The sequence below is a fragment of the Microtus pennsylvanicus genome, chromosome 11 (genome assembly GCF_037038515.1).
Source record: "Microtus pennsylvanicus isolate mMicPen1 chromosome 11, mMicPen1.hap1, whole genome shotgun sequence".
NCBI classification, from domain to species: Eukaryota; Metazoa; Chordata; class Mammalia; order Rodentia; family Cricetidae; genus Microtus; species Microtus pennsylvanicus.
In genome coordinates, this window is record NC_134589.1 from 59,906,308 (window position 1) to 60,047,103 (window position 140,796).

Consider the following 140,796-nt stretch of genomic DNA (forward strand, 5'->3'; position numbering starts at 1 on the left):
AAAAATAAAAACAAATGAAAAATAATAAGGTGGAGAGTGACTACGGAAAACACCCAACATTGACCTCTGGCCTCCACATGCACACACATACACACAAACAAAACTTATTAACCAATTTTAATAAAGTTATGTGACACTCCTTACATCCCTGAAATTTTTTAAAATAATTATTTATTGTGTGTACAATGTTCTGTCTGTGTGTATGCCTGCAGGCCAGAAGAGGGCACCAGACCTCATTACAGATGGTTGTGAGCCACCATGTGGTTGCTGGGAATTGAACTCAGGACCTTTGGAAGAGCAGGCAATGCTCTTAACCACTGAGCCATCTCTCCAGCCCCACATCCCTGAAATTTTAGGGTAAAGATTTGTGTGTTTATTTGTGCATGTGGAAGTGTACTCCGAGAAAGAGACTGCAGGTGCAGAAGCCAGAGTCCCCTGTAGAGAGTGGGGACAGATGGCCTCTTTCCTCTTCCCATTTTATTTCTTCTTGTTTTAGAGACAGGGTCACTCCACGTATATAGAGCAGGACAGCACGTTCAGACTGCCGCAGCCTCTCAAGTGCTGAGATTAAAGGCATACAACACAACGCTCTGCCTGGCTCTTCAATCTTATCTGTCTGTCTCTCTGCCTGTTCATCCATCCATCCATCCATCCATCCATCCATCCATCCATCCATCGTGTGTGTGTGTGTGTGTGTGTGTGTGTGTGTGTGTGTGTGTGCGCGCGGTGCATTTGTGTGTGTATATGGTCAGAAGAAATCCTGGAGTCCTTTTTCTCCTTCTACAATATGGATCCTGCAAATCAAGCTTAGCTCATCGCTCTTGGAGGCAAGCGGCTATCAAGCCATCTCTCCATGCTGGCTTCTTTTGCTAAAAAGCACTTAAATCCCAGTACTTAAGAGGCAGAGGCAGGCGGATCTTTGGTCTACAAATTGAGCTCCAGAACAGAAAGGGCTGTTACACAGAGAAACCCTGTTTCCAAAAGCAAAAAGAGAAAGTTCTCGAATGGAACCCAAAGCTGTACAAACGTTAAGGAAGTTTGAACACCCCGCTTTTCCTTTGTTTTTTCTTTTCTTTCTGCCCAACTCTCTTTCTAATCTGTTCATCCCCATAATTACATTACCCTCTAGCACACGCTGAATGAAAATTCTTTAAGTTCCTTTCACTGGGTAAAGAGTCCAATCTCTTCACAGGCTCAAGAACCAAAGCTTGCTAGGTTGCGCTGTACTTAGTCCACATCGGACTGTTTCACCCGGTGGGAGTGCGGTGGGAAGCCGCAAGCTTATGGGATCCAGGGTCCAGCGCTTTCTCAGCGACATGCAAACAGCACCATCGCCCTTCTGCCCTCTTGCGGCAGGCACCATAGGCATTCCAGACTTTCCTCCTGAGCAGCTCCAGATGTTCTGGCCACCAAGACTCAGCCCAATGCAGCACTTAGCCACCCAAGCCGGGTTTCCTCAGACGCAGAAACCAGAAAATATGGGGTTGGCTGCCGATAGCCGGGGTGCGTATGTGCGCGCGGGTGTGTGTGTTTGCAGCTTCCCAGCCCACAGACACCCAGCCTTCAGGCTCCCCAGTTTCTCCCGCAAGCCCAGCCTACCTCCCGTCAGTCCCCACGCTCCGCGGACCAAGCTCCCCCGCAGAACCAGATCCCAGTTTTCTGCACCCAGCTCCCCAAACTCCAAACCCAGCTCCCCAGTCCCACAGGTGGCCATCACTTCCAGTTTCTCTGCTCCCTAGCTCCCCAGTTCCTGACTCCCCAACTCCCTAGCTCCTATCACCGCAGCATTTCAGCCCCGCAGCTTCCTAGCCCGCTTTTTCTAGCAATCCCCCTCCACCTCAGCCCCCACCCCACCCCAGCCAGCAGGGCGCGGTCGCGAGGAAAGTGGGACAGACACGGCCAGCTGGGGGCGCTTCTGCCTTGCGGTTCCTGCAGCTCAGGAATTTTCCACCCCCGGAACTCCTAAATTGTTCTACCATTAGCTGATTAAAAAAAAAAAGAAAGAAAGAAAGAAAAGAAAAGAAAAGAAAAGAAAAGAAAAGAAAAGAAAAGAAAAGAAAAGGAGGGAGAGAGGGAGGGAGAGAGAGAGAGAGAGAGAGAGAGAGAGAGAGAGAAATTGATCTATTAAAAAGAGCTCTGATGGGTCAAGTTCACTTAGGTAACAATACAAAAATACTGCCAATCAAGAATGCTAATGCTAAAGGAGTCTGGCCGCAGAGCCCAGGAAGCTTTGGTTTGGGGGGGTCAAGCCTCTGTCACTGAACTGCACCCAACCAACGATGGAAGTTTTCCGGGACTTAAATTCTGATTCAGATGCACAAAAAGATACACAACAGCTCCATAATGAGACCCTGTTTCAAACAAAGAAAACAAAAGGGACACATATAAATGTAACACAATGTCGCAGAACATTTCCCTTACTTTTACAATAGTTTGTTGTTCCTCACTGAGAAGTAGGCAGAAGCAGTTGTGCATGGTGGTTTTGTGCCTTTAATCCAGCACTGGGAAAATAGAGGCCTCTCTCTCTGAGTTCAAGACCAACCAGAGCTATATAATGAGATTCTGCCCCCCTCCCCCAAAGGAACAACAAAAAGGAAGCAATGAAACACACGGTGGGGTTGAGGCTGTGTGGTAGGGACTCCTGTTTTCTACTTCTGAGCATGTTTAGATGTTGCTAATTAGATAGAAGTTAGCGTTTATCCTGGCGTGGAAGCACACACTTGTACCCTTGTAACCCATCACCCAGGTGGCCATGCTGAGAAGACTGGTGCAGGCTCAAGGCCAGCCTGGGCTACACACTGAGTCTCTGTATCCACTACATTGATTTTAGAGTTCACATAAGAAGGCACAACCTATAGGAGACAAGGCAGCACTTGGGAGAGAATTATTTTTTTTTAATATTTATTTATTTATTATGTATACAATATTCTGTCTGTGTGTATGCCTGCAGGCCAGCAGAGGGCACCAGACTCCATTACAGATGGTTGTGAGCCATCATGTGGTTGCTGGGAATTGAACTCAGGACCTTTGGAAGAGCAGGCAATGCTCTTAATCTCTGAGCCATCTCTCCAGCCCTTGGGAGATAATTAAAGTTGTCCTCACACCATGATGTAACTGGCAGACGGGACGAGCGTGAAGGAGTTGCCTGGCTGGCGTGAGCATGTGCTTTGTACACGTGGGATCTTTGGTTTCACACCCGGTTGTCCAGTGACCCCCCAAAAAGGGAATTGCTTTCTCGTTACAGTCAAGTCACTCCCAAGATGGCTACTGTCAGCACCCCCTTTCCATCTGCATGTGCACGTGCCTGTGTGCACACACACCCACAAACCCCATTCCCGCATTAATAAATGTGTTAGTGTTTGGTCACTGCACCAAAGTAACCTGAGAAAATTCAACTTGCAAAGAGGAAAGGTTGACTTTGGCTCACAGTTTCCGAGGGCCTGTGGTGGCAGAGTACATCACAGCCAGAGGAGGCTAAAACTGCTCATCCCATGACATCCAGGAAGCAAAGACACAGAGAGGGACTGAGGTTCCAATAGTTTCTTTAAGGTGGTGCCCCCAATGTCCTAACTTTCTTCTAATGGGCCCATTTCCCAAAGGTTCTAAACCTCCCGATAGCACTATGGTCTGGGAACCTTCCACTCATGGGCTTTGGGGAGACATTCCAGATCCAGAGTCCACAGAAAGTGAAACTATCCATATATCCCCTAAAATCTCTGCTGACCATACTTGAGGCTGTTTAGACCAATAGGGACCTGTAAAGGCCTCAGGGGAATCAGGCAATGGCAGCAGACACGCATATTCCCAGCGATTGGTCAGTAGAGGTGGGGTGGGGTAGGGTGTGTGTGCGTGTGTGTGTGTGTGTGTGTGTGTGTGTGTGTGTGTGTGAGCGTGCGCGCATGTATATTTCATCCTGGGCCACATAGATATAGTGAGAACAGCCTGGGATAAGCCTGTAATAACAAACAGCAGAACATTCCACAAGCAAAACCCTCAAGATAATCAGTGGCTCCTGGAAAAATCATGTGCCACACGGGGAGGAGCGCGGCCAAGATGCAAGGCAGAAACACCCCTGTGGGGACCAAGGCTCCCAGTTCACAGCCCCAGCCGAGCTTCCAGCCGGCCACCTCGGAAGCACAGGAACCCAATTAAACTTATTTTCACACAAACAATGGATAGTTTTTAATGTAAGTATGCGCCAAATTTCTGGAATGTTCCTGCTCATTAAAACAAAACAAAGCAAAAAAAAAATCAGAAAATGAATTTCACTGTTTTCTAACTTAACTGAGTGCCCTATCTTGCTTTGCAGCCTTCAGCAAAGAGTTTCCTCTGGCTGCAGAGTACTCAGCCCAGGTGAAAGGCAAAGGCCAGGGCTGCTGGGTCACTCCTGTGCTAGGAGTGTCCTAGGAACTGTCCTGAGTGCTGGTCTCAGTGCTCCAGTGCCAGGCTGACAGCAGGGACTAGTCCCAGTTCAGTGTCCATCTCTCTCCTTCCTTCCTTCCTTCCTTCCTTCCTTCCTTCCTTCCTTCCTTCCGGTCTTCACTGATTTCCTAGGGCTACTTCCCCAAGAAACTCCTTGCACCCAAATTCCCATTCTAAAAGAACCCACTTTGAGAGGAGGAAGTGACCTTAGAAGCAGCAGTCAGGGTTCAGGTTCACTGAGCACTTTCTAGATACATGTTTGGGGTGTAGTAACTCACTCCTTTCCAGCACCTTCTGCAGAATCATTCAACCCACTTTCCCTGAGAAGAAACTGAAGCAGAGGCCAAATGACTCAACATTTGCAGGATCCACAGCCAAGAGGAGGCAGGAGAGAGGAGGACAGGTCAGAGGTCCTGCTTCTCTTTGGGGCATCATTGTCTGAATCATGCACCAGTTCAGAGCTATTATCCACAGTGGGGAACATTCTAGCACAGCCCTTGATGCCTACGCCCACATGGGGTGGCTGTGAGGCCCTACAGAGTAGATTTCCCTCACCACCGCCAAACAATTTGCCAAGTGGTTGCATAAGACAAGCAAATCTTTTTTCAGCTTTTACTTTATTTTTGTTGCACATCCTGAATACCTGTAAGCTTTTTTGGGGGTAGGGGCAGATTCTGACTACAAAGCCCAGGCTGTCGTAGGAGTGCTGGGTTACAGGAATGCCCCCATTGAGCCTGGCCGCGGGTGCCTAGAAACTATTTCCATTGCAGTGGTGTAGACTGTCTTTCCCGCAGGCTTCTGTTCTGACCTCACCTTCTTGGCAACTTGTCTTGTTATGTACTCTTCAGGTTGTAGTCTTTTGCTTAAAGAAGGGCCTTGTTGCCAAGGGTGGTGCCACAGGCCTGTAATCCCAGCACTGAGGGAAGCTAAGGCAAGAGGCTATTTGGGCTACATAGCAAGGCCCTTTTTTAAGAAAAGCAACAAAATGAAAAAAAAAAAGACCTTGTATATTCAAGAAGCTTCAGGCAGGGTGAACCCCAATAAACCTCTAAAGTGGCTGGTGGTGGCTGTGACTGTGACCTTGTCCTGAGCAAAAATAGGGTTCACAGCAAAGCTGCCGCCACGCCCCTACTGGCAGAGGTGGGCGGGGCAGAGTGTAGGCGGGAACCTGGAAGTGGCAGGTTCCTGGCCCCTCTCAGTTGGCTGCCAGACACACAGGTGGGGAAGTTTCGGGCCCTGAGGGAAAGGGTTTTTACTCCCATTGAGAGCCACCGTGGAGTTTTGTGGTAATAAGGCTGCTGAGCAACGGGTGAGTGGAAAACAGGAGCTTGTTTCTTTCAGATGCCTAGGGCAGGAGTGGAGTGGGGGACAAGCAGTCCGAGGAGGATGGTTTAGAAGGAATCGCAGCAATTCTGTTGAAGGCCTCGAGACTGTCTGGAGCCACCCCAGAGTTAGCATGGACAGGCAACAAGCCTGAGAGTGCCGGGGTCACCCAGACCTCCAAAGCCAGAAGAAGGAGGTTGATGTCCTTACCTCTCCAGAGAACGCCCGTACCCCCATCCCAACCCCAGCACTTGCCCGGGACCACCAACTGATGCTATGCATTTGCTTAGCTGGCAGCCTCTGAGTCAGAAAAATAGTTCCAGCTGCTACCTAGCTCATAGCTGTCACTCAGGAGTTGTGGGACAAATATCTCCCACTTACAGGAGTGGTAATGGGCTCAGAAAGAGAAAACAACTTTCCTGGGGTCCCAAGAAAGAGAAGACGGGGATTGGGCAGGGCAATTAAGGGCTGCCAGGCTGAACCCCAAAGAGAAAATTGCAGGTGAGAGGTGGGTACAGACTGAGGAGATTGCACACATAGAGGCTGCACGCACGGGGCTCTGTCCGAGGAAGGGCGGGCTTCCCCTTCAGGTGAGTTTTAAACTATACTCTGAGGACCCTGAGGTAGGGGACAGGGTGGGGACAGCGAATACAGAGACTACAAGATGTCCACAGGACTTAGGCAGTGGATTACAGGCCTGTCACTTTAAGACCAGACAGGCCTCCCTCCCACCCCTTTCTGGTCTGTCCCTTGAGACAAAGCCAGCTGCTGCTCTGGTCCCTGTCACCAAAGAATGTAAGAGGAATTTGTTAGTAAATGTGTTTCATCATCTCTACTGCCCACCGCCCACCCAATAGTCACCTGGAATCTAGTTGAACTTGGAGAAAGTCAACTTTTTTTAAAATATTTATTTATTTATTATGTATACAATATTCTGTCTGTGTGTATGCTTGCAGGCCAGAAGAGGGCACCAGACCTTGTTACATATGGTTGTGAGCTACCATGTGGTTGCTGGGAATTGAACTCAGGACCTTTGGAAGAGCAGGCAATGCTCTTAACCTCTGAGCCATCTCTCTAGCCCCCGAAAGTCAATTTTTTAAATTCCTGTTGCTTTTTAAATTCCTCTGACCACATCAACATACGCCTTCGTTTGTGGTTATCAATCACCCAGAATGTCAGCTACACCACTCTGGAGCATGTCATTGCTGTGCAATATTTTGATAAAGCTGAGACAAAAGCCAACCAAACAACCAAAAACCCCAAAATGAAACAAAAACAACAAAAACAAACCAACAGGGCTGGAGAGATGGCTCAGTGGTTAAGGTCTGCTCTTCCAGGGGTCCTGAGTTCAATTCCCAGCAACCACATGGTGGCTTCAAACCATCTGTAATGAGATGGCGCCCTCCTCTGGTATACATGGAGACAGAAAGTTGTATACATAATAAATAAATAAATATTAAAAAACAAAAAACAAAAACAAACCAACAAACAAAAAAAACAGGCTAAAATAAACTTTGATTAACCATTTTGGTAAAATAAATTTTGATTTTTGTCCTTGTAATTGTTATAAAGAGCAAACCAATAGCTTCATTGGTTTTAGTAGAAGTTTGTCATCAATGTATTGAACTTAGACCTTAGAAAGTTTACCATCATATATACAAAGTCTCATCGTTTACATACTTTATATAACTTGTTCAGGTCTTTGTAACTTGCTTAAGTTTTCCATCTTTCTTTTCTGTTGTGGAAAAACATCTACTCATCTTAGTATTCACATAGAAATCCTTTTTTACTAAAAAAAAAATTTCTATTTTCTTACCTACAGGGCATGGGTGAGGACTTACTGAAGAAGTGTGGGTGACCTTAAAGTAGCAAGTCATCTCCAGTTTGAATGATGCCTTCCCTCTAGCTGCTTAGGTGGCCTTCTCTTTTCCTAGTCTTTCCCAGCCTGGGGGCCATATGCACTTATGGCAGAACTGCATACAACTGATTGGGAAGAGAGGCTGGACACATACACCAGTAAGTATCCTTACTCCGTCCTTTTATACAACCAACAAACCCAGCAGACACAGCTGGTCTAATGAAGATAGTGGTTGTTTGGCTTAAAGGATAGTTTTCTTCGATACCACATTAATAAAAGAAGACCAGGGTTGGAGAGACGGCCCAGTGGTTAAGAGCACTGGCTGCTCTCCCAAAGAACCTGGGTTCTATTCCCAGTACCTATGTGGCACCTCACAACTGTCTGTAGCTCTAGTTCCAGGGGATCCGACACTCTTACATAGACATGCATACATGTGGACAAAACACCAATGCACATAAAATAAAAAATAAATAAAAGGACGCTAAATCCAAGTACAAACATAAGATAATGTCTCAAATTAGTATTACCTATGCACATACTTAAACTTTGGAACTTTGTGTCAAGGTAAAACATAAGGCCGACAAAATCTTTTGGGGGGATGGGTTACTGGAGAAGCTGCTCTGTGGTTAAGGGCAGTGCTTATTGCTCTTGCAGAGGACCTGATGGTTCACATGGCCTGTAACGCCAGCTCCAGAGGATCTGACACCCTCTTCTGGATCCTGAAGGCACATGCATATCCCCCACACAAACCACACATATACACATAATTTAAAATAGATCTTTCTAAAGTTTCCCCTCCCCCTTTGTACAGTTGAGAGAATGATCTATTGAGCTGTGCTTTTGATTTTGAGTGACTAGAAGTAGCTCATAGGAAAGAAAGGAAGCACCAGCATACAGCAGGACCATTGGGTTGGTGTTAAAAGATCCAGCAGAGCTCAACTGAGAAAGCCCTGCTAAAACCATGATGTTGGAGTTAACTCTTTGAGATACTTTTAGGCAGAGGACCCTCTCTATCCTCTCAATGGACCTGGCAACTTGCTACCTGCAATCTAAAGAATATGAAACGCAGAACACAATAGCATCCAAAAGAACTTGGGGGAGGATAGCATCTATCTATGTCATTATAAGTGGGAAGTGGTACCCAGGGCTCAGTGTGGCAGGAACAAAAGCAGATAAGACTGGAGCAAAGGAGTGTCAAGAAGGGAGAAGATATTCTATCTCAATGAGAAAAAAAAATGGTCTCGGAGATACTGAGCAGTGAGAGCTGTCCTTAGGACCCAGTGGAGCCTGCATCTCCAGCCTCTCAAACAGGCAGCCGGATTCCTCTTTGCCTCTGGCTGTTGTAGCTGCCTACTGGCAGCAACTTGTCTAGCACTTGGCTGCTGCAGCTGTGTGACTGGGCCATAGAAACCCGACTGGGAGTGACGGGAGAGTAGCAAAGACAGACCACAAGTAGGGTAAAGCCGGGTTGAATGCTCAGTGAATTTGTTATATAATATCATAAACCAGGAGGTAGATTACTAATCTCAGTAGGGTGTCGCTGTTGGAGAGCAACCTGGGTTGTGGTGTAATAATGCAGTCTTCTGAAACAGGGAAGCTAACTAAGGTCAATACTTTGTGCAAAGCTGGGTGGTGGTGGCGCACGCCTTGAATCCCAGCACTTGGGAGGCAGAAGCAGGATGATTTCTGTGAGTATAAAAAGACAAGATCTCCTGAGTAAATTGGGAGCATGGGGACCTTGGGGGGAGGGTTGAAGGGAGAAGGGGGAGGGGCAGAGAAGGGAGCAGAGAAAAATGTAGAGCTCAATAAATATCAATAAAAAAAATCCACAAAAAAGAAAAAACACTTCGTGCAAGAGCTGTTTTAGCTACAGGTCAACTTTAGTCAACATCCATACTGCACAGAGGAAGGCCTTGCCCTTCTTCTGACCCCGACCCAAGGAAAGCCTTGCCATTTCCGTCACTGCCAGACACTGGCATTCTTACTTGTTTGTTTTTTGTCTTTTCCAGACAGGGTTTCTCTGTGTATCCTTGGCTGTCATGGAACTTGCCCTGTGGCCCAGGCTGGCCTCAAACTCACAGAGATACGCCTACCTCTGCTCCTGAGTGCTGGGATCAAAGGTGTGTGCCACCTGCCTGGCTTGACATTGGCACTCTTGATGTGGCTGTGTTCATGTGAACAGTACACATCCATGGGGCTAGAGAGATGGCTTAGCAGTTAAGGGCACTGACTGCTCTTCCAGACAGCAGGGTTCAATTCCCAATACCCACATGGTAGCTCACAACCATCTTTAACTCCAGGATCCAATACCCTCATACAGACATGCATGCAGGCTAAACACCAATGCACATAAAATAAAAATAAATAAATAATTTAATTTTTGGTTGCTCTAGCCCTAAAAAAATATATTTTAAAAAAATCACTCAGGCCTGTTTTCCATACCTGGTATTCTATCCTTTGGGCCTCGGTTCAGGTCTGTGCTTTCTCAGACCTGTGCCTACCCCGGCTCACTGTAAGGTCACACAGACTCCCCAGGTCTCACTATCTCACAGTGTCAGCTTCCCACTCCCACGAGTAGCTGGCTAGTGTTGGATGCACATGGCTGGGAAAACTCTTTACTCCACATTAGAAGTCAATAAATATATCATACAAAACAAAGTGTCAAAAGTAAAAAAAAAAAAGCCAGTGGAGATCTGATATTACTTACCTCCTAGTCTGGTATAGGAAATACATCAAGTTGCTGGGTGGTAGTGCACACCTTTAATCCCAGGGAGGCAGATCTCTGTGAGTTTAAGGCCAGGCTGGTCTAGAGAGCAAGTACACAAAGGAACCCTGCCTAGAAAGAAAAAAACAAAACAAAAAAAATAAATAAATAAAACCAAAAAAAAAAGAAAAGGAAAGAAAGGAAAAGAAAAGAGGCACCAAGTTGGTTACTAGGCAACATAGCCCATGCTGGAGTTTCCTTTGGGTCTCCCATTTCCATGATGCTATTAGACATCCAGGGTTAAGGTATGTAACTGAATGCCAGTGTGCAGGAAATTCTGGGGCTGTGGGAGCTCAATAGTACTGGGAAGTGTTATGAGTCTTGCAGTTTTGATATCGTGAACCATGGTGGTAAAGTCACAAGGCAGTCAATGTCTTCATGATGTCATTGACTCTATGTTTTTCAAACAAGCATTCATACTAGATTCGTGTTACTCTAACAAAAGAAATTACTCCCCAGCACTCGGGAGGCAGAGGCAGGTGGATCTATGTGAGTTCGAGACCAGCCTGGTCTACAAGAGCTAGTTCCAGGACAGGCTCCAAAACCACAGAGAAACCCTGTCTCGAAAAAACAAAAAATAAAAAAACAAAACAAAACAAAAGAAATTACTCTTGCATATGCAGGAATAGGAAAGTCAAGAAGGAATTCCATAGTCTCAAACTGAGGAGGTAGAGAGTCCATATGTCTGTCTTATCACGGTTGAAATGTCACGTCATCTGAAGCTTGTTGAGGTCTTCCCTGGGCTCCTCAGAACAAACTCTTGATGGGAACGAAGGGATAGGGAGGTGTGCCAACCTCCCGTAGGTGGTGCTGTTATTCTGAGAGCATAGCTTGGATGGGGGTCAGATTGATTTGTGATCCTCTATGTTGGCTGGATTTTTTTTGTTGTTGTTGTTTTTGTTTTTCGAGACAGGTTTTCTCTGTGGCTTTGGAGCCTGTCCTGGAACTAGCTCTGTAGAACAGGCTGGTCTTGAACTCACAGAGATCCGCCTGCCTCTGCCTCCCAAGTGCTGGGATTAAAGGCGTGCGCAACCATCGCCCGGCTTGTTGGTTGGATTTTTAAGTTCCTTAGAAACCAATTTGTTGGGCGGTGGTGGCACACGCCTTTAATCCCAGCACTTGGGAGGCAGAGGCAGACAGATCTCTGTGAGTTTGAGGCCAACCTGGTCTACAAGAGCTTGTTCCAGGACAACTAGGGCTGTTAAGTAGAGAAACTCTGTCTCATAAAACAAAAAATTAAATTGTTAAAATATTTAACTCCAGATTAAAACCTTAGTAGCATTGTGCAGCACTTTTATCTCGTTAGTAAGGGAAGACCTGGGCCACATGGTCTAAGGAAGTACTGGACTGACACATATTCTGTATCTGTCTGTTCCCCTTCTTCCTCAAATCTGATCCAAAGTCTCCCACTTCCTCAGAGGGAGAAGACATAGAGTTCAACTTATGTTTGGGGTGTCTCTTTAGAATTGTTCACTATGGAGCTGGAGAAATGGCTCATAGGTTAAGAGCAATGGCTGATCTTCCAGAGGTCCTGAGTTCAATTCCCGGCAACCACACAACCATCTATAATGAGATTTGGTGCCCTCTTCTGGCCTGCAGCATACATGCAGACAGAACACTGTATACATAATTAATAAATTATGGGGGGGCAGAGGCAGGGGTATCTCTGTGAATTCAAAGCTACACTTCATAGCAGGTTCCAGACCAGCCAGGACCATATAATGAGACCTGTCATTTTTTTCTCACTAGTTTTACTTTATGTGTATGAGTATTTGTCTGCATGTATATTTGTGCATCATATATATTCCAGGTATGGCATCCTGTGGGACTGGAGTTAGAGAAGGTTGTGAGGCCCCATTCGTGTTCTGCAATATTTTGATTATTTTATGACAAAGTTTGTTTTGAGTAAGAGGGCAGAACTAGACACTAGCTGACCGTAGAGATTTGGATGACTGTAGAAGGGAGAAAACAGGCATAACCCACAGCATTTATTTTCTAATTTTGCCAAATACAAATGGGCTAAATAATGTAACTGTAATTCTAACTTAATAACTGTTTTGTCATATATAATCTTACTATATTTAAGTTAAAAGCCTTCCTTTTTAGTTAGACAAAAGGGGGAAATACTGTGGATATGCTCATTGTTAATAAAACACTGATTAGCCGGGTGATGGTGGCGCACGCCTTTAATCCCAGCACTCGGGAGGCAGAGGCAGACGGATCTCTGTGAGTTCGAGACCAGCCTGGTCTACAAGAGCTAGTTCCAGGACAGGCTCCAAAGCCACAGAGAAACCCTGTCTCGAAAAAAACAAAAACAAAACAAACAAACAAACAAAAAACAAAAATAAAACACTGATTGGCTGATAGCCAGGCAAAAAATCTAGGTGGGGTGATCAGACTGAGGATGCTGGGGTGGGGTGATCAGACTGAGGATGCTGGAGAAAGAAGGATGGAGTCAGGGGGATGCCAGCCAGCCTGTCAGGGGAACAAGATATCCTAGAGGACAGGTAATGCCATGAGTCATGTAGCAAAACTTAGATTAATAAAAATGGGTTAATTTAAATGCATGAGCTAGTTAGTAATAAGCCTGAGCTAATGGCCAAACATTTATAAATAATACTAAGTCTCTGTGTGGTAATTCAAAAGCAGCTGCAGGGACAGGAAAACTCCGCCTACACATGTGAGTATTGGGACTCAAAACCATGTCATCTGGAAGAACAGCAGTGAGTGCTCTTAGCCTCTAAGCCATCTCTCCAGCCCCACCCTGCCTTTTTTTTTTTTTAAAGGAGGAGAGGTTTGTTTTAGCTACAGTTTTAGGGCAGAAAGTGTGTTAATTTCTTAAGTATCTCTGTCTAGTAAAATTGGTACTCACTATCACACCCAAACTGGAGGTCATCATAGGCCAACATTACCAGACCTTTTCTTGGTCTAAAGTTGATGTTCTTATGAGTATCAGTCTATAATAAAGGAAACTGGGGCTCAGAGAAAGGCCAGTGCTTGCCACAGGGAGCAGGGCAAGATCTATCAGAGGTCTATCAGCGTCCAAAGTATTGTGTAAAAGTTTTCTCTAAGATTAAACATTCCATCCTTCCGGGAAGCTCTTTAAGCAGGAAGATGAACAACTCAAATGCTTTGGGAAGTTCCTGAAACTGATCAGATTCTTTAAACCTCCCCTCCTTGCCAGAGTACACAGTAAACACTTGAGAGTTCCCCTTGGGAGCAAAGCTGGGCTAAGATCCAGACCAGATTGGCTGTTTGGAAGAGGTCTAGACCATGGTTCCTTGGAAAGGACTCTTTGCAGCTGGTTGAGCTACCTACAGGCTGTGAGTTGTCACTGGTAAGAGTTGGCCTTGGCAGTGCAGCTGTCTTTGATTCATTTCTGCTTCTGGAAGTAACTCTTCACCCTTATTTCTGTAAGTAACCCCAATAAAACTGATTGGTTCACCTGGGCAGTGGTGGTACACGCCTTTAATCCCAGCACTCAGGAGGCAGAGGCAGGCAGATCTCTGAGTTTGAGGCCACCCTGGTCTACAAAGTGAGTTCCAGGGTGGCCAGGGCTATACAAAGAAACCCTGTCTTGAAAATCAAACAAACAAAAACCCTCACTGTGTTAGGGTCCTAGAGAAGCCCCCAAGAAAAGACCAATGGTCGTGTATACAATAAACAAGAGTGTTTTATTAATATTAGAATAACTGCCAACATGTTGGGGTGGCAGATGGCAACCCCAAGAAAAGCCCACAAGCTCCTTTTAAACCGAGTTAGGGGAATTCCAGGGAGGAGAGATCAATCTGGGGACTGATTGGTGACTTTAAACAAACCATTTATGGGCTACTCTAGGATTGGTTGGTTAGAGGCTTTTCAGCTAAGGGTGGGAGAAGCTATCTTTAGCTCTTAAATTTGCAAGAGGTCGTAGGGCGCCCTCTGATTGGTTGATTGGTTGCCCAGGATGCGGCTTCCCCAAGAACTGCTTGCTCAGTTCCAGTTGGTTCCAGTAAACTGAAACTAAGGCCTGGTCGCTGACAGAGGCTACTAGAAGCCTGTCATGGCTCTGGTCTGGCTCCCCAGCTCTCTCAATTGTTTTGCCAAATTGGACTTTGATGGTATCTGTACTTTGGCTGCTACATAGTCTCTGTCTGGGGTGAGCAGATGTGTGTGTTTCTTCTTGTCAGGAAAAGTTTTGTCACACAACAAAAGCCCTGAGGACATCAGTAGGTCACTGGTAAGATGGCCTGAGTTATGGAAAAGGCTGAGAGATCAGCCAGGTGCTGATCACTGTGGGCCACTTCTCCCTGGACCCTAGGGTGCCCTTATAAGAAAGGCAAGTAGGTGTTCACTGAATGGTCTGCATAATACAGAGTGCTGAGAATACTGCTTCCCATTTTCCATAGTGCACTACTCTGTGCTGGCCTTAGCCATCCGACTGACTTTGGTCAATGAATGGTAACAGAAGCTGTAATAAAGCTACAGGCTCCAGTACGCTGACTTGGCAGGTGCCCAGAAGGATGTCCCTCTGCCCAGCCATCAGTCCTTTATCCAGGCCTTAGAGTAAGATACATGAGACATCCACACCCCTCCATGCAGTCTGTATTGAAGCCCTCCTGAAATAGAGGTACCCAGTCACACCAGCCAAGCCAGTGACTCTCAGTCGCCCTACAGAGAGAATTAATAACTTGTGAGTTTTTTTGAGGGGGGGGGGCAACATGGTAGCCATGTTGGATGCGAACTCCATATCATTTGAGCTCTTTTGGTTTTTCCTTATTTTTTTAGCCAGTGTCTTGCCTGGTCTAGTACTGTGTAGTCTAGACTGGCCTCAGACACATTAACAATCTTTCTGCTTGGTCCTTGTTCTCTCTCTCTTTTTGTTTGTTTGTTTGTTTTGTTTTTCGAGACAGGGTTTCTCTGTGGCTTTGGAGCCTGTCCTGGAACTAGCTCTGTAGACCAGGCTGGTCTCGAACTCACAGAGATCTGCCTGCCTCTGCCTCCCGAGTGCTGGAATTAAAGGCGTGCACCACCACCGCCCAGCCGGTCCTTGTTCTCTTAAGTGCTAGTATTACAGGCGTGTCTGACCATGGCCACACTCTTGAGCTCTTAGGTCTTGAAACCATGCTTATTGTAACCTTGAGTTTTACTCTTTTTTTCTTTTTCCTTTGATTTGTTTTTTTCCCTTCTGTTTTTTTTTTTTTGTTTGTTTTTTTTTTTTTTTTTGGTTTTTTTCGAGACAGGGTTTCTCTGTGGCTTTGGAGCCTGTCCTGGAACTAGCTCTGTAGACCAGGCTGGTCTCGAACTCACAGAGATCCGCCTACCTCTGCCTCCCGAGTGCTGGGATTAAAGGCGTGCGCCACCATCGCCCGGCTTCCCTTCTGTTTTTTAAGACAAGCTATGGTGTTTAGAATAAGGATGGCTTCCACTGAATCATAGACTTGTATACTTCATCCCCAGTTGGTGGCACTATTCAGATAGGATTAGGAGTGTAGGGAAAGGGCCCAGGGAAAGAACATCCTGCCCTGGACTTGACCCCAAGCCCAAAACCAGGGTCAAAGGGAAAACACCCTGCCCCTGGCTTGACCTGGATCTCCTACAACTTGGAAATCCCCGTTCTGTGACTCAGTGTTATTAGCCAATCAATAATTCCAACCCCCAACCATGCAGGAATTTTCCACTAGCTCACTGCACATGCTCCAAAAAACCTATAAAAGCCCTTCCCTCCACCCGACCCTCTGCTGTCTCTTCCCGTTCAAAGGCAGCTGCTGTTCTGTTCTCTCCAATAAATCTCTCTTGTGAGGTTTGTTCTGTGGTGTGACTTTGTGGTATTCCTTGGCTCCTGACTGCCAAGATGACCTTGTGCAGGGAAAACCCTCACAAGGAGGTGGAGTCTTGATGGAGAAAGTACGTCACTGGGGGTGGACTTTGAGGTTTCAGTTCCAGTTAGTGCTCCTTCCGTCATGCTTATGGATCAAGATGTACGATCTCAGCTGTTCCTGACACCATGCCTTTGCCCACCAAAGTCCACCATGGACTCTAACCCCTTTGAAACTGTAATCCCAATTAAATGTTTTCTTTTCTCTTTCTTTTCTTTGGTTTGTTTTTGTGGTTTTTTTTTTTTTTGAGGCAGGGTTTCTCTATGTAGCCCTGGCCTGGCTATCCTGGAACTCTTTCTGTAGACGAGGCTGGCCTCAAACTAAGAGATCTACATGCCTTTGCCTCCTGAGTGCTAGGATTAAAGGCACACATTCATATTGCCTGGCAAATATTTTCTTTTTATGTTGTCTTGAGCAAGGTGTTTTGCCACAATAGAAAGGAAAGATGGGCTGAGCAGTGGTGGCACATGCCTTTGTTCCCGGAACTTGGGAGACAGAGATAGGTGGATCTCTGTGAGTTCGAAGCCAGCCTGGTCTACAGAGGGAGTTCCAGGACAGGCACCAAAGCTACAGAGAAACCTGGTCTCGAAAAACAAAACAACAACAACAAAAAAAAACCAAAAGACAAGAACAACAAAAAAAGAGAGAAGAAAAGAAAGACAAAGAAAAAGTAAGGTGGAAATTGGGACTAGGAAGTAGCTTATTGCTATGTTAGACTTGCCCATGTGGGTTTTTTGAGGATGTGGAAGGCTTTGGAACTTTAGACTAGAATGTGGTTGAATGTTATAAGCAGGGTTGAATGGACCATCCTACTAGGAACTTGGAAAACTGCTATGAGCAACATGAACTGTGGAGTTCAAAGAGCTTCAGAGGGGAACACTATCAGCAAACTGGCTAGAGACCGTCCTTGTGATATTTGGGCAAAGAATGTGGCTGTCTTCTGCTCCTGTCCTAAGAATTAGCCTGAGACTAAATTGAAAAGTAATACATCAATTTCCTGAGAGGGGGAGATTTTAAGACAGCCTAAAGTTAACTCTGTTGTATGGTTATTAGTAACCACTCATATGCAGGTCTACAATGAAAAAGAAGCAGGGCCGGGCGATGGTGGCGCACGCCTTTAATCCCAGCACTCGGGAGGCAGAGGCAGGCGGATCTCTGTGAGTTCAAGACCAGCCTGGTCTACAGAGCTAGTTCCAGGACAGGCTCCAAAGCCACAGAGAAACCCTGTCTCAAAAAACCAAAAAAAAAAAAAAAAAAAAAAAAAACCCCCCAAAAAAAAAGAAAAAGAAGCAGGGAAGGGATGAGAGCCCAGCTCTGTTCCTGGAAAGGTTGATGGCGGCTTTCAAATAATACTTGCCCTACGACCTGGAGTCTGGGGAAGTACAGCAGGCCATTATCTTAGCCTATGTCAATCAAGCAGCACCAGAAAGTAAGAGAAAATTACAGTCTTTAGAAAGACTCGGAGAGAGGGACCTAAGAGACTTAGTAGCAGTGGCAGAAAAGGTTTACAATAAGAGAGAAACACCCTTTCCTCTCGGCCGTTCCCCTGCACGGGAGGCAGCCATGGCGCCCAGCCGGAATGGCATGATCTTGAAGCCCCACTTCCACAAGGACTGGCAGCGGCGAGTGGACACTTGGTTCAACCAGCCTGCACGCAAGATCCGCAGGTGCAAGCCCGGCAGGCGAAAGCGTGCCGCATTGCCCCACGCCCCGTGTCCGGACCCATCAGGCCTATCGTGAGGTGCCCCACAGTGCGCTACCACACCAAGGTCCGAGCTGGCCGGGGCTTCAGCCTGGAGGAACTCAGGGTGGCTGGTATCCATAAGAAGGTGGCTCGGACCATCGGCATCTCCGTGGACCCAAGGAGGCGAAACAAGTCCACCGAGTCCCTGCAGGCCAACGTGCAGCGCCTGAAGGAGTACCGCTCCAAGCTCATCCTCTTCCCCGGGAAGCCTTCCACTCAAAAGAAGGGAGATAGTTTGGCTGAAGAACTTAAATTGGCCACTCAGCTAACAGGACCTGTGATGCCCCTCCGGAATGTTTATAAAAAGGAGAAAGCCAGAGTCATCACAGAAGAAGAGAAGAACTTCAAGGCTTTTGCCAGTCTTCGCATGGCCCGGGCCAATGCCCGCCTCTTTGGCATCCGAGCAAAGAGGGCAAAGGAAGCTGCAGAGCAAGATGTTGAGAAGAAAAAGTGATGTGCTTTTGGAATATTGCAATAAATTTTCCATAAAGCAAAAAAAAAAAATAAGAGAGAAACAGAGGACCAAAAAGAAGAGAGAAGAGAAAGAGAGCATGGAGAAAGGGAAGAGAAGAGAGACAAAAGACAAGAGAGGAGCCTAACCAAAATATTGGATAGGCAGCAAGCTCAAATGGAAAAAGTACTCCTCGCTGCCGAGGCAGGAGGACAGGAGGGAGGCCAATGATTCCAGCCTAAATTAGGAAAGAATCAGTGCAGGTATTGTAAGGAAGAAGGACATTGGGCCAGAGAGCGCCCCAAAATAAGAAACAAAGAAGAAGCATCGACAGGATTGGGAAAAAGTCAACTCCCATCCTTCCTGCCTTGGAAGAAGACAGTGATTAGGGGAGACGGGGCTCAGCCCCCTCCCTGAGCCTAGGGTAACCCTAAGAATGGAGGGGAAACCTATCCAATTCATGGTGGATACAGGGGCAGAAAGTTCAGTACTGTTGACACCTGAGGGACCCCTGTTGGGGAAACAGACCTGGGTGCAAGGTGCGACAGACACCAAACCCTATAAATGGACGACCCGAAGAACAGTGGACTTGGGAGTGGGACGCGTAACCCACTTATTCTTAGTCTTTCCTGAATGTCCATATCCCTTCCTGGGGTGTGACCTGCTCACCAAAATGAGAGCACAGATCTATTTTACCAATGCAGGCGCCATCAAACACCCAGATGGAAAGGTCATTGGAGTGTTTTTCAGTGCCTTTGGAGGAGGAGTACTGCCTCCACAAACAGAAATTTACCCCCAGCCCAGATATGGACACATGGCTCCGAGAATTTCCAACAGTCTGGACAGAGCCAGGGCGAATGGGGTTGGCCAAACATCAGCCACCAATACATGCGGAACTGAAGGATAATGCAGACCCTGTGAAAGTTCCCCAGTACCCCATGACTCTGGAGGCCAAAAAGGGAGTTACTCCCCACATAAGACGGCTTCTACAAGAGGGGATCTTGTGGCCCCTTTCAGTCCGCATGGAACATGCCCCTCCTGCCGGTTAAGAAACCACACACCAACGATTATTGGCCTGTTTAGGACCTCAGAGAAGTCAACGAAAGGGTAATGGATATCCATCCCACTGTACCTAACCCTTATACCTTGCTGAGCATGCTCCCACACAAAAAGGGGTGGTATACAGTTCTTGATTTAAAAGATGCTTTCTTTAGTCTCCTGCTTGCCCCAAGTAGCCAGGGGTATTTTGCCTTTGAATGGCATGATCCGGACATTGGAGTAAGTGGACAGTTGACCTGGACAAGGCTGCCACAAGGATTCAAGAACTCTCCCACAATATTTGATGAAGCTCTTCGTGAGGGTTTGAGTGAGTACCGAGCTCTACACCCTCATGTCTCCCTTTTGCAATATGTAGATGACATTAATAGCCACCAGGTCAGCGGAAGAATGCCTGAGTGGAATCAAAGACGTTTTAACAGCTCTGGGAACATTAGGCTATGGGTATCAGCAAAGAAGGCCCAGATCTGCAGGAAACAGGTGACTTACCTCAGATATATACTAAAGGAAGGTAAGAGATGGCTCTCTGAAGCCAGAAAAGAAACAGTGTTAAAAATACCTATGCCGCCGGGCAGTGGTGGCGCACGCCTTTAATCCTAGCACTCGGGAGGCAGAGGCAGGCGTATCTCTGTGAGTTCGAGGCCAGCCTGGTCTACAAGAGCTAGTTCCAGGACAGGAACCAAAAACTACAGAGAAACCCTGTCTCGAAAAAAAAAATACCTATGCCAAAGACAATGAGACAAGTCAGAGAATTCCTAGGCTCTGCAAGATTTTGCAGACTTTGGATTCCAGGGTGCGCTGAAATTGCTCGCCCTCTCTATGAGGCTACAAAGGAGAAAAATTTAACTTGGAACTCAGAGAAACAGATGACTTTTGATACCATCAAGCAGAGAATGTTGGAGGCTCCCGCCCTAGGCCTCCCTGACATCAACAAGGGAATAGCAAAGGGAGTTTTGACTCAGACCATTGGACCGTGGAAGAGGCCAGTTGCCTACTTATCTAAGAAACTGGACTCTGTGGCCTCTGGGTGGCCTCCATGCTTACACATCATTGTGGCTGTGGCACTGCTGGTCAGAGATGCTGCTAACCCAACTTTGGGACAAACTCTTGAGGTGTGTACCCACATGCTTTGGAATCTATTTTAAAGCAGTCTCCTGACAGGTGGCTAAGTAATGCCAGAGTAACTCATTACCAACCTCTTCTCTTAAACCTTAGCAGAATAACCAACCTTTCAAACACCGACAACCCTGAACCCAGCTACCATGCTGCCTGACCCTGACCTAGAGGCTCCCCTCCATGACTGCACTGAAATTTTAGCTCATGCGTATTGCATTTGATCCCACCTCTGTGATCGACAGATGCAGAAGAGACACGGATGGGAGCAGTTTTGTGCAAGATAAGCACGGGTATGCTGGGGCCGCAGTGACAACAGCCCATGCGGTAGTCTGGGTGGAGGCCCTGCCCACTGGTACCTCAGCCCAGAAGGCCGAGCTGATAGCATTAACAAAAGCCTTGCATCTAGGAAAAGACAAAAGAATCAACGTTTACACGGTCAGCGGGTATGCATTTGCCACCTTGCACATCCATGGGGGTGTTTTACATGGAAAGGGGGCTGCTTACTGCAGAGGGAAAGACTATTATAAATAAACAGGAAATATTAGAATTGCTAGAATCACTCTGGCTTCCAAAGAAGCTAGCGGTAATGCATTGCCCAGGACACCAAAAGAGAACAGATGCTATCTCTAGGGGAAACAATCTAGCAGACCAAAAAGCAAAGGAGGCAGCCCTGATGACAGCTACAGTGACTCTACCCACACTAACTGATCCAGCTCCTTGTAACTTACCTCTCCAGCCGAATTATAATTCGGATAAGAAACCTGGGCTGCCCAAATAGGGTGAGCCTATAAAAAAGACGGATGGTGGAGATTCCCAATAGGAAAGGTGCTCCTTCCCTAATAAGGGAAACACCTACTCCAAAGAATTCACCAAACCTCCCACTTGGGAACCTGAAAACTTAGAGAACTAATCTCTGGATCTCCACTAAAGATTCAGGAAGCAAACTGTCTTACTGATAAGACTGTAAGTGACTACAAAGCATGCCAGCTGGTAAACTCCTATAAAACATAAGGAAAAAGAGGTGTCCAAATGAGAGGTAATCACCCAGGTACGTACTGGGAAGTGGACTTTACAGAAGTCAAACCAGGTAAAATGGATGTAAATATTTATTGGTCTGTATAGACACCTTTTCAGGATGGACTGAAGCTTATCCTACCAAACACAAGACTGCCTATGTGGTGGCTAAGAAATTACTTGAAGAACCAGGCAATGGTGGCGCACACCTTTAATCCCAGCACTCGGGAGGCAGAGGCAGGCGGATCTCTGTGAGTTTGAGACCAGCCTGGTCTACAGAGCTAGTTCCAAGACAGGCTCCAAAGCTACAGAGAAACCCTGTCTCGAAAAACCAAAAAAAAAAAAAAAAAAGATCCTTCCCAGGTTTGACTTCCCACACATGATAGGGTCAGACAATGGCCCTGCCTTCATCTCACAGGTAAGCCAAGGAGTAGCCACTGCACTGGGGGCTGAATGGAAATTCCATTGTGCTTACCGCCCTCAGAGTTCAGGACAAGTTGAGAGAATAAATCAAACCCTAAAAGAGACCCTACCAAATGAGTCTTGGAGACTGGCTGTGATTGGGTGACTCTCCTTCCCCATGCCCTGTTCAGGGTGAGGAACTCCCCATACCAGATGGGACTAACCCCTTTTGAGATAATATATGGTCTGCCCCTAACCCTTGTGCCTAGCTTGCAGGATGAGTTAATCCTGCCTCTGGAAGAAGTGGACCTCCTAGAGAGCCTAAAAGCGCTGTCCCAAATACAGGCAGATATCTGGCCTCAGTTGCGGGTCCTATATTCATCCTCCTCTTCCTCTGATCCCCACGAAGGATGGGGCTGCAGAGATGGCTCAGCAGTTAAGAGCACTGACCGCTCTTCCAGAGGACCTGGGTTTGATCCCTGACACCTACATGACCAGGGCAGCTAACAACCATCTGTAGCTTTAGATGATCTGATGCTCTCTTCTGGCCACTGTGGGCACTGCATACATGTGGCGCACAGGCAAGCATGCTGCCCAACACCCGTATATACACATAAAATAATTTTAAAAAAATCCAAAAGGCCAAAAAGAGAGACCTAAGGGGTCTTCTAGTACAAGAGGCCAGGGCAAGATTCTTGGAGGTTAAAATAAATGGGCAGCAAAGGGATTAGCAGGGGTTAAGAACACAGACCGCTCTTCCAGAGGATCCAGAGTTCCATTTCCAGTACCCACAAGGTGGTTCATTACCTTCTGTAACTCAAGTCAGAAGAGATTCAATGCCTTCTTCTGGTCTCTTCCAGGACTAGGCACCCACATGTAGGTAAAACTCATCGATAGATAGATAGATGATAGATAGATAGATGATAGATAGATAGATGATAGATAGATAGATAGATAGATAGATAGATAGATAGATAGATAGATAGATATAGAGGTATGATAAACAGGACCAGCAGCAACAGCAACAACAAAGACTTGGGAGGCACACTCCATAGCACTCAGCTGGCTCTGAGGAGTGGGGCAGAAGGAATGGTACACAAATGAAATCCTGAATTTGTCTCGCAGAGCTTGGTTCATATTCACTAATTCCACTCTGCAAGGTTCTCCGTTAGAGGCCTATGCGCTGGGAACAGCCTGACTACAGTGACCTCCATGGACAGGCAAAGAAACAGTATCTGTGTACATATAAAGAATAATATCAAGACATGTGGCCAGGTATTCTAATTGGGATGGGGTGGGGGTGAGCGCGGGGGTAATGTATAAAGCATATTCTTAATTCAGTAGAAACAGAGCGCTGGTGGTACAGCTAAGTGGCAGAGTGCTTGCTTAGTGTGTGTAGAGCCCTGCACATGTTCCTCAGCCCTGCAAAAATAAATACTAAACAATAAGGAGAAGTGATAGAAAATTGTCTATATTAATGAACCCATGCACGTACAAAGACTGTCCTCCAAGGGACCGAAAAGATGACTCAGCAGTTAGGAGTACTTGCTGCTCCTGCAGAGAACCTGAATTTGGCTTCCAGCACCAGCATTGGGTGGCTTACAACAGCCTGCAGCTCCAGTGTCATGGGATCCAGTGTCCTTCTAGCCTCCCAAGGAACCTGCATACATGTGGTGCATATACAGACGCTCACACATTCACAGAAAACATACCAGTAGAAAAGCTAGACTTAGTGGCGCGCACCTTTAATCCCAGCATTTAGGAGGCAGAGGCAGGCGGGTCTCTGTGGATTTTGCAGTGGAATTAACAGGAGGCAGTCATAGGATTAGGTTACCAGGAAAGAGGGAAGGGTCTGGTTGTCCCACTGTGACTAGTCAGGGCTTCCCTTCCCTAAGAGCAACTAAAACAATTGCAGAAGTGTTGCTCAAGCAGAGAGGAAAGGGCAGGAAGGAGATGGTGGAGCAGCAGGTACCAGGGCTTGAAGGGGGGGGGGGGGCGGCTGCCATATGTACAGTTGTTGATCCACGACAGCCCCGGCAGGCCCGCGAGACAGTCTGTGGAGCGCTTTGCCTGGGAGAGGCAGCAGCGGAAGTCCCTGTGGGCGGGTGGGGCTGTGGTAGCCCTGATGTGGTTTCTGTAGGGCTCCTGTGGTTCTAATCTGGGCACTGAGCCTGCCTTCTGTGGCTTCTGCACCCACATAGTGCTCACTAGCCCGTGTGCTGTTTCCTGTGGGTAGTCTGGGGCTGAGAGCCCGAGTGACACCCTTCTCTTTGCGGAGACCCCGCCCTTCGTCTCCTGTGAGGGTAGGACTGGCATTCTGCTTTACTGAGGATGAAATATGGTTCAGAGAGGGACGGTGACTGCTCCAGGGTCACACAGTTAGTGGGGCTGGGTCTGCCCAATGCTTGGAGATGCCTGGATTGGGCAGTAACACTCTGTGTTTTCTTCATTCCTTCATTCCTTCATTCACCATGAGAAGATCACGTATCCAGGTACATTGACCCAAAGACTTCCAGCCAGGAGCTTGGGGGCTTTATTAAGAAGCTGGCTGGAGTTCTCTGCTCCAGAATTTGACCATGCTTTCCTCAGGGCTCCCACATCCAAGAGTGACCTTTAGCTCAGGCCGCCATCATCCTGATGCCCCCACAAAACTGAGTACCAGTTGCCTGCAGTTTGTTCAAGACTGTCCTGCATGCTCCGTTGTGGACACCTCCCCTTTTCTGTCCCATCTGAGTTCTTTCTGAGATCCTATCCAGGGGTTGGCCCTGGGGCCATTGTTTTAAGGCAGGCTCCCAAGGGCACCCAGTGAAGACTGCCGTCCATTCAGCCAGGCATCTGCTGGCTGGGCTGCTCCCCTGAGCCCGGCCCTGGGAGGTCCTGGGAGCAGAAGTCCTAGGCTGCTTTAGCCCACAGACAGCTTTGCTGGTGGAGGAGGCAGGAGGGACAGGAACTTGCCACCCAGTGTGGTCGATGTGGGGCCAGAGCACCTGGAGGCGGAAACAAAGAAGAATCTTGGTGTCCACAAAGGAATGCACAAAGTAGCTTAGCAAGGAAACTTCTTTCTGTGTAAAAGGGAGCGCCAGAATTCCAACAGTGCCAGCAAGCACTAGGAGCGAGAGGAGCACTTGTTTTTGTTGTTTTTGTTTTGTTGTTGTTTGTTTGTTGCTAATGAAGGTGGTGACTATGTCTTTTTTTTTAAATATTTATTTATTAGGTATACAATATTTTTGTCTACATGTATTTCTGCAGGCCAGAAGAGGGCACCAGACCTTATAGCAGATGGTTGTGAGCCACCATGTGGTTGCTGGGAATTGAACTCAGGACCTTTGGAAGAGCAGGCAATGCTCTTAACCACTGAGCCACCTATCCAGCCCCCTTGACTATGTCTTTTTATCAGCAGAGGGAGGGGGTCCTACCTCACAGTCTTTGAGGACTGGCTGGTTTAAAAAGAGCTAGCGTAAAGGAAATGAAGGAAAGGGGGAAAGGGTCTTTGCTACAGACCACCAAGTTTCAGGGATGCAGAAGGGCCTTTATTTCAACAAAAATTTTACCAGGTGGGGGAAACTAAAAGATTTCTATACAAGTTTTACCAGGCAGGGACATTGATGGCATGTTGGCCCTTAGTGGGCTAGGTACCTTTGACAGAACGACAAATAGGCATTTCTCACACTGAAATCTGGTTCCTTTGGGGAGATCTGGAACTTTTTTGACTTTGAGGACCTAGCAGGCCTTTCCCAGCAGGATGGTAGCGAGGGTAAGGTCTCACCTTTGGCATACAGAATGGCCTGAGGAAACCTGGGGTGGAAGCAAGGAAGGACTGGCAGGTGGTGGCCCTAGAGATGTGGGTGGGATCACACGCACTGACCTTGAACTTGAGGTGAGGGTGGGGTGACTCTCAGTGTTGTGTAGCTACTGATCCTTTTTGAGCAAGGGCAGGATTTGATCTGAGGGAACATGCTTTCTCTGGGAAGGCATAGAGGCTTAATAGTTTCCCTTCCCTCGATAGAGCCTCCAGAAAATGAGGTTGGCCCACCCTGGGCAGCTAGAGCAGTAGCCTTGTTGGCATGGAGCTTGCATGTCCTCCCTAGGTGTCCACAACCTAAAGACCTCTCTAAATAGAGACACTGAGGTACTGCAGAAGTCAGTCAAGTCCTTGACACAGCTGGCAGGTAAAGCTCTGGGGTTAGAGGCGGGGTGTCTTCAGTTTCGAGTCTCCAAATTGCTCTTCAGAACAGGCCTCAGAATCTGCTTTCGCTAAGAAATGCTGGCTTCTTACTTGGGCCCCCAGGGTACCAAAAACATGGGAGGCAAGTCTGGGTCTCCATCCTTGCTTCAGTCTCCTTTAACTCAGACTTCCCCTTGACCCTGCATAGGTGTGCTCACCACTAATGGATGCCTCTCTGACCTGTCTTCACGTCCGGTGAAAGCAGGAGATAAGTCATTGCTATAAGTTGACTCTCCCTTGGGATCCCAAAAACAGCAGGATGTCTCAGGATAGACTGTCCTCCGGATGAGGACAGTGACCTAGGATGGAGAGACTTCACCCTGGAGAAGATCACCCTGAACCGGGTTAGTCCCATCCCTGGAAGACTAACAACTTACTGGATCACCTTGAAGGACCACAGCTGAGATGTTCAACCAGGCCACACCGTGAGCAGGCTGTTTAATTATACACACCTTTGTCCTTCCAGTTCCTCCTCTGCTTTAACACAAGTCACTACCCTGAAGATGAACTTAGGAAGGGCCCCTTTTTCTGTTCCTATTACCAACACGTCTCTTTAACTGGTGTGTTGGCACAGAGAGCCAAGCCCAGCCCGTTGGAGCTGCCCGAGCCCAGGATTTTGTCTGAACACTGTGGTTGTACCCTGGCCTGGACCTGCTCCTTAGAATCTGGAGTGTTCCAAGTAACATCTCTCTTCCCTAACACAGCCAGGGTTTGAGGCAGAGAACACCCCAAATCATAGCTAGGGATAAGGCCAAGTATGTGTTTTCTCTGAGGGATTAAGAGCTGTCCTTCTGGGTCAGGATGGAAGATGAAAAGGAACTCTGATTGTGCCCCATACCTGTGACACGCCTCTATATTCTGCTTCCTATTGGTATAGCAGGACACCGAGGACTGAAAAGCTACAAAGAACATAGGTGTGTTGGCTCATGGTTCTGGGGCTGGGAAGTTCATGGTCACCAGTGCCTTGTACTGCTTCAGCAAGTGCCAAGAGAAAGAAGACCAGGGTCTAAGGTAGAAGAGGCAAAGTGGGTGCTGCCTCACTCACTGTGTGACAATCCCCCCTTCTCCCCTTCTCTTCTTCCTCTCCTTCCAACTGTTGAGGGAGGTTCTATGACTCCCAGAGGATTAACCCCATCCCCTGATAGGCACTGTCCCCCTTCGTGACCATCTTAGAAACCTTACCCCTGACGGGACCCATGGCAGTCAGATTTTAGAGTGGTTCACACAGGTGGGTAGCCTTGTGTGAACTGGGTCCATCCTAATCTTTACCTGTCTGGGCTGATTCGAAGATCAGGCAAAGCTGACGACAGAGTTGTCAGCATCTTTGGCACCAAGGTCTGAGGAATGTGGAGGCTGTGAATGGAAACACCGTCTCTAGGTTTCTCTCTCCAGTTTATTGGCTGTCTTGTGACCTGAGGTGAGTGAAGTCACTTTCCCATGACTCTGTTTTCTCCTTTGTTGCTCCAAAGCATGATGGTATTGTCAGGTCCAAAAGAGGCTAACTATAGTTGGTGCCTGTTAGATACTAAGTGTCTGCTGGCCTCCAGGCTCTCTCCGTACCTGTGGCTCCCCTCAGCTCCTTACCCTAATCTTCTTCGACTCAGGGCTTCCCTTCTCCCAGTTTCCTATCCCTATAGAACCCTGTCGTTTTAGCCATGTACCCTCTTTGGCCCCTCCTTCTTTGCTCTCTCTTTTATTTTCCTCTTTCACTCTCCCCCCTCCTCTCTCATGGTCCAGTTCAGTCTGCTGGTCGTGTTTGGTCTACTATTTTCTCTCCCTGCTCTGGACTCTTCCAGATGCCTCTGGCTGTACTCTCCCTCCTAGCTACAATAAAACCCTTCCCCTCAACCATACCTTGGAGCGGTCACGTCCTCACTCTGTACAGACATGGGAGTGCTAAGGAGCAGAGCCCTGTAGTGGCCTCTGGGTGGACAATGTTGGCAGTCCTGGTTGCCACGCTGTGACTCTATGTGAGAGAGTAGGATCCCTCCCTTTTCACCATCCTTGGGTCACTCCATAAGGCTGGTAGTTTACACCTCCATGTCACTGGTGCACAGGGGTTTGCAGACTTCCTCTGGGTACAGGGTGTGGTAGGGGTGGTGTGGAGACTGGAGCCCTAGCCAGACTGACTCAGACAGCGTGGCTGTGACTCAGGTTTTCAAGAACATGGTGTGTGGGGTGAGCTGAGGGGAAGTCCTGGCTCTCTGTTTCTCAGAAATAGAAGTCAGATCTGCATCCCTCATGGCTGGTGGCCAGGACTGGCAGAGTGAGAAGTTGGATGTGAACAATTCCACAAAGCCCAGGGGAACTACTCTCCACATAGGCGGCTGGATTTCTGCCTGGGCTTCTAACCATGGCTTCACCATATCCTGACTAAGTATCCCTGATCTGGTTGTAGAGACACTGTCTGTCTTAATTAGGGGACACTGCCTGTCTTAGGGCTTGTATTGCTGTGAGGAGACACTGTGACCATGGCAATTCTTACAAAGGAAAACATTTAACTGAGGCTAACGTACAGTTCAGCAACGAAGTCCATTATCTTCATGGCAGGTGGCATGCAGGCAGACATGGTGCTGGAGAAGCTGAGAGTTCTCCATCGTGATCTGCAGGCAACAGGAAGTAAACTGAGTGCCACACTGTGTGTAGCTTGAGCATAGAAGACCTCAGAGCCTACCCCCATGGTGACATATTTCCTCCAACAAGGCCACCCACTCCAACAAAGCGACACCTAATAGTGCCACTCCCTATGGGAGCCATTTTCTTTCACATTACCACCTTGCCCTAAGCTACCTGGAATGTACCTGATTTTAGAGACTAAGCTAGTCAGGTCTGGTTAGTCCTTAGATGTAAGAATCAGCCTATGACATGCTGCCAGGGATAATGGAGGCTGGTTAGGCCAGAGGACTATTTTAGTGTTTTCTAAGGACTGTTTTCTAAGGCTGGGCTGAAGGGAATGGGGACTGGGCATCAGGAATCTGAGGGAAGGACAGAAGGAACAGCAAAGGACGGCAGGGGGAGATTCATATATAAAGCAGAGGAGTGCTCTAAAACAGGTGGTGGGAATTTTTAAAAAAGGTGTATTTGGAGCTGGAGAGATGGCTCAGCAGTTAAGAACACTTGCTGCTCTTGTTCTCACAAACATCCTTAATTCCAGTTCAAGGGATTTGATGACCTCTTCTGACCTTTTAGACACAGCATGTTGGAGCTGGAGAGCTAGCTCAATGGTTAAGAGTACTGGCTGTTCTTCCAGAGGTCCTGAGTTCAATTCCCAGCAATCACATGGAGAAACCTTGTCTCAAAACAACAACTACAGAAAGATACTGAGCATACATATGTTAAATATACACGCATACAGTCAAAACACCCACACATATAACTTAAAATCAATACGTCTAATATTTTTTTGGAATTAAGAAATATGTGTTTATTTTTATTGGCATGTAGGTGTTGGACCCTAGAAAAGGGAGTCAGACCTCTGGAGCTAGAGTTATGGGTGGCTGTGACTGCCAGACGCGGGGACTGAAGACGAAATCCTCAGGTCTTCGGCAGGAATAGCAGCTCCTAAGTGCGGAGATGAAGCTCGAGCTGCTGTTGCTGGTTTTGAGACAGGCTCTTGCTACTCCGTTGGTGTTGTGCAACAGTTTACTACAAGATTGAAATAGTGTGTTCTGCAGGGAAACTCTTTCAATAGGAAGGTAAACACCACAGATCTCTTCCCAAAGTCCCTGTAACTGAGCAGATTCACTAGGCCCCTCCCTGCCAGAGTAAATAATAAAAGCCAAGTCCCTCAGAAACAAGACAAGCTGCAAAGAAGACTCAACAGACTCAACTCTTAGCTTTGAAGATTCTCAGTCTAACAAAACTGTTAAAAAAAAAGGGGTGGGGGTGGGGGGGAGAGACCAAATGAGGCTTCTGGAAAGGACACTCTCCCGCCTGCTGAACTGTCTCCAGGCAGAGTGGACCTGTCCAGGTTCCCAGATTTGTGAGCTGTCACCATGCCAGAGTGGACCTCAGTAAGGTCTTTGAGTAAGCAACCCCAATAAATCTCACTGGTTCACCAAATTGGACCTTGGTGGTATTTCTGCTTTGGTCCGTGTGGGTTCCTTTTCTGGGGAGAGTAGATATATGTATGTGCCACATTTCCCCAGGGAAAGTTTTGTCACACAACAGTCACCCCAATGAAACTCATTGGTCCGCTAAATTGGATTTTGTAGTTATCCGTACTTTGGTCAGTTGTGATTCCTATCTGAGGTGAGTAGATAAGTGTATTGCAGCTTCCTAGGAAGGTTTGACAAACAACGGTAGGCTAGGCTCCTCCTCCTCCCTCAGCCTCTCAAGCACTAGAAACTTGGGCACGTACAACCCTACCTAGCCCCAGGCTGCGGATTCCATACTGCCCTGGCCCTTGTGGAGTAGGCTGTGTAGAGCCATTTCCAGTACGTGGTTTGAGCGTCTCAGCGCCACCACCCCTAGCCACGCATGCGCAGACCTGCTTCCGTTTCTGGGAAAGAGCCAAAGGCTTTCTCTCAGTTCACACATGAGCGTAAATGCATCATGAGCTTCGCTTTCCTTACTATGGTTGTAGGCTCTGTCCCAGACTGACGGGATCACAGGAACGCCAGCTGCCATTCTCTCCCCATCCTACCACCAGCCTGGCATCTCACAAAGAACTCAGCTTCTATGTCTCACTAGACAGGAGATGTAGCCCCGGTCTCCCCACATCCAGACACAACGTATGGACCAGCTCCATGGGGGCATCTAGTCTCTCCTTTCTTGGCCCAACAAACGCAAACACTCAGGAACTGCTGCGTTTGACCCAACAAACATACCCAGGCGTTGCTGCCTACGACCAGGACTTTACAGAAGTCAGAACCACAAGTAAACAAGAACTGTCCCACAGATGACAACCTAAACAGGATGTCACCATCTGGAGAACTCATGTAAGCAGGATGAACATCCAGAAAAGGTCCCCAGTGACTACTGACTCCCCCAACCCTGTTAGCCTTGGCCAGCCCAAACATGAGAAGGGTATGCATAGGGTGCACCGTACACATGTGTGGTTGGAAATGGCGGGGCAGATATTTCAGGGACACCTGCAGAACAGGACCAGCGGATGAGACAGATGGCAGTTCTGCCCCACGCTAGAGCTCTGTTTCCCCATCTGTGCAATGGGTAGCCACAGAGATGTGAAAGCGGGGCTGGGTGGGGGCTGAGAGGTGCCAGCTGGTTAACCTGTCCTGCCTTTGCCTGGTATGTGTGTGGGAGGCTTGTGCTTAGCAGCCCAGATGGAGAGAATGGGGGTGCAACTTGTCGCGTTTTTGATCAGAGCCTCTCAGCTAAGCACATCTATAAAAATTATTAGTGATCACTGCTGTATATTTTCAATTTACATTTTTTTTTTTTTAGAAATGGGGTTCTTAGCCAAAGATGACCTTGAACTCGGATTCCTGTTTTCCCTGCTTCACCTCCTTCACCCACCCCCACCATTTTTTTTGCGGGGACAGGGTCTCTCTAGTTCCGGCTGTCCTGACTCTCCCTATGTAGAGAGCTTCTGGAGTGCTGGGATTAGAGGTGCCTCCTCCTGCCCGGCCCACCTGACTCACCCCCACCCCCACCCCAGTGGGAGACAGAGTTACAAGTGCATGCCACCGCTCCAGGTCTTCAATTCGAATTTCGTTTGGAGAGAAGAGATGAAGAGGGAAGGAAGGGGGGAGAACAGAAAAAAACTTAGAATTGAGAGAGAGAGGCAAAAAAAAAAAAAAGGTTGGGAGAGAGGTGGGGCTGTAGCTCTGTGACAGCGTGCTTCCCAGCATGCACGGTGCCTTGGGTTTCATCTCCTGTGCTTCATAAGCTGCTCCTGAATCTGTAATAGCCGCACTGGAGGCAGAGGCAAGCAGATCTCTGTGAGTCTGAGGCCAGCTTGGCTTACATAGTGAGAACTTGTCTCAAAAGGGCAAAAATGGATTAAACAAACGAAGAGCCATCAAGCCCAAGGACTCTAGTTTAATCTCTGGCACCCATGTGGTAGACAGAACTGAGTTCCACACTTTGTCCTCTCACTTTCAGTGTAGCACCCCAGCAGGGGTAAACACACACACACACACACACACACACACACACACACACGTGCACGAGGGACGTGCACTGGGGATATTTCTGTGTGTGGCTAAGTTTGCACTTTCCTTCTCTACTGGGCCCTGGTCTTCTGTCCTCTTTCTGGATTGTTACATCTTGACTTTTCAGTAGCTCTGACCCTGTCACTCTCCTTCCTGAAGGCCCAGGGACGCCTTCGGCCTCTGTGCTGCACAGTAGCAGTGAGGGCAAAGGCAGCAGGAGAGCTGCCCTGCAGGTTTCCAGGTTTCCAGATCACCCTGCTGTTGCGAACTCATGGCCTGGCTCTGAGCTGCTTCCTATGCATAGAGTCTAGCCTGGGCAGTTCTCTGCTACTCTGAGTTAGCGGTTTATCCAGCACTCAGCAGAGGCAAAAGGCAGTTCAAAGCTCAGAATGTCAGCACTGCTGTGACTGGGCCTCCTAGCTGCCAGGAACTGTGTTTTCATGGAACCAGGATTGTTTCTAGATAGGGACAGTTTCCAATCGAGAAGGCTGGAGAGATGGAAAAGCTTCTCCAGTCTACTCCATGGCTTTCACTTTTCCTGCTGGTGACAAGGTGCAGCCACCCACCTAGTTCCTTCCTGCTTGGTCTGTGTGAGAACATTTTGGGCAAGGCTTGGTCTCGGGGTGGTGGTGGTGGCTTCTCACGCTTTTCTGGGGAATCAGGATTATGGGGCTAGTCTCAAAGCAGCACTGCATAGTTGGAACAGTCCCAAAGGACATACAACATTTCCTTGTATACCCAGCACTTTCAGATCTTGGGTAATAGGACTCTCCTGTCCAACAGGTGATGCAAATAAAACAGGGGTCTTCTATCAGTTTTACAGCTGATTAAAATGAGGCTCAGAAAATTGAGGAAGTAGATTGTGAAAGCATTCTGACCTGACCGCTCACAGAACCCTGGCAGAAATCTCAGTACGGCAACTTTGTGGCTGTTAGCTCTATTGAACAGGATGGAAAGGATAGGCCCTGGGGAAGGCAACCTCAGCTCTTCAGAGGCGGAGCTAGGATTTGCACCACAGCATCGGAGAATGCACCACGGCATCGGAGAAGACCACACATCCAGAGAGCTCATCTCAGTCTTGATTTGGACATTTTGTTCCAAATGATCAGCTGATGCTGGCATAGACTGTGATGCAGGCCAGCAGCCATCAGACTACTGGGGACAGTTCCCAGCTTGGTGGCAAGTCTTTTCTCTCTACAATGTCTTCTGAATACAAACAGGAAGTGATTTGTTACTGCCTATAAAACATGGTTGGAAGGGCCGGGGGTAAAAACTAACTAGATTTAAGCATGAGCTTAGTGAGTATCCCTAGCTGATTCAGTCTCCAGAAGGGAGGGAGCAGAGGGTTAGCGCAGCTCAGGGTCTCTCATGAATGGTGTGAATGAGCCATGGCGCCGGAAGAGTTGCTTATTATTTCTGTGCATGATTAAACCACAGGTGGAGAAGGAAGATGTCAAGCAAAGTTCTTTGGTCTGGAGGAACAGAAATTGATTTTAGTTAACCAATGGGAGAGAGGAGTATGTACTATGCAAGACACGCCCTGTCCAAACAGTGCATCCGATCCTCAGAGTCCACCTGTGTGGGGCTACACATGCGCCTCTAACGACAGTATAGGAGAGGGAGAGAAAGAGGAGTCTGTAGAAAGAAATGGAACAGCTCAGAGAATCTCAGCAAGGCTGGGGAAGATCACCACCCCTGACTGCACCAGTACCTAGGAAGTGAGACTTGACGGGCAGATTCTTTTTTTGCTTGTCTGTTTTGCGACAGGGCCTCTCTGTTGTTTAGTGCTATCCTGACGCTCGCTATGTAGACTAGACTATCTTTAAGCTTCCAGAGATGCATGGGCTTCTGCCTCTCACGCTTGGCTGGCAAGTATATTCTTGATACAGTGGATAGATGTCACATTAACCCAGTGGAGGACACCCATGTGGGTAGGAGGTTGTCTGACAGCACACAGGCTGTCTGTCGTATGTCGCTGGTGGTTGGCACAAATCCTACGTTTGAGCCTGAGAACTCAATGTAAGTTCCTGCTTAGCAGGATCCTAGAGATGGCTATGGAATTGATCCTCTCTCCTCCCCAGCAGGAGTTTCCAGGCTCTTGACTGCTCATCCAAAAAATCGATCTACAAACAATGCATGGACCCCCCCCTGCATTGGGCTACACTGATCTACAAAAGAAGCAAGATCAGAAATGATCGCACAGATTGAAAGAGGACTGTACTGACCAGACTGGTGGTGGGCCTCATGAGTGTGGTCAGTGAGTGTACTTAAGGGGCTTCCTCTTACGGAGTTCAAGAGAAGGAGGAGTAAGGTGGCCAAAGACTGTAATCTGTGTCTCTCTTTTCTTTGCTGTTCCTACTGAGTATCTTCCTTTCCATGATGCACCTGATTTTAATCATATGTGTGCCCAATTATGAGTATGCTTAAAATGGTAATGGGTTAAAAAAAAAACAAACCAAAAGCCCTTGCAGTATGTACATCACAACCAGTTCAGGCCCAATAGGTCCTTCTGTGTTTTGTACTGGATACATTGGGGGCATATTTGAGTAGAAACTGTCTAAGTTTGACTGCTGTTATGGGTGGGAAGACTTATACTATTATTTAGAGCAGAGTTTCTCAACATGTGAACTGAGACCCCTTTTGGGGCCCTTTTCATAGGGCCGCCTAAGACCATTGGAGAACACAGATATTTTTTATTATAATTCGTTAGCAACATTACAGTTATGAAATGGCAACGAAAATAATTTTATGGTTGGGGGTCACTACAACATGAGGAACTGCATTAAAGGGTCACTACATTAGGAAGCTTGAGGACCACTGGTTTAGAGAGAGGTGTACCTGTAGCCCAATGCAGGGGTCCATGCATTGTTTGGACAAGTGTGTGTGTGCATAATACATGCAGGCAAAAGAACTGGACTGTCAAACGCTTTTTCACAAGGAACCGGGACCTGGGACTGTACAAATCCAAACTGAGAAGAGCTCCAGATTGCTACTCTGTTCCCTGGCTCTCCTGCCTCAGTCAGTGCCTGGGGCCCACCCCACAACTCAGCTATGTTTTCCTGCTCTCTCCATTATTTTGAGACAAGGATTTACCAAAGTACTTAGGCAGATCTTGAGCTGGCCTTTCAAATGCTGGGATCCCAGGCCTGTACCACCAGGCTTGACTAGAACTATTCCCTGAAAAATTTGCCTTGCAGACACATAGGTAAGGAGAGTGAAGAAAAACTGGATCAAGACATGCTGCATGCAGCACTGCTTCTGGGAGGAGAATGCAAGGGGTACTGTTTTTTTTTTTTTTCGAGACAGGGTTTCTCTGTAGCTTTGGTGCTTATCCCGGAACTAGCTCTTGTAGACCAGGCTGGCCTCGAACTCCCAGAGATCCGCCTGCCTCTGCCTCCCGAGTGCTGGGATTAAATGTGTGCGTCACCACCGCCCGGCAAGGGGTACTGTTCTTTGTCCCATGAGACTTGTAACTACTTGAAGGCATTAAGAACAAGGCAGGAAGTCTGGTGGTGGTGGTGCATGCCTGTAGTAGTCCCAGCACTTGGGAGGCAGAAGCAGGTGGATCTCTGTGAGTTCAAGTCTGGCTTGGTCTACTGAGTGAGTTCCAGGACAGCTAGGTACAAAGAAACCTTGTCTGGAAAAATCAAAAAAACACAGACAAACAAACAAAAAACAAAACAAAACAACAAAAAAAAAAGCATTTGCAAGACTCTAGGTTCTATATCCAGGACTTAAAAATAAAAAGAAAGTCGCCGGGCGATGGTGGCGCACGCCTTTAATCCCAGCACTCGGGAGGCAGAGACAGGCGGATCTCTGTGAGTTCGAGACCAGCCTGGTCTATAAGAGCTAGTTCCAGGACAGGCTCCAAAGCCACAGAGAAACCCTGTCTCAAAAAACCAAAAAAAAAAAAAAAAAAAAAGAAAGTCAAGAACAGAAATTGAGATAGTTCTTCTTCCACTGATGGGTTAGTGTGGAAAAGCTCTGAGAAGCACTTCCAGAAACAGGAGACTGCACCCCGAGAACACTGCTCCAAATGTGTAGAGGGGGCAGACCATGCCGCCATCCTGGTTCAACTGTCCCATCGGCCACATATATGGCCTCATAGGATTGCAGCACTAGGTGACATACCAGCTTCGTACCCCTCCTGGCCTGTATGAGAATGTGCCATGTTGTTTGTATGGGCTCGGCCAGAGTGTGGCTTAGCTGTGTGAGGCCTGTGTTCAAATCCCAGCAAACAAACAAATAACAAAAGAGGGGATGGGGACTCTCTCTCTCTCTCTCTCTCTCTCTCTCTCTCTCTCTCTCTCTCTCTCTCTCTCACACACACACACACACACACACACACACACACACATACACACATACACAGAGGGAAAAAGAGAGAGAGGCTCTCCTAGAGTTGCTGGGGTTTCTCAATTACATTCTGATGCATTGTTGGCAACTTTTTCTGTGCAGGTGTTTTGTTTATTTTGTTTGTTGTTGTTCTCATTACCTAGCCCAAGATGGCCTGAAGCTCCTAGGCTTAGGTGGTACTGTAATCTCCACAGTAGTTAAGGCCACAGGGACAGCTCTGTGTGTAAGTATTTAAAAGAAAAACTTTAAGCCGGGCGGTGGTGGCGCATGCCTTTAATCCCAGTACTCGGGAGGCAGAGGCAGGCGGATCTCTGGGAGTTCGAGGCCAGCCTGGTCTACAAGAGCTAGTTCCAGGACAGGCACCAAAGCTACAGAGAAACCCTGTCTCAAAAAACAAAACAAAAAAAAAAAAAAGAAGAAGAAGAAGAAAAGAAAAACTTTAGCTTGGAACGATTTTATATTTACAGGAAACTCATAGACAGCCTGGTCTACAAATTGAGTTTCAGGATAGCCAGGGCTATTACCCAGAGAAATCCTGTCTTGAGAAACTAAAACAACCAAAAAACTTATTTAAATGTTTTGCTTGTATATATGTAAGCAAAATGTACCACATGCACACATGGTTTAGAAGAAAGTACCTGATTCCCTGGAACTGGAGTTACAGATGGTTGTTAGTCAAGAAGTGGGTGCTGGAAACTGAACCTGGGTCCTTTGCTGAAGCAGTAAGTGGTCCTGACTGCTGAGCCGTCTCTTCTGCCCCAGAAAGGTAAACTTTAAAAACTCTATTTATCTTTCATTCATGTAAAGTTAGTGGTTCGAGATATGGCTAAGGGCATTTGTTTTTTCTGCAGTGGACCTGGGTTTGAATCCCAGGACCTACAACAGTGTATAACTCCAGTTCCATGTGATCTGATGCCTTCTTCTGACCTCTGTAGTTACCAGCCATGCATATGGCACACACATACATGCAGCCAAAATCATATATATATATATATATTTAAATTCACCTTCTTAGTTATTGATGTATATCAGGTGTGTCCTAAAGACTCCTGGGCTTTTCAGAAGTGGTGGTATAATGGTCTGTCCTGGCCTTTTAAGCCCTGCATCTATGTTTATTGTTAAATATTATAATTGTCTGTTCATTGCATCTCATTCCAGACTACGAAGCAAGTCTCATGTTTTAAATTGGTATGTACTTTTAAGTCTCTTAATCCAACCCTCATTTAAAATATATTAAGCTGTTCTCTACTATTGTCAGTTCTGCCATTAACCTTCTATTGCAAGCAGTTTTTTTCTTCTTTCTGTCTTTTTACGAGTGTAAATCGTACTTGTTAAGTTGAAAGCCAGTACAGCCAAGCTAGGACTCCAGCTCTCCAGATTCTTTTTTGTTGTTGTTGTTGTTTTTCAAGACAGGGTTTCTCTGTAGCTTTGGAGCTTGTCCTGGAACTAGCTCTTTAGCCCAGGCTGGTGTCTAACTCACAGAGATCCACCTGCTATTCGAGTGCTGGGATTAAAGGCATGTGCCACCACCGCCTGGCTCTTTTTTTACTTTTTTTTAGTCTCCAGGAAGATTCTATACTGTAGTTATACCTGATAAACAGCCCTCAACTGCTCAGAAATCTGGGGAATATGGTATTTAAATATCTAATTATTAAAGACTTTTTATAACAAAAAGAGGCAGGTTGGCTCCTAGCAGCAGCATTCTATATCCTCCAAAGAAGACAGAAGACAAATGGACACAAAAACAACCTCCATCCACAATTTGTTTCAACTGCTAAGCACTGACCACTGAGAGAAACTGCCTTTCATTTGAACTAAAGACCTCCAGACAGTGGGCGGACTCTCTGGAACTGATAGCCTAGCTGCTCAGGTCAAGATAGGCTTGTCTTCCTACAGATTCCTTAGCCCACAGGATTTTCTGGAACCTGGAAGGCCCTGCTTTAAACAGCAAAAGAAAAATACGACCCTCAGTGATCGTGGAAGACCCTGAGTAGTAGTAGTAGCTTTAGGTGCCAACCAAGTAAGTTCTCTGTCATTTTTTAATCAATTAACTCAAGTAAAATCCTTCTCCAAGATCTCTGATGCAGTTTGACAGCTGAGACTTTTTGTCAGTTTAAAAGAACAAACCTCATCAAACAAATTTCAGTAAAATACAAATATAAGTCATTAAGGTGTGTACCTGCAAATTATAAAGGTGTGAGGACAAATACACGTTATCAAATTTCTCTCTCATGCTGCTTTTCAGAGTCTTAAAAATATTTTCATTCTGATATAAATATGCTATTGTTTAAAACTTAAGTACATTTTCAGCTGGGCAGTGGTGGCACAGGCTTTTAAATCCCAGCACTTGGGAGACAGAGGCAGGAGGATCTCTGTGAGTTCAAAGACAGCCTGGTCTACAAGAGCTAGTTCCAGGACAGCCACCAAAGCTACAGAGAAACTTTGTCTCAAAAAAAAAAAAAAAAAAGCAAAAAACAAACAGAACAAAAACTTACATTTTCACAAACCCAAAAAATTCTTGTGAGTTTCAGGGAGCAGGATTGAAGGATTTACCTTTAACAGGTCAGATAAACCCTTCTCAATTTCCTGGTCCTAATTTTTTTTTCCCCCTGAACTTAAGTTTGTCCGCTGCTCTGCCAATACCTTAAACAGATGTAAGAGACACCCGACATTTCCATACCACAAACACTGGACAGGAACAAAGAGACCAGCTACCCAGAATGTGACCAGCACCCAGCTTTCCCAGGTTTTCCCCAAGATGATGCCCACAAATAAGCAGGAAGCAGTCTTGAGAATCTGCTGTCCCAATTCCTTTTACCTGTTGTGCCTAACCTCTAGCCTTTTTATTATAAAAAAAAAAGAGATGGGAATATACAGGTCTTTCCTGTCCCTTTAAGAGATAAGCCTCACTCACTCTCTCCCACTTCCACCCAGGAAAACTAATCTTCCTTCCACTTCCAGCATGAGCTCCTTCCTTTCGGGGTCCCTCCCCCTCCTCCTCCCGAAGAGGCAGCTTCTGCCTCTCTCCCTTCTTCCCCCTTTCTCTCTCTCTCTCTGCTCTTCTCTTCTCCCTTCTCCCTTTTCCCTTCCATAACCCACTAAACAAATACCCACTTTCTCTGCATGGCATGCCTAATAGGTTTCTGTCTGTCACCCGCTGTGTGGCTCCCTGCCTGGGACCGACTGTCTTCGAGGCCCGTGGTGGTCTTGTGCCCGCTGCCCACTGCTACCACTTGGGGACCTGCGGTGTTTTAGTTTTACTATAACAGGTGGTATTACTATTTTTTTTTTTTGGTTTTTCGAGACAGGCTTTGGAGCCTGTCCTGGAACTAGCTCTGTAGACCAGGCTGGTCTCGAACTCACAGAGATCCACCTGCTTCTGCCTCCCGAGTGCTGTATTACTATTTTTTTTTAATTCAAAGGTAAGTAGCCTACCAAGAACCAGAATTCCATAAATCTCCCCTAACTTATTAAACTTTTATGCAAAGGTATGTAAATCCGTTAGCATTCCTTATCTTGTAAAATTTGTATGCAAAGCTCCCACCCCTATTCTAGGACCTTTATGACCCCTTTCCTCTTTCCTGTGTTCCCTTTGTTCTTTTAAAATTTGTCAGTCTGAAACACTGTGATATTAGGCACCAGCCAATGCGGGGGAAAGTCACAGTAATGTTGAATGAAAAACTAAAGCCTGGTTTGGTTTGTCACATTCCTCTTTTAAAAGAGAAATTGGAGCATTAGACTGAGAAATAAAAACAAAGCAAAACAAAACAAAGACAGCACAGATAGGGGACATTCCCCTCATTGAAAAAAAAATTATGCAGTGGTGATGCATGATCTTAAAATTCTAGCACACAGGAGGTGGATCTCTGTGAGTTCAAGGCCAGCTTGGTCTACAGAGCGAGTTCTAGGACAGGTGCCAAAACTATGGAGAAACCCTGTCTCAAAACCAAACCAAACAAAAAACCAAAGAACTAGGGTGACGGCTGGGAGCATTTGTCTAGATCTACAAGAGTCTGGGCATTCCCCAACGTCCAAAAATCAGACAATGATTTAGACAGCAATGTCCTCTATGCCTGGGTATGTATCCGTAGAGATGTTATAGTTCATTGTGAGACAGGATAGAAAGACAGGAGAAATGAGCCCCTCATTCAAAAATCTGGTAGATACCCATCCCCAGCACAGGCTAGTTGCTAAGCATGGTGGCAAGGCTTTTAATCTCAGTACTTGGGATGCAGAGGCAAAAGCAGGCAAATCTCCAAGTTTGAGGTCAGCCTGGTTGAATGAAAAATTAAATAAAAGGAGGAGGACATAACTACTCCTGAAGTGTGGAGATTTTTATTGTAGATATAAGGGAGAAAGCAAGCGGAGGGGAGAGTCCAGGCTGACCATGGTTGGCAGACTAAACCAGACTATGAGAGGAGAGATGGGGAGGGGGAGCAAGGGAGGAGCTGTGGACCAATGGAGGTGGCCAAGGCCAAAAGGCCAAGAGACCATAGTAAAAATGGCCTCATCATATAGGAATCAAGCTAGTGGGGAGCAGATAGGAGCGGAAGCCCAGCTCCTGGGGGGGGGAGAGGCTTAGGGTAGGGGGCAGGGTGAGAAGCACTGGGAGGAGCCAAAGATGCTGAGGGATGCTGGGGGGAACTGGCCAGCATCAGATTTGATATGTTAATAGGCAACTCAGCCATTTGTCCTGGGTTTCTGAGACCTAATACTAGTGAGTTCCAGGCCAGCCAAGGATGATGTAATGAGAGCTTTCTCAAAACAAGACACTTCTTCAACAAATTCTGCTTCACATTGACCCCCCCCCCTTCAAGTTATTTTTCTGGGTTCAGAGTTAACAGTGATGGAGGGGCTCTGTTCTGTCACCTAGAGCAATTGGAGACATTCCTTTATTCCCTGTCCCCCACCCCAACTCTGTCTGTGCAGCCCTGACTGTCCTTGAACTCTGTAGACCAGGCTGGTGTCAAATATACAGAGATCCTTTTGTCTCTGCCTCCTGAGTGCTGGGATGAAAGGTATGTATCACTACTGCCCGGCTTGTTTTGATTTTTTTTCAAGACAGGGTTTCTCTGTGTAGCCGTGGCTGTCCTGGAACTTATTCTGTAGATCAGGCTGGATCAAAGGGGTATTCCACCACTGTCCAGCCAGTTGGAATTTATTAAAGAAGATATATATATATATATATATCTTTAATATATATATTCCACACACACATATATACATTTATGTGTGTATAAACACACACACGTATACATGACCTCGGCTGTCTTAAAATTCTACCACCTAGCTTCTTAAAAGCAATTTAAAAAAGATTTATTGAGCTGGAGAGATGGCTCAGTGGTTAAGAGCATTGCCTGCTCTTCCAAAGGTCCTGAGTTCTATTCCCGGCAACCACATGATGGCTCACAACCTCTGGAATGAGGTCTGGTGCCCTCTTCTGGCCTGCAGACATACACACAGACAGAATATTGTATACATAATAAGTAAATAAATATAATATAATAAAAAAGATTTATTTTTAATTACACGTGCGTATGTGTATAAAGTGATATTTCATTTGTATTTTAATAAATTAAGCTTGCCTGAAGGTCAGAGAGTAAAACAGCTGCACTAATCAGTCTTATAGACCAGACAGTGACACACTAGTTTGTCATAGAAACCAGGTGGTAGTGGTGCACACCTTTAATCCAAGCCCTAGAGAGGAATATAAAATGGGAGGAGACAGCTCTCACACACAGTCTCATTCCGAGATTCCTGGAGGCAGTATTGCCATTTGAACCCCAATTTCTATTTCTGGACTTTTTATTAATTGTGCTATATGAGTGCATATGCACGAAGGCGTCTGCAAAGGCCAGAGGTATCTGAGCGCCCAGAGCTGGAGTTATAGGCGGTCGTTTGTGTCTGATGTGCATTCTTAACCACTAATCCAGCTTTTCACCCTCTGAAAGAGATTTTAATTCAGTTTTTAAATATGAGGTTAAAAGAAAAAGACACTTGGGGAGGACACAAGACATGCCTGACAGCTTAGATTTGGGCTTCTGTAAGATGTGAGTAGACTGCTTTTATAATAGTCTCGTGTTCCCTTTTCGTCTGTTTTGAAGCATTTGTCTTCAAAAGTCACTAAGGACATGGTGGTGGCACATACCTTTAATTTCAGGAGGCAGAAGCAGGCGGATCTCTGTGAGTTCGAGGCCAGCCCGGTCTACAAAGTGAGTCCCAGGACAGCCAAGGCTGTCGTACAGAGAATTCCTGCCTCAAGAGACTAAAGCAAAGCAAAACAAAACAAAAGTAGCTAAGGGATCTGAATGAAATCCTGGGGTGGTTCCTGAGGAGTGTCAGGATTATAATTGATAAGATAAATTCTAGACCACTGTTAGGCAGGAAGTTAGGTTCTCTTCAATGGTAAACAAAGTCTGGGAGAAGTAGGACCTTACTCAAGGTCACATATGTCTCCAGGCGTTCTTGAATTCTTAACTTCCTGCTCTCCTCCTTCCGGCCTGCCTACCTGCTTCCCAATCTTACGAGGTCTCCCTATGTGGCCCTGATAGCCTGGAACTCACTACCTAGACCAGGCTGGACTCAAACTCACGAAGATCCATCTGCTTTTGCTTCCCAAGTGCTGGGATTAAAGGTGCGAGCCACCACCACCCAGTCGTATTTGACATTTGTATTGAATTTTTTTTTTCGAGACAGGGTTTCTCTGTGGCTTTGGAGCCAGTCCTGGAACTAGCTCTGTAGACCAGGCTGGTCTCGAACTCACAGAGATCCGCCTGCCTCCGCCTCCCGGGTGCTGGGATTAAAGGCGTGCGCCACCATCGCCTGGTTTGAAAATATTTTTTTTTATATAAAATAAATACTTTACCCTATGTAGTGAACCTTTACAGCAAATAAATTATTCTTCATTGTGGTGGAAATCTTGGTTTTCAGCTGGCAAAAGGTTTCCTCTACACTCTGGAGTGAGGCTCTTTCCCCCGTATCCTCCACACTCTGGAGTGAGGCTCTTTCCCCCGTATTCTCAGGACTTTCCTTTTCTCTCAAGTCTCAGCTCACCTCGGTGGGAACCCCTGAAGAGAATCTTTTAGAATCTTTTTTGTTTTGTTTTGTTTTTTGGAGACAGAACGCTGGGATTACAAGGCGAGTTCCACCGTCGCTCAGCCCTTGAAGAGAATCTTAAGGTTGTTTCAGACTGAGTGTGGCGCTGTCTCCACCCTTGCCCCGCTGTCCCTGTCAGTCTGGAGTTGTGAAAGGGAATAACGTCATTTTAATGCCGACTTTTTTGTCTTCTTAGCACCATTTTCCATAATGTTGGGATTCGGGAAGTGTGGCATTTGACATGCCCAGTGCTTTGAACTGAAGGACATTAGAAAGATGTCATGGCAAGGTATCTTTCTGATCCTTTCCTAGCCTTCTTTCTCCTACTTCCTGTCATCCTCCCAGGCAAGTCATAAAAACTAGAATTCCTCTCTACTAAAGCCAGCCATAAATCCTAGACAAACTTCCTCAGACGAGTTGACCAGAGAGGGTGTCTCTGACCTAGCCTGCAGGTCGTGAGACCTCGCAGTCGGAAGAGGCTCTGCAAGTTATCTAGAAAGGTGTGTGAAGAGAGGTTAAGAATCGGAACAGAGCTGGGTGGTGGTGGCGCAGGCCTTTAATCCCTGCACTCTGGGCAGAGGCAGGAAGATCTCTGTGAGTTCAAGGCCAACCTGAGAGCTAGTTCCAGGAGTGGCTCCAAAGCTACACGGAGAAATCCTGTCAAGGATAAATCAGAACAGGCAAGCCTCTCTGGGCTTCCTTCTTAGGGCGACCGCCTTATATCTAATTACAGCTCTCCATGGCTACTCATGCTTCGTAAATGAAAACTTATAAAGCATACAGGCAGACAGTTCTCTCTGGGTTCTTTGAGTCTTCACTGCTGAAGGGAGCCTGCCACATAAATGATCAAACAAGCTTTATCCACCCCCTGCCCTTGTTAACTGGTCTTTTGTTACAGGACAGTTTGCGGTTACCTTGTGATAGGGAGGGGAGGGATCACAAACACATCTTTCCCTACCGGATGGACCAGTTCGAAGTGGAACTAGTTCTCACGGCAAAGCATGTACACAATACATGATTCATTTATCAATCAATCTAGGGAGACACATAGCAGTAGATAATGGGAAGGGGCTTCCAGCATCCAGAGCTTTCTCAAGTTAGACTTTCAAGAGAAAAGTGACCATGTGAGCTTGCAAATGTTTTGGGGTAGCCCCAGCTTTATTATATTTTGGGCAGAGAAAAGGACTCTAGATTCGCTGCCCCCCCCTTTTTTTGAGACAGGGTTTCTCTGTGTATCCCCAGCTGGAATTTATTCCATAGACCAGGCTGACCTCAAATTTAGGGATCATTCTGCCTCTGCCTCCCTCCCAAGTTCTGGGATTAAAAGTATGTGCCACCACTGCCTGGTGATTCCCTGCTTTTGACACGTGAATTCTTTTTCTTTTTAATTTCCATGCAGAGTCTTTAATAGTGAAAATGAATTTATTGATCAGAGGAGTACAAGGACCTGTGAACTGTCCTTCAGCGATCAAAGGCAGAATGAGATTCCTGGGCACAGACTGGCAACAGAAGTAGTGCCCTGGTTGGGCAGTGGTGGCGCACACCCTTAATCCCCAGTGTTGGAGGCCAGCCTGGTCTACAGAGCGGGTTCCAGGACAACTGGGGCTACACAGAGAAACCCTCTCTCAAAAAGTAAAACAAAAAAGTAGTGCTCTCTGCCCTCCTCTTGAGGCCTGATCCATATCCTAGACCCTGTTGTGAGGGCTCTCTGCTATCTTTGAGGTCTAGCCTCCAGTTCTGGCTCTTCTGGAGAACCTCCCTCAGGGAAGGCAGGGCCCAGTTTGTCTCCTTGTGTGAAGGGCCCTGCTCTGCGGCCTGTCTTTGTGTGCAGCTCATAGCTTGGCAGGCAGCTTTCCTTACGGAGTGGAAGAAGCGCTTCACATGGCCTTGTTGGGTGCGTAAGAGCCGGACTGCAGGCCTGCAATTGGGGTTGCCAAATCGCAGGGTTCTTGTGAGGCGCGGGCAGCTTGGGCTGTAGATTCCACTTGTTTAGGTTGTTCAGTTACTTGGGCCGCCTACTACAAGTTCTGGACTCAATATTTTTATTGAAATATAATGCACACATGGAGAAACACACAAATCTGAAGTATGCATAAGTGGATCCTCATGAAGTGAACACATTTGCAGCTAAATAAATCAACCCTGTCAGGCGCCTGGCCTCCTTCCGGTCGTTGCTTCACACAATATTTTTCACGAGCAAGTGGAAAGACTAAGAGGTCGTGGTTCTGAGAAGGCTGGGGCCTGACTAAAGGGGGGGAATGAGGATTGAGGGTTATAGTGTGTATGCCTTGGAGAATTGTTGAGGTTGGGGGATGCGTAGGGTTCTGATTTAGGGCTGCATAAATTTGCTTGGGTTTGTGTGATAGCAGGAGCTATTTAGAGGAGGCCTTAGGGGCATATTGTGGGCGGGGCGGATAGAATCGAGGCGGGGCCTAGGGTCTAGGAAGGGCGGAGCCAGTGGATACGGGGCGGGGCTTAGGCGCTCGGGGGGGAGGGGCTTGCGCGCGCGCGCTCGCCGGCGCGCCCCCTCTCGGCCGCCATGTTGGCTGGCGTGTGGGTGTCAAACGCTGCACGGGCTCGGGTCGCTCCCGCCTCTCCAGCGTTGCCGGCGGCTGCAGCCTTGCACTCGCGCGGGCCGGGAACGGAGGTGAGCCGAGACGCGCGGGACTTGGGGCGGGGGTAGCTCGGGAGCCGGGGTGGGGCGGGGCGCGGACCTTCCTTCTCTCCAGTGCGTGGACGCCCCTAGAGCACCGGCTTCCCCGTCGCTGGCCGGGGCGTGCACCGTGCGGCCAGCCGGACCCCACCCGGCTGGACGGCTCGCCCAGGCTCCGCCCCACCTGAGCCCGCTCTGGGCTGGGAGGACGCCCGCCTCCCTCCCGGCTGGGGCGCCTGTCCTTGCCTCACACCTCAGCTCCTTAGCCTTCAGTTTGGAGCAACCCCGCCCCTCCCCGGAGTGTGCGCTTCCTCGGATCTCCCCTCGCCCCGGGTCGGAGCCGGCTGGCCTCCTTCTAGGGTCCGGGGAGGGGTCCCCCTTACCCACGTCCTTCTCGCCTCGGGGAACTGGGTTCCCCTACCCGGCCCCCACTCCACAGCACAGCGGGGACGGGGGCGGCGGAGCCAGGCTCCAGCTGCCTTTTGTTCCGCGTGGGATGGTAGAGACCCGGCGGCCCTGTTGGGCGAGTCGGGGTGGGCGAACCGCGCGTGGGGCCGGCCTCTTCCGGGAGACCCCCGTTCTCCGGTGTGCCGGCTCCCTCGGAGCGCGAGCCGAGCGCGTTGGGAGAGGCAGGCCATTCTTGGAGGAGTCCCGGCCAACAGGTTTTTTTGTTTGCAACCTGAAGTTGGCCCAATGGCTTTGCAGGGGAGCCGGCCGCCAGGGCTCCCTAGAAATCCCGGCCGGTTTCAGTCCGTTCCTCGGTTTCGGGCCTCAGTCCCTCCAGCGGCCTCTTCACTTTAGTACTGCCTTGGGATGCGTTTGAAGTCTTGTGTTTCAGAAAGGATGGGGTTTAGCCATTCTTGGGATTTTGACAAGGGGAACTGAGGCCCAAAGATGCGTTTGCCCAAGGTCATCCAGTCAGAGGGTGTCAGTGTCACAGCTGGAAGCCCCATCTCCAGGGCACACCACAGCACTTACGGATTTCTTTAAAGGTGTGCCAAGGACTCCTCCAAATTGCTTGCCTGTTATTTTTAACATTGACACAAGAAAATGGGTAGGGAAAGGTGAAAAAGACACGTGAATCCTTCATTTACACACCCCAGAAAATAACCTGTGAAAGAAGGGACCGAAATGATTGAATAAGGTGAATTTCTATGATCGACGTCCCCCTTACATTACGTAATTTAATGAAGACTTAGCGGGAACTTTGCGGTCTTGTAACTCTAGATAGACGGCGATAGCGGTAGATACTGGCTCCACACCGCAGTGATCGGCTGTGCGTTGGTAATCAAGCTTTCCATCTATATTTCGTTGGTAATGAAGCTCTCATCTGTATTTAGATGAGCATGGGAGGAACTGCAGTTTGCTTCTGAAGGGTGTTACTAATGACTGTGTTGGAAGCACCTGTAGGTCTCATCTTTGATTTTAAGTATGTTTGCTTTTGTTCTGTTTTGCGACAGGGTCTATTCCCGTCTGGTGGTCCAGACTGGCATTGAATGCACAGTGACCCGCCTGCCTCTGTCTCCTGGGTGGAGGGATTAAAGGTGTGGGCCACGGCATTCAGGATGCTTTTGTGTTTTTAAAGTTTGTTTTCCTAGTTTTAAAGTTAGGCTAATTATCTGTGACTCTCTGCCTGGGCTCTTGTTTTGTAAACATTAGTTGCAAAGTCTGGTACTACGGGGTATCAGGAGCAACTTTGTGGGGTGTTTGGATTTCCAAACCCTGAGATGGAAGGATTGGGGGTTCTGTTGAGATTGCTCTTCCCTGAAGGGTGTGTGGTGCCAGACATCTGAGTTACAAGAAACGTGAAACTTAAAAAAAAAAAAAAATTGTGTGTGTGTGTGTGGGGGGGGGGGGTTATACACCTGTGCCTGTAGGTACCCTTTGAGTGCAGAAGAGGGTGTCTGATCGCCTGGAGCTGGAGTTACATTTGGTTGTGAGCTGCATCTGTGGTTCTTTGAGAGAACTGTATGTGCTCTTAACCGGTGAGCATTCTCTCCAGCCCATGTATTTGAAACTTGGAAGTGACTGTACCTGGCATGGTGTTGATAGTCTTGAAAAGCGGCCCATCCTTGATAGAAACCCTCTGTTGAAATATGGCTGCCTGTTATGTAATCTTTCATAATGAGGAGTGGATTTCCCAAGAGTGGAGATTTTGATAAGAGTCCTGTGAAAGTAGTTGAGAAGTTTTGGAGAAACTTTTAATGGCTTGTTTTTCTGGAAATGAGAGGAACTTCATTTTTAATTTCATTAGTAGTGGTAATTTCAGTTCGTTGTGGACTAGAGCATGGGAAGAATGAATTTCATTCAATTGTACACTGATTGCAGAGCTTTCTTTCTTGTTGATAGGATGTGATTGACTGGTTTGAGCCCCTAGTGACCCTGAGTGCTGAATTCAGAGGATTTTTTTTTCCCCCAGAGAGCCTCATTGTGTTATCTAGGTTGGCATGGAATTTGATTCTCCTGCCTCACCCTCTCCAGAACTGAGGTACCATGCATGGCCCTTGGTCTGCTGGTATTTGTATTTAAGCAAACTTAATGTCAAGCCTTGGCCAGCTACCTGGGCCCTTCTTCCTCTACTTTCCCCAGCCTCCCCACCACACACAGTCTGTTACTCTGGCCATTTTGAGACTGTGACATCTTTGAGGCCAGTGGTTGCCTTGTCTTTCTTTACTTTTCTAAGGCCTAGTTCAGCCTGTGACATACAATAGTGCTCAGTAAAGGTCTGTAATAAGTAGTCCTTTGGCCAGGCCAGGACAAAGTCTTTGATTCTGTACCATAGGCTCCACTGTTTAACTTTGCTCTGGCATAAACCACTACTGTTGGCCCAGCTGTATCGTGAAATTACTGTTCAGCTGGTTTCTTTTTTCTTTTCCTTTTTCTCCTGCAGTTTTGGAAATTGAACTAAAGGCCTCACACATGCTAGGCAAAGCAGTCTACCATGGAGTTAAATCCCCAATCCTTCACCTGAAGTCAGGCTGATATGTATGTAGCTTTGGCTGGTCTGGAATATAGACCAGTTGGCATTTGTCACCATGACCAGCTAGCTTTCTTAGTTAAAAAAGAGATTTATATCATTGTTTATTATTTTATTACTTGTATGTGTTTCTATGTGCATATGTGTGCAGTGCTCTCAGACTAGAGGGGGTGTGGGATACTCAGCTATGAGCTTCTGACATGGGTACTGATCTTGGATTCTCAGAAAGAACAGCACATGCTCTTAATTTAATCATCTCTTCAACCCCAAGATTTATTTTCTTCCTTTTTTAGGGGGGAGAGGGCTTGGTCTCTCTGTGTAGCCTCTACTGTCCTGTAGATCAGGCTGGCTTCGAACTCACAGATCCACCTGCCTCTGCCTCCCAAGTACTGAAATTAAAGATGTGTACACCATGCCTGGCCTAGAATTTTCTTTCTTAATTTGTTTATAGTGCCTAAAAATCGAAACTTAGGAAAACAAGTATAAAAAACCAAACATATGCAGTTAAGTGTGTATTCAGCCACTTTATCTAGAGGTGTGTTTATCATACCTGATCTCAGTCTGATGATTAAGAAAGTTCAGGTCTTAAATCTTGGAAGCTCAGCCTGGCGGTGGTGGCGCACACCTTTAATCCCAGCACTTGGGAGGCAGAAGCAGGTGGATCTCTATGAGTTGGAGGGCAGCCTCTACAGAGTGAGTTCCAGGACAGTCATGACTGTTACACAGAGAAACCCTGTCTCAAAAAACCCAACCCCCCCCCAAAAAAAACCCAAACCTAACAACTCAAAGCTCTTTCAGCAGCCTTTAAAACAGAACCACTTTCATCAGAGTGTAGGACTGGGATTAACAGCCCTGTGTCAGTGGAAACACTGAGATCTACTAGGTTAAGCTCAGGACTCAGGTAGCTGGTATTGATGCTGGTTTGATCTACTAGGTTAAGCTCAGGACTCGGGTAGCTGGTATTGACGCTGGTTTGATCTACTAGGTTAAGCTCAGGACTCGGGTAGCTGGTATTGACGCTGGTTTGATCTACTAGGTTAAGCTCAGGACTCGGGTAGCTGGTATTGACGCTGGTTTGATCTACTAGGTTAAGCTCAGGACTCGGGTAGCTGGTATTGACGCTGGTTTGATCTACTAGGTTAAGCTCAGGACTCGGGTAGCTGGTATTGACGCTGGTTTGATCTACTAGGTTAAGCTCAGGACTCGGGTAGCTGGTATTGACGCTGGTTTGATCTACTAGGTTAAGCTCAGGACTCGGGTAGCTGGTATTGACGCTGGTTTGATCTACTAGGTTAAGCTCAGGACTCGGGTAGCTGGTATTGACGCTGGTTTGATCTACTAGGTTAAGCTCAGGACTCGGGTAGCTGGTATTGACGCTGGTTTGATCTACTAGGTTAAGCTCAGGACTCGGGTAGCTGGTATTGACGCTGGTTTGATCTACTAGGTTAAGCTCAGGACTCGGGTAGCTGGTATTGACGCTGGTTTGATCTACTAGGTTAAGCTCAGGACTCAGGTTGCTGGTGTTCATGCTGCTTTGTGAGTCCCAGTCCTGGGTTCCATTTACTCTAGCTACTCTAGTAAAAAGTCCCATAGAGGAGGAATTCCTTGAAAGGCTGGGAATTGTGGATGAGTTAAAGTTCCTGGCTTTCCTTCTCCCAACCTTAGGATCTGTGGAAGTACTGTGATTTGAATGTCAGTATTTGAATGGGCTATATATGGTAGGTGTTTTATTTTATCTTATTTTTTTAAAGCATGCTTCTTTGAGCCAGAGTGCCCTGGATTCTTCTGGTGACTCTCCCAGCACTGTTGGGTCCTGGGTTCAGAAAAGAAAGACCTTTTCCTGGTTCCTCTCCCTATGAGCCTAGCCCAGGCAGTGTGCATTTAAGTGTGCATTTAAGGGTGTTCTAGATAGAGAAAGAATGGGTAACTGAAGTTCTCTCTCAGTTCAAAGCAGTGCAAGGAGTTAGTTGGTCCTTAGGGACTCTGGCTTTTGGTCATGTAACTCAGCTGACAAATGGAATTGGGAGAAACAAGCTTTTCCTGAGGGATGACTGGCCATCTAGGGCTAATGCATGATGTGAATTTAAAAGCATTTATAATTAATCACTTCTGAATGCAGGCTGCATCCTTCCTCTGCTCTCACCCTTCTTTGGTAATGTCATTGTCACATTGCTCTCATAGTGCCTCAGAGAACCTAATGGCATACTTTGGCTGCCATAGCCTTGTGGCAGATTGCTTTGGAGTTGGGCATGGGGTCAAGTGGGCCTCCTGGCTGGGTGGGGTGGGACCTGTCCAGGCCGGTCCATCATTGAGCTTTGATTTGCTCTACCTCTAAAATGAGACCAACAAGGACTACTTCATGGAAAAGACACTCATCAACTCTCTTAATTTGCTGTGTATCTGGATTCCCTAGAGGCTTGGTTTCAGCTGGTTGCCAGGCTCCACCCCAGAGTTTCCAATTTAGTAGATAACACTTTTTTTGTTTTTTTGTTTTTTCCCCCTCTTTTTGATAGGGTCTTGTGTAGCCTAGGGTGGCTTAAATTTGCTGTGTAATTAAAAATTATTTTGAATTTATTACTGCTTCTGCTCTTTAAATGCTGGAATTATAGGCATTGTGCTACCATGCCCCATTTCATGTGGTGCTAGGAATGGAACCCAGCAGGCTTTGAGTATGCTAGATGAAACACTGTATCACTAAACTGCATTATACACAGCTTTGAGAAATGCACATTCAAGTTTTTTTTTTTTAAAGTAAGTTTTATTAATTTTGTTGTACCTTTTGAGACAGGGTCTCACCATGTAGTCCTGACTGGCTTGGAACTAGGCTGGCCTCTGACTCAGATCCACCTGCCTCTGTCTCCTGAGTGGGTTACCATGCTCAGCTATTATTATTTTCTTAAAAGCAAGTGTGTTTGTGTAATTATATATATGTATATATATATATATATACATATATATATATACATTTTAATTTATAATTGTTTTGTGTCTTGTGTTTGTGTGTGTGCTATGTAGGTGGCCACAGTAGCCAGAAGAGGGCATTGAATCCCATGGAGCAGGAGTTATAGGTGGTTATGTATAGTGGTATAATATTTGTATTTAATAAATCTTGTCTGAAGACCAGAGGCAAAGCTAAAGCCAGTAGAGGTCAGTTAATGGTGACACACACCTTTAATCCCAGGATTTGGGAGGTACGCAGGTGAAACTTTGTGAGTTCAAGGACACCCTAGGCTATACTGATCAGTGCAGAAACAAATCCAGGTGGTGGTGGCCTACATCTTTAATCCCAGCACTGGGGAGTCACACAACTTTAATCCCAACACTGGGGAGTCACACAACTTTAATTCCAGTACTAGGGAGTCACACAACTTTAATCCCAGCATTAGATGGAATATAAATGGGAGGGGGGAGAGAGGCTGTTTAGATAGTCTTGATAGAGGTAAGACTTTTCTAGAGACTTTGCTGCTTTGCTTTGCTGGTTTTCGGGTTGAACCCCCAATTCCTGTCTCTCGGTTTTATTATTTGTGCTACAGTTATGAGCTATCAAACGTGGGATCCAAACTCTCAGATCCTTTGGGAGAGCATCAGGTGGTACTCTTACCTGCTAAGCCGTCTCTGCAGTCCCTATCTATTGTGTGTCTGTCTGTCTGTGTGCACACACAGTGGTGTGTATGTGTGTAGATCAGAGGACAACTTGTGGGAGTCAGTTTTCTCCTACCATGTGGGATCCAGGGATACAACTCAGGTTGTTAGGCTTGGTGGCAAGTGTTTTTACCTCCTGAGTCAGCTGAGAGAATGTGCATTTTTAACCAGTGTCTGTATGCTACTGATGCTGTCAGTATGGGAACTAGTCTTTGGAATCCTGGCCTGAGGACGGAGAGAGAAGGCCTGTGAGGTGTCTAGCACCAATTGGTCATGCAGAAGAAACGCAAAATGTTTCTAAATATTGCTATGAAGATGGCGGCGTGGCATTTGGAAAGGAATTTGGGTTCTCTGAGCACTGTTCTTGTTTTTTTCCTGGTCATGATTTAGACTATGGTCACAGGCATTTTCCATATGTGAGTGAGTTGGATCATTTTCTTTAAAAAGACTGTTATGTGAGACGGCAGTGACCTTCAGGATGGCAGTAAATTCTAGATCCTGTTGGAAAAGCAGGTTCATCATCCCTACACGTCTGCAAGGTGCTGTTTAGGCCTTACAGGGGTTGTTGGTCTTCTCGGCAGAACCCCTTAGGGTCATTAGTCATCAGTTGTGGTGTTAATGAAAGTCACTTATCCATGCAGATTGGTGTTTAGAGTTTGAGAAAAAGTTTTTTCCTCTTACCACCTCGTCTCTTGCTTTTGAAAAAAACCCAAGACTCAGAAGGGTTTGGCAGCCTGTACCACTTCTCAGTGAGTGGTATTTTTTGTTGTGTATGTGGAATGTGTGTTGTCTAGGATGTGTTTTGAGGGGTGCTGTGGTGAATGCTTGTGGTGTCTGTTGGGAGTGCATATAGAGGCCTTTTCAGGTGTCTGTTGCGCTACACCTTGTCTTGGGAAGGGATCTTTTAACTGAACAGGCAACTTGTCATTTTGGCAGGACTGGCTGGCCAGTGAATTCTTGGAATCTCCTTTCTTCTCCCACCAATTCTGGGTTACAGGCATGTGCTATGCTCAGCTTTTTTTTCCCCCTTGGTTTTTCAAGGCAGGGCTTTTTTTTTTTTTCTTGGTTTTTCAAGGCAGGACTTTTTTGTAGTTTTGGATACTGTCCTGGAACTAGCTCTTGTAGACCAGGCTGGCCTTGAACTCACAGAGATCCACCTGCCTCTGCCTCCCAAGTGCTGGGATGAAAGTTGTGTGCCACCACCACCTGATATGCTCAGCTTTTTATATGGGATTTAAGTTCTCATGCTCATAGAGCATGTGTTCTTATCCACTGAGCCATCTCTCCAGCTGATATTTTACAGCCGCTTGTGTAAAACTCAGAACCATATTGTTTTCTTTGCCTCACCCTGAGTTGTGCTGTGTTTTTCTGTGACCTTGCTGTTCCCTCACAGCAGTCTCAAGAGTGGCATTTCACTGATTTTGTGCCCTCAGTTTGGGAGAGTGAGCTTGCCAGTGTGCTTGAATTCAGTCTGACACTGGTCTGATTTTGAAATTTTATGAAGTTATTTCTATAACAGTAGCTCAACTCTCCACACTACTCAGGAAAACTATACTACCCTCTGAATAGCAGCCAAGAGGGACGGAGGTATGAACATTTGAAAGACAGTTTGTGTCAGTAGGCAGGATATTTGAAGTCTGGGGTCAGATTGATGGGTGAAAATGAAGTGTTTTTGCTGACACACTTAGTCTGACCAAGTGGACAAAGTAAACATTGGTGAGAAAGTTAGAAGTCAACAGTGTGTGAACTGTGATTTCTATTTTTGTCAGGAAGCTAAGAATATAGAATAAGGGCCTAGAACGATATCTCAGTGGTTACCAGAGGGCCCAGGTTCAATTCCCAGTACCCACATGGCAGCTCACAACTGTCTGTAACTCCTTTTCTAGGGGAATCTGACATCCTCACACATACATTCTTTTACATGCAGGCAAAACACCAATGCACTTAAAATAAAAATAAATTATTAAAATAATCTAAACCAGGTGGTGGTGGTCTTTAATCCCATGCTTTTAATCCCAGCACTCGGGAGGCAGAGGCAGGCCAATCTCTGTCAGTACAAGTCCAGCCTGGTCTACAGAGCAAGTCCAGGACAGCTAGTGCTGTTACACAGAGAAATCCTCTCTCGCAAAACAAAAAAACAAGTAGAATAAAAAATATAGAAGAATTAGAGAGAAGGTAGGGTTGAGCTGCTGGGCCTTGGAGAACAAGGAACATTATAAAGCAAACAGGAAGGCCACATTGGGGCAACAGGGTTGGATTCCTGAGGTGGGCTTAGGTGTGGTGCCCTGTGTATGCATCTTTGTTGTGTGCTCTGTTGCATCTGTGTTGCTGGGGAGGGCACTTTGTGACTGAAGAGTTTGGATTTGATGTCCCAGGAGCTCTTATTCCTGGGACACCTACAAGTCGTGAAATCTGGAAAGGTACCTTTTGTTTTTAATGTATCTGATGGGACTTTTTCCCAGGCCAATCAGGGAGGGACCAATGATTTTTACAAGTGCTCAGACAATTCTAATTGTGTGGATAGAGCTTATCAGGCCCTGGAAGATTCCAGGAAATGGGAGTTAGCGAGAAGAGCAAGCCTAGGTTAAAGTAGGTGTGAGTAGCAAGCCCTGAACTCTCTTAGTCACTGGGAGTGGGCTGCAGAGAAATGGTGGGGCAAATGGAGAAAGAAGTGGGTAGTTTAGCAAAGGGTAAAGAAAGTAAGTGCTGGTGAAGGGAGAGGTTGTGATCTGTTGGGTAATCTTTTCCACCTGAGCCCCAGGCAAGGAGCAGGTAGAGCTGGTTCTTATCTCTCCATCAAGGGTTCCTTCTCATACTCCAGATTGTTTTTTTTTTTTTTTTAAATATTTATTTATTTACTATGTATACAATATTCTTTCTGTGTGTATGCCTGCAGGCCAGAAGAGGGCACTAGACCTCATTACAGATGGTTGTGAGCCACCATGTGGTTGCTGGGAATTGAACTCAGGACCTTTGGAAGAGCAGGCAATGCTCTTAACCTCTGAGTCATCTCTCCAGCCCCCTCCAGATTGTTTTAATGATTTCAGCAGGCAGTATTTGCAAAATTTATTTATTTTGTCTTAGGGATGTTTTTGCCTGCTTCTATATTATATACCTTGTGCTTGCCTGGTGCTGTTGGAGGCCAGAAGAGGGCGCCAGATCCCTGGAGCTGTCATCTGGGTGGTGGGAATTGAACCTGGGTACCCTGGGAGGGCAACCAGTTCTCTTAACCACTGATTCACCTCTCCAGGCCCAATATTTGCATTTTTTAAGTAAAGTCTTATTATATATAGCTTAGATTGACCTAAAACTTGAGAACTTGTGATCCTCTTGCCTCAGTCTTGAAAGTGCAGGGTTTAAAGGTGTGAGCTATCGTGCTCAGCAAATCATATGTATTTTTTAAAATTTGTGTGCATTGGTGTGTTTACCTGCATGTATGACTGTATGAGAGTGCCAAGTACCCTAGAACTGGAGTTACAGATAGTTGTGAGCTGCTGTGTGGGTGCTGGGAACTGAACCCAAGTTCTCTGGAAGAGTGGCCAGTGCTATCTCTCCAGCCATAAAATCATATATTTTTAAAAGTAAGTTTGTTCAAGGCAGTTGTACTGAAGAGTTTATAGCTTTGATATTTAATGTTACTAGTCACAAATAACAGGTAAGGTTTTTACCTAATATATTTAATGCATGTCATATCTTACGGTGTTTGGACAAAAAGATAGTTCAATTTTTGCCCTATTTGATGCTTATTACACACATGCACTATGTTTCCTGCTGGGATTCATGCGTGACTGAATAAAATTTAAGTCCCTGCCTGCATGTCTTTGGGTCTGTAGATGTTGACTCTTGATAGAGTGGGAAATAATGTCTCCCTGGGTATGTCAGCAGGTAGGTAGAAAAGTAAAAAATGTTGTTAGACATTGGTGGAATCCAGGGTCAGAGAAAGCGTCATAGGAAACAAGCCATCTGGAAGTTGAATCTTGAAAGTATGGAGTTAATGGGGATAGAGGAAAGGAGCAGAGCAATGGTGCTGTGTTGTGCAAGGGCTGGAGAGGAAAAGGAAGACCTAGGCAGGCCTGGCAGAAACTGGATAAGATTGGACTGGTGTGGTTTTCAGTCTTCTGGTGTTGTGAGTGGTCAGTGCTGTAGGTCCTCCAGCCCTTCCTTACCTAGACAGCTCTCTCTGCCGAAAGCAACAAAACTTACCTGAAATGGGTTGTTGTGTTAAGTAAGATCAGCCAAAATGCCATCTTTCTACAGGTGCTGGGCACCTGGCAACAGCGCTCGAGGGTCTGAGGCTTCTCCTAGAACACTTAACAGGGGCACTCTGTTTAGTGGCAGTGAGAAGGGTGGGGCTGAAAGAGTTCTTGTCCTACCCTGTTTTCCAGGCCAGTTTCCCAGGGCCAAAATGATAGTTTCTCATGTGCGGGTGCTGACATGACACGAATAGTCCATTGGAACCAGAATGCCCACACTTAGAAGAGTTGTGCTTTCTAGAAATCCCTGGAGAATTTTATGGCTATGTGGTGAAGATAAGAAACTTTCTGGTATGCTTGAGACAAGTGTCCCTCAGAGACACTGTCCCTGACTGGGTACAGGGTATCAGGGAGATGAGATGATCCTGGCCTGAAGTTCTTGGTATGGATAAGGGGAAAGCTGTTGGGGAGGATTGAACCGCAGGGTGATCTGGCATGGTTCTATGTGTGGTGTTTCTTTTGGGTGCTGCCTCAGTTTGCTGCTTGTCCTGGGGGTTCAGGCCACAGTGTTGGTCCTGATGTGGATTGAGGAAGCTTTTACCTTTACTGGCTTTTAGATCTTCCATATTTCTTTGCTCATGGCTCTATCTCAGCCAGCTGTGATTGTTCTGAGCATCTCACAGCATCAGCGTGACATTGCCTCACCTGCCTCCCACTTCCTCTCAAGGACCTGTGACCCACTGGGTGCTTCAGTGTCTTCCCTATCTATAGAGTTAGGGGAGAATGCTGCCTCTTTGCACTGTAATCTAGCATGTTCACAGGTTCTTGGACTAGGCTGTGGATATCTTTGGGATTGGCCTTTGGGAGGCCATTAGTTGTCCACTATAGTTGCCAACATCAAAATCAGATCCTGTGCAGCTTTCCACACTTGCAGCTTCATGGACAAATCAGAACACTTAGCAGTTGGAGGCTGCACTGTTGCTTGGCAACAATGGGTCAGAGCCAGTGTGGGCGCCATCTCTAGATGGGGCTTGTGAGTGCCAGTTCTCTATAGGCCCCAGCTCTCCCATGGTGCCCACTCATTTTCTTTCTCTGCTTGTTCTCCCACTCTAGGAACACAAGGATTTACCAGGTCCAGTTTTGACAGTGTTCTCTGGGGTGGCTGAGCTTGTCACCACCTCCTTGTTTTAGCTCATTTAGCACTTTACCTCAGTTCCTGTCCCTAGACTCTTGTCCCAAAGTCTCTCCTTCTGTTCCTACCTGGCACCCATTGTTCCACGTCCTCCTGACCCAAAGCCCTGTGTCATGTACTGTCTCTGATGCTATTTTAGGTGATATTGTTTGTGCTGTGACTCTTTGTTTCCCATTCCCCCCTTTTTTGGCACCTAACTATAGTCTGTAGTATATTCTGGTACCTTTCTCTGGGTTTTCGTTCTTGGAGTTCATGAAAAGCGAGTTCTTATAAGGTACTTCTGGAGCCATTTCCATCAAAAGTCAAAAAATACACAAGCCTGTGGTCAGACATCTTGGTGCCAAGTACTCTCCTAGATACAGGGAATGTGACAGGAAACTGGTAGACTGCCTTCCTTGTAAAGACTAGCTCTAAAGAGGAAGGAAGAGAACCAAGAGAATGGGCAGTAACAGTATCAGGGTGCTCCTGCATGTGGGGGTGGACTCTGTTTCCTTTAGTCTCCAGGCTGGAGGTCTCATCTGCTTACATTGTTTTTGAAGGGCTGTTTCTGGAGCTTTTGTTAAAAGCATTTCCGGCAAAGATCCCCTTGTGTCCAGACATTGCCTGAACCTAGTTGATAACTGAAATTTCAACAGGCCTCTAGAGGGTTTGAGCTAGCTACTTCCTTGTACTCCTGCTTGGCAGTGTGAACTGGGACCCTGATTTTCTTCTGAAGGGCCTCCTATGGAGGGACATGCGTTAAGTAACTCTAAACTCCTGGTTCAGGGTGGAGACATTTGGCAAGAGCCTTTGGCATTTGACAGCTAAGGGCACTTGATGCTTTTATCTATTTAGAATAGAATCCAGAAACTTCATTACAAATTTGGCTTCATTATGGAGGATTCAGTTAAATGAAAACAGCATAATTTAGTGAAACTCATCAGCTTCAACATTTTAAATCTAGATTTCTCCAGTGGATTATTCTAAAGCAAACCCCAAACTTTATTGCTAATGGCTTAGATTTATATTTTTAATGGATTTGAACTTTCTACAAAAAAGTGAAGACTGACCACTGTCCTTTTTATTTGAGACAGAACTTATTTTGTAACCCAGGCTTGCTTGTGACTCAGTGATTCTCCAAACTCTCAGCTTGGACTGGGTTTATAAGTGTGAACATAACCATACCCAGCTTCTATTATGGGCCCATTTAATTCTTTTTTGGTTTTTCGAGACAGGGTTTCTCTGTAGCTTTGGAGCCTGTCCTGGAACTCCCTTTGTAGACCAGGCTGGCCTCGAACTCACAGAGATCCGCCTGCCTCTGCTTCCTGAGTGCTGGGATTAAAGGCGTGCGCCACCACTGCCCGGCCCCCATTTAATTCTTGTCCCTCTCCCAGGGTGTCCTGTGTAGCTCTGGCTGTCCTGGAACTTGTTCTGTAGACCAGGCTTATCTTGAACTCAGAGATTCTCCTACCTCGTCCTCCCAAGTGCTGTGCTACCAATGCTGGGCTGCGAATTCCTATTTATCCATTTATTTTGTTTTGTTTTGTTTCTCTATGTAGTCCTGGCTATCTTATAACTCAATATGTATATATCAGATTGACCTCGAATTCATAGAGATTCACCTTTTTTGGTGTCCGTAGTCCGGAGATTAAAGGCATATGCTCATGGCCAGCTCTATTTATTATTACTATTATAGATTTTATTTTATTGTGTGTCTGGGTATTTTGCTTGAATATATGTCTGTGTATTACAGTGCCCCTGGAAGCCAGAAGAGGGTGTCTTCAGTCCCAGACAGTTGTGAGCTGGCTGAACCTGGGTCCTCTGGAAGAAAATCTAGTGCTCTAAGCCAATACTCTAGCCACTTTTTTTTTTAAATTTAATTTTGAGACAGGGTCTTACTATGGTAGCTCTGGCTGGCCCAGAACTCAAAGAAATTCATTGACTTGCCTCTGCGTCTTGGTGGCAAATGGCTTTAATTCCAGCACCCAGGAATCAGAGGTAGGCAGATCTGAGAGTTCAGGGCTAGCCTAGTGTACATAGTGAGTCCAGTTCTAGAAAGCCTAGGCTCTGTAGAGAGACCCTATCTCAAAATAACCATAAATAAATAAAACATGATTTTAGTAAGTTATATGCCACCATGCCTATCTAATGCCACTTTATTTATTTATTTATTGAGACAGGGTTTCTTTGTGTAGCTCTGGCATTGCTGGTGCTTACTTCTTAGACCAGGCTGGCCTCAAACTCAGAGATCCTTGCTATGATGAAAGGCGTATGCCACCATACCTGGCTCTAATGAAGATTTTTATATGCTCCATGTTCAAAGCTGACTTTTCCAATTGTGAAATAATGACTATACAAAAATACTGATTTGGGTTGAATTTTGTTATCACTTCTATTAAGGCAAAACATTAATAAGAGTTGCTATTTTAATTTTGTTACTAAAAATTATTCATAAAATTTATAAAATTTACCATTATAACCATGTTAGGCTCGGGGTAGAGGCTTGCCTGCGTAATCACTGATCTGTTTTTTAACTCTGGTTTGCCTGATTCAGACATTCCCTGTGCCCAGCATCTTTTATCATGTGGCTTTCTGGTTGGCTTCTTTCCAGGTTTTTTTTTCATGTTGTAGCATGGATCAGCACTTTATTCCTTATTATTATTGAGTAATCTATGGGTAGATGAGAGCTTGTTTACCTTCATTTGAAGTTTTAATTCTGGCTATTGTAAATAGTTGCTATTTTAATTTAACTACATGTTGCTTAATTTGAAATGTGGTGATAGGATACATGGATGAAGAAGAAAGTGTTACTTGAGAGGGTAGGGAGTGGTTTGTTTCTGTTTGTTTTTAACACACACACATTTTGAAGGAACTTACCTCTGAAGTGCAGTATGCATAATAAAAATGCATGGCAGTGCATGAGGTCTCAGGCTTCTTTGGGCTGTTCTTTGTTAGCTAGGAACTGCTGAGGATACTGCTCCTCTGTGGAAAGCCTCCCCTTTTTGCTCAAGCCACAGCTGTTGGGTTAGGATGAGTACAGGACCTTCTCAGTCCTGGGGTGGAGGACATGCTCAGTAGTCTGAGACTTTGCTTTGCTCTTGCATTTTTGGGGGACAGGCTTGTGTTTTCATTAGACCCCATGATGGAAAGGTTTGCATTCTTAGGTACCAAGGCAATGCAATCACAAAGATTTGAGTTCAGCCTGGGGTGGGAGGGGTAGCGCATGCCTTTAATCCCAGCACTCAGGAGGTAGAGGCAGGCAGATTTCTGTGAGTTTGGGGCCAGCTTGGTCTACAAGAGCTAGTTCAGGACAGGTTCCACAGCTATAGATAAACTCTGTCTCGAAAAAACAAAAAACAAAGACATGAATTCAGATCACCAGCATCTAGCGAAAGGTTGGGTGTGGCAACAGGTGCCTATAACCTGGCACTGGGTACATAGACACAGGTGGATCCTGGGGACTCCCCGGCCAGCCGATCTAGCCAAAACAGTGAGTTCTGGGTTCACTGAGAGACCATTTCAAAAAAACAAAAAAGGTGATAGACACCTGACATCAACCTTTGGACTCCACCCATACCTAACATTCCCAACTGTGACTACTGTTAACTGAGTTCTGGCTTATTCTGTCAGTCTGTTTATTACCACCACCCTCCCACTCTCCTACCCTTGGGGTCCTGGTGGCTCACTGTCTGTGAGGAGACCTGCATTGCTTTTCTTTTTTCTAGGAGAGCTGGTGAATGCTCCTTCACTCCCTTGTTGTGGGGTTAGCAAGCCCTTAGAGGCTTGGGACAGACAGGAGAAAGTCTTTGTGAGACACAGAGCACTTGGCAGCCACCTTGAAGTACTGTGGTAGCAGGAATGAGCAGCAGTTTGGGGTACTGTGGTACTGTGCTGGCTGTAGGTGTAGAGGAAGAATAGCAGGGTGGGAAGAGTAAGGCAGGATTGCAGAACCAAACCATTGGCATTACTGCAAGCTTGTTGGAGGCTTCCAGAATGTGGTACACTGGCTCTTTGGGCAAGGTTACTGAATAGTCACTGGGCCTCATTTTTTCTGTCTCCATGGTATAAAGGAAAGGGTTACTTGCCACATATCACCTAGTGCATCCAGAGACTTTCCAGCCCCAAGTAAGAACAGCATTGGATCAGAAATATCTTCTCTGGGTATGTGCTCTCCCTTTGGTAGGTGGGATTGGCTGGATGACAGAGGTTGATCCTTTTTACTCCGTCTATTACATTTTTTTTTTTTAAAAAACAGGAGTCCCCAGAAGAAAACAGGCCTGTTGCTTAGGAAATGTGTTTGCCTGAGGCCAACTGTGGTGCAAGCAGGGAGCCGGAGCAGGCTCTGGGCCAATCAGGCCTCTTTATGACATTCTGTGCTGTGCCTAGTCATTTCCTTCTGGGGACCTTGGCACTCATTCTGCATGTGGATAGATCTGAGTTGTGTGAATTCCTGTGAATAGCCTTTGTGGTGGGAAAATCCTGGATTTATCTAATGCAGTGGTGCTAGATCACCGGGCTAGTCACAGACCCACCCCTGTGTAGAGATGCTGATCTTCCCTAAGACCTACCACAAGGAAGGTGACAGGCACCTGTGTACCATGTGTCCAGCAAAAAGTACATTGACTATTTAAAAAACTCTTTTGTTAGACATACAAAAGCTATCATAAAAGATTTATAGACGTTTATTTAGAAAAAAAAAACCCCAACCAGTTTAGAGCTCAAAAGGGGAAATAAATATCCCCCTTAGCTGGAAAGCTCAGTCTGTGGTTACTCTCCGACCGCTGAGGCCCTCGGAAACAGTTTGGAATAGCTTGGCTGAGGTTTTCTCTTTCTATTGGTGATGTGGAAGTATGGTTTTGATGTGGCTGATGGTGACTGAGAACAGTGGCTTGATGATGTGCTATCCTGTGAGCCTTATGCCACTTAGCTGTGTGCAGTGATCTAGGGGAAAGCGAAGGGCTGCCTGGGGTGCATCCTAGATAAGCACCATCTGCTCAAAGGAAGGATAAACTGGTTGTCCTTGCTCCTATCTGTTCCTTGTATGTTGTGTCTACTGAGGTGTGGAGAGTGAGGCATCCTCAGTTTAGCCTAGACCTGATAGTGATAGATAGGCGTAGAACTCTGGTGTAACCTTGTGCTGGTGCACAGACCTGCTTAGGATGTGCACTGCGTAGAGTTTGTACACGGGGCTACAGGTGGGTCTACCAGAGGACTGTGGAGAAGCCACTGAGTGTGAAGCTGGGAGGACTTGAAGAGGACCCTCAGAAAGAGAGGGACAGGCTTAGGAAGGCCTTGGTTCCTTGCCCTAGCTGGTCATTGTTGGTGCCTAGCTCCCTCCTCACAGCAGGGTGCAGAGATCACAGTGGGGTCTGGGCTGGCATCTAGGTTTGTTGGTTAAAGATTTTAATATGACTCTGGCTTTCCTTTTTCAAATTAAAAAAAAAAATGAAGTCAGGTGGTGGTGGTAGTGCAGGCCTTTAATCTCAGCACTCAGGAAGCAGAGGCAGGTGGATCTCTGAGTTCACGGCCAGCCTGGTCTATAGAGCAAGTTCCAGGACAGCCAGGACTACACAGAGAAACCCTGTCTTGAAAAACAAACAAACAAAGGATAGGACTTTGAATTTTTTTTAATGAAATGTTCAGTTCTAAAATGAAAGGTTATTAAAATACATCAGGAGGCTGGTGAGATAGCATTTAAGTGGTCCTCTGACTTCTCCATATGCACTGTGGCATGTGTGCCCACCAAATAAGTAAATAAATGTCATTAAAAAAAAGTATAGAAAGTATTTCCCTGGGGCTGGAGAGACAGCTCAGAGGTTAAGAATCATGGCTGCTCTTCCAGAGTTCCTGAGTTCCAATTCCCAGCAACCACATGGTGATTCACAACCATCTATAATGAGATCTGGTGTCTTCTTCTGGTGTGCAGGCACATGGAGGAGGGACCTTGTATACAAAATAAATAAATTTTTTTTTTTTAAAAAAAAGCCAGGTGGTGGCGGTGCACGCCTTTAATCCCAGCACCCCGGAGACAGAGGCAGGTGGATCTTTGAGTTTGAGGCCTGTCTGGTCTACAAAGCAAGTTTCAGAACAGCCAGAGCTAAACAGTGAAACCCTGTCTTGATAAACCAAAGGGGAAGGGGGAGAATTTCCTTTCAGTCCTGATCACCTGTGTTCTGCCTGCCATTTTCCTTGGTAACTACTTGGTAGTATAGTACCCTTCCAGTAGTGTTCATATAAATATAACATGGTCGTGTGGGTTTTTTCTTCCTTCTTTATTTTTGGGACAGAGCTCACTGAGTAGCACTGGTTGCCTCCGCTTGCCTCTCTGCCTCCTGAATGTTGGGATTAAAAATATGTTCACTAAACCCAGCTCTTTTCCTCCTTTTTATTGGATAAAGATAGCATATTGTCTATAAACCTCAACATTCTCATTTTCTCTCTCTCCATTTTGAAATTTTTTTTTTTTGCTTGCTATTTTTTTGGAGACAGAGTCTCGCTATGTAGCCCTGGATAGCCTGGAACTCACAGAGATGAGATAGGATCAAGAGTGTGCAAAGTTGTGTGTGTGTTTGTGTGCACGTGTGCGTGCGTGCTCGTGTGTGTGCATGCTTGCATATTCGCACACTCCTGGGGATTTGCTGATGTGCTTGCTCATATACTTAGGGAGGCTAGAGGTCAGCATCTGGTGTCTTTCTCTCACTTTCTGCCTTACTTATTTAATTGTTATTATTATTATTACATTTATTGATTGTATCTTCTATGGAGGTCAGAAGACAACTTGGGAGTTGCTTCTCTTTTTGTACTGTGTGGGTTTTAGGGATTTAACTAAAAAAATCAAGCCTGGTGGCAGGCATCTTTACCTAGAGACTTTCGACAGATTACCCAGTTTTTCTCCCGAGTGTCCACATTGCCTTCCCACCAGCAATGTAGCTGTTATTTCCCCCACAGCCTTGCCAGCCTCAGGTGTAGTCGCATGTTTAGATTCCTGCCAACCTAGCAAGTGTAAACAGTATCCCAATATAGTTTAATTTGCATTTTTATGAAAGTGAGCTTATCATACTATCACATGTTGAAGGACTGTGTATATATATATATTTTTTTTTTTTTTTATTTTTCGAGACAGGGTTTCTCTGTAGCTTTTGGTTCCTGTCCTGGAACTAGCTCTTGTAGACCAGGCTGGCCTCGAACTCACAGAGATCCGCCTGCCTCTGCCTCCCGAGTGCTGGGATTAAAGGCGTGCGCCACCACCGCCCGGCTGTGTATATATTTTTAATTTTTTTTTTTTTTTTTTGGTTTTTCGAGACAGGGTTTCTCTGTGGCTTTGGAGCCTGTCCTGGAACTAGCTCTGTAGACCAGGCTGGTCTCGAACTCACAGAGATCCGCCTGCCTCTGCCTCCCGAGTGCTGGGATTAAAGGCGTGCGCCAGCACCGCCCGGCTATATTTTTAATTTTTAAAGATTTATTTTTTCTTTTTCTTTTTGGAGGCAGGGTCTCACTATGTAATACTGGCTGCCCTGGAACTCACTGTATAAACCAGACTGGCTCAAACTCAACAAGGGTTTGTTTGCCTCTGTTTCCCAAGTGCTGGGATTAAAAGAGTGAGCCTCTATGTCTGGTTAAGATTTATTTTTTTATTGTGTACATATGTGTGTCTGGAGTCCAGAAGAGGCCGTTGGGCATTGGAGTTCCTTGGTGCTAGAGTTAAATGTGGTTGTGGGTCACCCGATGTGAGTGTAGGGAATTGAATATTGGTCCTTTGGAAGAAAAACCAGTGTTCTTACTGCTGAACCATTTCTCGAGACTCTTGGGTTTCTGATCCTAACACTTCCACCATACCCAGTTTTATGTTTTGTGCATAAAACTCTATTTGTGGATCATAGGCTGGTTGTGTTATGAGTTGCAGAACTTAATCAGAACCGAACTGGAGTTGAGGTCTGGTGGTCCCATATGTGAGTTATTAGTGAGCACAATGCCTCCCTCATCAGCACTGGCTCCATTTAGTTCATGAAGTGCTTCCCCAGCAGAGTCTCAGACCCAGTGCTTGGGGCTACTTGAGTCAGCTCTGGGCACATAGTGCTTAGCACTCAGGTAGGTAGTAGATACTGACCTAAGTACATGTGAACAGCAGGAGAGGAGCTGTGGCTTTGCTGTAGGCTCTTGAGGTCTTGGGTTCTCTTGGGAGGCATATGAAAACGTTTCAAGACAACCCAGTTCTCATGGTCTTGTTCTCCCCAGCACAGCTCAAAGGAGAGAGGAGCTGGAGTGAGAGAGGCCAATGTGCAGCCACCCACATTTTGTGGACAAATCAGCTGTTCTTTGTTGGCCTCACTGCTGGAGTTTCTAAAGCAGAGTGGTTTATGTCTGGGCACAGGAAGAAGCCACTGGGCATGTAGATCTGTGTAACTTGCAGTTGTCAGTGCTGGAAATGCACCCTTAGATTATTATTTTTCCAAGCAAAGTGGGACAATGACAGTGTAAACACTGAATAAAAACATTTGGCCAATGAATATAAAACCAAAAGGAAAATAACAACTTTGATTTCCTTTTGATACTTTGTTTTGACATTTGGCAGCATACTTCTAATCTTTTAAGAATTACAAAAAAATATGGTATGCAAACTTCTGTTTGTTTATGCTTGTTAAATTTAGTGTGAAATAGACTAAAAAAAAAATTCTCCTGTTCCATGTTAGCCTGCTGTTTTGCTTTTCTTCTGGAGGGGTATGGTGAAGGGATAGAAGAGGCCAATCAGAACCCTTCAGGGTACTGGGGATTCCTGTAACAGAAGCAAGTACTGTTAGCCTTTCCCTCCCTAACTCCCAAGCCCTAACTTTACTGATGCTTGAGGACTGGTCCCATTTTATAAATTAATTTCCTGGTGGTGACTAATGGTGGGTAGATAGTAATCTTGAGTTGTTTTAAAGCTGTAACAATATCTGTATATCATGATAGGCTTTTTTGTTTTGTTTTTGAGACAAGATATGAGTCTAAATTGGCCTGGAGTTTACTATGTAGATCATACTGGCCTTACACTCATGACATTACTACATAAACCTCCTGAGTGATGTACAGACAACCAGTTTTTTGTTTTTGTTCTTGATAGGCACGTTTTATACTCAGGGTGAGCTCTTAATGGGCCTTGCTTTGGAAATTTGGTGAGGGTATGAAGGGTTAGTGAGCTCATAGTAGGGAGGATGGGAAGAATGTGAGTAGGTAGACTGGATCCATGACCGTGAGGTGTCACCCATTCTTGTAGTAGATGTATACCAGGCACTTGGCCAGGCTTGGTTTGAATCAGTGTGGAGATTGTCCCCTAACAGTCTCAGTTCTGGAGTTGCAGGAGGAAAGAGGGAGGGTGCAGACAGTGCTGGAAGTCTAGGCAAGTTCCTGGATATTTGGCTGAGGCCTTAGCTTAGCCAGGTGGTAGATGCCAGGCAGGGAATCCCTGGTAGCATTGGGGCTGTCAGTGCTGCTGTGGGATGATGTGCAGTTGCATGTGTACAGAGCACCTGCACTGTTCTTGGGGGTCCTTAGTAGAAGGCAGATCTTCTCCACGTCTTGCTGTGTGTAAACAAAGTGTGTCCCTCTGCCCCCTGTATCCTGGTGCCTTTCTCTCTCTTTGTCCTGCCTTGTTCCTCTCAGGTGAACATGTTAGCCCCCAGGCTCCTCCCTTGCCTCTCCTAGTACCAATTGCCGCTTGCTATCTCTGTTTTCAGGCCTGTCATTCCTAGTGAGTGATGTAGAAACTATGCTTCTGCTTCCTCCGAGGCCTCTTCATCTTTATTTGCTGTTAGGAGCCTTGGACCTTACCACGTATGGTTTATTGGAAGTCTTTCCCCACCATTTTGATGGCTTCCCTGCCTTTTCTCACTTCTTGCCCCACCCAGCTCTTCTCATTGTGGCAGTCAAGTGGTGTCCTCCTGTCTTCATTCTTCCCACTTGGCCTCTCTCTATACTCCCTGATGAAAATTTCAGAAATACCATTCTGACTAAACCAAACAAACCCAGCTTAGTACCGTTGTCTTTGGCAGTATTTCCTAAAATACTTTCAGTGTTACGCAGTTCAGTGGTAGTTTTAATAGTTCTTTATCTTAAAAATACACCCGTACTTGGGTTCCTCAGAGGTAAATAGTAAATATAGGGTCTAAGCAGTGCTACCCTTTATAGTATATCCAGAAGGGAGAAAATATGGGTAGATGTTCATAGCAGCATTGTTGACAGTAGCCCCAAAGGTTGATCAGCTGGTGAATAGATAAACAAAATGTGGTACATCCGTGTAACAGCGAGTCATTAAGTCATAAAATAGAATGGTTAACTGATGCAGCATGGATGAGTCTTCACTTTTTGGGGGATGAGGTATCTGTAGTCTTGACTGTCCTGGAACTTGTGGTATAGACCAGGCTGGCCTTGAATTCACAGAGATCCTTCTGCCTCTGTCTCCCAAGTGATGAGATTAAAGGTATGTGTTACCACACCTGACTGCATGAGTCTTGAAAATAGAATGCTGAATAAAAAGAAAAACAGACATAAAAGGCCATATATTGTCTAATTTCATTTATATCTATGAAATAACCATAAATAAGCACATACATAGAGACAGGAAATAAATTGTAGTTGCTAGGTACTCTGGAGGGAGCAGAGAGCAACAACAAGTAGTGAATCCAGGAGATTTGAGGAAGAGGAAAATGATCTGAAGTTAGGTAGTGTTGCTTGCACTAATTATAAATAATCTAGAAACAAAACTGAGTTTTGTGCTTTAGGGTGGTGAGTTTTCTGCTGTGTGAGTCATAGCTCAATAAAAACACTACCTTTCCATACCATAGTGATGATAACTGATTTCATTTACTCAAAATGGACATATTAAAGCAAGTTATTTAGTAAAGAAAATCACAGCTAAAGCCGGGCGATGGTGGCGCACGCCTTTAATCCCAGCACTCGGGAGGCAGAGGCAGGCGGATCTCTGTGAGTTTGAGACCAGCCTGGTCTACAGAGCTAGTTCCAGGACAGGCTCCAAAAAGCCACAAAGAAACCCTGTCTCGAAAAAACCAAAAAAAAAAAAAAAAAAAAAAAAAAAAAAAAAAAAAAGAAAATCACAGCTAGAGAGATGGCTCGGTGGTTAAAAGTACGTGCTGCAGACGACCTGGCTTCAGTTCCTAGCATCCACATGGCAGCACAGAACTGTCAGTAACTTTAGTTTCAGATTACCTCAGAGCAGTAGGTATGTGTGGTATAGGTATGTACATGTAGGCAAACATGTCTACATATAAAAAAAATCTTTTACAAAAGTCAAATATTAAGCAGTAATAGGTTTTCATTCCTAAGAGGGTCCAATGTGGGTAAGACTCACTGTTAGCAATTGGCACTATTAGGGGAGGAAATGACAAGTGTCTTGAAGGTGGTAAACCCGTACTGGCTAGCCTGCTTGGTGGGGGCGCTGGGGGCCTGTTTTGTGGCATGCTAGTTTGCTGGCTTCCTCCACCACCATCTCCATGCCTTGCCAATGCTCCCTTCTTTTTCCATGAGACTTGGCTCAGTCTCCTTTCTCCTGGGCAGGGCCACAAGGGGGTACTTGAAACCCTGCCTGCTTGTCTGCTCACCAGTTGTCTGGAGTACCCACTTAAGTGTTTTGTCTTGTGTGGGGATGCTGCCCTCAACCCAGAAAAAAGGCGTATCTTACATGTTCTGAAATCATTTGTATTTAGTGGCCTTGCCTTCCACTGTGGAAGGTGTCTGTCATTTACTATCAACTGAAAGTAGTTTAAAATACAGTGCAGAAAGCACTTTGACCTTAGGGGTGAACAGTTCTGGGAACGTGCCTCTATAAGGTTCAGCATAGATGTGCCTTGAGATACATGTATGTTACAGTGCTGTGCTGACAGCAGAGACAGAAGTAGAGTGTGTACACCCGCTGCTGCATGATGTTAGACTCACAAATTGCTTGAAGGTGGTTGAGCTGTACCTTGTATGGACTGATGGGATGAAGTTTGGACACAAATTAGCGGTTATTTAGGTTTGCAATGCCATGTATAGTTGTTGTTATAATAAAGCCAAAGAGGGACTAGACACATCCACGGTGGGGGCTGCCCACATATATAGTCCAAACTACTGAAGAATCTAGCTTGAGCACAGACATTTGAGATTAGTCTCAGTGACAAAGTATACCCTACCCTTTCCCTCCCAAGATAGGGATTCTCTGTGTAGCCTGGTTGTCCTGGAACTCACTCTGTAGATCAGGCTGACCTTGGATATACAGAGATTAAAGGCCACTACCACTGAGCTCTTTTTTTTTTAAAAGTATATTTATCAAGATAATTCAGCCAGTAAAGGCTGCACAACAAGCCTGATAATCTGGAGGTCATGTAATGGTAGAAGAAAAGAAACAACTCCGAAAAGTTGTCCTTTGACCTCCATGTGTGCCTTGCATGTGTGCCCGTACACTCATGCATACAAATAATAAAGTAAGTAGGTAAAGCAAGGGACTGAAGACCCAGACCCCAAGCTGTTTGCTTCAAGGTGGAGAAGTGGGTAGGGAAGCAGGTCTTCCTTTGATCTATCCTTCAGCCCTTGTGTGCCATGGTGCCCCAGGGCTCACTTGCTTTGTGTAGTACACCTGGTTTGCCCATAATCTCTTGTTCAAATAGAACATTATGTAATCGAAAAAGCAGCAAGAAGACATGGGTGTTTGTTCTCTCCTTTCCTGGGCCTACCAGTGCTGATATTTGAGAGTAAGGAAGGCAGATCGTGTATGATGTCACAAACCTCTAATTCCAGCACTCAGAAGGCAGAGGCAGATCTCTTCTGTTCGAGGCCAGCCTGTTCTACATAGTAAGACCCTGCCTCTAGAAGAATAAAAAATATTAAGGGCCGATGAGATGGCTAAGCAAGTAAGATGGATTTGTCCCCAACTCTGACAGTCTGAAATCTTGGAACTAGTTGGTGGAAGGAGAGAGAACTGACACTTAAAGTTGTCCTTTGGCCTAGACAGACACAGACACATACGCACGCACACCAGCACATCAGAACAGCAATAGACTACCAGGAAGGGAAGTTTACCTTCCAGTATCTGGAAGCTTCCTGTTTTTCTGTGATGTTTAGATGACAAAGTGCTAAGGACCAGCCCAGCTGGGGCACTGGAACTGACGGAACAGGGTCTCAGGAGTAAGTGGGTAAGGAGTCAGGGAACGACATACACAGGACTCAAAGGAATTGCATCTGAATGCGTCTTTATTAGGCATGAGGCTCATCCTTTATACAGAAAAGATTGCTTAACAGCATGTATTGTTTTTTCATGTGATACAGATTATTCTTAGAATCATTATATCAGATACATGAGAAAAGATTTTTATCAGACAGATGTCCCTGGTGTGAGTCTGTGGTTAATCATGCTAGACATGGCTTGGCATTAGTTTTGATATAAATCTTTATCTAGGCTATGAGTTTATGGCATTTTGAGCTAAGGGCAAGTAGTTGTGGTTAACAGTCACACAGTCTCCAGTCTTTTTATATTCAACAATCTATGCTGAGAGTTAACCAGGAGAAAGTTCTAAGACTTTTTTCTTTTTTTTTTCTTGGTTTTTCGAGACAGGGTTTCGAGCCTGTCCCGGAACTAGCTCTTGTAGACCAGGCTGGCCTCGAACTCCCAGAGATCCGCCTGCCTCTGCCTCCTGAGTGCTGGGATTAAAGGCGTGCGCCACCACCGCCCAGCTAGTTCTAAGACTCTTGAGTGGTGGATTTGTCTAAAGCCATAAAGATGAGACTAGAAAGCCAGGCATGGAGGTGGGGGAGGCAGAGGCAGGTGGATCTCTTGAGTTCAAAGTCAGCTTGGTCTACAGAATTTGGTCTACAGAGTTCTAGGACAGCCAGGGCTACACAGAGGAATGCTGTCTTAGAAGAGAGAGGTGGGGAGGGAGGGAGGACCAGAAACCTGAGATTGGAGATTTTATGCTGGTCCTGCCACTGGTGGCAGTATAGTTTGGGGCTAATTATTTTCCTTTTCTTTCCTTTTTCCTTTCCTTTCCTACTTATTTATTATGTATACAGTGTTTTGTCTGCATGTATGCCTCCCTACCAGAAGGGGGCACCAGATCTCATAGATGGTTGTGAGCCACCATGTGGTTGCTGGGAATTGAACTCAGGACCTCTGGAAGAGCAGCCAGTGCTCTTAACCTCTGAGCCATCTCTCCAGCCACTATTTATCCTTTTTATGAGTTGACTTCCTCTCCATTTTTCATGGAGATGAGATATTTCCCTCATACAGGATTATGAAGATTAAAGGGTAGATACCTGCAGTGCCTTGGAACAGCTCCTGGGTGGGTAGTAAGTGCTCATAGCTTCTGCTTAGTCCTTCTGCTTTCTAGAACTCTTCTAGTTTTGTTGACTGCCCCTTTAGAGAGCAGTCAGGATGAAGAGAGTGTTCCAGACTGGGTCTGAGAAGAAATATTTCCAGATTGCCTCCCTCTTCCTTCGAGGGAGAAATTTCCAGGTCTCCTGCCAAGTGCCCTCAGGATCTGCTGAATACCTCCTTGTGACACACATGTGTCTATGGCCCACAGGAGGGAAGAGTTCTTTGGATACTTGTCATTTGCTAGCTGCATTCAGCAGCAACTGGTATTGCTTTTGTTAGCTAGAGAAGCTAGGAACTTCATTGCCCTTAGGCCACATAGCAAGAAGTAGATTTTATTGTGGGAGGAAATACTGTCTGGCTGAGCCAGTGCACGTTGCCCAGACTGACCGACCAGCAGGACTGCCAAGTGTAGGCTAGGAAGGTACAGAGTGACTCCAGGTCCAGATCCTGAGACAGGGTGTAGCAGGTGTTTGACTTTGGGCATCACAGCAGTTCAGAGGGCCAAACTGAGTGAGGGAGAAGCAGAAGGTGGGAGCACTGTGTCAGTGCCAACTCGGGGTACCCGAGTCTGCAGAGTACTGTAGACTCTAGACTTTCTTTTGGCGTCTTTGTTGGTCACTAACTGAGATTGAGGTACCAGGTGTTGTACTAGAAGGCACTGAGAGACAGTGTTGTAGAGACAGGTGGGGCTCTGTCATCACTGTGGTTAGAGGAGGGGATGATAGGGTCAGCAGTCTGGGAACAAGACAATGGCAAGTGATGCTGAGTCTGTGGTGCATACCTTGAGTCAGGCAGATCTCGAGTTTGAGGCCAACTTGGCCTACAAATTGAATTCCAGGACAACCAGGGTTACAGAGAAACCCTGTCTCAAAACCAAAGAGAGGGTTAGTGTGTGTGTGTGTGTGTGTGTGTGTGTGTGTAGGGGGATGTCAAGTTGAAGAGGGGCCTACAGAATGCCTTTTGGTTTTTTGAGGGAGCTAACATTTAAATGATAGGGAGTGAGACCAGTGGTAACTGAAAAGGATGAAGATGGTTGAGGAAACAGTTAATGGAGCCTGCCTAGCAGGGAGGCTTCTCTGGATGACAGGTATTGTTTAGTGATTGAGGAAAGGGCTGGAAGAAGAGGGAGTGTTACAGGTAGCACCAGAAGAGCCACCTGCAGACCTGACATCCCCCAGAGCGCTTGTTTTGAATGGTTTCTTTAGGTCATTTAAGCTTGGTAAGGAGAGTCCCCGCCCTATCTCTGCCTCTTGCTCAAAGTACTGCTGAAGTGGGGCACATAGCCAACTGCAGGCTTGGGATGCCAGGCACCAGTGCCAGCAGCCTGTAGAAGTAACTCCCTTGGTACCCACAGGAATCTATCCCTTCCTCACAGCATTCTGGGCAGAGGCTAAGCTGACCCCAAGAAGTACTAGTTTCAGGATTGCAGGGAGCCAAGCACTCCTTTTCCTTAATTGGGCAGACACCCACTACCTTTGGGAAAGGTGTGAAATCACTAAAGAGCCAGAAGCCACTGTGACATGTGGCTGAGAGTTCTACTTCTTACCCATATTGCTTCCTCCTTCTGGCTCCTCAGGAGATGCCCACAGCTAAAGACTAGCACCAACCAGTCACCAACAAGGTCTAAATTAAGCACAAAAGCATGGGAACTTAAGACTTTCCCAGGCTGCTCTGCATTTCCTCAAGCATCTTGACTTGGCAATTGTGGAAGTATGAATATTGGCCATCTACAGCCTTACCTGTAGGTGAAGAGGCTGGTCCAGGTGTGTATGGTTTGGGTAATTGTCCCTGGCCCATAACATGCTACAAATGGAGAGTTTGTGATTCTATTCTTGGAGGAATTCCATCCTGCCTCCCTGTCTGTCCCTCTTCCTCCCCCCTCATAGGGTTTCTCTGTGTAGCCTTGCCTGTCCTGGAATCTACTTGGTAGACTAGGCTGGCCTGGAGGAGTGAGGTTTTGAGTGCTACTCTTTGTGCTTATAGAAGGCAGAAATCCACTCTTTGCCCCACAGGGAGCCTCTAGGCTAACAGAAAGATCCATTGCCTCGCCAAAGGTTTAGCAGAGAGCATCTGGTCTAATCCCATTGTTTTAGGGTCAAGAACTATTGGTCCTTAGCCTTCTTGGAGCTGCTGGGCCAGCGCAGCCTTCAGTCTTGGTCTCTTGTTTCCCACCTTCTTCTCCTGGCTCTCCATCACGCCATCTGGCATGCCTTTTTACATGATTTTAATAACACTGCCCATGATTTGGTTATTTGCAAAACTATTCTTGAATCTAGGGAGGTAGATAGGCCTGAGATAAAAGAATTTGTTTCTTGTTGAGGCTTGCTTATGGGGCCCTTTTGTGCAGGGGTCAGAGTGTTTTATCCTTTACTCCAGTGGGAGGCACAGCTCATCATATCCTCTGGATCAACAGCAACAACTCCAGCCAGGTCTCTGGACGCAGTTCATGATTGTGTAAGTTCTGTCCACTAATCTCTCTTCCTAAAGGCTAAACAGAGCCTGTTATTGAAGAGGAAAAAAAAAGGCTTCATGTATGTTTGTTTTGGATTTCTGTTTTTTTTTAAAGTTATAGACATGGAAGTCACAGGAGGCAGTGTGGTGCCTGTCTGCTCTTTTTGTTAGATCCTCAGGGATGCTGTCTGGTTCTTGTGGGAGGACCTCCTGCCTGCCTTAAGTATGATGCTGAGCCACATGGGGCTTGGGTCTTCCTGCTCAGTCAGCCCTCCGTGCTGGTGTAGGTAGACTGATACCCTTTGGTTCTATGAAGGGAAATTTAGAACGCTGCCCCACCATCGACCAGCCCAGACATATCTTTCCCCCCGCTGGACCTTTTAAAGTTAGGAATGTAAAGGTTTCCTGAAGCCCACCTTCATACCATGGATGTAACATTTGTCCTTTTTAGCAAGGAAATTACTATAATGAAGGTGGGTAGGTTCTTTTAGGGAAGAGGATATTTCTTTGGGGCTGAATTCCACTGTTTTTTCGTGTTGTGAGAGGAATAAAGAACTTTCCCTTTTTTACTTGTTTCCTCTGTGTGAGCAGCAGTTTATGAGGCTTTAAGTTAAAGCAAGCCTGGCTGAGGCAGAGCCACAATAGCTCTTTCTCTTCAGACTAAAATGATCACTGTTGAAAAGAATGTGGCACTGTCCATATTGTTCTGACTGGGCTGTTGTCCTCTGGAGGGCCTGCTTGGCTCCGTCACATGAACTGTGTGGTCTCAGCACCCTCCTTGTAGGGACACCATGGTACTTGTCTCTGAAGAAGACATAGGTTTTTCCTCTTATGGACTGCCTGTACAGGAGATAGCCAGTTAATTAAGGATCACCAGTTACACCTCTTTCCTGTTTCTGTACCTCACATGGCCATTGGCACACTGTCTTCCCTTCAGTGTGCCTCTGCTCCCCAGCTTCTGCTTTAAGGTTTTGAATAGGTTTCCAGGAACTTCTGGAAAATAGGCTATGTGGACCACATTGTCATGATACTGGTGGAAATGTAGGCATATCCACTTCACAGGCTGTCAGATGCTTTTACAGAGATGAAGTATGTGTAAAGTCACAGAAGGCTGCTAAGCCCCAGTTTGAATTTTCATCTGAGGCAAGGATTCACAATCTAGAAATTAGATTGTGCCTGGATTGCCAGGGTCATTGGGGAATGACTGTGCCTGCTAGGTTTGGGGAGGGAGTGTTGACAGGAAGGTGTTAAGTGTGTCTCTCAGTAGGTATGGGTTCTCGGTAATAGTAACCCACAGAGCTGCTTTGGTGTCAACTGATGGTAGAGGGTCTCGGGACTGTTTTTATTTATTTGTTTAATGTTATGGGTGTTTTGCCTGCATGTATGTATGTGTAACATGTATGGTGTCCATGGAGGCCAGAGGGGATATGTAAGTCCCTGGAATTGGAGCTACACACAGGTGGTTTTGGGCTACCTTGTGTGTGCTGGGGCCTCTGGAACAGCTAGCATTCTTAACTGCTGAGCCATCACTCCGGCCCCTATTTTTGACAGGTCCCTTGCTGGGCTGCTTAGAGCTAAGCAATTCTAGGTTGGAAGACATTTCCTTACCCAGCTGCACAAATACGCACGTTTTTATGGGATTATTTTTGCTTCCAGATACATCATTCTAACCTTGGAGTTTTTATTCAGGGTTTTTTTTTTTAAACTCCCACTGTCACTTGAATTCTGACTAGTTTTCAAACACATCAGACTCCGCCTTCCCAGTCTCCACAGATGTGATTTAGTGGTTATTTTGTTTCCTGTCAGGCCATTTGCAAGAGTAGGTAGCCCCCACTTTTGTTGGCTGTGCTGCATTCTTGGGGAGTACCAAGTTCTCTTGATGTCAGCCTGGGATTATGGGCTGAGAGTCCAGTGTGGCTCTAAGCGAGGCTTCTATTTGCGGCCCCACTCAGGCTTTCCCTTTGTGTGTTCTCAGGTTTGCTTACAGCGTGCCCCACTGTAGAGTACAAAATACTTCCGGTGCAGCTGAGCAGTCAGGGCACGGCAGACCCAGGGATGCACATGATGTCTTGACTTGTGCCCTCCTTTCCTTAAAGAATAGTGACATTTGTTTCAGCCTCTAAAATTTGCTTTCCTTTGATTTGACACATACAAGAAACAAACAAAAAAAAGTGCTTTTGCGAATTTCTTAGATATTGACTCAGTATTTAAAAAATAAAGAACAGCAATGCCTTCTTGTTTTCTCTTGTGTCTTCTGTCTTTGATAGCCTCTGGTTCTGGCCTTGTCATGGCTTCCAGACGTTTAGTACCATTCTTGGTTTTCTACTAGTTTGAAGTTCTAGTCAGAGATCTCCAGGTAGTTCATCTGGTTTCCAGTGCTCTGGCCCCACCTCTGTCCCTGTCCTTCTGTCTACTTTCCAAAGAAGACTGATAACTTTCCAAGGTAGCTGGGGATGCTTGCTTCGCATGTAAAGCTTGAATATTTCAGTTCCAGGCTAGAAAGTAAGTATTAATCAGCCAAGTGTGATAGCATATGTAATTTGGGAGGCTGAGGCAGGGGAATTGTGATCTTGAGAACAATTTGGACTTAACAAGATTGCCTGTCTGTGTAGAAAAGGGTATACGTACCCTTCCGTTACTTACAAGATAGTGCTGCAGCCTTTAAAACTCCCATAGTCTGAACGTTTTTTTTTTTTCCCTTTTTGTTTTCCTTCCTCAAATAGTTTAAATCTTATTATGTAGCCGAGGCTGGTCTCAGACACTCAAATCTCTGCTTCTTAGCTTCCTTAGTAACTTCAGTCCCATTTATCCCCATGCCCCCATTTCTTTCTTTTTTGAATGAGAGATAGAACCCAGGGTGGGTTAAGTAACCTGTGCCACTGAACTTTAGCCTTAGGCCTGAAGTTCGTACTGCTCATGGTATGACTCTCCAGAACAGCTGGTGAGTTCACTTTGCTGTGGGTTGGAATTTTATCCATTTGGTTTGGTTATAACTGGTTATTTCACATGCTTGAGAAACTTCTTTAAAGATTTATTTATTTGTTACTTAATGTTTTTTGAAATAGGGTCTCACTATTCAGCTCTGACTGTCCTGGGAGTCACTTTGTAGACCAAGCTGGCTTCTAGCTCAGAAATCTGCCTGCCTCTGCCTCCCCAAGTGCTGGTTTTAAAGGTGTAAGCTGCTGCCACCTAACTTAAAGATTTACTTTTATTTTTTATTGTTTTGCCCGTGTGTGTGTGTATGTGTGTATGTATGGTGTATGTATATGTGTGCGCGTGCGCGCACACACACACACACACGTCTGGTACCTACAGAGACTGGAAGAGGCCTTCAGGTTCCCTGGGTTGTCATGTGGATCCTGGAAATTAAACCTGTGTCTCTAAGATAGGCTAGGCATGTTTGCTGGGTCCCAAATCAAGTGGCACACCTCAGAGTTCCGGACATTAAGTGTATCTGAACAGGACTACTGACTTTGGCACAGCTGGTTAAGCTGAGAAATGCTCATTGAAAATCAGAGGTTTCTTTCTTCCTTTTGTGAGAACTATCCCTTCTTTTGCAGTTTTTCACATTGTGAGTGAAAAACCTAATTAAATCAAATGTACAGTCCCTCTGATTTTATAGTCACAGAGATTTTATCTGTCTTCTGATAAATTTTAGTGATTCATGTGAGTTGACCAGATGGTAGAGAGGCAGAACATGCCGGCTGTCAGAAAAAGCCTGTGCTGTGGTCTCAGGCAAAGACAGACTCCTCAGCATATTTGAGTGAGTAGAGAAGGCACCTGAAGCTTTGAGTTGTTTTCTTCTCCATGTTGCTGTATGCTCTGTGTCTCCTTTTCGTTTGCCTATTTTTGACGTTCCCATTGCCTGTTTGAGTCTTGGAGAAGGAAGCTAGGAATGTCAGGTGTTTCTCTGACAGAAACACCACAGCAAATCCAGGGAGAGGAAGGTCCATGCAGATGCCAGGTTCTGGGCTGCATGAGGATGTGTAGGGAGGAAGGTCCTAGTCTGTTGCAGTAGGCAGCCAACTGTAAGACTCTATAGTGCGTGTTTTACATCTGTAATGGCAAGAACCATCTCTTAGACAACAGGCCACAGGGACTGAGCAACTGTAGCAGGGCTAGTTAGAGCCCTTGCTTCCCCTTCAGTTTTCAGTTGTCCTGGGAATCTTCTGGGTTTAGGTTTCTAACAGCCTTAGTTGTCCTGGAACTAGCTCCTATAGACCAGACTGACCTCAAACTCAGAGATCCACCTGTCTTTGCCTCCTGAATGCTGGGATTAAAGGGGGTTTTGGTTTTTTTTAATTTTTTTTTTATTTTTTAAATTTCACTAATGAGGAAACTATCTCCTGCTTAGTTGTGACCTTGAGGATAGGAATACTTGTTTATTCCATGTTGGGTACAGTGCTAGATGCTGGGTAGTCACTGGGAATGGGATAGATTGTGGTCACTGTATTCTAGGACCAGTGCCTCATGCTGGAGTTGTGGACCTTGCTCTAGCTCTTTCTTGTCTGGAGGAGGAAAGGAGATGAGTGTGGGTTGGAGCCTGTGACTTTAGCTCTGGGTCTCTGCTCCTCCTCTGAGATGAGGGGTTAGGCTTGACCCTGATCGCATGCTTGGCTCCTGAAAGCTGGGGTAGGTGGGTAATGGGAGGTAGTGGTGTTGTAGGTCGTTAGCTTTGCTCTGAAGAGCAGTCGGTACTTCACTAATTCGCACTTAGGGTCACAGAGAAATGGTTCTTAAGGAGAATTTTTCAGGCAGTTAGGGGCTTGTGAACCAAAACCCAATTTTAAAGGCATGGACAGGCACTTTAGTCTTAAGATATTCTTGAAATGAAACTTTCTTGCCCCCACATGTAAAAAACTCTCAGGACTGGATGACAGTGCATCTCAGTGGTGAGGTGTGTGTAGCCCAGAGTTCAGTACCTTCCTCAATACCCTGAGTTTTCTACATTTGGCTTTTGGTTGGTAGTGAACATATAGTCTGCAAAGTAACCACTCCACTGAAAGCCTTAAGAGATGGAACAATGTCACTATGTTTGTTTAAGGTTTAAACTTGAGTTTAAGGGTTATTTAGCATGTGTCATTTAGCTTTGAAAGCAGGATGGATGCATTGCATCCATGGAACTAGGGTGTGTTTTCTCATACAGCTTGTGTGGGGCTCTCATCACCGGTGTTCTTATCAGAGCAATGTGTTTCCTTCTTCTTTCTAGGGCATGGCTTGCAGCTTCTGGGACCTGAGGATGTGGAGGAGGAAATGACTGTTGAACATCTTTCTGTTCCCTCTTCATTACGACATTGAAGCTCTTCCTAGAGTGCAGACTCAGGGGAAAGAAAAGTTTCTCTTGAAGGGCTTTACATTTCTGACAACAGATAAAAATGACAACTTCATCTATCAGACGGCAGATGAAAAACATTGTGAACAATTACTCAGAGGCTGAAATCAAAGTTCGGGAAGCCACCTCCAATGACCCGTGGGGCCCATCTAGCTCTCTGATGACTGAGATTGCTGACCTGACCTACAATGTGGTGGCTTTTTCGGAGATCATGAGCATGGTTTGGAAGCGACTTAATGACCATGGCAAGAACTGGCGGCATGTGTACAAGGCCCTGACACTGCTGGACTACCTTATCAAAACTGGTTCTGAGCGGGTAGCCCAGCAGTGCCGTGAGAACATCTTTGCCATTCAGACTCTGAAGGACTTCCAGTACATTGACCGTGATGGCAAAGATCAGGGTATCAATGTGCGAGAGAAATCAAAGCAGCTGGTTGCTCTCCTCAAAGATGAGGAGCGATTGAAGACTGAGAGGGTCCAGGCTCTCAAAACCAAAGAGCGCATGGCTCAGGTGGCCACTGGCGTGGGCAGCAACCAGATTACCTTCGGCCGTGGCTCCAGCCAGCCCAACCTTTCTACTAGCTACTCGGAGCAGGAGTATGGCAAGGCTGGGGGCTCACCGGCCTCCTACCATGGCTGTGAGTAACTAAAGTACCCCACCTTTGCTCAAGTTCTGAGTGTAGGTGCTGGGGTTGAGAAGGTAGTGGCTGTCACAAGGTTCCATTCTGTCCTCAGTTTTCAGCTTCTGATCACCCAGGTGACAGTTTCTTTGATCTAGATTGAGTTAGTCACAAAGGGGCTTTTGGTCCCCAGGCTGATCTGTGGGTCTTAGGCAAGGTTGTGCCCATGCTTCTTAGGTTCTTGGGAGAAAGTGGGCTCTATGGCCAGCCTCACCAGACTGTTTTTCTTGGTCTAAGAATGTCTGTCAGCAAAGCAGTTGTCCTGCTCCTGCCCTGACCTGTAGGGAGCCAAATACCTGGTAGCCAGGAGGAAACAAGCTTGCGCTTCTGGATCTGAGACTTAGTGTCTTTCCACCGAGTTGCAGGTCTCTGAAATGGCTTGGTGTTTACCATTATGGTTCATTATTCAGAGTGTTGAGGGTGGATGTCTCTGTTTCACCTAGAGGAACACTCCATAGCTCAGCATCAGCAAGACATCCTCACATGTGGAAAAGAGTCTGGAATTTGATTTGGTTGCATGGCTGGGTCTGCCCTGCACAGGACTGATGTATGTTCTGATTGTATGTGGTGGATCACTTTGGATCTTTGTCCTCCATTCAGAAGAGGTTTCAGGGAGAGGAAATGGTGTTTGGTTTCTGATCCAGCTGGACTCCTGGGCTCTGCCAGGAAGTGAACCAAGGCACAATGTTTATCCTCTGTTCTTAGGGCTGGGCGGCCACTGAGGACCCTGAACTCGAGAGAAAGGTGGCTCAGGTAGTCCTTGTATGCATAAGCTTTATCTTCTGGCAGCAGAAACAGCTTCCAAAACAATACCTTTGGGATTAGTATATAATGTCAGCATAACAGAACCTTTTTTGTTTTTGTTTTCTGAGAGTGGGTTTCCCTAGGTAGTCAGGCTGACTGCAAACTTGCTGTCTTCCTTCTGCAACCTCCAGAGTGCTGGGTGACAGGTATGTGTTATGTGCATGACTTCTTTGGCAGAACACTTTTCGTTCTTAATAGTTTTGCTACTTGCCAGCACTTCCTGCTTTTGCATATTAGGTTTCAGTCTGATTTTGGACCACTGTTAGAATTTTGAGAAATGTATTATTTGAGAGATTTGCATATCAAAGTCAAGCTTCCTGCCTCTAGGAATTCTAAGTTATTAGATTGGCAGGTTAGCATTTTCTTGTTATATTTATGGTTATTGTATTTTTTTTTGAGTTTGAGTTGCTTTCCCTAAGTAATGATGACTTATGAGATCACTTATACCCAAAGATAATTTTAAATCTCCTGAAATCTCCCTAGATTAAGTTCCATCCCAAAGTAAATAAATAACTAAATTTAAAAAGATCAGCCTGTTAGAGGAGAATTGTTTTATTTTCCTCAAGAACCTTCCTGTGGAGGATGCAAAGTGGCTAGAACCACCCTAGTTGATGAACAGGGTAGAACAAGGTATAGGAACAAGATGGGAGTGTGGGAGCCTGGTTGCTTCATCAGGTTCTTCTTATGCCCTGCCTGAGCTCCTTAGTCATAGACCCTGCCTGGCTTCTAAGGCTCTGATGCTCTAGCTCTGAATGCTCCTATTTTCTCGACTTTGCTCCTGAGCTGCAATCCAGGGATAGAAGGTGGCAACAGGCTCTTCATTACTTCCAAGCACAGGGGACTGACTGCATGGATAAGGCAGGACTCTGGGTGGCCTTGGCCTATGTCCCCTGTGTGCTGCTGTACAGCCTCTAATGGTGTGTCTCTTTTTGTGTATGTGTGTGTGTGTCCCTGCCCAACAGCACCAGAGGCCTCGCTGTGCCCCCAGCACCGCACAGGGGCCATGCTGGGTCAGAGTGAGGAGCTGCAGCCACTGAGCCAGCGCCACCCCTGCCTGCCGCACCTGGGGCTAGCCTCCCGTCCAAATGGCGACTGGGCCCAGCCCTGCCTCACTTGTGACCGCGCAGCCCGAGGTGGGACAGCGGTTTGCTTTTCTTCCTAGAAATGCCATGCAGCTTGCTGAGGGTGGGACTTGTCATGCCAGTACAGCCAACTCTCTACCTGTCTCCTGCTGGACCTCCTGTCTAGCGTCTAGTGCCTGGACTCCTTTCTGCCTCTCTTTCCTGGAGCTTGCTGCCCTGTCCTCCCCTACTCACAGTCATATTCCACTTGCTTGAAGGGGAGCTGCTTAGTGGGTAGGCATGGGCAATGGCCCTATCTTCCCCATGTCCCTTGTTCTACAGAGGGTGGTCTGCTGCCTGCCAGGACACTGGTGGCAGTAGACCTAGGGGCTTGACTTTTTGAGATAGAAATGTGTGCTTTCAGTTTCTGAAAGCTAGTAGCTGACCCTCAGTGACCACTGGAAGCCCTCATTCCCAGTGTAGAAGTAGACACCTTGTAGAGCATCTAGTGGGGTTATTTTTGCTTTCCAGTGGACTGTTATCATTGCTGAAATCCCCATTGCCACAATAAACAGAGAGTTAGCTGTACTGTCAATTCTAGGTCACTGTGTTTGAAGAGACTGAATTGAATGGGTAACTAAAAATGGGGCTTCTCTTTTGCCTAATTAATAATGCATCCTGGTCAGAGCTACACTGTTGCAGGTTAAACTGAAACAGATTTTCACTGTTGATCACAAGAAAATGCTCTCAGTCTAATCTCTCTTTGGTCATAAATGGGTTCCCCTCTTGAGAAGAAAGCTTTCTCTTCTACTCTTGCCCAAGGGGCACCAACAGCAAGCCTTTGTGCAATGTCCCTGATAAGGTGGCTAGCCTCTATTCAGCCCTGGAGACAGTTCCTGTTCATTCATGCCTCATTAATATTACAGCTTATTTAACTTGGGTATTTGTGTGATCACTATATTTAGTTCTGGAATATTTTCCATTGTTTCCTGTCTTCTAAGAGTTTGTATGGGGTGGTGGCCTTTTCTGACATTTGAAGAAGCAAGGAGGACCAGCTTTGCACAGTAACTGATGCCAAGGTCAGAAACTTGTTTGGAGGAGGTTCCCAATGACATGGAAGTTGCATACTCATTTCTTTGCCATCACTCACTTAGGATCTGTTCTGGCAGGTCCTCCTAGAGCTCCATGGAGCTTCCTCTCCTTTTCCTCTGCCCTAGACTGGGACTCAGGTGAGTGTTTGTGAGGGGTTGCACGTAGGGCCTTAGACCCTGCCCTGCACAGCTGTGCTGATCCACGGTAGGTAGCACGATGGTGCTTGAGGTTAGCTTTCTTTCACAAGCCTGTTGTCTTTGATTCCCCTTCTACTCACTGTCATCAGTTTTGTAGATAAGACCTTAGAAATCTGTCAAGTTCTGTTCTGTATCTCATCTATGACTTGTGTTCAGTGCTAGCTTCTGTTTGATTTCCTTGACCTCAACCTCTTTATTTCCACCCACCCTTCATATTCATAAACTCTGGTTCTGGGTCCCATAAGTACTGATTCCTTGCAGGATCTTTTCTGATCATCCCTGACCTTTGACATTCTTGAGAGGTCCTAGGAGAGTCTGGATGGAGCAAAATGAGTTGACCTGGAGGGATTGTAGGACAGGGCCTTCCTAACTCTTAATTAAGAAATTCTTAATACTGTCACTGTGCTGACCTTGTCGTAGGTCACATACTTATTTAGCCCAGTGGACTGGCATCTGTATGAAAAAAGGCTTTTAGCTTTTGCACAATGAGGAAGGGATTAGTGGTCGGGCCCCTAACCCGAGACACTTGAAAAGGGTTGGGAGAATTCTGCTGGCTGGAGGTAGGTAGGCAGATCCTTTCAGGAACATTTCTGCTTTATTAGGCTGGAGATGCTGGAACTGGTAGAGATGAGCCAAGAAGACCAATTGGAGGCCTGAATCACACTGAGGTAGAAAGGAGACAAGCCCAGCTTTGAGGCCTCAGAACTCAGTATCTAGGAAGCAAGGACTAGGATTATGGGTATAGCAGTCTAGGGATTGCTCGTCAGAGTGCAGTGCAAGAGCGGGTGGATTACTGGATGGAGAGGCAGTTGGTTCTGTCCGAGCTAGTGCTTCTACCTGTGCACTGCTAGCTTTCCTTGATGCTCATATTCATAGAAAGGCTGGGCCTCTGCCCGTCTCTGTTGACCACCTTCATCTGCCCAGGTATGCAGTTGGTGCTCAAGACTGCTGTGATGTCAACAGAAGCCAAGTAGTCCAGAGGAGTCTCTCAGGCTCAGAAGGTTGGAATTTGCTCTAGGTCATAGAGGTGACAGCCATCTTGGTTTGGAGTGCAGATGTGAGAAGCCCGCTTGTGGCCTACCTGAGGCCCTGATCACTGTGTATTGTGGGACTTGCCAAGCTACAGCTGTGAAGAAATTGAGCAGGTTGTTGGGGAGTGATGAGAATCTGCATCAGTGGGGTGGCCGAGGGGCATGGAAGAAAGAATTTTTTCTTTATTGAAGGCCAAGGCCTGGAGAAGGAAGATGGCTGTCATCTGATCTGATAGTGTCAGCTTAAGGTTAGCCAGTGTTCCTCCTGCCTCCTGTCTCTCCTGCTTGTTCTGGTGCCCAGTCCATTGGTGTCACGGGTTACTTTGCTGATCGCCTGAATCAGCCTCTGGAGCCAGAGCTGCTGCTGAATCCCAATAAAAGCCAGGAAACAGTTCGTTGGTGCTTGGTTTCTTGAGGAAAGTTGAACTACCAGAGTTCCTGTTCTTTAAAAGGAAGGAAGGGAGGAACGAGAGGAAAGCAGATGAGGAGGTTGCTGCCTTAGAGTACTTTGTAGTGTTGATGGTGGGCTTTGTCCTGGCTGGGTGCTGTTACTTCTCATCTCAGAATGACAAGAACCCCTCCTGTCTAGAAGAGGCCTTTAGCACCCCAATTGTGATTTCCTAGGGAAGTTCCAAGGAAATGTCAGGGTTTCTTGAGCTTCAGCGATCTGTGCAGACTGCCCTCCTATACCTTGGCAGGCTTACCAGGTGATTATGTCCTTTTCATGTCTTTGCTGGGCTTGTTTCACAGAGGATTTGAGTTGGCTTACAAAACACATGCAATGCCACAGGATTAGCTAGATTCTAGAAGGCAGTGGGACAAAGGGAAAATAAGCGAGACATGTTTTACACAGTTCTAGAGATGGATCCAAATTTCCCTTTGAATAGCCTAGCCTCTGACATCAAATTGGGCAATTTCTCTTTGGTTTCTGAACAAGGATCCAAAGGAGGTAAAAAGAAAGCCAGGTGCTTACTGTGCCTGTGCGGGCAGGGATTGGGAGTAGCTGCCCCAGACTCTGCACCACCCAGTAAGAATGACATTCTATAGCTGCCTATGGCTGTCACCACACAGTTCTACCAACCCTGGCAAATTGCAGATTGCCTTTTCACTCTCTGGTGGCCTAGCAGGAGTGCAAAGGGAGTCCACAGTCTTTTGAGGTCAGTATGGCCATTGAGTTTTCCCCACAGCAGATTTTGGATGTGGGGGTGTGGGGGTGTATGTAAGTCAGGTGGTTAAGGAGCCTGGTCAGATCCATTCAGTCAGATACTTCATGAATGTAAGTAGACCTTAGTTGTTTTTTGGTTTTAATTGGGATATTAGGGGCAGGAAGATCAGGGGTTCAAGGCCATTTTTGGCCACATAGTTAGGTAGAGGTCATCCTGAGCTACATGAGACCCTGTCTCAAATAAAACCCAAACTCACAAAGGTTGAGTTATGAAGCAGTGTAGTAATATGGGGCGGCAGCGGGGCTGCGTCCCCAAACACCCCAGCCGCCTGCCCTGCCCGGCTAGCTTATGCCCCGAAATAATTACACAGACACTGTATTCATTTAAACACTGCTTGGCCCTTAGCTCTAGCCCTTACTGGCTAATTGTCACATATTAATTTAGCCCATTTCTAATCATCTGTGTAGCGCCCCTAGGTGCGCTTACCGGGAGGATTCTAGCCTAAGTCCATCCTGGGTTGGAGCTTCATAGCGTGCGTCTTCCCTGGAGCAGGTAGCATGGCGTCTCTCTTGCGTCTGCTCTGGAGAGGAGAGCTGCGGAGTCTGACCTCACTTCCTCTTCCTCCCGGCATTCTGTTCTGTTTACTCCTCCCACCTATCTCCTAACCAATGAGAGCCAAGCAGCTTCTTTTATTTTAACCAATGACCTTCCTCCATCAAAGCAGTGTGACTTGTGTTGCTTTTCTTTTCTCTCTTCTCCCTGTTTTTTTAAAATGGCTTTTCCCAGCTTTTAAAATGGCTGTGCAAAAACTTTGATTTTAACATAGTTTTCCCTTTCCTTTTTGTTTCAGTAGTAAGTTATAAATACTTATTCTGCTTTTCAAAGTTCATCAAAAAACTTCCAAAATAGTTCATCTTCATTCTTCAGGGATTATTCATGAACAGGGTAGGTCACTATGTTGTATCTTAAATCCCAGTGCTCTCTTGTATTTCTTGTGGGCCTCAAAAGCCCAGTGTTCTTCTTTTTCAGTGCTGCAGGTATTGTGGCCTCTGGACAGACACAGTAGGGTCTCAGCAGCTTCTTCCTCTGAGTCTCAGGAAGGGCAGGACTTGTGGTCCCTATAACCCACATGTGTACAGTGAAAGCAGTAATCGGTGCATGGGCCAAGCTCCCATTAGCTAACCTGAGCTGTCCACACCCACTTCCACAGTCGTTTTCCATCTGTTTTGTAATCACACACACTCTCTTTCTGTCAGAGTTCCCCCATATCCTCTTATGTTCCCTTCTACCAAGTCCCCTCTTCCTCCCAACTCTACAGGTCCTACTTCTTGGAGGTGGGACATGACACATTGGGTGATTTTAGTTAGAGCTGTCTGAATGAGCATGATCTTTTTAAAAAATGTGTGTGCTTTAAATATTTTATACACGTATGTGTATATCTGAGTATATGTATATGCACCACATTCATGACTGGTGTCAGCATAGGTTAGAAGAGGCATCAGATCCCCTAGAAATGGAGTTATATATAGTTGGTTGTGAGTCTTCACATGGGTGTTGGGAATCAAACCTGGGTCCTGGAAGAGCTGCCTGTGTTTTTAACTGCTGCACTATTTCTTTAGTCCCCAACCCCTACCCCTTTATAAACAGGGTCTCATGTAGCTCAGACAGGCCTCAAACTGAGTGTGTAGTCGAGGGTAACCTGAACTTCTGATCCTCCTGCCTCTACTCAAGTGGTAGAGTTACAGTCATGCGCCTAGTTTTTGTGGTGCCAGGGTTCAAACTGTGAGTTTACTACACGCCAGGTAAGCTCCCTACCAAACCGAACCCATGTCCAGGAACTTTTAAATGTCCCCAATTGTCCCAAAGCCTGGCCCATAATTGACCACACCTCAAGACAGAAACCCTGTCGGTTGTGTGTATGGATGCTGCCAGGCTACAAAGCAGCTCTGGGCTGGATTTCATGTCTCACTTCACTTGGCCGTATATTTCTTCCCCTGATGGCCTGTGTGAAGGCCATTTGGAGAGTTAGAGACAGCAGGTGGTGACTCTCCTTTCGGGCCATCTTCTTCCCATGGGCTCTCCTCTCCTGTAGTAACTAGTAGGTGTGATGTGGGCCCAGGTAAGTCATTCTGCTCAGTTTTCATTATACAAGTGGTATGTGTCTTTTTCTGATAGTTTCAGAATGAAGACAAGAGTGTCTGCAGCCCTGCTGCTGGTAGGTAGCTGTTGCTTTGTTGTTGTACTCTTCCTGAATTTTTCCCGAACATTTAAGTCTCTTCAAATCATTCTATATATGCAACTTCATGGCAGCTTCTATCTCATGATATCTTAACAGAAGCATTTCTCTGGGTTCCCACACAAGCCTGTAAGTATTTTAACAGCTGTACACATCATAGTTGTGCCTGGTTATTCTTTTTTTTAATTTTTTATTTTTTTCTGGTTTTTCAATACAGCGTTTCTCTGTAGCTTTGGAGCCTGTCCTAGAACTAGCTCTTGTAGACCAAGCTGGCCTCGAACTCACAGAGATCTGCCTGCCTCTCCCGGGATTAAAGGCATGCACTGCCACCACCCAGCTGTGCCTGGTTGTCTTTAGGATTGAATCCAGAATCACTTGAAGATTTGCTTGCAGTAGTTGTTTATCAGTTGACAGTCATGCTTGTGATACTTGTGTCAGTGAGAATGCCGGGAAAGCATTGTTTTAGTGTATCCACCAGGGAACAATGACACGGAAGTCTGTACATCTTTCCCCTCAAAGGATTTTCAGTATAAGGTTGGTATTCACAGATGTCAAAGCTGTAGAGACAAGACTGACTTTGTCTGCCTAAGGATTCCTATTTTAAGCTGGAATGGTAGTATACACCTTTGATTCTAGTACTTGCGAGGCAGAAGCAGGCACAGGTGGATCTCTCTGAGTTCTGGGACAGCCAAGACTACATAGAGAGGCCTGTCTCAAAACAAAACAAGAAAAGATTCCTCCTGTTTTAGTCACTCTTCCCACCAGGCTAATTCAGCCATTTTCAGTGACGACAGGAGGCTGTACCTGAGGGCATTTTGTGAAACTCTATCATGACTGGCAGCAAACAGGTCTTTGAACAGAACTGAAGATCAGGGTCCACATCCACCAAGGACAGCCAGCCTGACCATGTGAACAGACCTGAATTCCATCACAGCATTGTGTACTATACGGATAATAGAGAATTATGGACTAACTGTTCATGAGCACATGCCTTGTTTTGTTTTTGTTGTGTTGAAACAGAACAGGCCATACTGACCTGTAACTGAAGCGTAGTCAAGGCTACCCTTCAGCTGTTCTTCCTGCCTATCACCGTACCCTCCCTACCACCCCACTGCTCCCAGTGTTGAGATTATAGGCATGTGGTACTATGCAGCACTTCATCTACTCGTTTTTGTTTTTGGGTCTCCAGCAGCCCAGACTGGCGTCTAACTTAAGATGTAGCCATTGCAGGTCTTGGATTCCCAGAGTACAGGTATATCACCATAGCTGGCTTCATCTGGAGCTTAAGTTGGGGCACCCTGGTCTGCTCAAGTTAGGAAGAATTCCATGGCTTCCTGTGGGGACCAATTTTCAGAGGCCAGAAAAGAACCTTTGAGTGTTCTGCTGTCTATCACTCTCCACTTTATCCTCTCGAGACAGGTGTCTCATTGAGTCTGAAACTATGCTGGCAGCCAGCAAGTCAGTGATCCTGTCTCCTTTGCCTCCCCACCTCCAGTGTTGGGTTTACCTGAGAGTACAACTGTACCATCTCTGGATGCGAATCATGAGGACTTGAACTCAGATCCTTGTGTGTGCTCAGCAAGCATTCTTGAGTTCACTGAGCCCATGTCCTAATTCTCAGGGACAGACTTTGAGGGGAGTGTCTACTTTTCTTTGAGTCTCTGTAAGTTGTGAGCCTTCAGATGCTCAGAGTAGGGCCAGGTTAGTTGGTCAGAAGGGTCCATTCAGGCCTGGCTCACAGGAACATCTGTGTTCCCTGTCATGCGCCTGGGCACAAAAGTCTCTTTGTGGGGTTGAGATGCCATCACGAGGCCAGAGTGTCTCCGCTAGCATCGTTTCTCTAAGTAAGCCAAGGCTTGCTGTGCATACTCAGCTGATTGTGCAGATGGATGGTGGCTGTGACTTCTGCACCTGTGGAACTGAGAGCTGTGCATCCATTTATGAAGCCACAGTATCCTTTAATACCCCCTGTCTTGGCGTTCCACACTGATGTCGAAAGGCGTATCTGTAGTGCTGTCTTTGCATCATTCTCACTGCCTTGGTAGTGGTCACAGTAGTATGTTCTGTTTGCATTTGAAGCCAGTCTGGCCTCAAAGTTGTGTCCAGCAGTCCTGAAAACCTGAGATGCCTCTTTGCTGCGTACAGCAAGTCTGCCTGGAACCCCAACCATTTTTCCTGTCCCGGTGGATCTCCTGTGACTTGATGGTGCAGGATAAGGCTCATTTTCTGAACACTCCATGCCAATGTGTCCTTCGTGTGTTTATTCCTCCGGATTCCCATTTGGTTGTAAACAGGATGTCAGTGCTGTCTCTGATCTCAGCAGGGTTTGTGACCCCTCCCCCTCCCACTTCACAGTAGGCTCCTGTTCTAGCCACACCAAGTGGGCAGGAATCCCCCAGGTCTGCCCTGCAGAGAGCTCTCCTCTCTGTCTCACTGCGGTTGTTCCCTCCAGGCTGGGTTGGGCAGTAGAGACCTGAGTGTTCTGATTGGTTGATACTAGTGAAGTTGGAAACAAATCAACCAAAAGTGTACTTTAAAAAAGTATATTATTAAATCTAATCATGAAAATGGATTTGGAGTTGTTTCATTACCATACACTTGTATTTCTAAAGAGATCCTGTGAAAAGTATAATTGGGATAATGTGTTAGGATGGGATTAGGAAGGACTTTGTCATTACAACTTTTGTTTTGCCTACTCAAGACAGGAGATGTGAGCCAATTGTTTGCTTACAGCACCAGCAACACCACCACCGCAATAAAAGATTCCAAATTAAGTCTTCTATCTGCTGTGGCCTGGTCCTGGCTGACCATCTAGAAACCATCTTTGTCAGGAGTTATTTCTGACCTCTTAACTTCTGCCAAGAGGCAACTCCTCGGAACCAAGTTCAGGCTAAACATGCAGAAGCAATGCTGCGGTCAGCAGTCTCAATAGTTACCTTTGCTAGAGTGTGTGAAAGAAGGGAACTATTTATTTTGGTTTTCTTTGAGACAGGGTTTCTCTGTAACAACCTTAGCTGCAAGAAGAAAGTTATTAGTACAGATTAGAACATTTAAGACAGTTGCCCCAAACTATGAAATTGACTTGTTCATCTTTCTGTGTACCAACCCACCTATCCATCCATACATGTAGCCATTCACTGAATAAATGGTTATTGGCCTGAGGGTGAGGACAGACTACTCTGTGGGTCTCAGTGCAGAAGCTATATAGTTGGCAAGCAGAAGAGGAGAGTGTGCTGAGCTACACAGAAACCCAGAGAAGAGCTAAGCCAGGAACCATCAGATGCAGTAGGTAGGCCTCCATCTGCAGATTTTATGGAAGTCGGAAGGGTGTGCAGTGTGCAGAGGAGGAGCACAGTGTGCAGAGTAGTATTCTCTGCAGAGGGTACGCATTTAGGCTCATGCTCTCTCATACTCAGGTACATCTAATCCTGTTGTATTTCACTGCTGATGTGAAAATCCTTGGGTTAGTATGAATGTAGACTTCGTGGTTTGGAGTCTGTTATCTCATCTAGACTCCACCACCTCACCCCTTCAATAAAAATAGTCTTACAGGAGTCAGTGTTAACTAGCTAGCTACTTGAACAAAACATACCTGTGAACAGTATTACACAAGCACTCAAGGTCTATACAGAACGGTGTGGGCTCCATTATCTTAAGCATGCTTTCCATATGGTGTTTTGATTGGAGCTGTTGGTCCCTGGGCTCTTTTACACGATTGAAGGCTGTTCCAGAACTCTTGTCTCAGGTCTCTGTTTTATTTGGTTCACTTCTCTGGAGCAGAGATCTGCTGTGAAGACTGAGATTTGATCCTCCTGAGGCATGACCTACAACCAAGGTTTCATGTGTCTTCTGTGGGCATGCAGCCGTGTTTGACTGGCACTTGATTTTAATTCTGAAATACTTGTAGCTAGATTCTATCTGAAATGCTTGTAGCTTTTCCTGGGCCAGGTGGGTTTGAGATGAGAATGGAATATTGTCTTGTGTTAGGATGAGGTGGACAGACTTGTCTTTTCATGTGGTGACTTGCCCCCCTACCCAACAGCTACTTCCCCACGAGTGTCTTCAGAGCTGGAGCAGGCCCGGCCACAGACAAGTGGAGAAGAGGAGCTGCAGCTGCAGCTGGCACTTGCCATGAGCAGAGAGGTGGCAGAACAGGTCAGTGCTTGTCTGGTCATGCCCATGGGGTCCTCACCCTGGTGCTCCTGGGGGGGAGGAGTATGGCTCCCAGAGAGGATGACACACACAGCCCTGTCTTTAAGGCACTTACTTGATGAGTTTGGTCTTGTGGCCACAGTGTATTCTCATCTCCTAGACCAGGTAGAGCTATATCTAGGAAAGGTTTTCATGGAGGTCAGTGTCCAGAGAAGCATCTAACCCCGAGTGCCTCCTGGAAGTTCCAGTGGAGACTCACCGTCCAGTGACTCCTGAGGGAGCTCTGTGCTTCCTTGAGGTGCCAGCATACAATGGGCAGGACAGGCCTGGGTTGGGGGCAGGGGGTAGGTGGGGTGGACCTGGTCCCTGCCAAGGCAGAATACCCTATGGCAGATGTGAGGGAGAAGGCTAGAAGGCTTGAAGGGAAGCTCCAGGAAAGAGTGCATGCGGGCATGGTAGAGATTTTTTTTTTTATAAATAGTGTGGGGTGTCAGATGGAACCCAAACCCTTTGTAAGGAAGTGCTCTAATATTGAGCCTGTGTGTGCTTTTGTTCCCCTCTATACCTTGTTTTTAATAAGCATGCATTATTTTAAAATGGAGTAGCGAAAGGGGCAATTCAAACACCTTTAGACAGTGTCCCTTTGCTTTCAGTCATCAGAAAGCGTGCAGACAGCCAGAGGCAGCAAGGTACACCCCTCGTATGGAGAGAAGAATGTTGGGTGTTAAATGTGAACACAGAGAGGTTTGGCCGGCATAGTTGGTATGTCTGTAACAGCAACAATGGGCAGCTTTGGTCATGGCCTCTGCCCCCTGTAGAGAACCTGTAGCCGTTAATTAAATCTGCCCTCTGCCTGCGTGGAAGCTCATGGCTCCAGGGGATCAAGGTGCCTAGGTCTCACTGCAAGTTTCTGGGATGGGTGGATGGCTTTAGCCTTTTAAGCTAAAACCTAAGAGTATATTTTAATCACTTAAATGTTAGGGCAGGTCTGTCTTTTTGCAAGTGACTTTGCCTTAAATAATTAGGATGAATTGTTTCTACTAGAAACCATACAGCTGGTCAGTTGTTCAGGGAGTGTCCACTGTGGGGATTGGAATGATGTGTGATTTTTATCTTTCCTAATTCTTTCCTGGTTGTCAGATTTGTGTTTTGTAAGGATTCACTGCTTTTACTTTTGTGGATGAATGGTTTGCCTGCATGCATGTATGTGCATCACATGCGTGCCTGTTGGGTCCCTTGGAACTGGAGTTAAAGATGGTTGTGAGCCACCATGTGGGTGCTGAATATTGATCCTGGCTCCTCTGTAGGAGCAAGTGCCCTTAATTGTTGAGCTATCTCTCCAGCCCCTAGAAAATATTTTAGATAAATTATTTTGTTTCCCCATTTTGGTGGTGCCTGAGTGTTGTTGGTATGACCTCAGGCAGCCTCTGAAGGAGGAACCTCTGGGAATGGAAAGCCATTGTTTCCAGCTGAACTATATTCTCCCTTGAAATGCCACATGATGCAGGGCCTTTCCTGTTGCTGGCCAGTGTGGCCCTCTGCCCTGCTGTGTTGCTGTCAACATTACCCTCAGCCTCAAGCTCCATTGTCCCACTCCAGGAAGAACGCCTCAGGCGGGGTGATGACCTCAGATTGCAGATGGCTCTGGAAGAAAGCCGGAGAGACACAGTTAAAGTTCCAAAAAAGAAAGAGATGAAGGCTTGCTGCAAGGTAAATATATGAAGTTGTTCTAGGGTGATTGTTTCAGGTACCTCTGGACATACAGTAGGTGGGACATGTGGTAGGGTGCCAACCTTGACTGTGAACCCATGGTGTGGTGAACACCAGTGAGAACAGTTAAAACACACAGCAAACAAGAGAAGACACTTGCTGCCACCTGTTAAATAAATGAGAATGGCCGCAGCAGTGTGTGTCTCACAGTGGCACTTGGGGACAATCCTTTGCCCAGAGTTTCACCCCCTGCCCCATCCTCCAACTCCTCTACTTTGCTAGGCTGTGACACCAGAATGTGGCTCTCTTTTGACAAACTTACTACTGTCCAGTCAGAGAGATTGTCCTCAGACCATGATTCTCGTGGCTTCAACTAGCTGTGATGCCACAAGGTCCTAATGACAATGTTGTGGAAACAGGAAGGGTAGGAAGCTGGGGTGGGGAGCGGGTGCCCTCCCTCGGGATGGGTACTGAGCGCTAGTGGTCAGGAAACCAAGGCTTATGGGTGATCACAGTCTGGGCCATCGCCAGCATTATCCTAAGAGAGTTTGGGAACTCTGAGAGCTCTTAAAACTTGTGGGCATATGGCGAACAATAAGTACCTTGGTGTTTGGATCCCTGGCTTCCCTGGGAAGCAGGAACTCTAGTGGAGCCTTGGGGGTTGGAGCAGCTCAGTTTCCAAGTCCTTCAGGACTTCCGACCAGAAGGCCTGTGTTGTGGTAAGAACTAATATTTATGCTTAGTTTGTGAATATTTGCTATGACTGTAACCAAGTGAAACCATTCCTTCTGTTTGTCTTCACAGCCGGGCTCCCACTCACAGCAGACTACTTTGTTGGATTTAATGGATGCCCTCCCCAGCTCATGCCCTGTTACCCAGAAAACTGAACCCTGGGGCCCAGTGGCCTCTGCTAACCAAACCAACCCCTGGGGTGGAACAGCAGCTCCTGCAAACATTTCCGAACCCTGGCCATCATTTGGTAAATAGCTTGTTGTTGGTTTCCTAGGCTTGCCTGCTTGATGGAGAGGTGCTTGCTCTTTCCCTCCCTCTCCCCTCCCCTTCCCTCCCCTCCCCTCCCCTCCCCTCCCCTCCCCTCCCCTCCCCTCCCCTCCCCTTCCCTCCCCTCCCCGGGTTCCTGTGGGAGTTAAGGTTGGTCTGATTCTCAGCAGTGACACTGAGCAGGAGCTCATCCTCCTGGGGACAGAGAAGCAGTGCTCATTTGCTGTTTTGACTGATTTTCTGCTTTGGGAGAAGGAAAGCTGGCTTCCTTACTGCCTAATCCTGGCACCAGAAATGACTTGTCCCTGCTCTAGGGCATACTTCAGTTCTTAGAATTGCACCAAGCTCAAGCTCAAGTAGTTATAATACACACATAGAGAGGAATCTAAAGTGAGCTGGAAATGAGATATGCTTACCAGCATCACTAACGAAGTTTTGCTTATTAGGAAATGTGAGAGAATTTGTAGTCAGGTTAGAAACAAAAGTATGGCAGAATTGATTTACTACGGTGACATTCCTGGCACATGAAGCTTCTTAATTGCTGGTAGGGAGCTTGACTTTTTTGTCTTTATGCTTCTGGCCTGGTTCTCTGAGCACTGTTGGACATGCCTGTGATATATATATTTTGTGGCATCTTGTCTGTTCTCTTGTAGTTTTTATTTCCGTAAACTGGACCTTCTTTTGTACTCAGCTCAGTTTTCAGGATGTTTGTTGAAGTATACCAAGTCCCAAGCTTTGTCCTGCCATGTAAAGACCATGGGACACACAGTTAATAAATGATTTCTGTCCTTGGCAGGATAGAGATAGCTGGTAGCAGTGCTGTGTGACCCAGGCTTTGGTGAGGGCCTGTGAGGTCACAGCATGAGGTGAGCATCTTAGGTGGTTGCCACCAAGAGCTCAGTGTTCTGTAGAAGAGAGTGTCCTATGTCAGAAGGCATCGGAGTCCTGCAGTGGGAATGAATCCAGACACAGGTTTGTGCATTGTGATATGGGCATCTGGTAAGAAAAGAAGGTGGAAGGGCAGGAGTGCTTGTATTTGGTCTGATGGTGGAGAGATCTGACGCTTAAAAAAGGAATCCCACACTAGCTCAGAACTAAGAAATAGACAGGCATTTATTAAAGGGTAAAAACTTACAAATCAGGATTCTCTGCTTGAACAATGAAGGAAGATGCGATCCAAAACAAAACCGAACCCAAGAAATGGGGCCCAGCAGGCGCAGAGAGAGAGGGATTGCCACATCCGGGTAAATAGTCTATCAGGCCACGCCCCAGTAGGTGGGTAGTTACTAGTTGTAAATCATTCCGTAGCACCTCCCCTCTTTATTTAAATAAGAGAGTTCTAAACCTACTACAAAATTATATACAATAAGAACAGATACCTTTTTAAACTTGTTTAAGTCTTGTTTAAATAACTTGGCCAAGTCATGAGAGGAAAGTAACTACATTTATCTAGTCTTTAACCCCATTGAAGATCCAAGAAGGGAAATAATGTTACCTGAATAATTAGGAAGTGCAATCAAACAACTTCCAAAACATGCAATAAATCACAGAGACAACTGGCCACCTGGGCAATCACCCAAAGTCACATTTACAACATTGAAGCAACCAACTTTGGCTAAGGCCTAGAATAACTGACAGATTATTTTTAAAGGCAAGAAAATTTTCAAAACTGTCTTACCCTGTCTTGGCAAGAGTTGACAGTCCTGCTTATCCATTTTCGGATACTATGTATTTTGTCAGTGGTTGAGGTATGGGTAGTTCCTTGCCCAAAGGCCGGTTTAGCAAAGAAGAAAACAAGCTCCCAGTGGAGTGTCTTTGGTGCTCAACATTCTCTCAGGAATAGATGGGTGTTGCCAGGAGCAATTATGTCTCACTACCACAGAATTCTAAGTTAAATTAAATGCCATTTTCTACAGCTCTTTGAAGAGATTGAAGATTATCTGTGCAGAATATAATCTCTATATATCTAAAGAACCTGATTAGTCTAACTAAAAATATGACAAACATAGATGACTATTGATTTATAATTCTTAATACCTAACTTAAAGACTAAGACAATAAACCACTGCAATAAATGAGGACAATAATCTCCAAATGTAAACAATGTATAAGTATCTTGATCAGAGGTAGAAATGTACACTGCAGTATGGTAAACATATCAATACATAAATGATATATAAGTATCTTAATCAGAGGTGGAAATGTACACTGTAATATGGTAAATATATATCAATACATAAAAATGTTTTAAACAGAGGTAGAAGCATGCATGCATACAATATTTAATATAATTTAACTTTGTATTCATATGTAAGAATCTACACCAGTGTAATTGTCTATAAACAATAAGTCACAAATACCAGTCTATTATCCCATCATCCAGTTCTCTCTCTCTCTCTCTCTCTCTCTCTCTCTCTCTCTCTCTCTCGCGCGCGCGCGCGCGCGCGCGCGCGCGCTCATTGGTCCAAAAGGTGTGTCAGCCTCAGGTACCCTTTGGCATACTGCTGGCCACAGTGATCACATGGAACCTGCCCCCCCTTTCTGGGCCCAGGTAGTGTTATCTGAGTTTTCATTCTCTGGAGATCAGGAAACTTGTGGTTGTACTCTTGAAGAATAGAGTGTAGGCTGTACCCCAAGGGATAATAGCCCTTCAGGTAATGACTTTGATATTTTCCCCCAAATCTGAAACACAGTCTCTTCGTCAAATGACCATTCTTGAAGTCCAGCTAAAGAATTCCCGGTGAGTGGGATCAGGGTCACTTCTAGAAGCTGTGCCAGGAAGCATGAAGTAGGACATGGCCTGCTGGGGACAGGTACCATGTTGGGATGTGCCTACTCTTTAAATGGAGATGAAATCACCATTCTGACGGTTTTAAACTGTAGTATTAAAAAAAAAAAACAATAAAAACCACACATTCATAGAACTACGTAATTGTTGTTACGAGATAGAACATTTCCATTATCCAGAAAGAACCTGTACTCAACTCCTACCCGCCGACCTACTGTTCTGCCTTTTGTTCCTATAAAGACTTTGTTGTAGAAAGATCACGTGAATAAAGTCACATGGCTGTAGCCTTCATTTGTTAGAAGTTTGTCTACAATGTGGCAAGAGTTTATTTAGTCCTTCCCTGGCCAGAATCTCCCCCTGTGGATGTGGTTGTCATTCACACAGGGCCCTTCCTGATGTACATTTGCATTGTGTGTAGTTTCTGGCCATTATGAATTTAATTTTTCTACTAATGTTTAAATATTGGTGAGAGTTAAAACAATTCTGAACATAGGTGCTGCTCACAGATGTCTGAGGGCTGAACCCCGCGACGTTCCTCTGTGTGCTTGTTCACTCTCTTCATAATAGTATTTCATGAACTTTATTTCTGAGTTTTGCTTATTGGTAAATGTGAGAGAAATTTTAGTCACATTTGAAACGTGAACATGGCAGACTTGGTTTACTCTGGGTGACATTCTGGCACATGCAGTTTATTGGACTGGAGGAATACACAGACCCCCCCAAAAAACAAAAAAAGCCAGAAAGGTTGTTCCTCTCCCCAGGGTCATAGAGCTTTCTGGAAAGTTGTAGAGCCTGGTAAGTTCCAGAAAGTGCATCTTTCCAGTTGTTGATAAAATCTTAGCTATCCACTTCCTTTCTCCACTGACATTGTTTAACCTAAGTGAGGTCACATTGTATATAGTTACACACAGGCACAAACAATTTTCCAGCCTGTGCTGTGTATGTGCCCAGCTACTATTGGAAATCAACTCACGTGATACTCATAGACCCTATGTGGCTGGGCTACTACCTCATCAGCTTTGTGTCCTGCGAAGGTGCTTTTGGAAAATGATGTGACTGGGTGGTAGTCTTGCTCGCCTTCCACACCAGCTCTTGAGGAGCAGAGGCAGACAGACCTCTGTGAGTTCCAGAACAGGTGCCAGAAGTTTCACAGAGAAACCCTGTCTTGAAAAAATAAACAAACAAACAAACAAAAAAGATAAAAAGAAAGAAAAGTTTCTTTAGAACCTTTGCCCAGCTATCTGACCCAGTCAGGTTCTTTGCTTCTTATACCTTTGAACTGACTCCAGAGCAGGCATGTGGCGCATAGGGCTTTACTGCTTAGCCTCTGCTAAAACCCAAGTGTAGAGCTACTCTCAGTACTCATAATTATTAAAGCCTCTTCCCACAGCACGGAGCTGCTCTCTGCATGAAAGGAATGCTTTTCTGAAAGCCACCATTTGTAGTGGTTCCGTTATTACCAGTTCTTTCCAAATAGCACTGGGAACTGCTGAGCCAAGTGGCCTTGGGAGGAAATGCTAAGAGCCCAGAGGAGGGAAGTTGGAGCCTGCCAGGTCAGCGGGGGCACTTCCTCCTCTGTTCTAGACACACAAAGCTGCCACCTGGTCTGAAGAGGCCTCACAGCCTGGCAATTCAGAAGTCCTTGGCTGACTTGTCCCCCTTACTGTCTACCCACCCACCCCAGCCAAGGCCAGGACTGAGCCTAACTTCCGCCCGGCAGTAGCAGGTGTGCTCTGGCTTCTTGATGACCCCTGTATGACTGTGACTGCCGGCTGTACACATGAATATTCATCTAGCCACTGAACTCCCGTGAATGGATCTACAGAGGAAGCGGAAACTGCTGTCTTTCTGAACTTGGTTCTATTCTCCTTTCTTACTCATTTGAGCTTTAAATGAGCCTTTATTTATGGGTGTGTGACATGGCAGGATCTACCGATGCCAGGCCCTGATGGTATAGAAGGGCCTTGTAATGGCCTCACTGTCCTATCTATCCCCAGAGGAGCCCTAGCCTCCCTGAGGGCAGCTGGGCTAGCTCCATATCTGTTTTCCTGTGGAACAAGAGTTAAGGGGTAAGTGGGGCACTGTAATTGCACAGCGATTGAAGCAATCTGTACTGACTACAGGACTGCCTACTTGTGTCTATGGTGCCTACTCTTTTGGCACTAAATTCAGCCCTTCAGCTTGCAGAGTCCCAGATACATATACCTAGGACCCCAGTATCCCTTGCGGAATGGAAACTCAACTGCTCATTTGAGCTCAACAGTCTGTCCCTGCTGGTCTATGTCATCTGGAATTGGCAAGGGTTTGAGCTGGGCATGCTTTTCATTCCCTGCACAGAGCTCTGAGTTTGATTACTTTCTCTCTGCTGGCTGTGCATGTTCATGCTGCTGGCTCAGGAGAGCGAGCATAGCAGTGTTTTAGGGTTGCAAAACCCAGGATGTCCAGGCTGGTGCAGGGGTAGCCAGGGAAAGCTTGGCTTAGATGTGAGGTGTAGGCAGCCTGACCCTGCACACACCTAATAGTCTTTGTATTGTGTCTTACTCTGCCTGAGAAACTCCTTCTCTTCCAAAGATTTATTTCATTTTTGTTTGTGTATGCTACAAGTGTAGGGGTGCTGATAGAAGCCAGAAGAAAGCATTGGCTCCCCTAGAGTTGGAAGTGCAGGTTGTTGTGAGCCACCTGATGTGGGTTCTGGGAACTAAACTCTATCGTCTGAAAGAACATCAAGCACCCCTAACCACTGAGCTAGCACTCTGGCCCCACTCTTGTTTCTTCTTAAAGACATAGCTTGGATGTCTCTACCTACAGAAGCGTGGTGTTGTTCTCAGTACCCCCTCTAGCCCCCTGTTCTGGCTCTTGACTGCCTATTGTCAAGTTGGTACAATGACTTATTTCTTCTTACAGACAGGAACCATCCTGGGCCTTGACTGGAGGAATGCTGAGCACATTGTTAGGCGAGAGGAATGCACTCTGCAGGACGCCTTGGCTGTGTGCCCAAGCTAGGTGGCTCTTGTATGAGAGGGGCTTGGACAGGGCTCTGAATGCATCAGGAACTCAGATTTGCATGCATCCTGGCTCTCTATTTGTCTCACAAGGGACCTATTAGATGTCTGTACTAGATCTTCCCCAGAATCTGTGTGCTTGGGGAGATAGTGTGACAAAGTTCCCCAGGGCCTTTCTAGAGATAGGTGTGGTGGACAGCCATGGTCATATACCCTGCCTCCCAAGTGCCCCACTGAGTTCAAGCCCTTGGGATGCTCCTTGTGTGGACTCAGTGCAGCAATGAGAGTGGCTCTTTATGGCTGTACTTGTAGCCCTTGGTCTTCTTGTTCCCTCTAGTCCTGGATTAGCCACAGTGTCAGGATGGTTGATAATGGGAAGCAGCTCCAGCCCTGCCCGTGAAGACAGAGCACATGCACCAGAGGCATTCACCTTCATTTGTAAGCAAGGCCGGTGTATGAGTGCCTGGTAATGGACTTGCAGCAGGTTTGGTGGGGAGCTATATGATGGGATGGTATTAAAGTGACGGGATGGGAACTGTGCGGTATTGTCTGAGGCAGTTAGGATTCGAATTAGCAGGTGGCTTCAGAAAATGAGAACCTGATGTCTGCCTTTGCGCCGGTGTGACCTGCTGGCTCAAGAAGTGTCATAATCACGCATACTCAGACCTGTTTCGATATGTTTTCTACCTGTGGCCTACCTCCATTGCCAGGAGCTCAAGGCTCAGAGGCTCCCTAGAATGCTCACTGCATGTTCTGTCCCACAGTATGGATATGAAGAAGCTCACTCTGAAGCTCCTGCATGACTTACTTAGCCCACAAGGATTCTCCCTGATGGTCAGGTGGTATCTGACTAAGGGAGTGGGTGAGGGGAAAACTTCCATGGATCATTAAGGTTTTCTTTGTGGGAGAAAAGGGCAGTGGGGGTTGGAAATGATAGGGTGTGTCTCCGTATGTAGGCAGATAGAGCAGCAGTCTTCTGAGAGGCTCAGATGCTCAGCATGGTCAGGGACTACAGGACCGTGAGGTCTCCTCGGCCTGTGTCCCTCAGTTGCAGCTAGCTGAGAGGTGTGGGCCTTGCAAATGAGCATTCCTTATATGGTCCTGTAATCAGGGAGGGAACAGGAAAGCATGTTATGTCCCTAGGGCTTCTATGACATTGGTCCTGGGATCTCTGTGTCACACCACAGCTTTTCTGGCTTTCTGCCCAGCCTTCTCCCCGGCAAACCATTTTTACCATGTCACCCTCCAGTCAGGACAGAGCCATAACCTAATCTTGGGGAAGCAAAGTAAGGGCTTAGTCCCTGCAGTGTGAGTCCAACTGAGGCCAGGTTCACAATCCTGGCAAAGCATCATACAGGCAGAAGAGGACCTGGAAGTGTAGTTCCAGACCCATAGGGAAAGGACAGAGGTTTTGGAAGCCTGATGATTCTGGGGCAGCAGCAGCAAAAGTGGAAAAGTCCAAGTAGGAGTTGGCAGGCTTTAAGGACAGGAAAAATGTCATTCGGGAGTGCTTTTTTGGGGTGGGTTTGGTTTTGAAGCATGGTTTTCTCTGTGTAGTCTTGACAGTCCTGGAACTCACAGAGATCCATCCGCATGCCTCTGCCTCCTGAGTGTTGGGATTAATGGCGGGTACCACCACCGGCCAGCTTAGAAGTGCTTCTTGATAATGGGTGTCAGCTCACAGCTTTTGGGTATATCATTGCAGCAAGCCGGGGGAGAAGTAAAGGCTACATTCACTCCTACCTCTCCATCCTGGGGCACTATACTAGCCAGATAGCCTAGTCAGACCAGAAGTTAGAGAGCCATGGGGATAGTGCCTCTAATATAGTAGGCCCTAAGTTATCAAACCCTTTATTTTAGACCTTTGCAGACAAAGCCATGTTGTAGAAAGACCAATAGTGGGGTCATCTTTAATACCTGTGGAATAGACTACCTCATAGGAGTGGTGGGATAGACCTGAGGAGAAGGGCACAAGGGGGCATGGTGGTCCAGGGGAATGGAGTCCTTTTCAGAGAACAGTTTATGGCTTCCTAAGATTGACAAGTCCTTGCTGTTCTTCTCTGATACCTGGCACATCCTGGTTGTCACAGCCTTGTTAACTATCACCCCACCCCACTCCCATTGGCTAGAGTTGGAGCTAGAATTGTCTACTCTTCTATGATCGGAAATTCATTCCAGGAAAACAAAACAAAACAAAAAAACACAATCCTGGTTAGATGGGTAGTTTTGGTAAATGGTCTAAAAGAAGGTAAATGGAGGATTCTAGAGTGACCAGGGCATAGAACAGAAAGGGCAGAAGACAGGTTCAGTGGGGCCTGAGACAGAAGGCAGGAAGTTTCTCTGTGTCTGAGGAGCCTAGGAATCAATGGAGGCTGTGTGGATGTTTGGGGCTTATGAAGAGTTCATGTCTGAAGATGATGACCAAGAGAAAGTCAGTGTTGAGGTCTAGGAAGCAGAAGGATTGCTAGCGCACCTTGTCCAGGTAGCCCGCGTGAGCAAAGGAAGACTGTGTCCAGGCAAGGAGCTGGACAGTGACGGTGACGAACGAGCACAGTGGAACAAGCTTCAGTGAGCGTGCAGAAACCCTTGTTAGACCTAAACATCATTGCTAGAACGTTTCCTGAGGATAGTTGTGGAAACAAGATGTTTGAAATTCAGAAGCAACTCCCAAATCCACAAAAGTCTAGAAATTTATATTCAGTGAAGTACACTTAAACAGGGAGGGGAAGGGCTACATCTTGTGGCAGAGCATGATGAGAACTGCCAGGGTTTTATATGTAAATTCTAATAGCACTCAGAAAGTTCTTTTTATCCAGAGTCCTTCAAAGAACAGAAAATAAGAATTTCTACTCAGTTTCCAGAGACACCAAATTAGACAGAGAGTACAGTGTGGGTTCAACTATTTTAGGTCAGGGCCACTTATAAATATGGATGTATTAGAAAGAAATGTAAACCAGCAAAGTGTTTTAAAGGATAGAGTATAATATGGAAATTCCTCAGTGAGAACCAACTCCTTAGAAGCTGGCCCTACTAAAGTGTAAAACAAATGTACAATCGTTTCTATAGAAGCAGAGATGGCTTTTCTTCAACTTATTTTTTGCAGTCTTAGAATAATGGGGAAATGCCCATAACGCTTGTGGCTTCTAAATGGAGGCAGTCTGGGGCTGGGGAAATAGATGCCTTGGTAAAGTATCTGCTGGTTAGTTTTGGGACAGGCCTCCTATACATGCTTACTTAAAGCCAGGCATAGTGGTTCATGTCTATAATCCAGCCTCAGTGGAGCAGGGAGGTAGAAGTCCTCCTTGGAGCTGACTCAGTGAGAGACCCTGTCTCAAAAAAAATAAGGTGAAGAGCAATTGAAGAAGAAAGCAGATGTCAGACTCAAATAAATAAACAAACAAACAACTTTAAATGGATGCCTCTAAACCAACTACTTAGATGTTGGAAATTTGTTTTTGTGAAGTCAAGTGCAAGACAAGATGCCAGTGACCTGTCCACTACATTGTGAGTGGTTCTAGCCAGTGCCATGGGGTGACAGAAAAATGCCAAAGACATTAACATTTTACGATACTTAAAACTTTTACAGATAAATTGGATTAAGAATTAATAGAACCATCAGAATCAGTTTTTTCCTTTCATTCTCTCTCTCTCTCTCTCTCTCTCTCTCTCTCTCTCTCTCTCTCTCTCTCTCTCTCTTGTTCTTTTGAGGAATGGTCTCTCCCTACATAGCTCTGATTTTCCTACAACTCATTATGTAGACCAGGCTCCTCCTTGAACTCACAGAGATTCGTCTGCCTCTCATGCGTTGGGATTAAAGACGTGTATCAATGTGCTAGCTAAGAATCAATACTTTCAATACCTTCTATTTACTACAATTTAGAATTCAGTAAGATTGCTAGATACAGGCACAGTACACAAAGTTTAAAAAAAAAACACTTCCAGCATTGATACTAAATTTCTTAGAGTAAATCACACAGTGTTATGTAAATTCTAAGTAAGAATGATTGAAGTTTCATTTTGATTTGGAAAACTCCCTATTACTGTGATGATTCTTCCCAAATTAATTAGGAATTCAATGCAGGTTTGGTCAGAGTTCCACCACACTTTGTTTTTGTTTGCTTTGGGACAGGGGTTTGTTATATCCCAGGCTGGCTTCAAACTTGTGGTCTTCCTGCCTCTACCCAGCTCTGAGAATTGAAGAATATGTACACAGATCCCTGGATCTCTCTCTATTAACATAACTAAATAATTTATGATCAGTATGGAAAAGCAATAGCCAGGGACAGCCAGACTCACACTGAGATTTGCCGTACCGCTTAGGAAGAATCATCATTCTCAGTACTTAGAGTAGAAACTAGAGGATCAGAAATTATAGGCCAATCAGGGTGGTGGTGCACCCCTTTAATCCCAGCACTTGGGAGGCAGAGGCAGGTGGACGTCTGAGTTCCAGGCTAGCCTGGTCTTCAGGTGTGAATTCCAGGGCAGCCAGAGCTACACCAAGAAACCCTATCATGATCCTCCCCCCCCCCCCCAAAAAAAAAGCCCAGTCTTGTTGGCATGGTGTAGCACCCTCTGGGTAGCTGCCTCAGTTGTCAGGGCACAGACTTGTATGCCACTGTATGTTCTGTCCTCACCCCATTTGTCTAGAACTTTCTGAAGTTACTTGTGAGTTTTTATTTTTTCTGGGTTGAGGAAGTTTATTTGGCCTACAGTTCGAGGTTACAGTTTATTATTGCAATGTGTACCATTTTTGCATATATGCCTGAGGAGGCAAGAGGATGTCAAATTCTCTGGAACTGGACTTATAGACTAATGGGAACATGCTGTTGTGCAGTGGAAACTCCTTAACACTCTCTACCTGCTGTTTGAATTTTGACTCTGACTTCTGCAGGTACTAAGCCAGCTGCCTCTGTGGACCCATGGGGAGTGCCTACCACAGTCAGCACACAGTCTGTCCCTAAGAACCCAGACCCCTGGGCAGCCTCACAGCAGCCTGCCTCCAGTGCTGGGAAAACGGCAGATGCCTGGGGACCTGCCAAGCCTGGCTCTGCCTCAGGTGATCACTTTGCTCAGCCTGGTCCCTGCAGCTCCACCACTTCTCCCTCCCCCTGGTACACTGGCAGTAGCTAGCTGACTGACCATTTCTGTTCCCACTGGGCCCCAAACAAGGACTCTGGCCTTCTCCTTGGGCTGCAGGCTGGTCTTGCATCTCCCTTGGGATACTTCCCACAGACTTTATCCCAGTGTCCAGGACCTATCACACTCTGGCCCTTATTACATTTGTCATAGGATGGTGGAGTGGAAGCAGTGGTAGGTACTCATGTTCCCTGATCCCACCTGTTGCTTCCCAGTCCAAGTGACTGATGGCTTGACCCTGAGTTTACGCTGTGATTTGGGGTGGGTTCTTGGGAGGAGCCACTATGGCCTGTGTTGACTCACTATCCCCATGCAAATTGGGTATCTGTTGTGCTGGGGAGAGGAAGGAGATGCCTTCAATCACCAGCTTATATGTCCCCTCAGGGTCCTTTGAACTCTTCAATAATTTCAATGGTACAGCTAAAGATGACTTTTCTGAATTTGACAACCTTCGAACTTCAAAAAAGCCAGGTATGTTAAAGATGGTTTCTATATAGCATTTTGTGCATTTGACCACGTGGCTGATTTGAGAAGGAACAAGCTTTTTAACTTTGTGTGTGTGTGTGTGTGTCTGTCTGTCTGTCTTTTGGGAGTTGGTTCTTTTCTGTCATCTCAGTATGAGCTTCCAGCAAATTCTGCTCTTTCTGCCTCCTGTCTGCTGTTGCAATGCTGGGATTATAGATGTGAGACCTCATCTGGCTTTTTTATGTGGGTTCTTAGGATTGAACTCAGAGCTTCAGGCTTATGCAGCAAATGCTTTTACCTGTGGAGACATCTCACCAGCTCTATAGTTTGCTTGCACCTCATTTTCAAGAATTCATAAAGGAAGAAAATGATTATAAACAAGTGTGTGTGTGTGCTTTGCCATCAGCCTTTTTTTGGATTTTTTCGAGACAGGGTTTCTCTGTGGCTTTGGAGCCTGTCCTGGAACTAGCTCTTTAGATCAGGCTGGCCTCGAACTCACAGAGATCCGCCTGCCTCTGCCTCCCGAGTGCTGGGATTAAAGGCGTGTGCCACCTCTGCCCGGCAGCCTTATTTTTTTTCGAGGATTGTACTATGAATACTTGTATGAATCTTGCTTTTCTTCTTACCATTTTTAAGTTACACTTATTTATTTATTTAGTAGTTTTTGTGTGTGTGCACACTGTTTACAGTAGTATACCTGTGGGGTGAGAAGATAGCTTGCTTTATCCTTGTCTTGCAGCTGAATCAGGGGCCTCAGTACCACCCCAGGACAGCAGAACCACAAGTCCTGACCTCTTTGAGTCTCAACCCCTGACTTCTGCCTCCAGCAAGCCTAGCAGTGCCCGGAAAACACCTGAGTCCTTCCTGGGCCCTAATGCAGCCCTGGTGAACCTGGACTCCCTGGTGACCAAACCTGCACCACCAGCCCAGTCCCTCAATCCGTTTCTGGCACCAGGTAAGCATGTGCTGGGCTTCATCAACTGCTGTACTGTCTAAGATTAGCCTCTGCCTCTTTTTCCCTCTCAGGGACTGATGACCCGTGGCTGGGAAGGGTTGGAGCCCTCAGGAACTTCACACTGCTGTTTGTCTCTAGGCCTGGTGGGGTGGGTGTAGATGCTACTGTTTAAAGAGGGGTAAGTTAGGGAGTGAATTGTCCTCTTCCTGTAGGAGAGCACTATGTAGAAGCTGTCTGAAAACTGCATCTGCAGGGATACTCTTACTAGTGCTAGCTTTAGGTCTAGCGGAAGCTGGTTGTCTATCCCATGTATAGGAAAAGCAGCACCTTAGCGATTTAGCACGAGCTACTACTCCTCAAGGCGGAAGGGCTTTTGCCATAGTGCCTAGCACAGCATTCTGCACAGCATGTTCCAGGTTCTGCACTGCCAGAGGACAGACCCAGCCACTTGACCCAGTACTTGTGGTTCCCATGGCCTGGCCCTGGGCTCTGATCTCTAACCTTCTAGCCCATTTCTACCCTCGTCAGTTCCCATGTGCATTGCACTCCCAGCTATATGGAGCTAAGTGACAATCCTCAAGGTTTTAGCAGTCCCCTCCTTACCTCCAGGCTATGACATTTCCCACTCAACCCTGCTTGTACATCCCCCCCCCCACCTTCCACATCCCCTCATCTGAACTCTTCATCTAGCGTGTCCTCCTACCCTTGCTCTGCATAGCCTTCACCTCTTCGACCTCCCAAGAGGAGAAATGTGTCTCCAATAGTGTCAACGCTGACCTGGCTCTATGTCTCAGGGATTAGAGATTTTAGTTCTCTGTCCCTACAGCTCCCTGCAGAGGAGTGTGATCTCTAGAAGCTGAGGTTTGGGGCCTGTGGGCAGATACAGGATCTGTGGAATTTCTAGGTTGCACCCCACCTTGAGGGTCCTAATGGATGAACCTTGAGGTCCTAAAGGCATGGTATCTAGAGAAAAGTTGCCCCGTGGGTGGAGCTGAACAGGACCAGAGCCCTGAGCTCATCTGGCCCGTTCCTGCCCCAGAGACTCTTGTCCCCGGTGTGGTGGACCTTGCCTACAAACCTATGATGGCCATGGCCAAAATTTTTGCAGAAGTATTGGACTCAGGTCATTCCAGGCTATATGGGCAGACCTGACTCTGCCACTCCTGAGCAAGGGCTGCAGATCACCCTTGTCTTTTGTGACCCTGGTAGAAGTACACCCGTCAGAGTGGGTCAGAGGATGGCAACTTTCTCTTGTCATGGTGACTCGTGCTACCCCTTCATGAGCAGGCCATGTTGGTGAGTGGAGCTTAACAAGCTCAAGAGACTTACTGACAACAGTGTCATGTGTCCTAGAAAGACCCACCAGGTATTTCACTGACAGAAGAACCTTTTGGTTGAGGGAAGTTTAGAGAAGCTGGGTAAGACTCAGTAGCAGGCCCTTCTCAGGCCTTCATGGTGCCAAAGTGTACATCCCAGGATGCTGCATGGCCTTTCTCAGACACTTTTAGTCACAACTGGCAGACAGAATGAGGGAGCTCGGCAGCTGACCACAGCCTGGGTACTCACCCTTCAGAGAAACTAGAATACTCAAGCCTGTGTGCTCTTGGCTCTGCCTTGTTTATCTCTGTGGCCCTGGACAGGTCCCATACTCCTCACAGCTATAGTCTTCTTGGCCTCAGCAGTCTGGAGATGTTTGCCAATGCTGGTGTCTCCTGTGGAATCTGCCCTCCAGATCAGTGTTGAAGTGCCGTGTGTGTGTGTGTGTGTGTGTGTGTGTGTGTGTGTGTGTGTGAGAGAGAGAGAGAGAGAGAGAGAGAGAGAGAGAGAGAGAGACAGAGACAGAGACCGACCTGTCCTGAGGGGATAGTGCCTTCCAATGACTCACCTTGTGTTCTCCTTGCTCTTTTATCAGGTGCTGCCACCCCAACCCCTGTCAATCCCTTCCAGGTCAACCAGCCCCAGCCGCTGACACTGAATCAGCTTCGGGGGAGCCCTGTCCTTGGGAGCAGTGCATCCTTTGGATCTGGTCCAGGGATGGAACCTGTGGCTCCTGTGACCTCAGTAGCCCCACACTCAACATTGGGGGCCAGTGGCTCTTCGTTAACACCACTAGGCCCTACAGCAATGAACATGGTAGGCAGTGTGGGCATTCCCCCATCAGCATCTCAGGCCACGGGCACAACCAACCCTTTCCTTCTCTAGTGCCAGGCTGGTACTTGCCTGAGTGAACACCCAGAGTGCCGAGCCCAAGGAGGTCAAGTGGGAACTCACTCTGATTTGTGTAATGGTCGAGAATATGGTGGTAGGGGTGTTAGAGCTTCAGGTCCAGCTTCCTGGTGAAAGGGTGGTTATTATAGTCCAGACTTTCAGGCTGGAGTACGGGTGGGATGGCCTCCCTGTCCTAGCTGGGCCCCTGTGTCTCTTCCTAAGTGCTCAGCTCTGACTGTGCTCCACTGAGGTCTTGAACAAAGAGGTGTTATCAGTGTTGCCCAAGATTCTGGGATGCTGTCTAGCCCAGGACTTGGGACAGTTACATTGTGTGCCCCACCCCCAGCAGTCCTCAGGGTGTGGACAAGGTGAAGCTCTGGCCCCACTCCACACTGACTGTTGGAAATAAGGGAGTCTAAGATAAACACTAGTGTGGGGCTCTAAGCTGACCAGAGCACAGCCCTGCCCGCGGCTCTGTGCTTGTGCACGTTTGCACATTTTGTTGAGTACAGTTTCATATTTGAGTTTGCAGAATTATCTAATAGTCTTTTTTTGGCTAATATTTTTATAATGTGGTTCTTATTTAACTGTCTAGTTTTGATAGAATTGACCAAGTCTGGCTGAATTAAGGTCTTGGCATGTATTATTTTAGTCTAATTTCTCTTATTTATGGTTTTAACTGTAAGAAAACTTTAAAAGAAGAGATATTTGGATGACAAAAATATGCCTTATGGAAAACTAAGCAAATTCTTTATAGGAAAAAAAATTGAGAATTTGATTACACAGAAAGAATTTTATTAAAACAAAACAAAAACTTCCAACAGTAACAAAAACCTGCAGCCTCCAGTTGCCTTTTTTCCTTTTTTCAGCTCTTTTGATGAATTACCAAATCAGTTGATCCTTCAGCCTTTTGCCTAGATCCTGAGAGGCTTTTTGCTACTAGTATATTGACATCTTAATGTTAAAGGAAAAACAAACACGCATGATTGTGACTTGCCAGTTTTTATCGACTACTTCCTTTCTTTGTACCTGGCGCACAGGGATTGCCAGGAACTTCTGTTTACTGCACACCAGAAGTGTGGCTGGAGCCCTATCATCATGCTCAGGTTAATGAGATTGTGTGAAAATGGGGGCTGTGCACTTCTTGGCTCACAGGTCACCAGGGATGGTCCCCAAACTGAGTTAGGACAGGGACTGACTCTGATGTGTGCTGCCAGCACCACTCAGACTGTTGACCAGGAAGTGATCATATCTTATGTTGGAGATGAAAAAGAATGTTCACATGGCGTCCATTTTTAACAGACGCGCACTGATGCTATATTCTCTGCCGACCTCCTGATTCCTCACTCTACTCACTGCTAAGGAAAGTATTAAATCCTGAATTAGAGACCACAGACTTGCTTTTCCTCAGAGAAAGGGTTGCCCCTTCTTGGTCCTGGCAGTTTGTGTGGCTGGCCTTTCTGCCCTGTCTCACTATATGAACTTCTTACTTCAAGGGCGCCCAACCCCATGCCAGCCCCTCTGCATCCAGGGAAAGTTTTGGTCCTCTGCATCTACATGGTTGACTGAGTGGTTCCTGCTTGAGGAGGACTGCACTCAAGCCCCTCCTGAGTCTGAGAGCCCACATGCTGCTCCTAGGCCCCGCAGACCAAGGTCCCTTCCTAATTACATGCTCCTCCCAGGACTAGAGGCCTACGGGTGGGCTTGGGCTCTGCTGTTGAGGAAGGCTGATGACTGGGCACCTGCTTGGGAGAGGTGGAAACTTCATGGGACAGGGGAGACAGGGCAATGTTTCAGATGGCACTTCCTTCGGATTGGATATGCCAGGTCCAGATCTGCCTGCTGAGGGCCGGTGATTCTGCTGCAGAAGATGAGAGTCCTTCTGACTGAGGCCCCACCCCCATAGCCACTGGGTTCCCTCCTCCCACAGGATATCCAGCGCATGTCCCTGTTACCCACTGCACTGATCATGAAGCCACTGGCCACTGCCCTGTGTGTTGCACACGTACCACCATGCCCTTCCTGACGGACACCCTAGGGAAGTTATCCAGCTGTTCCTCAGACCCGGGGCTGGTGGTTGGTTTTGGATTTGTGTTGACTGTTGATACTTATTTACTGTATAAATATAATTTATCATTTGTATCATGATGTGGTTTCTGGCTGTGTCCTTTTCCTACCCTGTCTTTACCCATCGAATGTGACAAGATGGCAGAACTGGCTAGGGACGCAGCTTGGTCTGCAGTTAGGCCACCACCCTTACCCTAGTGCCTGAGCCTCAGGTCGGCTATTGGTGGACATTGCTGTGGCCTGTCTGAAGGCTGCTCTGGGCAAACATTGGCCCAAGTCCATTGTCCAGGTGGCTTTCAGTCCTGAGGCCAGCTCTCAGTGTGCTTCAGTGGTTTCCCAGTCACTCCTGTCCTAGGTTATTTTTGCTCTGTTGAAACACCATGACCAAAAAGCAACTCGGGGTTTGAAAGGGTTTATTTGGTTTATGCTTCCACATTAAATTAAAAAATAAATAAAAAGGAAAGGAAAGGACATGATTACTCCTAGGTATGGTCGAGGAGATAGTTTATTTATTTATTTATTTATTTATTGGTTTTTCGAGACAGGGTTTCTTTGTACCTTTGGAGCCTGTCCTGGAACTAGCACTTGTAGAGCAGGCTGGTCTTGAACTCACAGAGATCTGCCTGCCTCTGCCTCCCGAGTGCTGGGATTAAAGGCGTGCGCCACCACCGCCCGGCGAGGAGAGAGTTTATTATAGACATGTGGGAGAGCATGGGCAGAGGCAGGGACATCTGGGAGAGTCCAGAGTGGACATGACCAGGGAAGGAATGGGAGAGAGGGGATCCACTCAGGAGGACAAAGGTACAAGAGGAGGAGGGTAACCAAAATGTCTGGATTATTTGGGCAAGAGCCTCTGGGGGAAAGGCAGCCCACCCCTGGGCTGGAGACTTCAGGGTAGAGGGTGGGGTATTCTATAATCCATACCCTGTAACTGATAGAGACTGAGGGATGCTGGGAGAACCTGGCAGCCAGGTCTGCTTTGATGTTAAATTGGCACCTCCGCCTTTTCTCCTGGGTTTGAAACTTAGCACACATCACTTACTGTTGATCGGTCTCACCCCCACTGCCAGGGTCTCTCTTTGTAGCCCTGGCCATCCTGCAACTCTGTAGACCAAACTGACCTCAAAAGAAAGCCGACCTGCCTGCCTCTGCCTTCCAGGTGTTGGGCCCGGCGTTCACAGTTCATTATTAAAGGAAATCCTAGTAGGAACCTGGAGGCAAGAGCTACTGCAGAGGTCATAGAGGAGCATTGTTTACCGGCTTGCTTAGCCTGCTCGCTTACAGAGCCCAGGACTAGCAACCCAAGGATGGTACCGCCCAAAGTGAGCTGGGCCCTCCCTCATCTGTCACTAATTAAGAAAATGTCCTACAGCCCTGCCCACAGCCTGAACTTATGAAGACACTCCCCACCCCACTCCCGTTGAGGCCTCCTCACAAGTCTCATGTCAGATGGACACAAAACCAGCCAGCATGCTTTATTTCACATCTCTCCAGAAATGCTGTGTCATAGGAGCTTCCGTCTGCCAGGGTCCTGCATAGTAGGAAACAGGCTTGGTTATTGTTAGAGCTGGTCCTGTGGGCACCAAGGCCTGTTTTACCTCTCAGAACAAGAGGCTGTGTAGGCCCTTTGTGTGTTCAGCCAAGAATCTAGGGTTTATGGGGCCAGAGTCTTCTCCATTAAGTCAGGCTTCCTGCACAGGGTGAGGGACCCTGCTGTTAATGAGTAATGTGGGAGGAACTGAAGAGCACTAGGGCCCCAGGAGGCCATCCAGCACAGGAGGGGCCTAGGATGCCCCTCTTCTGAGCAGCTAGGAGCCAGCTTTCTGCTGCCAGCTGGGACTTGTTCTGGGTCCTGTGGTGGTATACTGGCTGGTTTCCCGTCAACTTAGACGCAAGCTTGAGAGTCACCGGGAGAGCAGGGAGCTTCAACTGAGAAAATGCCTCCATAGGACTGGGCGTTAGGCAGGCCTGTAGGGGCATTTTCTTGTTTGGTAATGAGTAGGTGAGGGCCACCTTTGGGTAGTGCCATCCCTGTCCCTGGGCTGGTGGTCTTGGGTGCTATAATAAAGCAGGCTGAACTAGCCAGTAAGCAGCACCCCTCTATGACCTCTGCTCCCAGGTTCCTGCCCAGACTTCTTTCAGTGATGGACTGTGATGTAGAATTCTAAGTAAGCTCTTTGTTTTTGTCAGTTCCATGGACACATACTGCTTCTCACCCCACAGCCACCCCCACCTCTAAAACAGGGCTTTTCTGTGTGGCAGTCCTGAGAGTCCTGACCTCAGTCTGTAGACCAGGCTGGCCTTGAACTCAAATCTGCCTGCCTCTGCCTCTCAAGTGCTGGCATTAAAGGTGAGCGCCATCACAGCCAGCTTTTCATTTGTTCTTTGCTACATGACTAGGATTTTATGGTTTGATTTTCAGATTTTTGAGTTTAGAGTTCTCTTACTAGTTTTTTTTTAAAATTGTGTATGAGTATTTTTGAATGTGTGTCTACGCTGTGTGCATTGTGTTACCCTTGGAGGCCAGAAGGTGGCGATAGATCACCGCAGACTGCAGTTGCTGACAGCTGTGAGCCACCGGGAATCAAATCCTGGTCCTCTAGAAGAGCAGCCGCTGAGCTGTCTCCCCGGTCCTTTCCTAATTTTATGATGCTAACTTTTTAGTTTTCTTTGTTCCTGTTCATTTCTGCATTTGCACACTGTCCTGTGCTTCCCCAAATGTTGCTTTTCTGGGACATCCTCCCCTCCTCCCACAGAGCTGTTGGTTCAGCCACAAACCCTGTCATAAGCTCTGTCAATAGCTCTTTGCTGTGTGTTCTCTCCTGCCACCCTGGTGGTAGTCTGTACCACAGACAGTGATTTCTAGTTTTTAATCACAGCATAAACTCATTCCTTGTCCCAGTTTCTGGGTCAAGTGTGTATGCAGGAATAAGTTCCCTGCATCCATAATAAATCCCCCCCCCCAAATGCCCAGCAGGGATGTCCTTGCAGCATCCCTTCTGACTAGAACCTAACACCAGATGGTTCCCTCATCACGCTTCCTTCAGCATGGGCCCCTAAGGGCTTCATGGACAAGAGCAAGGGCCACTCTGGGGGTTCCTATATGGTGGACAATCTTGCAGCATTTTGTAAGCTTCCCAGTGGGACACAAGAAGCCTACATGTAGTCTATTAGTTTGACCATGAAAAAGTGAACAGTCTGTAAACACAACTGTGTGACAGTGGAGTTGCACGTCACTGGGTGGAGATGGTGCACACTGTGAATTTTAGCACAAGGGAGACAGAGGAAGGCCTTGAGTTCAAGGCCAGCCTAATCTACAGAGCAAGCAAGTTCCAGGTCAGCCAAAGCTACACAAAGAAACACTGTCACGGGGAAAACAAAACAAAGATAACAGAAAAAAAAAGGTCTCATGGCTGGCACCCACCTACATTTTAGACACACTTTAGCCATTGACCTCCAAAGTCTTCCACTGCATGGTCTCTCATCTTGACTGGCAGGCACGCCAGAGACTCTGAAGTGAAGGCACCTTTCTGTGCCTTGATTGGTGTTGGAGTGTGCATTCATCGAAACTGATCATACAGCACAGATTTGTTTGAATCTTGTTGGATGTAAACGTTCACTTGAATAACTAATACAGAACTCTGTCTAATAATATGCATGCTGCAACCCACAGCCTGTGATTTGCTAAGCACAGGTGGACTGGAGAGGACAGATGGACCAATGGAAAATGCAAGTACAGTCTCTGTTCTTTGGTGTCCTGGGTGGCTAGAACCCTACCAGGGCACCAAAATGTGAGAACACTCAAATGCCCTGTATAAATGGTGTAATGTTTGTATAGTGCTCACTCCATGAAGATGTGTTGACTCCTGTACTTGAAGTCGTCTGTAGATGGCTGGTAATACCAAAAACAATGAAAATGATAACAATTGCTGTGATCAAGGGGTGGGGACAAGAAGAATCTGCATATTTCTGTAAATGATTGGTTTGTGGCCCTGGAACCTTGGTTTGTGGAACCTGCAGATATTGAATCCTGACCACAGGAAAATGTCAACATTTTTAGATGGTAGGTTTGTTATTCATTGTAAAGTCATTTCAACTTTTCTGTGGTTAAATAGCTTCATAGTGTTGAAGAAAGGGGCATTTGCACACAAGAGGGCAGCCCATTATGTTAAAGCTTTTGGTAGATGAACCCATGGTATCTGAGGCCAGAGATGGACTGGAAAGGGACAATACTTCGGAGGTGGAAAAAGGCTAAGTGGCATGGGTGTCGGGCAAGAGACCTGCAAATGAAATAGGGTTAGATGCAGGACATATTAGGGGCTCCTGAACCAAGAGCTTAGTGATGGCTGAAACAAGTGAGCTTGAGGAGGGGACTGCTCATTGCGAATGTGACATTGGGGGAAAAAAAAAACAGTGCAGTTTTTTTTTTTGTTGTTGTTTTTTTTTTTTTTTTTGTGGTATGGCCTCTGCAAGGTAGCAAGCATCTCCAGGGTAAGAGGAGGCACTTGAGATGGGGAGTATAGGTGGTCTAAAGATGGGTGGGCATGTGGGAGTGGCCTGAGGAACACTCAGGAACTTTGGGCAGAGTGAAGTCCCCAGGGTATGATGGTGGATTAAGAAATCACTATGGCAGATGAGATTCTGCTGAGCTAGTATAAAGGAAGGAACACAGAAGGTGGAGTATGTACATAGGACACCCATGTGTGCTAATGGGCAGACAGGACACTGGGGCTGCAGGAGGTCCTGGATGGCAAAAAGGCGACCACACGAGGGAGGTACTGGTCTGAGAGAGATGCTTTGGTGATGCAGATGTCAACATCCCTGCAAGTATGGAGGCTATGTATGGAAAAGGCTACCCAAAAGAACAGCTGGAGGAAACTGAGTATCAAGAGCAAGCTCTTTTGGTGTGGGTTGACGGCTTAGACTTTGGGAAGCAGTCTGGAAGTGGTGAATTGCAAAGAAACAAACTGTCTGGAAAGCTGAAGTGGATCCTGTAGGAGAGGATGGAGCTACAAAGAGACGGGCCACTTCAGAAGGCAGGAGGAGCTTGGCATTCAGGGAATTTTGCTGACAGATCAAAAGTTCCAAAAGCCCAGCTGAGGGGTGTGTGTGTAAAAGGCAATTTGGCCCAGGTGGGTTCTTGGAGCTTGTAACTCAGATGTGTAGGAGTGTGGCTGGTGGTTTGAAAACATGGTGAAGGCCTTGCGTGTCTGCTGGACAGCAGAGGCCAGATGCAGCAGCCTCAGTACATGCTAGGTCTCCAACCTGCATGCATGGGGAAACTGGAGGCCCAGTTGCTCTCCCACAGATACCAGGGTGCTGGGCTGTGGGGCCTGCCAGAAAGTTGTGCTGATGGCACAGCCTCCTGCCTGGGATGTTTCTTGCCCTAGCAAGATGTTTCCTCAGGCTCCTAGCAGCGCACTAGAGGTCGGGTGACATGGGAGATAGGAAGGGAAGATGGAAGGCAGGTGCCCCCAGGACACTTGTTGTAGAATATGGTGGACAGCCACAGTGCCAGCCATGAAACGAGACTTAACCTCCTGACGTGAAAGAAGACACGTTTTAGAGATGAGTATTGAGGACCTCGGAAGGGCCTCGGCTCTGAGCAAGTCAGTTAGCAATTCTGGGGAGGCTAACTCCTCACTCCAGCATGGCACCGCGTCCTTCTGGGGCATGTCCTGGAGGCTGAGCCCCAGGCCTGAGGTTCTAATGAAGAAAGCAAGAAATCCAGGCCCCGGAATTTCTGAAAAAATGTGAAACTTTATTATAGAAAACTATCTTCAACTCTCCAACTTCCCAGTCAGGCTGCTTGAGTCCTTGATTATCTGTGGGCTGTGGGGTCCCCGGGCCACGGTGTTGGACAGAAAGGCTGATGCTTTCATTGTGGGTTGCCCTGTGGCAGGCTGGGACCCAGGACTCCTTGTGTGTCCACAGGCCCAGTGTCATAGCCCAGCTTCTTCATGTCCTTGGTTACCACATTGAAGAGGAGGGTGACAAACCCCTGAGAGCGGACACGGGTCACTGGAGACATGAGGTGAGCATTAGCTGGGTTTGTCGGGGATAGGCATAGCAAACTACCTGCTGAAGCCCTTGTGTAGGAGGTATTCTAGAAAATTCTTTGGGTGACTGGTATATTACCAGGTTCCAGTTGTCTGACAGCTCCCTGGCCTTCACCCATCACCTCATCCCTTCAGCTAGGCTTGGGAACATCAGTTTTACCTTCTCGGCCTTCACCCTGGGCCACCACCTTGGGGTCTGTGTACTCTGGCCGCCGTCCCATGAACCAGCTGAGGACATAGGAAAACACCAGTGAGGAACACTTGGAACTTGCTGGCCTCAGACACAGAACAGGAGTGCTCCTGGCATCCTCTAAGTGTAGGACAACCTTTTGCCTATCTGGAGGTCAGGTGGGGTGCCAGGAGATGTCCCCTGTTTGGGTCTATGGCAGTGCTTCTGCCAGGTGCTCCAGGAAGTATCCAGCCCACCCAGGCATGTCTTGTGGGTTTGCATCACCAAGCACAACCTGATCCCATGGCCACCCCCCAGAAAAGAAGGTGAGTCAGGAGAGAAGCAGGGTGACAGTGTGACCCTTCGCCTCCTCGGGAGAGAACCCAATCTCAAGAAGTGCCAGACTCAGCTCCCCAAACTGCCTCATGGGATTCAGAACAAGCCCCACCCTGTCACTGAACCTGTTTGTCTACAGTAAGAGATAATCGCACCTACCTCATGGGACAGAAGAAGCGAAGGCACCCTGTCAGCTACCACAGAACGTTACCCTTAGGAGAATCTGGGTAACAAGTCACCTGACATTTAAAGTCCCAGATGCTAGGGGTACCATTTAGCCCCCCAGGCTCTGGCTGGCAAACTCAAAAGCAGTTTCTACAAATGCCCAGGAACCCACATAGGCCACAATATCACTGCACCCTGACTTCAGATCTTGGGCCCCACTCAGGCCTCTGAGGCACATCAACAGGATGTACAGGCCCAGCAATTTGCTGGGAACCATAGGCTTGGGGCAGACAGGATTAGCCGAAGCACAGCAACCAGGACCAACTCAGACTTTGTGGGACTACTCCACCAGCATTCCTGTTTGCCTATGGAGGTAGGGTTCTGTCTTTTTCCCTGGGCACTTTGCAGCAGGCTTGAAAGGTAACCATGACTACACATCCACCACCCATAACTATGCTGAGGGTATGGCTGGATCCCTGGGCTCCCAGGCTAGACCTCAGCAGCCCTATTGGACTGCTGGGCAGGGCAGGGGGTCCTGAGGGAACAACAGTACGCACTGCTGTTCAGATAACCTAAGGTGGGGGCAGGGTCCTGAAGTTAAGCATTCCAGAAGACACTGGCCGTGTGCGTGTGTATATATACACCTCTTCCTGCTTTCCCATCAGAGCAAAGCTCTATTCACCTCAGTACTGAGGACTCTTAGAGAAAATCCCTGGCAATAAAGGCACATCCCACCCTCGCTGGGTCTCAGTTCTCTTCTAATTTACATTTGGTTTTCTCATCTGAGAAGAGGGAGACTGTTCAGGGAGAATATTACAGGCAAGGGCTGAGGCAGAGTAGAACCTAGTGGGCTCAAAAACATCAAAGGCCAGGCAAATGGGAAGCAAGAAAGAGGCTGCTGGCATCCTGGCTCAAGTGACTCCTCAGTGAAGAGGGTGTGCCAAGGCAGCTTCCAGCAGTGACACCACCCTACTGGCTTTGCAAGACTGGGGTGGAGGGAGGGGCTGCAGTGGTTGAGTAACAGCTCTAAGGCTATTAGGCAGGGACTGAAGACATTGGGAAGGCAGCCTTCTTTGTGAGGAGGGTCTACGTGGGAGTTACTAAGATTGCTGCAAGGTGGGGATTATCCTGAGTTATCCAGGCAGGCATAGGCAAGGTGCTGCCAGTTGGTCCTCCTACAGCCCAGAACCCTTTTTTCAGCCCCCTCAAAACGGGGCCAGGCCTCTTCTCCAGGGCTGTAGGACTCTGGCCAGGTCCCTCTCTGCCTGAAACTAGCTTATAAGAGGCTGCACACTGGCTGCTGCCTGGGAACCCAGTGGCCCTTCTTTTTTTTTTTTTTTTTTTTTTTTAAGTTTTTCAAGGCAGGGTTTCTCTGTAGCTTTGGAGCCTGTCCTGGAACTAGCTCTTGTAGACCAAGCTGGTCTCGAACTCACAGAGATCCGTCTGCTGCCTCCCGAGCGCTGGGATTAAAGGCGTGCCCCACCACTGCCCGGCCCCAGTGGCCCTTCATTGCCTTTCATCCTCGTCAGCCTAACGGGGAGCAGAGGTGACAGGCAGCTAGCTGGGCTAGCAGGCCCTTCAAACCCCTACTTGGATGTGGCAAAGGCCTTCCCTCTGGGATATCTCTAAGGCTCTTGTTCTGTTCTCTGGGACCTTCTTGATGCTGTGTCCTGGCTCCTCCATGCACCCTCACCCCCACCCCCAATCCCTCACACTTGCTGGCAGCAGCAACTTTCTGGCTGCTCCTGACTCTTCAGTTTTCCTAAGGAACTGCAAAAGCTCTCAGGGCCCTGGGTATGGAACATGGTTCCTGGATTCTTCATGGCTGCTGCTTGACTCTGCTCTTGTTCCTACCTAAAGTAGCTTCCCAGGGGTTCCCATGACAAGTTTGCCTCATGCTGCTGCAGCCTGACAAACATGTCCACATGACAAAGACACACAGGACACAGAAGAGAGTCTCATAGCCTTAAGCTGCCAGAAAGTGGCCAAGGAAGCCCAAGGATTTGGCGGTGCCCCTGCCTACATTCCTGTTTCCATCTGTCTCTAGGTGCTGCCTGTGAAGACCTGAAAGGGTGGAAGGTGCTGGCCAGCTGGTTACCCATTAGCTCAAGAGCAGCAAGGCTGCAAGTGGAAGACCCACCTTGTGAACTTCTGCAGAGTAGACGTAGACTCCGGCACAAACATAGGGATGGTCCTCTTGTGCCTGAAACAGATGTTTTCACACAGATGTGCTGAGGAACAATCCTGGCCCTGTGGAAACCTTCACAGGCCAGGGTCCAAGCCTGTACGGATGAAGGCGTGCAGAGGCACATAGGACCTGTTCTTTCTACACCCACCTCCATTCCTCTCCAGTAGCACAGGCATCCCACCTACGTGTGTCTCTTTCCAGGTGTAGATTATACCCAGGCCGCTTGGGCCCCTGAATATATCTTGCCCAAGTCCAAGGAAGGGGCAATGACCAGAAAGCCTGCTGTCTAAAAGTGCTGTCCCCAAGGTTTGGCCTGCCCAGTAAGGGGCAGACTGGGCACCTACCGTCCAGGAGAGAAGGGTACATGCACCACTCCGTAGCCTCGGACCACATCGTTCCCAAACACGTCTGGTCCATACACACTGAGCACGATCTGTGGCCCTTGGGAAGGACAAGGTTGGCATGTGGGGAAACAAGGGTAGGGGCTCAGCACATAATGTGCCTGGCTGAGGTCTGGAGCAGGGACTCGGGATGCTGGCCAAGGCCCTGGGAATCCTGTCCACACCCAGGGCTTCTGTCCTCCTGCTACTTTCTGGGCTTCTGCTGGTGCCCTGGAAGCACTCTCCATACCTCTGTTCATAGCTGGGGAGAGCCAAGACATTGGGTAGACAGGAAGTCCTTTGGAGGCTCTGGGCCAATCCTGGGGCCCTGCGTTCTTCCTTTCTGATGGATATAGTCTTCCCAAACTATGACACTCTGTGGGAGGGGCTTGTTCTGAAAGTTCTGAGAGCCTTCCAGGCATTTCTCCTTAACAAACTGATGTTTACATACGCTTCCTCATCACCTGCAGCCAGGGCAGCCAGGGCAGCCAGGCCGCCTCCTCTAGGTGTCTGACCTCTAGGCAGAGCAGATTGCTGTAACTCCAGATGACAGGGGAGGCCTGGAAGCTGGCTCTGTGGTTACTGCTGAATGGCCTCAGACAAGTTTCCCAGCATTTTTGTCCTCAGCTTTCTTGTGTCTAAAGGCTTTGGAATAGTACCAGACATGAGGTGCTCAGTAAAGGTTAACGAAATCTGTGTCCTTCCCTCTACTACTCTGCCACCAAAAGTAACCTGGGAGTTGCTCGGTTCGTATATAGTGGTTTGTTCATTCTCAACACCAAATACCTGATCACCACAGCTGTACCACAGTCAGCTGTGAGGAGTGAGGGCCCACGGGCTGCTCCTCCTTGGAGAACTGCTGCAGTGAGTCAGATCCCTCACATACAGGCTCTTGATACACTCGTGTACCCATCCGTGAGCACACTGCTGGGTGTGTGCTCAGGAAGGGACTCACGCAGACAGGCAGGTCCTGTTCACTTTCACGGGTTCACATTACACTACTCTCCAGGGGAGCTTCCCCCAGCGGAGTTCTCTGAGCTGCCGCCACTACACGCTTGCCAGCCTTGGCAGATCAGCACTAACCTGGCCTGCTCAGCCTCCATGGCTTTGCTAGCTTGGTGAGGGCTCAGATTAGAAGGGTGGCTGTGGGATGAGGGGGAGGCTCAGAAGAGTGTCCCATGCCACCAGCACAGGGCGAGCAGGTACTGGAGCACTAGGCAATGAGAGGTTGAGCAACCTGGGGTCAGACCCTCCAGCTAGGTGGCAGCACCGTACACCAGGCTCTGTGTGCAAATGGCAGTCCACAAAACAGGCGGACGCTGAGCACATCAAAGGCTGGGGCACAAACCAAGCCACTGGCAGTGGCCACCTGAAGCCACTGGCAGTGGTGGGAAGTGCAGCAGAGGCCCCGCCCCTCCCATCAGGACCCACAGACTCACAGCCATAGGGGTTGGTACTTTTAAAGGTGACATCGATAGGGAAGTTCCACACCAGAGCTTGCCGTACATCTTGGCTCTTGGATGCTATCTGTGAGATCCCCTCCTCCAGGCCCTGTACAAACAGTGACAGAGACAGCTGGTCTCAGGTCCAGCTACTCATGCCCCTTCCACTTATGTAGGAAGGCCATTTCAGTTTTTTCTGCCTGGCTTGTTCCCACCTTTCTTTAAGATAGTTACCCCAAAGTGCCTTGGTCTAGAGTCTGTCCTCCCTGTTATCTGTATGCTCTAGCTCCCGATGCACTGTCCTCTTCCTCCTCTTCATCTCTGACTAACAGACTAGAGTGTGTCCTACTTACTGTATTGGTTTCCTCTACAATGGGAACATCTGGCAGGCACTGGTCACTCCCAGAGGACTCGGTAATAATTACTAAAAACTGTTGGGCCCATGAGATGACTTTGTGGGTAAAAGCATGTGCTGCACAAGCCCGACAGCCTGAGTGAGTTCCATCCCAGAACCATGGAAAACAAACAGATAACCTGGTGTGGCGGTGTGAGGGGGGAACAGCGGGAGAACAGCCCTGGTCTGAGAGCCGCTGGAGGCGGGGAATAGCGGGAGAAGCTCTTGGAGTACAAAATAGAGCAGCAAGAAACAAGAGTCTCTGCCTTAAAACAAGGTGGGAGATGAGAACCAGCTCCAGAAAAGTTGTCCTCTGTCGCCAGCGTGTGCATGTGCTTGTACACACAAAATCATTTTTAAAATTCATTTTATAGCCACACACCTTTAATCCCAGAACTCAGGAGGCAGAGGCAGAAGGACCTCTGTGAGTTTGAGGCCAGCCTGGTCTATTAGCGAATTCCAGGACAGTCAGGGCTACACAAAGAAACCCTGTTTTGAAAACCCCTCCCCAAAAATTTCATTTTACTGAGTTTTGTCTGTTTGCATGTCTGTGTACTATGTATGTACCTGGTGTCTATGGAGGCAAGAAGAAGGCATCAGATCCCCTGGGATTAGAGTTAAAGATTATTGTGAGCCATGTGGGTGCTGGATATCAACTTGGGGTCCTCTGCAAGAATATGCACTCAAGGGGCTGGAGAGATGGCTCAGAGGTTAAGAGCATTGCCTGCTCTTCCAAAGGTCCTGAGTTCAATTCCCAGCAACCACATGGTGGCTCACAACCATCTGTAATGGGATCTGGTGCCCTCTTCTGGCCTGCAGCATACACACAGACAGATTATTGTATACATAATAAATAAATAAATATTTCAAAAAAAAAAAGAATATGCACTCAACTGCTCAGTCATCTCTCCAGCTCACAACCACCTAAGCTCCAGCTCCAGGAGATCTGACCTCTGACCTCCCCAACCACCTGCATTCACACCCATACACATATACATTTAAGATCAAATAAATCTCTAATAAATACTGAAGCATCTTTTTAAAAATATAAGTCCCATTAGAGAGAAAGAAAACAAACAAAAAAGTATTAACATGTCTGTGGTGCAAATGAAGAAGCCCAGGCTCAAAGAAGTTGGGCTTCCACATTTTTTATTTTCCCATTTGTTTGGGTCTTATATATGTAGCCCAGGTTAACCTTGAACTCCCAGAGATGCTCCTGCCTCAGCCTCTGTGCTGGACTGCAGGTACACAAACCTTTTTTGGCTAGCTTCCGCTTTTGAAGCTATTATGAGGGTTCAGTGAGCACTGTGCGAGCAGAAAAGCATGGCGTGGCAGTGGTCTGCACACAGTCCCTTCCTGCGGTGAAAGACTGCCCTCAAACCCCTGAGAGGTGATTCTTCAATCTCTGCTGTCTGAGGAGGGGCCAGCCTTGGGGGGGGGGGGGTTTACTGGCTGATGGTGTTCACAGCCACTGGCAGGCAGTGTTCCAGGGTCTGGCAGCTTATGCTGCCATTTGTCCCTCTTGGCTGCCACCAGCAGACTCCAAGAATTGTATCAGCGAACCTAGCAGTGGCTGTATTCTGTAACCTAGCTTTGCCAGGAGCAAACTCATGCTTGGGTCCTCTCTGACCTCACTGTCTACCTCTTGGGTCTGGGATAGAAGGGCATGGCAGATACTTCAGGAATCACTAAAGCTCCAAGGAGTTCAACTTACCGCTGTGGGGGCCCAGTCCTGGCCATACACAAAGCAGTACTTGCAGTAGAGGTCGTCATACTCTGGAAACTGAGAGAAAAGCACACAGGATTCTGTTTAGGGAATGCAAATTGAGCCCATACATTAGCCAGACAAGTGCAGCGGGTAGGAATTAGGCGCGTGAGGCACCTGGGGTGGAGGGGGTGGAGTTCAGCAGGGCAGGGGACAGAAATGAGGAAGTCGGGGTTAGTTCCAGACTGGCCCCTTGCCCACGCTTCAGATTGACACTCACAGAGCCCGTTCTTCACTCCTTATCTGGCTTAAGATCATTGCTTGGCTCCCTTTGCCTTCTGCATGTCTGCATCCAGGTACCCAATGCCTATGTCTGCTAACCCTGTCTGACTGAGGAAAGAACAGGTTTTTATGCCTCTGAGTGTCCCCAGTGCTGGGCACAAATTAGATCTACAGGAACCATGCTGATGTGAAACCCGGGAAGCTACAGTTCTATGCTAGAACTGAAGGCCTGGGAGAAGGGAGGACCCAGAGCAGAAGACGTAGAGAGGAAGCTAGAGTACTCAGCCCAGCTGGGCAGCCTTCCATTGGATAGAATAAAACGGGAGGACGCATCCAGTACCTGGTCAATCAGGAAGGCAGGAAAACCTACTGAACCTCGGGCCTGGCAGAACGTCAATCACCTAGTCAAACCTCAGAATAAGTGGGAATAATGAGCATTTTCAACAAGCAACCCATAAGAATAATGTAGCCAAGTTCTGAGAGTCAGATGTAGATCTGAATCTCACTTGGCCACTGCCTAGTGGTAAGTTTTCCTAGCTGTTAAGAGCATCAGCGCAGCCGGGCGATGGTGGCGCACGCCTTTAATCCCAGCACTCGGGAGGCAGAGGCAGGCGGATCTCTGAGAGTTCGAGACCAGCCTGGTCTACAAGAGCTAGTTCCAGGACAGGCTCCAAAGCCACAGAGAAACCCTGTCTCGAAAAACAAAAACAAAAACAAAAAAAAAAAAAAGAGCGTCAGCGGAGCCCTCACTCCCATTAGCCCCAGCCCATCACTCAACCAAGTAGATAGGATCCAAGCTGGAGGCCATAGAGTGATTTTGGTACCAGCTGAAGGTCTCGAGGGTTGGGCCCAGAAATCTGGCGCCAATGTTTTCAAACGCTGGTTCTCCTTTCCAACTAATTGAGACGATCGGAGCAATGACTTGGCTCTCTAGAAAATGAGGGAAGAATTCGGGGAGGGGAACGGGCCGGCCCCGGGCAGGGTGCACGGCAGCTCACCTGGGCACTCTCCACCTGCCCGTTGACCATGAGCAGGAAGACGCTGGGACTCGCAGCAGCCATCGCACCGCTGGGCCGGGAGACCCGCGTAGGCCGCGTGCCGTTGCCAGGAGGCTCCTGGGTTGCCTTGGAAACAGATGGTAAGCCATCTAGGACAAATTTCTCAGCGCGGCGTTTGTTCAAGAATAGAGTGCGCAGGTGCAGTGAAATTGACGGCCACAGGGACCATCTTCCTTTGCGTCGCATGAAACTAAACTCCAAGGCCCGGTCCTGGGACCCGTGGGGACTGTGACTCCACTAGCTTGGTCGTGCTTGAAGCTTGCAGGCTGGAGAGCTGGGTGATGAGAAGCAGCTGCGGGACTCAGGCCCGCGGAAAGTCACATGCTAGAGTTACCTCTGGCCAGAAGGTGGCGCTGTGGCCGCACGCAGAGTGGCCCAGCAGGCAGAGCCTAGCGCCCCGCCCCAGGTGAAGGGTGTGCCCTTCAGGCCTTTGAGGCTCTCGACCTCGAAACCCTGAGAATCCTCCTGTCCAAGCCCCTGCTCCTGCATGTGAACTGGGGCCTACAGAAAAGCAGCAGTCCACGTACCAGTCACCCGTTTTTGGAGAACCACTAGCAGCTCGGGGATGTTAGAGCTCCGTCCCAGGCCACCAGTAGACACAGCTGTCAACACTTGGCTCCAACAGTACTTATTCTCAATCATTGTCTAATCCAAGGAGGCTTAATGCGAGCCTAGACTTTGCCTCTAGACCAAGCCCATTGTAAACACTTGGGAACTACTTTTTGAATGACTAATTGAATACATCTCCGTTTTCTGGTGGGAGAGGGTAATTTGGCCACACTCATTGCAGTAGTTTAGGCTTTACATGCAGAACTTTAAAAGTAACGATTAGAGACACCATCAGGTATTGGAGAACCTGGAAACAAATGAAGGCAGAGAGGTGTACACTTCTGAGAACCCAGTCTGCAGCGTGGAGTCCAGGCCATCACACCAGCTGCCTGCTTGGGAGTCCCTTCGGGGTTCCCACAGCCACAGGAGAGGGAAGGTGTGTGGTCACAGCTTCCCGGTGGGCTTGTGTAGAAAAATCTTTAGCATAGAGTCAAGTCACATAAGCAGAGCCTCTAAGTGGCTCTCCCCTTGCTGGTGGCTGCCACCTGCTGGTCTCAACTGGAAGAGTTGGACAGTCACAGGCTGAGCCATGATCAGAGAAGGGGACACTCTCAACCCCCAAATTCATTAGATAAGGCTTTTGCGTCCTAAACCAATGGATGAGAAATTTGAGAAGGGGCTGTGCTGACTACTTTCATGTCAACTTTACACACGTTATAGTCATCTGCGTGGAGTGAACCTTGATTGAGAAAATGCCTCCTTAAGATCTGACTGTGTGCAAGCCTTTTTCTTTATTTCCTTTTCTTAATTAGTAGGGTAAAAGGGCCAGCCAAAGAAACCCACACTGGCTCTGACACCAGAGGCAGCCAAAAGAAACACACCCTGGCTCTGAAATCAGAGCTAGTGAAAGAAACACACTCTGGTTCTGAGACCTGAGCCAGTGAAAAACATACTTTAGCCCTGAGCCCAGAACCAAAGAAACATGCCCTGCCTCGGAAACCCTTTGTCCCCAGAATCAGAGTCAGTGAAAGAAACATGCCCTGGCCCCAAAACTAGAGCCAAAAAGGCCAGTAAAAGAAACACAATTTGGCTCTGAAATCAGCCATCTCTGCCCCTGACCAACTAAACTAACCAATCCCTGAGCAGGGAAAAACTAGCCAATCCCTCATCTCCCTGGGAAAACTCCACCCCCTAAGAAGCCCTATATAAGTCCTGCTCCTGTTCAGTTTGGGGCTGCTCTTCTTTCACCTTGGTAGAGGTAGCCACTCTCCTGGACTCTTCCCTCCCAATAAATCTCTTGAGTGTGGTTTGCTTGAAGACTTTCCTTTTCTGGAGCAGAGCGAGACTGTAACACTTTTGCTAGGGAAGCCTCCCCATAGCAGGGCTGAGTTGTTACAACTTTGCTGGGGGAATTCAGAAGCAGAATTGAATGGAGCAGCAGGATCGTAACACTTTGGCTGGGAAGCCTTCCCCTAGCAGGGCCAAGTTGTAACAACTTCGCTGGGAAGCCCCCTCCTGTCAGAGCAGAGCTGTCATTTTGGGCAAGCCTTCCCTAGAGCAGGGCTCTAAGCTGCTCCCCTTACTGTGGTCTGTGCTATTTCCTGGCTCTCGAATGCCAGAACACTTCCCCTCGAACTGCCAGGACCTTCTGAGCTGTGACACCTCCAGGTAGAGCCCAGCCCATGGTGGGTGTGGCCACCTGGGCTGGTGGTCCTGGGTTCTATAAGAAACCAGGTTGAGTGACCCATGGGGAGCAAGCCAGGAAGCAACTCTCCTCTATGGACTCTGCAGCAGCTCCTGCTTCCAGATTCTGCCGTCTGAGTTCCTGTCCTGATGTCTTTGACGATGAGTCATGGTATGAAGTGTAAGCCAAATAAACCCTTTCTTTCTTGGCTTGTTTGCTCACGGTGTTTCATCACAGCAATAGAAACCTTAACTAAAACATGTTAGTTCCAGGATAACGGGGTTACTGTGACAGACATGACAGTGTTTTGGGGAAGATTGTGGAAGGACTTTGGAACTTTGGGCTAGAAAAGCCATTGAGAGTCGAGAGGTCAGTGAGCTGTTCTGTAGGAATTTGGTGGTGATAAGAATGTTGAGAGCACTGGGCAGTGGTAGTGCATGCATTTAGTCCCAGCATTTAGGAGGCAGAGGCAGGTGGATCTGAGGTAGAGGCCAGCCTGGTCTACATAGTGAGTTCCAGGACAGTCAGGGCTACACAGAAAAGCCCTGATGCCATCCTCACAACATGATTAAGCTGGAGGCCTGCACTGATAGGGCCACCCATTGGTAACTTCCAGCCCCAATGCTGTGGCTGCATTAAACTCTGATCTTTATAAAGTGCCAGTCTTGGAGCTGGAGAGATGGCCAGTAGTTAAGAGCATTGGCTGCTCTTCCCGAGGACCTGGGTTGAATTCCCAGCACCCAGATGGCAGCTCACAACTGCAACTCCAGTGTCAGGGGATCTGACACCCTCACACAGACGTACATGCATGCAAATCAGCAATCAATGTATATAAAGTAAATGGATTAATCATTAAAATAATAAAGCGCCAGTCTCAGGGCCACATATAGAACACCAGGCAAGGTGATGATGAGTGTCCTTAGCTTCCACCAGGTCTTCAGTGGATCTCACTGAGCTCAGTGCTAGAAACGAGATGAATCCTCCAGCTGCGTCCTCATCCATCTGACCGTAAGATTACCCCATCCATCCAGGCAACTGGAAGCTGGGGGGCAGCCACTTCCTATGCTGCTGCTCTTGAACCAAAATATTCTCCACTGCTGGCCTTGGGACTAACTCCTATCCTGCAGGAGGGCTGAAGGAGACTCTAAGAATAAAGCCCCCATCAAGCCACATTGCCTTGGTGCAGGCCCTGAGCAGCAACCCCAGAGCTTCCACCCACCACCTTCCCACCAAGCTGGCCACGGGGTCTGCCACAGAATTCCACTCCTTTGTTTGTGAGCCACCCACTCAGCGTCTGTTCTTGGCTGCTTCCTGGTAGGTCCTGATGGGGCTTTCTGTCACAGAGGAAGGAGACCTTGTTTGTGGCAGGCTCCTTGGTGAGATGGGAATAAACATCTGTCCACTCAGACAATGCAGCAGTTCTTCCCAGGCCGACCTTGGCAAATACCTGAGTTTCTTGGGCCTACGGGGGGATGGGTACCTACAGGAGTGTGGGTGACCCCAAAACAGCTGGGCCACTGTAAGAAACCTTGTGGAAGATGCATTAGAGAGTTCCATTTTTAACTAATCTTCGACTTCCTAAATACTCCCACATCCCTCAAGATAACTTGCAGCGAGGGGTGGGGCAGGAGAAAGGGAAAGCTGGAATCACACAGTGATTTTCTTTTCCTACTCCTTTTATTGGGACTTTCAACAGCTCTATTATTGTTACTGCTATTGTTGCTATTTCGACGCCATGACTACTGGGCCAAGGTTATCTCAACTCCGGGCGAGGATGGGATGGCCATGTTATAGTACAGGAGAAAGAAGCCACACTACAGCAGGCCATGCGGCATGATGCTGAGATCTGCTCAGAGCGCCCAAGGAGGCATTTGCTCGTGTGACGACAGAGGTGGCTCTCCTTTCCTTGCGCCCGAATTCTGCAGGAGTGTGAACGTGGTGGCTAGGATGCAGCAGCCATGTGTTCAGACAGGCAAAATGGGGGGGGGTACGGGGTGACAGCAAAGTGGGAAGAGAGCTCTAGTCCCTGACAAGGGCTCTATTAAGTACATGTTTGAACACCCATGGAAGCAAGAAGAGGATGTCGGATCCCCTGGAGCTGGAGTTACAGGCAGCTGTGAGCTGGGAACAGAGCTCCAGTCCTCTGAAAGAGCAGCAGATGCTCTTAACTGCTGCATCATCTCTTGGATCCCCCGGTTCATTTTTATTTGACCGAAGATCTTATTTGAATACTGTGTTTTGGTTTCTGAGCATTTGGTTTTAAGGTATCCACTTTTATTCAGTCATTCTATTTATGTTTTTGTTTTGTTTTCTGGAGTTTGGTTTGCTAATTTCATTTTTGACTTATTGTGCCGTTACTTGTTTTAGCTACTTTCCTTGTTACCACAACCAAAGTCCTGAAGCAAAGCAATTTCAAGGATTTATTCCATCACGGTAGCCGGTCCCTGGTCGGGGCTGGAAGCAGTTAGTCACACTGTATCCATAGGCAGGAAGCAAAGAATGATGAACATGCAGAATCAGCAAACTTTCTCTTTCACGTGCAGTCCAGCTGGGACCCAAGCCCGGGGAAAGATGCTGCCTTTTGGGAGGTGAATTTTCCCTTTCAGTGAATCTAATCTAGACAATCCTTCATAGATGGTCAGAGGCTAATTTAATCTAGATAATTCCTTCGTGTGGTTGGAGGCCGTCTCCTAGGTGACTGTAAGTCCTGTCAGTTGACAATCAACATTACCCATCACACTTCGCACTCCAACTTAAGGGGTATGTGTGTAAATGTAAACGTGTTAAAGATGATTTTGACCAAAAAGAAAAAAGATGATTTTGACTGCTAGTCCTTCTTTTTTAAAAAACAGGTTTTTAAAAAGTTATTTTCTGGGCTGGAGAGATGGCTCAGAGGTTAAGAGTACTGACTGCTCTTCCAGAGGTCCTGAGTTCAATTCCCAGCAACCACATGTTGCTCACAGCCATCTATGGTGAGATCTGGTGCCCTCTTTTGGCATGCAAGCATACATGAAATGAATGTTGTATACATAATAAATAAATAAATCTTTAAAAAAATAAAAAAATAAAAAGTTATTTTCTTAGTCAAGCCTAGATAAGATTTAACTCTAAAGGTTTGGGACTAGAAGAAACAAAGTCATTTTAAAATCTGTTTGATCTGCTCAAAGGCCTACAGAGCCAACTTACAGCTTACGGATGATCCCTGTGTGTTTATTTCATCATAAATATAATTCAGATTTAGTTCCTCTTTGACAACGCATTTGGAACAACCATTTATCTCTGAGGTTTCAGCTTTTCTGTAAAGGTAGGCAGGCAAGGGAGCTCAAAGAAAGGAAGACAGACAAACTGAAGACACACATGCCAACCCTGTATCCTGGCATTTGGTAAGCCCAGGTGGAAACAACGTTTCTTTTTTTCTTTCTTTTCTTTTTCTTTTTCTTTTTTTTTTTTTTTTGATTTTTGAGACAGGTTTCTCTGTAGTTTTTGGTGCCTATCCTGGAACTAGCTCTTGTAGACCAGGCTGGCCTAGAACTCACAGAGATCCGCCTGCCTCTGCCTCCTGAGTGCTGGGATTAAAGGCGTGCGCCACCACCGCCCAGCCGGAAAACAACATTTCTAAGTGCGCGTTACAGAATATTAAATCCTTAACAAATGATTCAGATTTGTGCGTAAAAAAAAAAGATGTCTCCCATGTCTTGTACTGTCTTATTAAAATAGAGATCAATGGCCCCTGGTGCCTTGTCTTAAATGGCCAGTCTCAGGAAGGACAGTGTTGTCAATCCTACCCTTAAGATTGGAGCTACTCCCTTGAACTCTACTCAAGAGACTCCTCACAATGGCCCAGAAGACAAGTGTCTGGTTCCCTTTCTACTGTTGTGATAACAAAAACAAACAAACAAACAAAAACCAAAAAAAACAAAACACCATGGCCAACACAAGTTTAAAAGAAAGCATTAATTTGTAGATCCTGATTGCAGAGTTAGAGTCCATGCCTGGGAATCCGGGTGGGTAGCATGGTGCAGGATGTAGGCATGGTGCTGGGAACAGCAGCTGAGAGCTCACATCTCAAGCCACAAGCAAAGACAGACAGACAGACAGACAGACAGACAGACCTGGGAATGGCATGGACTTTAAAACTTCAAACCCCACGCCACACCTCTTCTAACAAGGCCACACCTCCAGATTCCTCCTAAACAGCCCACCAACTTAGGGACCAAGAGTTCAAATATATGAGCCTATAAGAGTTATTCTCATTAAGCCATCATAATTCCAACTTTAACTCTAAAAGGTCCCCATTCTCCTGGCGGGAGGGGTGATTCATATTCCCTCCACTGCCCTCTCAAAATTCATGCACTGTGTTTCTGTCCACAGTGTCTACTCTTTAAGACTTTACATTAATTCTGTTTGAGAAACATCTTCATTCCTGTGTCAGGACGTGTCTAGGGGTGACACACTGACTGGTAGTCCACGGGAAGAACAGCAATCTCCAGGGGTGCAGGCTATCTCCCACTGGGAGCCGCTGCAGGTAAGTGTCCAGTCAGGAAGCACTCTGGTCTCAAGTATCAGGAAAGCTGGCAGGACAAGGCTCAGAGTAGATTGGATTCACTACCAGAGAGACAGCAAGCAGCCCTGAAGCCTCCTCCATGAAGTGTATTGCTCATGGTCACCCGTGGGTTCCTCTTGCTGAGAATGTGTCTCGGGGAACATTTCTGTCACCTAACTAGGAACTTCAACACTCCCCAGGTTCTTTTTCCATGGTGCTGCTCTCTGAACTTGCACTTTCCTACCTACCCCCACACCCCCACACCCCCACACCCCCACTGGGGAGGACCTGCCACTGAGCCCTCCTCCTCCATTGTCTCCAGCCTCTCCTTACCACACATGCCCCAAGCTGTTTGCTGGCCAGAAGCATATTTCAGAACCACAGCTCAAAAGAGCCATTTTCCTACACAGACTTCCCAGTGACTTCCTGCAGCCTAATCTGGGGATTCTGAGTTAAATGCCCCAGTGGCCAACCAGGAAATGGAAGCCAAGAGAGGTGAGCTTTGTATATTGCTACATTTATAATCTTCATTGCCCACTCCCAATATGCTTGGGCTGACTTTTGTTTTGAAACCATAATCCTCTCAGCCAGTTCCTTTTCCTGGCTTTTATAAGATGCAGAACACAGAGGTTCAAGCACCAAAGTGACACCATTCACTGAGCCTGGGTTAGGAGGTGTGGGTGGTAGAGGCAGTGGTGAACTGAAGAAACCACATCCATCAGGTGGGGGGTGGGTTCCAGCCCATGGCGCTGTGTGGAATGCTGGGCTGACAGTGACAGATCAGACTGTATGAAGGAAACTCCCCATCTGAAACACAGGCAAATCATTTTCAACCGGAAACCACTGCCTGGGTTAACTCTCCCACACTACCAGTGATATCTGTACCAGGAGGGCTCCTGAGGCTAACAATCTGGCGCTCTCTAGTAAAACAAGAGCTCCAGTCCTCTCTCAGCACTGCCGCTTCAGGGCAGCTCTCCCACAGATCTGTGTGGGGTGCACAGGGACGATCTGCTCAGCAAATCACTGCAGCACTGCTTGAACAGAAGGACATTGCAACCAAAGTCGAACTGTAGGGTCTCCACTGAACATGCTGAATTAGAGATAAAATCTACACCAGCCCCCTAAAGTAACCTATCTGCATACCTTCCTTCCCAGGCCCTGGGCAACCCTGAACGGTGATTCTGTGGATTTGCCTACTCTGGAGATGCTGTGAAGAGCCAAGTCGTGGTGGCGCATGCCTTTAATCCCAGAGTTCAAGATCAGCCTGGTCTAGAATGAGTTCCAGGGCAGCCAGGGCTACATAGAGAAGCCTTGCATAGGAAAAAAAAAAAAAGTCATGTACCTTTTCTACTTAGCACCATGTTTTAAAGGTCTGTCCACAGTGTATTATGTATTAATATGCCAATTATTTTACTTAGTTAGTTTAGTGTTTTTGAGGCAGGGTCTCACCTAGCTTGGAACTCACTCTGTTGATCAGACTGACCTCAAATTCAGAGATCCACATCTGCCTCTGCTCCCCAAGCTGGGATTAAAGGCATGTGCCACTAGATTCAGCTTTAAAAAATATTTCTACATAAGTTTTCCTCTTCTTTTTCCTTTTTGTCTGCTCACAGTTGACTGACATTTGAGTTTCTAATATTTTGGTATTGTGAATCAATATTCATAAGACCTGTGTGCTGGTTTCTGCACAGACACAGGCCTTCAGTTCTAGGTATATAGAGAGCAGAACTGCTGGGATTCTGCTTAGGGCTCTGTCTGACTGTACTGCTCATGCTTCAGAGGCAGGGAAGGTTGTCTGCCTCATCACCTAGAAAAGGCCACCAAAGAACCTCAGGGACAGCATGCCCATTTTTCACAAATACGATTTACTAATTAATGATCTATGAAAATCTTTTAAAAGCATTTGGTCTGTCAAGAAAATCAGAAGTAAATTTATAGCTAGCGTCTATGATTACATGTCTATACCTCCTAGGTGTGTATTTGTCCTGGGGCTTACCCCACATACCTAACTATAGTTTTTTTTCTATTGCTATTTATTTTTCTCACATGTGTGTGCATACAATGCATGTATATGCAGAGACCAGAGGTTGACACTGGGCGCATTCCTCCATCATTGCCGCCTAATTTCCGAGACAGGGTCTCTTCCTGAACCCGGAGCTCACCAGTTTGGCTACACTGTGCAGAGAGCCTCTGGTAGCCCCTAGAACTGAGCGTTATGCCAAGGCAGCTATGCTGGGCTTGTTATATGGGTGCTGAGGATTAGAACACAAGCACTTTACCGACGGAACCATCTCTCCAGCTCCCTCCTCAACATGCATGGGAGTTGTAAAAATATAATCACTACTTTTATATTTTGAGGTACATGTCGTAATGAAGCTCTTGAACTCCCTAAGTATGGACAATGAGTTAACAACAGCCATAGACCCCAAAATCTGTCCTAGAAATGAAAGGGGCTTATTAACTGTTTTGAGACAGAGGTTCACGGTTTAAGCCATGGCTGACCTGGAAAACTCAGTTATAGACCAGGCTAGTCCTGAACTCGAGATTTCGCCAGCCTCTACCTCTCCAGTGCTGGGACTAAAGGTGTGAGCCACAAAGCTTAGCTTTTTTTTTTAATATTTTTTTTTAAAGCTTAGCTTTAAAAATAAAATAAAATAAAAGGAACAATGGGTGTATTAAGTTTATGAAAATGTACTGAAACTTTCTGCATGTATTTTGGTACAAAGTACAAAAGGCGGGACAACAAACACCTGTGTATGCTTACCAAAATTCATTTCTGGTGGGGACCCAACCTTCAGCTTTTAGTTTAGAACGGCGTAATAAATGTCGAGCGGGCACTCACACTTTACTGAGTTTCATCCCAGTGTTTCCCTCCACATTTTTCTGGTCTCTTCGGGAAACCCTGACCTCTTTGGAGTGGGCCCCACTAGAATTGCCTACCGAGAACGTTTCCAACTCTCGGTTAACAGCGCTCACTTTGGCCTTCTCCGGATGACCGTAGCGGGATGGCGTGGAAATAAACAATGGGGTACTGGTTCTGTCGCGGTCCAGAGGGCGTGTGCATCTAGGCCAGGGACTGTGGCCCGGGTCAGCGATGCTCTAGAATACGGAGGATTTGGGTCTCTGCGATCACTACTTGGGGACCAGATGGCCAGAACTTCCGGCGCCAGAAAAGTGCAATGCAAATCCCCTTGGAGATGAGGCTAACAAGAAAGAGGAGCCCAAAGGAAAGGTGGGGGGGGTGTGCGGAGCCTGTTGCCTAGGTAACAGCCCCCCCCCATCGTATCTCCGCCCCTTCGGGCGTGTGGAGACTGTACGCCTTGACGTGCAGGCGAACCTGGTGGGGCTTTGCTCTCCCTTCTCCCAGCGCCTGAGGCTGCTGGCACGCATGCGTCAGAGCGTTGCGGGGCTGCGCACGCACCCCCGAGGTGCGCGCATCACCCCTTGGGCGTCTCCCGCCGCGAGCTGGACAGCTGGGAACGCGCGCGCGCGCGCGCGTGCGTGCAAGACAAGGGCGCGGCTTCCTCGTCCGGTGAATCCTGATTGGATAGAGTAAAACGAAGGGGTGGGATCTCCGTGGGGACCGCTCAACGATTGGCCAGCCACTGAAGGAGCGTGGTCCTGGGGCGGCCGGCGGGGTGGTCTGGCCTGACGCGCGCGAGGCTGAAGTGGTGGCTGCGGTCCTTAATTAGTAAGCGAGTCCAGGGGATTACTCGTCGCTGGGTTGGCAGGACCCGGGAACCCCCAGTTGCCGTGGAGGCGTGGCGGCGAGGTCCCGGCGGGTCGGTGAGTGCGGTCCCTGGAGCCCCAGGGCCCCGCCCCTCCCTTTCTTCCGGGGCCGCGCCGCGCCCCCTTGAGCCCCTACTCCCGGGGCACTGGGTTCGCCGCGCCAGCCGCCCCCTCTCGCCTGCTGCGCAGGTCCTCCCTTCTGGCCCACAGAGGGGAAACTGAGGCCCTCGGGGTGGTCTTCTCACCCGCGACTCCACTCACACCATGGCTGAACCGCTGAAAGAAGAGGATGGCGAAGACGGCTCTGGGGAGCCCCCTGGGCGGGTGAAGGCAGAGCCCGTCCACTCCACGGCCTCTGTCGTGGCCAAGAACCTGGCCCTGCTCAAAGCCCGCTCCTTCGACGTGACCTTTGACGTGGGGGATGAGTACGAGATCATCGAGACCATAGGCAATGGGGCCTATGGGGTGGTGTCCTCCGCGCGCCGCCGCCTCACGGGTGAGCTGGCTTCCTGAGGCCCAGCATGTGTGGACTGCTTTCCAGAGGCGGTGAGGAACCCGCACAGTCCCGGGAGGATCAGCTGCACCGGGGATTCTGGTTCCACTCGCCACTTACTGACTCGGTGCCAGCTCCCCGTTAGGTACCCTTCTTAGGAACCCTGCATTGCCCAGTCAGCATCGTTCTCCTTAGGAAAATGAGATCCCTGTAAACCAGAATAGAGAGGTGCCCCTTGGTGTCCAGAAAGCTGTCTTTGAGAAGAGCCAGAGATTGGCACAGTGGTTTGGTTGCGGAACGGGAAAGATCTGGGATGGAGAGAATATGGTGAGGCAGGGAAGTGAGCTCGGGTAGTACAGTCAAGAGCACACTAACTAGCTGTGCCTCCTTTGTGTGTGAGCTATTAGTACCTGCCTCCTGCGTAGCTGTGACGTTTAAATTTGATGTTACACACATAGCAGAGATGTACCTGTTGTTCTTTGGGTTCTAGAAGGGCAGTGTCAGAGGGGCCTGCAGCTGCTGCAGGGTATCCCCTGGTATATATGTGCCTTTTCCCGGCTCTTCAGGCCAGCAGGTGGCCATCAAGAAGATACCCAATGCTTTTGACGTGGTGACCAATGCCAAACGGACCCTCAGGGAACTGAAGATCCTCAAACACTTCAAGCACGACAATATCATCGCCATCAAGGACATCCTGAGGCCAACTGTGCCCTATGGAGAGTTCAAATCTGTGTAAGGAGTGGGATAGGAGAGGGAGACACTGTTGAGACCAGGTTAGAAGTCTGGTTAAGGGCCGCTGAACCTAATGTGAGACAGGCTGGAAGGAGTCCCACGATTCCAGGACCTGTGTTCCTGTAGGACATTGGTAGGGACAAGTCTTGTTTCTCAAGAAGAGTACAAGGGCTGGGGATATAGGTCAGTAGGAGACTGATGAGCATCTTTGAGGGTTTAGGTTGACTCTTCTGTACTGGGGAAAAAAGAGAAAGGATCTATATTTCTTTATTTGGGCATGCCAGCTTTGGCTGTATTGTAAGTTCAAGGCTAGCCTGGACTACATGAGACCCTATCTCAAATGACAACGCAAACCCAAACAACAACAGGAGTGTGAGAGAAACAGAACAGGTCCAAATTTTATAAGGTAGCCGACACAGGACCTTGTAATGTCATGACACCTTCCTGTTCTGATGGCAGACATAACTTTCTTAAAAATAGAAAATTGACAGACTTTCACGATTTCATCACAGCTTTTCCAGTAACTGCTGGCAAACAGTAGAGTCTGCTCCAAAATTAACCGTGCTGGCCAAGCCTGGTATAACTAAACACCTTTTTAAAAGAAACCTAACAGAGGAGTTAGGTCTATGGAGAAAATGATCTGGCAAAAAGTAGTGGAAAAGTTGGGGCTAGAGCATTGGCTCAGTGGTTAAGAGCAGTTGCTGCTCTTGCAGAAGACCCGGGATCAGTTCCCAGTGTCTGCATGGAGGCTCACAGACATTTGTAAGTCCAGTTCCAGGGACTCAGACTCCCTCTTCTGGTCTCTGTAGTATACATATATACATGCAGAGAAACATACACATGAAACTTTAAAAATCTTTTCTAAAAAGCTGTAGAAAAGTCTGGAACCTGATGCCATTCTTTCATACCATGCTGCTCATCCTTTGGGGTTTCAGCATAAGGCTGGGAGGGCAGGTGAGGATGGGGCTTGTCTGTAGTGTGAAGAGGCCAGTTCACACCTGTCTCGCCATTTCCAGCTATGTGGTACTGGACCTCATGGAGAGCGACCTTCACCAGATTATCCACTCCTCACAGCCACTCACACTGGAGCACGTGCGCTACTTCTTGTATCAGCTGCTTCGGGGCCTCAAGTACATGCACTCTGCCCAAGTCATCCACCGTGACCTGAAACCCTCCAATCTTCTGGTGAATGAGAACTGCGAGCTCAAGATTGGTGACTTTGGAATGGCCCGTGGCCTGTGTACCTCCCCTGCCGAACACCAGTACTTCATGACCGAGTATGTGGCCACTCGCTGGTACCGTGCCCCTGAACTCATGCTTTCCCTGCATGAGTACACACAGGCTATTGACCTCTGGTCTGTGGGCTGCATCTTTGGGGAGATGCTGGCTCGGCGACAGCTCTTCCCGGGCAAAAACTATGTGCACCAGTTACAGCTGATCATGATGGTGTTGGGAACCCCATCGCCAGCTGTGATTCAGGCTGTGGGGGCTGAAAGGGTGCGGGCCTATATCCAGAGCCTGCCACCACGGCAGCCTGTGCCCTGGGAGACGGTATACCCAGGTGCTGACCGCCAGGCCCTCTCATTGCTGGGCCGCATGTTGCGATTTGAACCCAGTGCCCGGATCTCAGCTGCTGCTGCCCTTCGTCACCCCTTCCTGGCTAAGTACCATGACCCTGATGATGAGCCTGATTGTGCTCCACCTTTTGACTTCGCTTTTGACCGTGAAGCCCTTACCAGGGAGCGCATTAAGGAGGCCATTGTGGCTGAGATTGAGGACTTCCATGCCCGACGGGAGGGCATCCGCCAACAAATCCGTTTCCAGCCATCTCTGCAGCCTGTGGCTAGTGAGCCTGTGTGTCCAGATGTTGAGATGCCCAGTCCCTGGGCTCCAAGTGGAGACTGTGCCATGGAGTCACCTCCTCCAGCACCACCACCATGCTCTGGCCCTGCGCCTGACACTGTTGATCTGACTCTGCAGCCTGCACCCCCAGCCAGTGAGCTTGCCCCACCAAAAAGAGAGGGTGCCATCTCTGACAATACCAAAGCAGCCCTCAAAGCTGCCCTGCTCAAGTCCCTGAGGAGCCGGCTCAGAGGTACTTCGTGGGTCTAGCAGCTGGCTGGGGAGTGGAGTGGTAGACGAGGACTGTCGGACAGGATGGTAAGCCCTTACCTTTCCCTTGTCCAACTGCCCTGCAGATGGCCCCAGTGCACCCTTGGAGGCACCTGAACCTCGAAAGCCTGTGACAGCTCAGGAACGCCAGCGAGAGCGAGAAGAGAAGCGTAGACGGCGGCAAGAGAGAGCCAAGGAGCGGGAGAAGCGACGACAAGAGCGGGAGCGCAAGGAAAGGGGGGCTGGTGTCTTGGGGGGCCCCTCTACTGACCCTCTGGCTGGACTGGTGCTTAGTGACAATGACCGAAGCCTGCTAGAGCGGTGGACTCGCATGGCTCGGCCTCCTGCTCCCGCCCCAGCCCCAGCCCCAGCCCCAGCCCCAGCCCCAGCCCCAGCCCCAGCCCCAGCCCCAGCCCCTGCCAAATCCACGAGTCCTCCCACTGGCCCTGTATCCCAGTCCACTGGTC

The 140,796-nt window shown here is 47.2% G+C and overlaps 3 protein-coding genes and 1 pseudogene across 7 annotated transcripts in view; 3 read left to right on the forward strand and 1 right to left on the reverse strand.

Moving 5' to 3' along the window:
- The first annotated feature begins 17,763 nt into the window (after positions 1-17,763).
- On the forward strand, positions 17,764-18,484 carry LOC142859406 (large ribosomal subunit protein eL13 pseudogene; annotated as a pseudogene).
- Positions 18,485-46,317: 27,833 nt separating this feature from the next.
- Epn2 (epsin 2) lies at positions 46,318-112,390 on the forward strand. Of its 4 annotated transcripts, XM_075992272.1 has the most exons (11): positions 46,318-46,447; positions 80,438-81,198; positions 83,007-83,177; positions 92,870-92,982; positions 93,633-93,668; positions 94,579-94,689; positions 95,494-95,668; positions 106,370-106,534; positions 106,999-107,085; positions 107,819-108,034; positions 109,947-112,390. In XM_075992272.1, exons 2-11 carry the CDS (start codon positions 80,604-80,606, stop codon positions 110,234-110,236), a joined length of 1,959 nt encoding a protein of 652 aa, XP_075848387.1. In that variant the 5' UTR covers positions 46,318-46,447; positions 80,438-80,603; the 3' UTR covers positions 110,237-112,390. The 4 variants fall into 4 exon arrangements, with proteins under 4 accessions (XP_075848387.1, XP_075848390.1, XP_075848388.1 ...); XM_075992273.1 differs by lacking the exon at positions 93,633-93,668 and having other exon boundaries at positions 46,321-46,447; XM_075992274.1 differs by lacking the exon at positions 83,007-83,177 and having other exon boundaries at positions 46,321-46,447.
- A 5,659-nt stretch (positions 112,391-118,049) lies between these two features.
- Positions 118,050-126,748, reverse strand: B9d1 (B9 domain containing 1). Its single transcript, XM_075992276.1, has 7 exons — positions 126,428-126,748; positions 125,157-125,225; positions 123,046-123,157; positions 121,571-121,667; positions 121,179-121,241; positions 118,529-118,596; positions 118,050-118,330 (listed from the first exon to the last, which is right to left on the reverse strand). Exons 1-7 carry the CDS (start codon positions 126,671-126,673, stop codon positions 118,188-118,190), a joined length of 798 nt encoding a protein of 265 aa, XP_075848391.1. The 5' UTR covers positions 126,674-126,748; the 3' UTR covers positions 118,050-118,187.
- Positions 126,749-136,899: 10,151 nt separating this feature from the next.
- Mapk7 (mitogen-activated protein kinase 7) overlaps positions 136,900-140,796 on the forward strand; it is a 5,045-nt gene continuing 1,148 nt past the window's right edge. The window contains exons 1-6 of one of the 2 annotated variants that reach the window (XR_012912386.1): positions 136,904-137,049; positions 137,182-137,488; positions 138,052-138,217; positions 139,234-140,312; positions 140,416-140,681; positions 140,731-140,796. The exon at positions 140,731-140,796 is cut by the window's right edge and continues 317 nt beyond it. Coding sequence is in view for 1 of the 2 variants with exons in the window: in XM_075992277.1 (XP_075848392.1) it covers positions 137,257-137,488; positions 138,052-138,217; positions 139,234-140,312; positions 140,416-140,796 (1,858 nt within the window). In the remaining variant the exon portion in view is untranslated. Of the gene's footprint in view, positions 137,050-137,181; positions 137,489-138,051; positions 138,218-139,233; positions 140,313-140,415 lie in introns of both variants that reach the window. The other variant, XM_075992277.1, reaches the window with a different exon arrangement.

Excerpts from the sequence above, each read along its gene's own strand:
- Epn2 (XM_075992272.1), top strand. The coding sequence starts at position 80,604 with ATGACAACTTCATCTATCAGACGGCAGATGAAAAACATTGTGAACAAT. Across the intron at positions 93,669-94,578 it reads AGACAGCCAGAGGCAGCAAG|GAAGAACGCCTCAGGCGGGG; the intron begins GTACACCCCTCG and ends GTCCCACTCCAG. Across the intron at positions 95,669-106,369 it reads CGAACCCTGGCCATCATTTG|GTACTAAGCCAGCTGCCTCT; the intron begins GTAAATAGCTTG and ends TGACTTCTGCAG.
- B9d1 (XM_075992276.1), bottom strand. The coding sequence starts at position 126,673 with ATGCGACGCAAAGGAAGATGGTCCCTGTGGCCGTCAATTTCACTGCAC. Across the intron at positions 121,668-123,045 it reads AAGTACCAACCCCTATGGCT|GGCCACAGATCGTGCTCAGT; the intron begins GTGAGTCTGTGG and ends GTCCTTCCCAAG. Across the intron at positions 118,331-118,528 it reads CCAGGGTGAAGGCCGAGAAG|TGACCCGTGTCCGCTCTCAG; the intron begins GTAAAACTGATG and ends TCATGTCTCCAG.